Source organism: Barbatula barbatula (genome assembly GCF_947034865.1).
Source record: "Barbatula barbatula genome assembly, chromosome: 8".
Lineage (NCBI taxonomy): Eukaryota > Metazoa > Chordata > Actinopteri > Cypriniformes > Nemacheilidae > Barbatula > Barbatula barbatula.
In genome coordinates this window covers 23,005,694-23,123,179 of record NC_136771.1, presented here as the reverse complement: position 1 = coordinate 23,123,179, position 117,486 = coordinate 23,005,694, and the positions used below count along the sequence as shown (strand labels likewise).

The window sequence follows — 117,486 nt, the reverse complement described above, 5'->3', positions numbered from 1 at the left end:
AAGATATAGTTCACCCAAAATTACAATTCTGGTACACTGTAAAACCGTGAAAAACTGTGAAATTTACTCATTGTAAATAAGTTAATTTGACTTAATAAAAAAAAGTCAAGTTCACTTAATAATGGTATTAAGTTAACTCAAACTGAATACGTTTTTAGAACTTTTATGTTGTTATTTTAACTCTTGATTTAAGCTACAATAATTTATTTTATCAAGTAGAGTTTACGCACAGAAATCAATTGTTCAATTTTATTTTTAAAAAAAATCACTTTATGATTTTATATCATAATCACTTTATTTAAACATGGTAAATCATCACGATTGGTTGAGGAGGATTTCCAGTTCCCAGCAAGCTTTGCGTAAGATTGCATTTAGGCACGAAATGTGTTATTACATGTGCTTTTCGGTACAAAATAAAGACTTGATTGTGTTTAATGTTCATTTATCTTAGAGACTTAGAAGAGTTTGTTATATATTATGTAAATGTGCTTAGGCTCTGGTAGGTTAAAGCAAGGATATAATGTGTATTGTGTCATTGAATGAGCATTGACTCATTTGCTAGTACTAAGAATTCTCTCTTGTTGTGCTTTAACTTACATAAATTAAGTCTATATTCAATTTATGTATGACAACTAAAAATACCAATAAGACTAATAAATATCAAATAACAAAATCTGTCTGGGAATTTTTCTTCGGTGTAACACAAAATAAGATATTTTGAGAAATGTCTCATGTCAACATATGTCAATGCTGTTGTGTGACAATATTTCTTCAAAATATCTTCGTCTGTGTTCTGCAGAAGAAATGAAGTCATACGGTTTTGGAATTACACAAGGGTGAATAAACTATGAAAGAATTTTTCTGCGTATAATGTTAGCCAAGGTCAAGCAAATGTCAGAATTTTGCCTCCCTCTCCGTGTCTTTAAATAAAGCGGGTTGTTGCATACTGCAGAGCTTTTAAGCGTTTGACATCACTGCCCTCTGCATGTTAAACAATCAAACAGCACTTTAATGTACCTGTCTGGTCTGATATAAATACTAATAAAAGGCTATTTTATTTCAATAGATTTAGGAAAATGTCTCATGATGTGACCCTTAAAAACAATTATTTAAAAACAATAATGATGCGGTTCATCTTTATTTATTCATGTCATTCCAAACACTTTGTAACCACTTTAACATCCTCCATTAACAAAATATAACAATCGCCTTCAGTGGAAATTTCAGTGTCATTGTACAGTAGCATATCATGCAGTTAGACACATTTAGATCAAGCACAATACCCCCCCACACACACACACACACACACACACATATGCACAAGTATGCTTGTTAAAGTAAACAATCTGTTGCAATAATCTCAGTTATCTCATCCGGAATGTTTTCTGTCTCCATCAACAAACAACCACGCAAACTGAGACGCACTCATTTTCTCACTATCCCTATTGCTCCTGTCAAAGCGACATAACATCGTTTAATTGAAACTTAAAAGAGTGGCAATTTTTCAACAGATTTTGACACAAAAGACGTGCACAGCACTTAAAATAACTAGTGATCATTGTGTGATGCTACAGATTGTTGGTTAGCCATGGCCCATGGCATAAAGTTATAATCTATTATATTAATTGAAAATCACAAAAATAATAGCTAATTAAACACTATAAGCACTTTTGTAATAATAATTAAAAAAATAATATTACTATAATAGGATAAACATATTTATGATATAATTTATATTTCTATCACAAATATGTTTAAAACAATACATTTTCTTTTCAAAACAAACAAATTAACCATAAGTGAAACCTACACCAGGCAATGGAGTATTTTTACAATTTCTACAATTTTGCTTTTGAGTAACGCTTCACCCGAGCCAATAGGTGTCAGTACAATTTCCGAAGATACCTTTTTTGTATTAGCCATTAAAATTTGTCATTAAATAAATAGGACTACATGTGTATTACTGAATAAACAGCATATGTTGATGTTTGCAATTATTTAATCTGTAAATGTAAAACCTTTGGGTCGTAATAATCAATATATATCCCCAAACACCCACATTTGTTCCGAGTAAAGGCGAAACTACATGAATTCGTTTAATTCTGTATAATAGTGCACACTACAGAGGTGAACAGCATCTCCTCTCCACCCCGTTGCTAAAATGCGGTACATCGCGATACATTTAGCTAACATAAACGGCAGTCTATACTCTGTCCTTCTGCTTGGCTGCAGATTAAAATGCAGGCGGGATCTTGTAGCCAGGGGGGCCGGTCTCTGCGGTTTCGATGAGCGGTGGACTCTGGTAGGCGTCGACGGGGACAGTGGTCTGGCCGATGACGTCATTGGAGGGATACGGCTGCTTGGGGGCCTGACTGGTCACATGTTCGCCGGTAAACAGGCTCATGTCCGTACCCAGGAGGAACCTCTGAACGGCACAGGCCGTGAGGGCCGCCTAGTTAGGACAACCAGGATTACGTGTTAGTGAGGTTAACATGTTAGGAAAGATCAAGTCAAAGTAGCAAGAGTTAGTTGGAATGCTTGAGTTAATAAAATTAATGTCTTAGAAGTCAAAATATAGACAAACAAGAGGAACGTCTGTAACAAAAACTAGATCATAACTGGTTTATTTTAATGTCTAATGTACCACAGCATGCACAAACTGTTTTCCCATTCACTATCCTAATCTCAGTGCACTCTACTGTCAAAACACACCAGCGTAGTTTAGTGTTCACTTGGAAGTAGTATAGTAAATCTATACTACTGAAAGGCTGTTAAGCTGTTTGGACAAAAGTGCCTGTTTATCCTCCACAAAGGAGATGTTCTTAAACCTGTGCACTGCTAGTAGACATAGGTAAGCCTAAAACACAAATACCAACATCAGTTGTCAAATGTGAACGGGATTATGAGTGTGAATGTGTGTGTACGGTGTGACGTCATACCCAGGTAATGATGGAGAAGAAAGAGAAGGCAATAGCTGCTCGGGCTGCGTCTGACGCCTGCTCCAGGGGCAACTCCGTAGGGGACGTATGGCTCCACTGATTGGCCAGGAAGCAGAAACCTACGAACCACAGGAACGTCCAGAATCCTGTGAGAACACAGAGGACAACAATAACCAATTTGCGTTTTGCACAATTACATGTGTTTAAAGCATGTGGGTGTGTATGACCTGTTTATTGTGTGTTCACTTTTTACTTGTATAACTTTAATGTTTTGCTTATAGTCAACATGTTTCATATACAGCGGCTTTGTAACAATGAAAATTGTAAAAAGCTCTATATTAATAAAATTGACTAAATTTAGGAAACCATGTAATTGATTCAATTGACTTTTCAATCATTTTTATTGGTCAGATATTTGCAATACCCAGTGACGAACATAAAGGGTAACTTATGATTCGTGGCAAAAAAATCACGTAATAAGGAGATGCAAGGTTTCAGAAGGACAGCTGCGTTGGAAAAAAAGCTGACAAACACTTATACGTCCACCAAGTCTTTTAAAGTTTTAAAGTAACACATTTTACGTTTACTGTGGCACATTCACACTCCTGGTACATTTCTCACACTCTTGTGAAGATATCTTCAAAGAAACTACAAAAATGTAATACCTCTCTTCCACAATGAGTCATATAACAATTTGTTAACAGTAAAATAAAACTGAATTGAATAATTAATAATAATATTCATTTGACTATTTATTCAATTATTTGTGAAATAACTAATGCATTGCTGTAACTGAGAAGTGCCCAAATAGAAAGTAGGCTGTGGGTGCCAAACTTTCAGAGATGAATGCATGACTCCCATAAAACCCTGCCATGAACTACTTGACCTTAACTCAAATGACCCTAGAAATGAATTAACTTAAGTGTGTAATCTATCAACAAGTAATACAAATCACCTGCCATCTGTGTCAAAATGAATTAGGAATCACCTGAAAAGACAATCTCCAACAGCACAGCTCTCTTTCTGTCTTTAACACTGCTGATCTGGGGGAAATAGACGTCCAAGGCCAGGAAGAAGACGCTGGCTAAGAAAGCGATGATTCCTACTATGATGCCATAGTTACAGGCGTCTTGATTTCTGTTAAAGACACAGTACAGTCGTTCGCTGCCCATATTCGCATAGCCTTCATTTATTATAGATGCAAAGACCACCATGGAGAAGATCTGGAGAGAAGAAAGAAAGAAAAGAGGTGAGTTACAAACAGTTCTACTTTAACCAAAAGCCCAGAAAACTGCCACGTCAATACTATGAAAGTATTTTAAAGTGGCAATGTTTTGCCATCCTTAATGTCAGATAAATGCAATGCTTTGTGTCTCTTAGAAACTTTTCTTGTCTTGTATGCCCCTGTACTGTAAATGCCTCATAATTATTGATGCAATGCCATGCATTTCCTAACAGCATATGCTTGAAAGCAATTTCATTTACACCTGAGAGAGAAAATGTGGTTAATTCACACTAATGCAACAGTACACACACCACACCCACCCAAAGGCCACCGCAGTCTGTCTGTCTGTGTTTGACTAACAGTAAGGGGAAATCAGTAGCGATGCTTGCTGATGGTATCATGTGCTATTTCTGGCAAAGCAACCCTGTATACTGACGCATACATGACATCACACAGTCGTCATAGAAACAGTTAGAGCTGCTGCCATTATTGGTCGGCTGGATGAAGCATCCTAATAAAGGAGGAACCATCGATTGTTAAAGTGATAGTTCCCAATAATTTTAATTCTGTCATCATTCATTTCAAACCTTTATGACTTTCTTTCTTAAGATATTTTATAAAAAAGATTACAACTAAACACAGAGCTTTTCAATCTATAAAATACAACACACACAAACTATACACAAAATGTCAAAACTAAAATCGGTTAAAGTACGAATGAATCATGAAAATGTATTTTGATCCTTGTCACAAAGTGTGTATCATAATTTGTATATATTTAACATTATTTTCGAATAGTTATTAAAAACAACAGATATCACTTTACTGTTTAATTCATAATTCTTCTATAAATGACATAATAATAACCCTTAGGTTATGTTTACATACTGTAGCATACAGCAAACTGTGCAGATTGTTTTGTCTCTTGAACACTTGCGGTACTGTATACGCCGTACAGATCACACAGTTATTTGTGGAAGTGTTACACCTGTGCCATGCGCCCACTTGACATGGTGTTCACACATGTGTTAACTTCCCGTTTCTGGAGACATTTTTGTTTCATTTCCTGCAAAGTTGGAGAATAACTTATTTGAATAACATTTCTCTATAAGATTGACTTTAGACTTGTTTTATCTGAAGAAACTATACAATCAGAAGCATTGTCCTTATGTGCCTTTGCTCCGAGCCAAACTGTGATCTCCTCAATTTATTCCAGTACAAAACCTTGAGAATCTTCACCTTCTCAAACCATGACCATGGGGCCAGCATCATTATTAACACAGATCCACTGCCCATGTAGTATTTACTGCACACTTTCATCCAAAGCCATTTACTGTACAGATAAGGGTGTTTGCATTCATGCAAAGCATATATTATAAGCATTGTACACATTAAAGTGTGTTTACTTGTGAGAACAGTAATGAATCCAGATGTTAAGAGCATATGAACATCTTGGTCATATATCGCATCTATTCGTTGATTTTAGTTTATATAAACGTCTCATTTTGATACGGTCAATCATCATGCCCTTGCTCTTAAACAAAAATATGTGAAGTTGCTGCTTTAACACACTTTTTGTGACTTTTTTACCGTGTTAAACTGTTGTTTTGCCACCATGGTCATGTCAAAGAAAAGGAAAGAAACGAAAAAATGAAAGAATGTTAAAAACAAAGGAAATTTTACAATGGTAAAACGTCCCATATATGAATATAATGAATATAAACTATTTACATACGGACGTAAATAAACCCAGTAGTAGCCTACTGCAATATGGTACCAAAGCCATTTAAAAGCTGCGTGCACACGCATTGCGTGCGTCATCACCACAGCAACATCTGACGTACCAGAAGACCGCAACCCATTATAACGCAAACAATATCATCACATACCGCGATCATTCATAAACCATCAAAGGAAATACCGTAAAGCCTCATCTAAAAAATCCATCACAGTTCTCGCTCGTCCGTTATAAAGGAGTCCGTTACTTGGCAACGCGTAATTCTGTCGATCATGAATCTCGCAAGGATGCAGATCTTACCCACGCTAGCACTCGTAGGACGGTCTGGGGCTGTTTGACGAATGCGACGGGGTCGAAGGCCGAACCGGCTCGCCCGGCTCCGAACGAGCCCGCTCCATCCATCCTGTCAGAAGTGTAGCGCGCCGCCGCTGACCGCTGTGCGATATTCTGCGGAAGAGGAAGAGATGCGCGCGGTCACGAGCCTATCTCGCACACCCACGAGCAAGCGCGTGCCAGTGGCGGACACAGACCCCACGAGAGCTCGTGCGCGTGTGTATGACAGGGCCGAGGATGTCTCGCATGATGGCGTGTTCTCAGAGAATAATATAAACACGCGGTTTCTTTAGTGTTATCTCTTGGTCTTTTTAAGCATTAAGGTTTCTTGAATTGAAATACACGTTGGGCTGAATGTTGTGGATCTATTAGATGAGGCCACTTAATACTTTATGGATCAAGAAGTAATGGAAATTATACAATTAACTGCAATTACCTTATCATGTAAATTAATGTTGATGTGTTTGTGTTTATAAGGTTGATGGTGCTCTGACCAGTCGGATTGGATATTTTAATGACAAACATGTGTCTCAAGACAAGAGATGAAATTTGACATTTTTGCCAAAGTTACAGAAAAACCCACAAACGCAAAACTGGATTATATTCTTGTCACAGTAAAAAAACGGAGGATTGAGTTTGTAGATGTAGATGTTGGACGGAAGGGGGCTCCACACTCATTTATTAACATTGTTGGGTGTAACTAGCTACTTAGTAATTAGCAACTGTAATTTAATTACTTTTAAGTAAGGGATTACTTTTCTGTAATTCAATTACAGTTACTTCTGATGTGATTCAAGTAAAATGTTTGAACGCATCCTTCTCACTTTTGTATGCTTCGGTCAGTTAATAAGAATCATTTATGTTGTTGTTTATTATTTATTTGAATGAATTAAATAAGCCGTTTCATGTCTATGCTTGAATCACTTATCTCGTGGAGGTTAATGAAGGTCAAAGAAAGTAATATGTAATTAAACGCTTTGGAGAGATTCATTTGTACAGTCATCTACTTACACTATTGAATTTGTAATGGTATGTTACTTGCAAAGTCACTTGCCCAACACTGTTTATAAATGGTTGTATTTGCGACAGGCTGTGGATCTGCTTCTTTCTGTGTTCACTATGTGTTCAGATGACGGTGTAGAGTGATCATTCAGTATCGTGATAAATATCAAAGCAACGTATTGAGTAATGTTATTTGATATTTATACAATGGTAAAGACATTTTTGACTGAAGTGACGATAAAATCATAAATAGACCCAGACACATTTGTGGCAACAGGCGAAACTGCTTAAAATACTATAAGCATTAGCATAAAATAACATAAAAATTCTGATCCTCATTAAAGGTATAGTTCAACAAAAAATGTACATTCTTTCATCCCATTGACATCCCTTGTGTGGGTTCACAACCACAGAGACATTTCTCAAACTATCTTCTTGTGTTTTACATATAACACAATGATGTACAGGTTTTGAATGACATCAGGGTGAATAAATGACGACAGAATGTTGTATTATTGAGTGAAATATCAATTTAAACGTGCTGCAAATGCCTGTAATGTAAATTCTACAATATTATCTATGCTGTCACCATAACCTTGTTGTCCTTGCTTGATGAAACTTTAAACAAAATGGGTAAAATAATTTTATCAATAAAACTTTTGTGAGGGCATTTTAGCCTCTTTCTCCAGCAACCTTGTCCTGTCATATCCTTTAAATACATATGGTGGCAGTGTAACATACTAAAAGCTGTTGAATTATTGTCTTGATTCTCCGATACAAATAGACACACCCCAGTATGTTTACCTCAAATAAAATCTAATAAAATAAACACAAACGAAACAACTGTTGGCACACAGGAAGATTAAAGCCCTAGTACTGAAGTGATGTGGAACAGAGCTTAGAGAATTTAATGTTGGAAAAGTTGGTGTAGTCAGAGTTTCTGTTGAAATCTTTTTCATTTGATGGCATACTTTGTTATGTTGGCCAATCCAAGCACGTATCTCTCTCAGTGGGCCACCTAGGTCACTTAATGGATCTGCCTGCTGGTTTTCATTGTACACCCTCTTCATAAGAGACACACCTGTGCGTACCAAGACAATGATCATAATTCACCTTTGCTCTTAGTCCAATCGGGGAAAAAGCCACTACATTTTTAATCACTGAAATTAGAGTGTGTCAGTGTGGACGCCTGGTTTTAAGTAGTTCTTGGCTCTGACCTGGTCACTTCTATGGTTACAGGCTGCCTTGCGTCAATATTTGTAATTACTCCTGTGCCGGTGCTCCAGTGACACTTCGATTGTCAGTGATCATGTTTGAAACACTACTGCTCATTTAATAAGCTATAAATCCATTACATTGCAGCACTTAACTGAATATATTTGATATAACCTTCAGTTCTTTGAAATACCACATAATATGGTATATGAGGATGGTCATTTTTCAGTACCATAGTATGCCATAGTGCAACCATAGTTCGTTTTGTGTAACAAAATCGTATCCGCTTGATAAAGGGATAGTTCACCATAAAATTCATTTGCTCGCCCTCAAGTTGTTCCAAATCCTTAAAATGTTTTACTCAAAGAACGATATTTTGAAGAATGTTAGCATAAATCTGAAAAAAACTTTTTCCAAATACCATTCCACAGGGCAGTCGTGCGCTCTATCAGATGCCATAGGCCAAAAATGCTGGTAAAACCATCAAAAAAACACGACCCTAACCTAACGAAATCCCAGATGTCTAGACAGATGTACGATTTTACAGTTTATTAAAAAACTTATTTGAAAGATTACGTGAGACAGTAGTGAAAGTTGATATAAATAAAAAGCACTCAATAACGTCTGTTTGAATAGTATCCTTACTTGCCATGAGTGGAGGCTTAAACCCGGAAACAGTATTTTTTACGCCACGACTTAACAAATGGATTGTGTACATGTTCAATTTATTTAAAATACAAATGCACTGCACTTAGTTTGGATGTATCTATTTTTCTGTAACTGAAAAATAAATCACTTTTCAGTCATATTACACATTTAAAAGTATGACAATGAGATCGTGTTTCACAGAAATATATTTTTTACTAATTGATCTTATTATATATATAAGAGTTGCGTACAGTATAAAGGAAACTATTCACAAACTCCTTATTTGTATGCGTTAGCACTTTTTTTAGTCATGTGTTTAAACACACTTTTATGTGTGCTTGTATTCGCCACCATAGGTTTGGATGTGTGAGTCATGGTGTGTGCGAGCTTGTGTAGTAACGGGCCTCTACGCTTACATTATTAATGCTGGAATGAGACCCAAGCTTAAGTTACACCAAGGCAAGTAGAGCTGACAAATTAAGGTTCCTTATACAGCACTGCAACAGAACTAAAGCCCTGACACACATCTTCTCACTCACACAGACATTCAGCTCTTGTCTGAGTCGCTCACAAAGGCATATCGTGGTCGGCGACCGTGCTGAAATTTTCTATCATTTTAGTCTATGACTTGTTAAGGAATCACAGGGAGTTTGCATTTGTCTCTTGATGAAAAACAAAAGAATAGAAGAGGAGTGTGTGGGTGAGTGTGTGGTTATAGAAACATACAAAAGCACCTTAACAGAGGATCTCAATTTGAGATCGTCTACCAGGGGCATCCTGCTTATAGACCTCATCTGGTGTTGTGGTGAATGGAAATCTCATGGAACAGAGATTTTTTTTACCTGTGCTGTAGAATTTATCTATCCCAGTACTGTAAAAGAACAAGGGACATCACCCGAAGGTAAGATGCGATGTTTTTTTTCCTTTATTTCCTTATTTTCCTTTTTTAAACAGTTGTTGTAGAACATGGAAATACGAAACTGTGCATGAAAATGAAATAAAAACGCAATGTTCCTTCGTAATGTTTAAAGATCATATACTTTGCAGTTTGTGACTTTTTTGTCTTTGAGATCCTGTTTATTTATGATTGTTTTGTGTTTTGGCAGAGTAGACTAGCATGGTTTTAGAAGGATAAAATGCCAGCCAAAAAAGGTGACTCAAAATCGGCCGCCAAGAAGGGAGGAAAACCAGAGCCAGAAAAAAACAAACCAAAGGAGGAAGAAAAGAAAGGGAAAGATGACAAAAAGGGTGGAAAAGATGACAAAAAAGCTGATAAGAAAGGAGGAAAGGATGATAAGAAGAAAGGAAAAGAAGAACCGCCCAAGAGTAAAGGAAAAGATGATAAGAAGGGAAAGGATAAAGGAAAGGGAAAGAAAGAGGTTATTGAATCCGAGGAGGATTCAGAGGCTGAGTTGTTTGATGAAGACTTAAGCGAGGAGGAGGACGAAGAGTCAGATGGAGGCAAAAGAAAGCGCGGTGGTGGAAAAGATCCTAAGGGTAAACCCGCGAAAGGAAAGTCCAAATCTAGACAGGCTGATTCTGATGAGGATAGCGAAGAGGAAGACGAGGATGAAGAAGATGAGGATGAGGACAGCGAAGAGGAGGACAGGAAAGCCAAGAAAAAATCTAAGGATAAATCCAAGTCTAAAACTGAGGACGATCCAAAGAAGAAAAAGGCCAAAAAGAAGGAAGCTCCTCCCCCTGAACCACCACCTGATGAGAAAAAGAAAAGAGGTCTGAAAAACACTTCAAAGCTTTTCATGCGGTTCTCTGGATTTAAGAGGAAGAAGAACTCAAAGAAGCGACTTAAGAGCACATCCAGACTTTTCCTTGGTCTTGGCAAAAGAAAGAGTCGTTTAGTTAGAAAGAAGAGGAGGAAATCTCTTCTGAGAAATGCCCCAAGGTTCATGATGCGTTTCAAAAACAGCAAGAAGAAAAAAAAAGAAAAAGAAAAAAAGAATGCAGATGGAGAAGAAGGACCAAAGCCAACATATATGCTTATTAAATTAGGTGGCAATTCAAAACCAGCAGATAAGAAAACAGGATTTTTCAAAGGGCTTTTTGGGAAGAAGAATGCAGAAGGATCTGGTTTTAAACCCAGGGGGCAAATGTTGGGAAAGATTGCAGGGGCTACCAACTGGCTTACCAAGAGGTTCCTCTCCCTTAAAGGCCGTCAAAGTGCACATAGAAGAGATGATGGCTGGGGTCGATCAAACAACAAAAAATATCCATATCCTGCCGGCAGTCGCCAAGCTAGCATCCGAGCGTCTCAAGGGTATCACAATCATGGGTATGAACATGACACTGGAGGTTTTGATTATGATAACCAGAGCAGAGTGAACATGGGTGCATTCCACAGGCAGTCAATCCAAAGACCCTCAAACAGATATGGTGAACAATATGCCTCCATGCATGGACAGTCTCCCTTTCCGCAGCAATACACTCAATATGAAGAACCAAGTAATTATTATGACATAGCATCTCATGATCAAGGCTATTACGACATGGAGGATGGATACTATGACCCGCACATGATCATGCAGGATGAAGGTGAATATTATGATGATGGTATGGACTACAATGACCCATATGCTGCTCAGGAGCAGATGGGCAGTTACCCAGAGGACATGGGCTACTACAGTCAACAGCATCCTTTTGATTCTTATTTTGATAATGGCATGGAGTACTATGATGAGAGTCAGTATCCAATGGGAAACAGCTATGATTTATATGGAAATGAAATGGATATGCATTCCCAGGCTCAGTTTGGATATTATGAAGACCTTCAGGGCGTCTATGTTGACCCGTATGGACAGCAAGAAATGGAGATAACAGGTGATCAATATATGGATTTATATGGGGATTACGAGGATCCGTATTTTCAGGACTATCAGGTAAATTACAGTGAAACAGATGTTGATCCATATTTGCAGTCTTCTTACAATTTGTATCAACAATATGGTTATCCAATGCAAGACATAATGGAAGGTGAAGAAGGAATGTATGGCGAGAAGTATGCCGATTTCTCTGCGGAGAATATGCCATTTCATGGAGATATGGAGTTCAGAGTCCCAAGACCCCAGGTTAAGCTTTTTGGTAAAGAAAGGATTGATGTTGAGCTTCCTCCATTGCCTCCACAATATGATTTTGATGAAATGTCTGACATACAGTACGAAAACCATGTGTACCTTCCTGGAACCTACATGGCTGATCCTTTTGCACAGGCAGTTCCACCCCAAGAAATGTTTCATCCCGCAATGCCTCAGGTGCCCACACCAACAGCAATGCTAATTAAGCAAGCAAATAATCCCCAGGGATTTGTAGGCCAAAATATGGCTCATATGGCTCAACCTGGTGGATTTCCATCATCCCCAACACCAAGCAGAAGGTCTGTAGCAGGGATGGGTTCCCCTATGCATAGGCCTATGACTCCCATGCTACCCATTGCTCCCATGTCACCCATGGCTTACATGACACCCATGGGACATTTTGGAGAACCAGTAATGGAAGTTAGACGTTCCCCCGTGCCTGTACGTAGGCCAAGCCCTCATTCCTCTCCTCAGCTCTCAATGCATCCTGCTGGTGCACTTCCTTTGAGAAGAACCCCATCCCCACAGCCGTCTGTGCGTGGCATTGGTGGGATGGAATCCCAGTTATCCCCCAGACTAACCAGAGGGATGTCCCCTTCAACAAATCATGTTCAGCACCATCCATCTCCTCTTGGCCGCAGAATGAGTCCATCTGTTTCTCCAGTACCTTCTAGACGTTTGCAGCCTCGGGCGTCATTCAGAGAGCCTGTGTCTTCTTCTGCAACAGTCCCCAGACGATTTCAACCTCAAGCATCCTTTAGAGAAGCTCAACCATCTCCCCAGCCTTTGCCTGGCCGTATGCCTTCACGAGCTCCATCTCTCCAAACCAGTCCACCAGCTTCACCACGGGCATCTTTTAGAAGAAGAAGCCCACCACAGTCCCCTCGTGCCTCGATTAGAAGACCTAGTCCACCCTCTTCCCCATCGCAAGGTCGTCGTCCAATTGGTGTTAAGAGGATTCAAGCTTCTCCATCGCCTCCTAGGCGCATAAGTCCTCCATCGTCCCCTCAGATGGGTATGCAACCCATGACAAATTTTCAGAAGAGGGATCTGCATAGACAACCGTCCCCTTTAATGCCTCAGAGAGCATCACCTACTCCCTCCCGGAGAAGTTTTACTATGGACCCAGGGTCCCAACAGCCACCAGTGGAACGTCGATCCCCCTCTCCCTCTCTCTCTCGCAGGTCCACACGTCTCGTTAAGGATCCCCCACCTTTTGGTTCCCCTGGAGGTCGACTGCGAGGAAGGGGGCGTCCAAACATCCCCATGGGAGCTGTGAAGCCTTATCGTGGCAGAGGGGGTCATTCAGGAACTCCAACACAAAATGTGCGTCCATTTAAAACGTCCATACGTAGTAACAGGTCTATGATGGCACAGGACTTCCCAGCATCCCCACAACTTTCAGGTCAACATATTGGAATGGGCATAAGGGATCAAAGACAGTTTAATCCTCCAGGAACCCCTGGTGCAATGAGAAACCCACAGAGACCCATTGGCAGAGGCCGCCCACTCATGGCCAGACAGTCACTGAGGCATGCACCTGGCATGATGCCCCCTTCACCTCAACCTTCTCAAAAATACATGCCCCCTCCATCACCTCAGCCTTCCGTTAGACATTTTTCCAGACCAGCATCTCCTCATCCATCTATCAGACATGGCTCTCCATTACCAGTGCGCCCCCTTTCCCCTAGGACCCGACCCACCTCTATTCTTCCCAGTCCATTGCAAAACCCTCAGATATATGATGCTTCATATTCAAGACCTTTCCCTATAGGCACAGAGCAAATTCCTGTAGAATTTGATCAGGTTAGGGGTGTCCCTCAGTCACCAATGCTTTCCAATGCTCTCCAAATCCAAAGTGTTCGTAATGCATCATATACTTCACCCTTTCAACAGCCCATGTCACCTTATGGTCCTGAGCCCATTGATGTTTCACAGATTCCTTTTCAAGCAACATTACAAATGTACCCTCATCCCCCGCAAAGCCCCAATGCAATAAATGTCTCCCAGCTGCAACCAGAACAATTACCATATAATCCTGAAATGGCATCCCCACTTTTGTCAAATGCCTTACAAAATCCTCAGCTTCGTGATGCTTCGTACTCATCCCCATTGCAAAGGCCAGGCTCACCTTATGCTCCAGAAGTGGCACAATTTGGTGAAATCCCTGAACAGCCGTCCCTCTCTGCCCCCTATGTTCATGAAATGGATGCATTTGAACAATTTCCGGGTCAGACAGCTTCCCCTTTGCTGTCCAGTGCTATTCACAATCCACAATTGCGTGGTGCAACGTACAGATCACCCCTTCAGAGACCACATTCACCTTACACTCAGGTGCTGGCTGGCTCCGATTATATTGAAGAGCCAGTTTCTGGTCCGATTCTCTCCAGTGCTCTTCAGAATCAAAATGTCCGCAATGCTTCTTACCGAACACATTTACGCCGTAGGAGATCCAGTGTTCACCCTGGCTATGCTCCAACAGGCTCTCCAGTTCTTTCAACAGCTTTGCAGAACCAAAATATTCGTAACGCCTCATATCAAGCCCCTGCAATGGTCTCCCCTTATGCACCTGTCCCAAGCTATGGACAAGACCCTAGGAAGTCTCCAGTTCTGTCGTATGCATTACACAACCCCCAAATTCAAGGTGCCACATACCAGTTGCCTGATGGGACAGTGGTTTATGGTAATCAGGTAAATGCAAACTCTTCCCCAATGCTTGCTGATGCTATTGGAAATTCACAGCTTCGGAATGCTTCATATAGACTTCCTTCTGGGTCCAGGATGGGCATGGACCCACGACAGCAACAGTCTTTCTCTCCAAACCTCTCAAATGCTTTGCAGAACCAAAACATAAGACGTGCCTCTTATAGACTTCCAGATGGAACAATAATATACCCAGACTCTCATCTCCAGCAGCCTTCATCTCCAAATTTGTCTAATGCCTTACAGAATCCAAATCTTAGGAATGCAACTTATAGGCTTCCAGATGGAAGCATTGTCACTGCACCAAATCAACAACGCCAAACCTCACCAAACCTGTCACGTGCACTTCAGAATGAGAACATTAGAAAGGCATCCTACAGACTTCCAGATGGAACAATAATAATGACAGATCAGCCAATAGAACCAACATCACCAAATCTGGCCAACGCACTCCAAAACCCTAACCTTCGAAATGCAACTTACAGATTGCCAGATGGCACATTGATGACAGCAGACTATGGGCAGTCCAAATCGACCTCTCCAAATTTAGCAGAGGCACTCCAGAACCAGCAAATGAGAAGTGCCAGTTACCGTTTACCTGATGGATCAGTTATACATGGACCAGGTTACCAAGATGTAAAATCTCCTAATTTGTCAAGGGCTCTGCAGAACCAGAATATACGAAAGGCTACCTACAGATTACCTGATGGTTCCATAATAAGCGCTGATGCAAGTTATAAACCTTCAAACCCAACTCTTCTCTCTGCTCTAAATAATGACAATTTGAAGAATGTCTCGTATAGACTTCCTGATGGATCAGTCATTTCACAAGCTCTGTACAAACCAAGCAGTCCGAACATTTCAAATGCTTTGCAGAATGACAATCTTCGCAGGGCTAATTATCAGCTACCAGATGGATCTGTTTTGTCAGCGGATCCTCGAAGATATGTCACTTCTCCCAACCTCTCACACGCACTTCTAAATCAAAATCTTCGCACCGCCAAATACAGATTACCTGATGGGTCAGTCCTCACTCAGGGATTCGATGTCCCCACTTCACCATATTTAATGGATGCTCTGAAGAATCCTAACTTAAAGAAAGCCTCTTACCAACTACCTACATCGTTCTCCACACATATGACATCATCTGGACAGGTGATTATTGGGCCAGATGGCCGTTATACTGTGGTGTCACCGCAGCGGAAAGGACCGGGTGGTCCCGAAGAGCACTGGGCTCATAATGCCAGAGATGGGCAAACAGCAGAGGATGTATGGGCTTCAGAAAAGGTCTTGCCTCATGATACGGTGCAGAACCTCATCAAATGGTCAATTTACCGTGATGAGAAAATGATGGAATTTCTAACCCCTCCACCCACTGGTCATAGACCAGGGGAGACCGAGCTGCAGTGGGTACCAGATCGGGAAGGGGAGCCGATAGGCCGGTGGTATGACAAGGTAAACCACCTCAACAATATTCTTTTTCATTCTGTCAGCTAGATTTAGAATTGAGCATTAGATTGAATTTGCCAAGCCTAACATTGACTAACACTGTTGAGTTGTCATCGATGCACTTGTCAGATGCAACGTAGTATGTAGGCTTTGATTCTTAACAAAATGCCCAGCCAACCTCACCTATCTTCAGTCTGCAACTTCATTGGGTGTTGGATGAGATTGACAAGGTAGATTATAACTAAGCTCAGGTTGCCATACAGGCCAGTGATAGCAGTAGCAGTAGATAAGAGAAAGACAATTTGACCCAATGTACTGGAGAACAAATACTTCCATGTAATTTAATAAATCGACAGTGAATTGTCTTTTTCTTTGCACAATTGTTCTGTATTTGCATGAAGGTTCTTCATGAGCCCAAGTGTCATTTTTCAAACAGATGTATTCGATAAGGAGCTTGCCAACTGTGAGATACAGGGAAAAAATGTCAGGTGATGGAGCTGAGGACATGACACAAATGGAGTAAGTCAGTACATCCACTGTAATGTGTACTTTACGTAAAAGTTGATTATTAGGCTCTAAATTATAATTTATTTTGTCAGAGAGCTGACTGAGGCAGCAGTGTTGATAAATCTGAAGATTCGCTTTGACCAAGGTTTTATCTATGTGAGTCATGGTTTCATACGCTAGTAAACATTGACATACATTTCTAAGACATTTGCATATACAATTTGTTTATATAAACTGTAAAGCAGTGTCATGTAAATATTGTGTACAAACATCTGGTAAACATTTCATTCATGAGTCCAACATTGAAGAAACATATATTCAATGTTGTGGCAACAACCAGCAGGGAACGTAACTAGCTTGTGTGTATAATGTAATTTCCTCATCTATACAGACTTACATTGGCAGTATTCTAGTATCGGTCAATCCATACCAGCTGTTTAATATCTACGGCACAGACGTGGTTCTGCAGTACGAAGGTCATGGCTTAGGAGACAACCCCCCGTGAGTCTGACAACATATTAAAACACTTACAATTGGTGTAAATTGGGTTGTTGATTATTGATTTGTTGTCCTTTTAACATGCTTCTTTATATATGAATATTAAAAAATGTGTTTGACTATCTGTGTTGGTTTTCAGTCATTTGTTTGCCATTGCAAACATTGCCTACACGACAATGATGGACCTCAAACAAAACCAGTGCATCATTATCAGGTCATAAAAATGAGTCTGTAAAGATGATAGAATGTGTGATGTTTGTAAGTGTGGGACTGTATATTGTTGTGTTAGTGAAATGTTTGTGTTGTAGTGGGGAAAGCGGTTCTGGTAAGACAGAGGCAACCAAACTGGTGTTAAGGTACCTCACAGCTATTCACCATACGAGGAACATTACACAGCAGGTATGTGCAAAAAATACATAATTTTTTCTATCAATAGAAGTGTATCATAATTTGATAGCTGATGATTTCATCAAATACACAATATTGGGTTCATATTTTCTTTATATTTTGAAATTGGCATAGACCTACATTACATATTTCAAATTGTTCATCTTGCCATATATCATGCCACATCTTTATTCTGTACATTTTCTGTCATCACAAACACAACATATACATGTTTATACTGAACACATTTATAATAAACAAAGCTCACAGCGCAATAATAAATAACTCATTCTGAAGTCTCGAGAGAATTTGCGAGATTTCCTGCATGTGTTCACAGTCAAGACTCTGTTGGTATGTGGTGTTCTGTCTTCATCACATCACGCCGCGCAACACACATTATAGGAGCAAAATGATTAAATCTAGATTTTCTTTCTCCTCATTTTCCCTCTGAATAGTAGTAATAGACTGGGCCAAAAGGCGCATTTACCCAAATTAACATACTTGTTGGTCTCAAAACTGCATTTCTGTCATTTTACAGGATCACCCTTTAATTTTTCTTTAATTTTAGGCCAATGTTGACGGACAGGACTATGTTTTTTTGTATACTATCGGAAATGTGTTTGTAAATGAATGTATAATCTCTCTCTATTTTTCTCTTCTATGGTTTCATCCATACAGATTGAGGTAAGCATAAATACTTTACTTTTACTGATGATAACAATGATTAGTGAAAACATGCAGAAGTAGAATGAATTTCTCAATGTTCAGATTCTGGAGGCAACTCCTCTGTTAGAATCCTTTGGGAACGCAAAGACGGTCCGAAACGACAACTCTAGCCGCTTTGGAAAATTTGTGGAGATCTTTATGGAGGAGTGAGTATTCATTTTCATTTACCGTGCAGAAATCAGACATCTCTTCTGTTCAAATACATCACAGGTTGTATTGTAAATACGCCTCTGAAATGTCTCCCAAGTTCGAGAGGCAGCACAGGGAACTAGATCTGTACCTCCTGACCCTGTGTGAAAGTAGAGCAGAAAAGGTTGTTGTTTGACCTCAAGGTCAGGGAAAGCAAGAGACGGAAAGAGAACCGAGAAGACGGATAGGGCTGAAGGAAAGTCCATGCACATGACTGATCTGTGTGTGTTGTTTGTTTTGTGTCAGAGGGGTCATCAGTGGTGCCATAACCTCACAGTATCTACTGGAGAAGTCCAGGATCGTTTTTCAGGTCTGTGTTTTCTTGTCCTCTTAACTTATGAAAGCGTAATGAAGCCATGTTCTGACAAATGACATTTGGGACCTACGTGGACTTTGTGTTTGTGTGTAGGCCAAAGATGAGAGAAACTACCACATTTTTTATGAGATGCTGGCTGGACTTCCTACGCACACGAAGCGAGCTTTCTACTTACAGGAAGCTGAGACTTATTTTTACCTGAATCAGGTAAGAACATACAGCACAAGACACGAAAACACACTATGAATGAACAAACGTCTATATCTGGGGCATTACGTCATAATGTCATTCATAATGTCCTGTCATTTGTAGGGTGGTAACTGTGTGATCATTGGGAAAGACGATGGAGATGACTTTAGGAGGTTACAGAGTGCTATGGAAATTCTCAACTTTAGTGCTGAGGACCAGAGTAGCATTTTTAGAGTGCTGTCATCCATTCTGCACCTGGGCAATGTATTTTTCCATAGGGTTGAGGTATGACAAGCACGCATACACACACACACCTACTGTCTGGGCTCCATCAACAGGGGTTTAGAAATATAATAAGATGGTTCTCGAGTTTTGAATGCAATGTTTTGTATTCTCTCTCTCTCTCTCTCTCTCAGTCAGAAGTTCAGGAGACGGCTGGTGTCGTCAGCACTCAGGAGATTCGTGTAGTGGCCGATCTGCTGCAGATTTCTCCAGAGGGTCTACAGAAAGCCATCACCTTCAAAGTGACGGTAGATAAACACATGTACCATTAAACAAAAGCATTTATTGGGGAAGAAATGATGGGCAGCTGGACACGTGCACTTGGCTCCAGTATAATGTGGCATTACACCTCAGGGTCAGATAAGTAGACTTTGTAAGGATATGTTATAAGTTCCTGTAACCTAATTTGAGTTAGTTCAGCTCTATGGAAACCACCGTAATTCTATCAGCGTTTGCTCAGGTCTTGAGTAATCTTAACACCTAATTGCTTAGTCACCGCCGGGATACTTTGACATTACGTCACACACAGAACATCGAAGGTTAGTGAGGACAGAGACGACAGCTTTCTAAACCTCTTCAGTTTCAAACTAAATCTGATCAATCAAAACGTATGACGACATACATTTTATGTACAGTATGTCTTTACGAAATTTACAAAATATTTTATTTTGCTTTTCTAAAAAGTTTGTTTGAAAAGGAAGTTATCCCGAATCAAAATCTCATTGAAAAGTGTTAAATGAACTAAGAATATATTTTTTCTCCCTCAGTGCATAGAAAATAAACCATTTCGATATTTCAAGATATTTATGTGCTCAAAAGAAAATGTGATAGGCATGTAATGGAAATGACATTTTCCCTGTAATTGTCAGGCCGGTAACGTCACAATTAATAAAAACTGCTTCATCTTGTAAAATCTAGTTTCTTTTTTCAGGTTAAAACTATTTTAACATTTTACATCATGTTAAGTTTTCCTGAAAGGGATGAGAAAGAGAAGAAAGAAAGAAAGAAAGAAAGAAAGAAAGAAAGAAAGAAAGAAAGAAAGAAAGAAAGAAAGAAAGAAAGAAAGAAAGAAAGAAAGAAAGAAAGAAAGAAAGAAAGAAAGAAAGAAAGAAAGGGGTTGTTTATCGAGTTTATGTGTGTTTGTGGTTTGTGTCATGTCCAGCATCTTGCTTATTTAATAAGTAAAGCAGTGTTATCCGGCGAGCACAGGTTTGTGTTTACACCGGTGCTTACGTGGATCAGCTGTCACATAACAGTGTATCAGGTGCACATGCTGACTGTGAGCGAGCGAGTGATGCTGTGTGTGTGTGCGTGTGTGCGTGTGTGCGTGTGTGCGTGTGTGCGCGTGTGCGCGTGTGCGCGTGTGCGCGTGTGCGCGTGTGCGCGTGTGCGTGTGTGTGTGTGACGTTGATGTTTTATCCAGCCCTACCTCTGGGTTAAGACGGTCATTTTATCCAAATTAAAAAAATTTAAAGATGTAAAAGTTCATGGCGTTCCGTCTGGCAAAATTGAAAGCCACATCAGTCGCTTCTGGTTCTCGTCGTGAGATTGTCTTTAGATTTAGATGTGACTCATACCTGTATGTTTGAATAAGTGGAATTTGCTTAAACCTGCAGTATCGGATTAGCATTTTTGTTTCTTTTCGTCACAGGAGGCAATGAGAGAGAAGATATATACACCGCTCACAGTAGAAAGTGCTGTGGATGCCAGGTACACATTACTCACAATAACACTTGTCCTTCAGCAAATCTTTCATTGCATTTAAGTGTGTTTTTCTCTTCTCTAAACTTAGAGATGCAGTTGCCAAGATCCTTTATTCCTTGCTTTTTCATTGGCTGACGGAACGTATCAACGGACGGGTTTACCCGAGAAATGAAGCACTGTCCATATCTTTACTGGATATATACGGGTTTGAGGTATATAAGCTATACAATACATTTGTCATCTTAATGGGGAAGTAAATAAGTCATTTCTGTACCACTAGTGTCGGTCCATACAAGTTTCATAAACTGCCATGTTTTTGGTTTCGTGTTTTCCAGAATTTGACGTTTAACAGCTTTGAGCAGCTCTGTATCAACTACGCCAATGAAACGCTCCAATTCTTTTTTACCAAAATCATTTTCAATCTGGAACAGGTGGGAATGATAACACTTCCAAAATGTTGATTCTGTGATGATCTGAATTTTTAGGAAATTGTGACCTTTTACGATAACATTTTTTAAAGGCCGATATTTTTTCTGGTTCTCGCCATTACCGATGCCTTGACGTTTTCACAACACAGTGAGACTAATAGAAATAGAATAGCTTCATAACTACAAACAACTTAAACACATTCTGAAAGAAGAAATAATTTTATGTGCTTTTTTACAAACGTTCAACACACATTTCAGAATAAATTTCAGGCAGTTATGTCACGTGATGTGTCGGCCTTTGGTATCGGTGCATTTTTACGAGTAAGAGTACATCTGCTTAGTATCGGACCCGATACTGAAACTGGTATCGGTACATCCCGAGCTGTAATAACAACAAACTCCTACAAACTCTGATTTTGAAAAGGAGGAGTACACTAGAGAGCAAATCAGCTGGAAGGAATTGACGTTTACCGACAACCAGGCTTGCATAGACCTTATTGCTGCAAAGCCCCATGGGATACTTCGCATCCTTGATGACCAGAGCGGCTTTCCACAGGTTATACACTTTTGTTTCATTGTTGCATGTTAACAAATATCCTCTTTAGTATAAACCACGTACAGCTATGTAAATACTGTAATGTTTTTAATATATTTTGTATTTTATTGCCAGGCAACTGACCACACCTTCCTTCAGAAGTGCCACTATCACCATGGAGAAAGTCCCCTGTATTCCAGGCCAAAAATGCCACTTCCGGAATTCACTGTGAATCACTATGCTGGTCGCGTTACTTACCAGGTAATAGGAATTAAAGCAATGTTTTATTCCTGTTTAATGTCAAATGAAGTTTATGTCTGATCCACATGTACCATTTGATCAACGGTAATGTGACAGTGAGATGTTCTGATTGTAGGTACAGAAATTCCTGGATAAGAATCACGATCAGGTCCGACAGGAAGTACTTGATCTGTTTATGCAGAGCCAGAACCGAGTGAGTCTGTTTCTGTGTTTGTGTGCATGTGTGTATGGTCAACGGTGTGTTTACGTTAAGTTATGTAAATTTATGAAATTTTGCGGCATCTAGCTGTGAGGTTGTGAATTGCAACCAATTTCTTACTCCCCCCCTTCCCTTCGTGGCAATACGGTGGCTGACACAGAACTAAGTTGTCGTCACATTTTTGCATGCTTGTCGAAGGTAACGTATTTACGAAACTCGCTGTGTAGAGCAGTTTGTCCGTTTAGGGCTACTGTAGAAACAAGATGGTGAATTCCATGTAAGGGGACCCGCGGTGTATGTAGATAGAAATAGCTCATTCTAAGGTAATAAAAACATAATGGTTCATTGTGTAAGACTTCTGAAGACATAGTTATGTATTGCATTTCTGTCAATAGATCCTCCAAAAAATACACACTGCACCTTTAATAAATATTCTATGTTAATGCATGCTTTTTATTATTTTGACAGCAATGAGAATAAACTAAATGAAATGTAAAAGAAAATATAATTTTAATTAGATCTCAACAAGTTTTTAAACTGTGCTCAGATTTGCTAAAACACAGCAATGAAAAATCAGAGATTTCTAAAATGTTCCAAGGCCAAATTATCCAAATATTTTACTATTTATTATATAAATCTATAATCTTACACATCATTTGACCCATTTGTGTTGTCTTGTGTGTAAAAATTGGACAGAAACTTTTAAAAACATTCTAGTAGTTATTTCACAAAATGCCTGTGAGTGCTGTCACATTCAAAATATTTGCATCATATGTTTTCTGTAAATTGAATTATGAATCTGAAAATATTAATTTTTTCTAGATGGTGTCCAATCTCTTCATAAAGCACGCTGAGATGCTGTACCAACAGAAAGGTGCGATGAACCGAAGTAGCACGATAACTCGGAGATATCAGCCGTCAACTGTGGCTGCCAAGTTCCAACAATCGCTACAGGAGCTCTTAGACAAGATGGAAAGGTCTCAAACACACCGACAGACACACACATTTTAACTTTTTCATTAGGACATTATGTTAGCTACTTCTCCAGTGGAGGTCAATTCAGTTCAGTTTTCTCTTCATATCATTCTTCCAGGTGCAATCCATTTTTCGTGCGATGCATAAAGCCAAATAATAACAAGGTACTATCAGACGTTATTTTTGAGCTGTGTATATTCCAGTTGAATTGCTGTATAAACGTTAATATGCATTGGTGTATGTTCAGGAACCTGGTATATTCGATCCCGAATTGGTTGCTACTCAGCTCAGATATTCAGGAATCCTGGACACGATCCGCATCAGGAAGGAGGGCTATCCAATCAGAGTGCCTTTCCATAAATTCTTAAACAGGTATCCTGCTCAACAGCTGGTGCTTGTTACCTACTGCGCATTTGGATAAGTGTGTAGCGCAGTCTGGTGTAAAATATAGACATGCGCTGGAGGCTAGAATGCACCGAAGCATTTCTGAGAACATCTGTGGTTCCCACTTCCTAGGTACAAAGGCCTGCTGGGAATGAAGAAGCCACCACCTCCAGATGGGGATAGCTGTGTCATTATGCTAATGAAGCTCAGCCCAATCAACAAAGGGGATTATCAAGTGGGCGTGTCAAAAGTAAGAATCGTAACATTCTAAAACATGAGCTGCGTTTCATTTTTTTTAAACTCTGCTGTTATGCAATATAAAAATACATTTTAATTTGGTCAACTATGTAAAGATGTGTTCTTAATTCAAGGTCGCGTCAGTCTTAATAACAACGCAACGCAACGCAACACAACACAACACAACACAACACAACACAACACAACACAACACAACATAACATAACATAACATAACATAACATAACATTTGTATAATAATAGCAAATGCTATTAAAAGAATATCAATGCTACAACAAGTACGTGAAGCAAACCGTAGTATTTAATATAATTAACAATAATTAAATCAACTTTCACAATGTACAAAAGACATATGTAAACTCGTCCGTTGTTTTTCTGACTCATGACGCAGCACGTAATGGAAGTTGGGTGATTTTCCCTTTCCACTTCCGGCAAAGTGATGTAGGTTATCGGTGTTCCCTGATTCCCTGCGGCCTTCGCAGTGTCCTACCAACTGAACATGTTCGCACCCTTCGGATTTGAATCTCACTTGAGATGGCGTAACTCCCTATAAAGTTTACTTCGCAGCCCACTTACGGCCAAATGGAACACAATTACAGACTCATTGTTTTAATTACAGTGAAACATTTTATTATCTTGTTTAATTTTAGTTTGATGTTTTCACTTTCCAAGCTCTTTCTAAGGGAGGATGTGTATCAGTTATTGGAGAGTAAACGTGATCGCATGATGCACGTGGCCGCGCTCACCCTTCAGCGCTACGTAAGGATGTATTTGACCCGCAAAAAGTTCCTCAAGTTCCGTCAGGACATGACATACCTGCAGGGCCGCTGCAAGGGTTACCTGCTCAGGTACAGTATGATCATTGAACACCATAAAATTTGAACCCATTTGTTGTTTTTAAACCAGTAAGTCAATTATACATAATTGTATGTCTTCAGAGGTGTATAAAGACTTTACATAATAAAGCGTTTATGTTTTTTTTACCTTAGCATGGGCTATTTATATCTACATACATCGCGGTTCCCCTTACATGGAATTCGCAACGTTGTTTCTACAGTAGCCCTAAACAGACAAACTGCTCTACAGAGTGTAGATAATAAATACGTTATCTCCTTCGAAAAGAAGCAAAAACGTAACATCTGTTCTGTGTCAGTCACCGTAGCACATAGAAAGGAAGGGAGGAGGGGTGAAGTGAGCCGTTGGTTGCAATTCACAACCTCACAACTAGATGCCGCTGAAATTTACACAGGACCTTTTTTTTAAGTTGTTATATTATGGTTTAAAGTCATGATATAATGATATATAGGAAATATGTTTATTAATATTTTAGCTGATTTAGGCTGAATGTTAGCCATTTATATGATTTAAACAAAAGTAGCTTCATCTGTATTTTAGACGGCGGTTTCTGCGAATGCGTCTCCATCTGATCAAGTTCCGCTCACCGGTCCGGCTCATCACCAATCGCAAAAGATACATCAGGGTACGTTTATTTCTTTAAATTGCTACTGGAATGTTAAGCAAAGAATATACCGGGCAATTCCAGTGTTATGGATGTGACATTTTCAGTCAAAACTTGAAATATAAATTCTCAGAGAATGCATTTATTACCGATATATTGAAAATCTGTTTTTATTGAAGCATATTTGACTTAACCCTTGTTGAGTCTAGAAATCAGAAAACTTTCACTCCAAGTTCAAGTTTTCCATTTTAAAAGAGAATTATAAATGTTACAGACAAGACAACATACTTTGTAGGATTTTCATGAATTAAATGTACAAACCAGAAGCAATAATACCCAAGTAATGGGGATGGGATGGCTCTTTATGGAACATACACTAGTAACTATATTAAAATTTCTATATGCCTGTTATTGAGGAATATGAACTGTAAAGGATGTGACAATTCACATATCAGACTATGTAAACTTTGAGAGACTTCACATGGGTATTTAAATCACCAAATATTTCTGAAATATCAGTATGGTGAAAAACTTGTTTTCATTCTATGTTTGACGTCTGCATGGAATTGCCCAGATATTAAAGATGGCCAATATGGCAGATTACATTTAGAGATAGTCCAGCTTTTGTACGAAAACACATTTTCTGGTTATTGGTTGTTGATTTTGTCACAGGACCATCTCCTCATGGCAAGAAGAGCAGAAGACGATAGGAGAAGAATTGAACAGGTAAAGTATTTCCCCTGCTGTCATTATTAGATAAGAACCTGCTATATTCATTACAGCCACAGACAGAAACGTTCTTGACTTCTCAGCGACATCTTAAAACATCTTTGAGTAAATCCGTTGATCACACTAATGGTGATTGAAGGTATCTCCAAGTTTCACAAAGTTTATATTATCTTCACAAACTGATGAAACTCTAATTCAGACACGTTCAGATTACCCAGCTTAATGTTTTCCATCCTTCCTGATACGAGATTTATAATGCGTTTCCTCTCTCTCTGTAGGAGCGAATAAGTAGGGAGGTGGTAAATGTCTCTCAGCTGGTTATTCCTGCAGAGTTGGGAGGATTGTTACAAGCCACAGCAGGTTAGTCACAATGCACCGGTGTGTTGTCTTCTTAAATATTAGGGGTGTTTGCTAAACAAGCGTCAGTACTGTTCATGTTCGCGGTTGGAGGTGTGTTTTAAATAGCTGCACCATTTGTCTCATTCTAACATTGTTTTAAAACTCAGTTACAAATCTTAGGCACTGAAATAATTCAACACATGCTTTTGTTTTGCTTGCAGCCGGTAGGGAGCGTCATTCGGATTGCTTGGCTCTCGTTCAGGCTCCTAGAATACAAGCAGACCCTCAGCTTACTCTTCCGCTGGACATCAACAACCATCTGATGACCAAATATATACGGACACATTTCAGGGTAGGCGTTGTCCCTATTTGCATAAAACAAACGCTCGTATCGCTCAGAATAAAAGGACGATGCAGTGAATTTTGGGTAATATGTGCGCAGGAGCTCTAGTTTGGGATGCTGACATCACTTCATGAATATTTGTAAATATAAGAAAAATGTTCTTAATGCAAAACTTTATTTTATTGTGGGCAAGTCAGAAAAAAGTGAAGAACGTATTCTCCGTAGGCAGAAATTGTATGTATTTCCTGCATGTATAAGGCAATCCCAGAAGGCATTGCTCAGTGAAAATAATTTCCAATTTAAAAAGTGTTGTTTACTTTGACACATTTCAGGGTAGGTAGTCTATTTGCATAAAAAATACTTATATATAGACCATGCAGTGAATTATGGGTGATGTGTGTGCAGGAGCTGCAGTTCGGGATGCTGACGGCACCGTTGGAGAACTCGCTGACGCGTCTAGAAGATGATCTGAAACATGATGCTCTTGATGTGTTTATACTGGTAAAGTCACATTAAAAGTCTCTCAAATCAACTTATATATATTAAACTTTATTCAAATTATAGGCAAATTAAAAAACAAAACAATATACACATAAAGCTATAACTTTAACAGTCTCTGACTAAATTGACCAAGGTGGTCGAACTGGAAGAGTTGGTAGTACAGCGGCTGTCACAAGCTGTATTTAAGATGCCTGTGTTGTAACAGATCTTGCGTTTCATGGGGGATCCAAACCTGAATGGTGCTCAAGAAAACCTGTTTGGAAATTACATCATTCAGAGAGGCCTTGCCACCCCACCAATCAGGGACGAGATCCTCGCACAGATAGCCAATCAGGTGTGGCGGAATGAAAACCCCAGAAACGCAGAGAGAGGCTGGTTGTTGATGGCCTCCTGCTTGACTTCCTTCGCCCCGTCCGAGAATATGGAGAAATATTTACTAAAGTAAGAACACAAACAAGACAGACAATACAATCACATTTTTTTCCAAGCAGTTCATTGATTGTATCTGTGTCAGATTTGTGTCGGACTACGCTCTGAATGGATTTAAGGCACTGTGCCAACACAAGCTCCTTCAGGCCATGCAGAAGTCTAAACTGGTGCCGGACGCATCACGTACGTACCCTCCGTCTCTGCTGGAGTGGACCACCAACCGCAAGAAAGCACGCATGGTGCTACAGGTCTACTGTTTTGACGGTAATGCTAATTGAACAAATGCGATATTCATAAATAAAAATCGCATGCACAATATTAAGTAAACATTCAGGTTATTTAATCAGCAATGCATTCTGGGATTGCCTCATACATGAAGGAAATACGCAATTTATTTTCAACCTAAACTTTTCGGCACACCTGCCTATGATGAATAATTTCAGAATATGTTCTGGACACATTTTACATTTATTTATTTTTTTGCATTTTATCTTATATTTGCATTATTCATTTAGCAGCCGCTCTTAACCACAATGACTTACAAATGAGAAAGAATCGAACATCTATGTCAATGAAGTTTAAAATTAAAATAACATGATAATGAACAATAAAATCTTAATGCATGGTTTATATACTAATATTCATATAATTATATTATTATGTCCATAATAACGTTGATATCCGAGGGGCTAGTAATAAATGTTTACTCGCATATGGTGCTAATGAAGTGTTAATTTTGGACCCTGCATTTAAACTGGATTGGGGCATGATGTACCACAAAAATACCTTGGTACATTAATATCAGTACCATGGTAAACATCCGAGTACAGTACTTCTACCCCAGTAGCATTAAAGGACCTGTCTTCATACTTCGTCCAACCCAACCCCACAATCTCAAATCATGTCCTGCCTTCCTTCAGTCTTTGTGAATGAATGTGTGTTAATGTATGCGGTAAGTTCGGAATGGAAATCACGACCGGTGTCATCTATCCCTACTCTCCTTTCATTTATTTAATCTTTTCCTCTGTCATTCTCTGTATCGTTCGTTCGGCCTCTCCGCTTTCATCTTATCTCACTCGCTCTCTCCGTCTCTCTGTTTTTTTCGCTCTCATCCAGTTACACCGTCGCTGTCTTCGCCTATTTGGGCTGGAGCAGATTAGTCGATATGTGATAGTGTGCAGATGTGTGTGTGTGTGCTGGTTCAGTTGATGCTCATTATCTCCGACCGCTGTTTCCACCTGTCGACTCTGTCATATAAGGAATGATGTACAGCCAGCCAGATGTTATCGCAGAATAAACCATGACACATATCATATGATTCTCAACTGAACCTAATTTTCCCCTCGTCATCAAAGCCGCCACCCACTTTTTAGGATATATGGACTCTCAGATTGAGATTTTGTGTTTATCTCCACATAGGTGTGTCCTTTTTGTGTCCTGTACACTCTTGGACAAATGGAGAGAACATCGCAGGAGATGTTCTACATCACAGGTGATGGGTCTTACGACATTGAGTTATTAGAGATTTTAGCATCTAAGATCATTAACCGATGGTTGTGTCATTTGGCAGGGGCGTGTCTTCAGAGAGCCAGCGGGGTTGGTCCGTTCTGATGAAGGAGCCGGGGCAGTGGGTGGAGCTGGAGGGTCATGATTATGTTCTGGATCTGGTGTGTGACCTTGAGCTGCTGGCAGACTTCCCCAAACAAAAAACCTACTTCATCATCTCGACCGAAGACCCCAACAAAGCTCGACCTAACGCGAGCATGTACGTAAAAATACATTTAAAGATACAGATCACCCAATATAGTTTGTAAATGAATCTAAAAAAGACTGCTGTCATCATTTACTGACTATTGTGTTATGACAAACCAGCGTGACTCGTATGAACACAAAAGTCAGCCTCAGTCCCCACTTGCAGACTCAGTTTTTAAAGAAAGTACAGTATGTTTTGTCAAAACACATGTACGTGTCCTTCTATATGCAGAAGTCTGTTTGGCAGTGGGTTTGATGATGAGGAAGGGCTGCTTACATATGCAAATCGGACCAGCGCTATTGCGACCAACAGTCTACCGATTTCTGAAAGCCACTACGCTCAAGGTAGACACTTCACATACTTACTCTGACAAGTACAGATCTTCTGCTTGTGTGGAACACAAAAATCTCTCTTTGTGTCCATACAATGGATGTCAATGCTGTCAGGTTACCAATATTCTTCAAGATATATTCATTCGAGTTCTGCAGAAGAACGTAAGTCCTACAGGTATAGAAAGACAGGGGAGTTTGTTTATTTTTGGGCGCACTATCCTGTTAAATAATAGGTCAGAAGTCATTGACCAGTCCCAATCTGATCAGCAGCAGATCAAACCGCAGTTTCACCGAAAGGCCTACTGACCTATCCCATAGTAACCCAGTGTGACCTTAAGAAACGCGAAACGTTTAGCAGTGTGTGCTTGTGCTGCAGTGAATGCGATGTCCACTTTAATCTGTACTAGCAGATCTGGACCCTGCATGTGAAATAGAATCAGATACACACAGAATGGCTGAAATACATGTTGCTGGATCAGGCCGTGCCATTTGTTTATTACTTAACCGTTTCTTTTGCATACAGGTTCTCTTATAATGTCAGTTCACTTTTTACTATTGCGTATATTTAGTATCTCTTAGTTTGTCCTTTATTGTACATTTTATATATTTTGTTGTCTCGTAATGTATAACTTGTTCCCCTTCTATGCCGTCTTCTCATGAGGAAAACACACAATGAGAATTGCATTGTACCAGGTGCATTTGATAATGGGAAAAGGACGTGTACGGCCAATTTTAAAATACAAATAACTAATAATATCGATTGTTGAAGTTATTCAAACATTAAGAATGTGGTGTACACGTAAATGCAGATTAAAATGCTAAATTAAGTGATTTAAGTGCTTTTCGTCTATGAATTGCCCAGGGCCCTAAAACAGTCATGTGGTGCGATCGTAATTCATATTTAAATGAATTAATCTCCTTGACATGCTTAACAAATTTTTTTACAAATCTTTAGTTTTTAAAGTATTTACAAACAAGTATTTGCGTTTCTTTAAGTTTTGGCGAGTAATCATTTCATATTTTTTTCTATCATTTTGTCTTAAATAAACAATGTGTTTTTACTGCTGCAAATGTTTAAAAGATACCATTCACTTAAGCACACTGTATCAGAGATTCATATTCCATCCACAAAATGTATTTTTAATACCTGGCATCTCTCTCCCTTCCTCTTTTTAGACTCAGAAGCATCCTTTGACACGTCTCACAAGGGGATGGACCGGTATTTGGACAGCCTCTTTGACCCAGTTCTGTCTGATGGAGCCGGGGTACGATGACACCTGATTAACTCTGACAAACAGACACACGCACATGCTTGTGAATTGACCCTTCTGGTGTGCGTGTGTATGGGAGAGATATAGAGTATGGGTCAGCTCAAGAGATTGCATTACGGAGTCACTGTAATTCTCAGATTCATCCCTGTGTGTGTGCTTGGCTGTCTCACCTGTTTTACACACAGCCCTGGGGAGGAAGCAGGCAAATGAGGGTGTGATCTTTTATGAGATTTACCCCACATGCAGGCAGACAGAGAGATGGGAACTGCACAGGGTGTGTGGTTGAAGGGTTGAGGGCAGAGGCATTAAGATCAGCAATAAACAACCAGGAAAACATTTACTGATATCTTTGTATAAAAGCAAATGCATAAACATAAATGGCCTTTTAATAATCTGTGGAGAGGGGATGTTGCTAATAGAGTTATTACGGTTTTGTCTCATAATTCACTGGGGCTTGCAGTCTTACTATCGCTGGTATTCTCTCTCTCTCTCGCTCTTTTGTTCTCTCTATTTGTGTGTAGGATTTGGATGCTTCAGTTTTGTCCGGCCGGATGAAGGGTGGAGGTGGTGTAGGTGGCGATGGCGCTCAAGAAACTGCAAGACCCCCTTTCTCAGCTGCCCTTCAACCTGGAGGTAAATCTTAATCAGAGCATTCCATAGACATCTATTGTACAGGTCAATTGTTCTCAAACTGGGGGCTTAAGATGGATACAGGGGGGACACTGATTTTGTGGCATTTTATAAAACATAGACATGTATTATATGCAATCAAATATAAAAGATAAAAAATGTATATAAGTTTAATTAAAATGCTAAGTTCAAGATTGCAAGTCTTTATTTGCGGGGCAAAGCAATGCACTTTACAGAAGAGGCCTTGCATCGAAAAGGTTTGAGAACCACTGGTATAGGTTATATGCATATACAGATAAAATGTGCACTTTTACAATAAAAAAAGATTATTTTATACTTTTTATAAATGAGGATGCCACTGGATATCCCAAAAAGGTGTGTGTTTATGGTACTTGTTTGCATGTGTGTTGTGTAGCGGTGAGAGTTCTGCCACCCATGCCAGTCACTCCAGTCATGCCTGGGGCCGTGGCTCTGCCCCCTGTGCAAGGTATTTCTATTGAACAAACTTTTCAGGTTCAAAGGGGTGCTAAAGAAAATGAAAAGCATCATTCAGCGTTGTGTCTTATCTCTTTTGTTCAGACCAACAGCACGCTGTCCTGGCCCAACAACATCAAACTATCATCAACCAGCAAGCTGTTATAATGGTACACAAGCGCTTTATTTTATCAGTAATCTAAAAATGTTCATTAAATGTAAATGTGATATAAGAAATGCTTTTATTACCCTAACTGTGTCTGAAATATGCGTATTCTGTGTCCTTAAAATGCTGTTTTGTGTACATCTAGGTATGTCGCCAGCTCTTATTACTACCATTACTGAACTGAAAGTGTCAAACTTTGTAACAAAGTTATAAAATAAGTGACAAACTAATACAAAACTGTGATGCGATCAACCTGACGCTACTGTTAAGCTGTCCACAATAGGAAATTATGTAATACCAAGGAATGTTGTGAACAATACAATAAACAATAAACAATAAAAGTATAGAAAAAGAAAATAAACAATACAAATTTAAATAAAAGAAAGTCAAATTATTTTTATGGCTCTGGATTATGGTGTGCATTGATTTGATCATCTTATTTATTAACTAATTTAATTTGAACAATGTATTAATTTAATGTTCTCATTTAATTTAATTGTTTTATAAATGAAATAATAGTTTGTCACCAGTTTAAAAATACTGTAGATTCAGAGTATTTTAAGCGTCGCTCTCTCTCGACATCTCTCCATCAGGCTCAACAGATGACCATGCAGGCCATGGCTATGGTGACGAGCCCGGTGTCCAGTCCTCTAATGACCCCTCTCACAAGCCCCCCTACCAGCCCTCCACCCACGCCCTACAGCACCCTGCCGCCCAGCCCCTACCCCGCCATCCCACCCAGTCCTTACGCAAACTTCCCCCCGAGTCCTTACGCGCCCCATCCTCTGTCTGCATACACGAGTCCCCCGATGAGCCCGCGCCCGGTCGTCGCCTCCACCTCTGTCAACACCACCCCTGGTGGCTCAGAGGGACAGCGTGACGCCCTGAAGAAGAGCAGCGCACGAACCGCCTCACCTCAGAAGAATACGGCTACACAGGTGCCAGTATGTTGCTATTAGATATTCTTCTTGATCTGTTTTAAGATCATAACAGCTTTTAATAAATTATTTTTTAGGGTCCATCATCAAACGGGTCTTTGGGGAAGAAACAAGCTCCTGCTGCACCGATTAAACTCGACAACAGGCCTGCCAAAAAACATGGTATTTTCACATATTTGTATATCTGAAAGGTATAGCAAGTCAACAGTATGCAGTTGTGTTTCTTCTCATATATATTTGAAACCCTTTCTCTCTTTCACCCAGCTCCAGTTGCGGTCACTGGGCCCATGCGTAATGCACCTGCTCCTGCCACAGAGGTGGTCAAATACTCCGTCTCCAACTCTGAGCACATCGTTCCCAGCCACAACATCAAGGATATCATCAAGCAATATCAAACACCGGTCCCAGAACCTGTGCTACAGAAACCCAGGTGTGTGTGTGTGTGTTTATGCTTTCAAGATGGTAAGATCGGATTCTGTGAACTCGATTAATGACATGCATCTGATCCCAGGAGAGAAGGTAAAGCATTTGCGAAGAAGTTGAACCCGCATGATGAAGCCATGGACATCCTAAAAACAAAGAAAGACCATCCAGCTCCTCCACAGGTGAGCTCTGTTTACCTGTCCTTGTTTTGTGAAATGATTATGATGAAAGTAGTAAAGTGTGTCTGTGTAAAAAATAACTATTTGCAATAGGACTTGATGTTTTATAAACTCAAGTCCTTTGTTAAGATGTATTTGTATTTCAACATGTTGCTTTTCTCTTATAGATTTGTGTTTTGAGGTCACTAAAAAGTAGTTGAATGATATTCAAAGCTTTTACTGGCACCAGAGATTCATCTGAATAACTGCACAGAGAAACATTAATGTCTAAAGAACTTAAGCATGAATTTTGTCTTTTTTCCTGTAGTTTTAATGTATCGATTTTGCCTTATAATGCATGTCTTGTTAATAATTGTAACTACAGTTAATTATAACACATTTTTAATTTGGTTATAATTCTTTACAACAACATTAAATGTATTATAACACACACTATGAGCAATTATAATGCATCGTACCCTTTAGTATCCATTTATAATGCATTATACATAAAGGCTTTAAGTACAGTGTTACCCTATATTCTTAAATCACAATTTACATGAGAAACGCCTATGTTATGAAGTCTTGTGTTCAGAAAAAGTCTGAATTAAGTGAATTATTGCATAAAACTGGAGGTTCAGCTGGTGGTTAGAGAGTTGGGCTTGTGATCAGAAGGTTGCTGGTTCTAATCTCAGTGCCAGCAGGTCATGACTGAAGGGCCCTTGAGCAAGGCACCTTACCCCTGATTGCTCTGCAGTAATGTGCCACTGTAAAAAACTACTTGTAAGTCGCTTTGGATAAAAGCGTCTGCCAAATGAATAAATGTAAATGTAAAATGTAAAACTAGAAGAAATCTGCCAATGAATTTAGGTCAATATAATTCCATCAGGTCGACTGAATCTACTTTTAACCATTCGTTCATGTACTCATTTCAAGTTAAATTTTATTTCATTTGGGAAAACTCAACAAAAAACACTTAACAAACAATACGTTTCTATTTTTTGCTTATATTTGAGGTTATGCTTTGTGTGTTAACTGTTTTTGTAGAGAAAAGCTTCCATTCCAGCTGCTCCGGTGCCCAGAGATGGAGGTCTCAGACCGAGCAAAAGTACCAAGAAGAAAGCCCCAGAGCCTCCACCGCCCTTACCACCGCCCGGTAATCAACACAACCACAAATACACTCACACACACTGCTGTCAGGGAAGTGACAAAAAGTTTAAAGTGGTCTCTCTCGCTCACACACACATCAGTGTCCAGAGATCTTCCAGTGGAATCCGAAAGCATTCAGACACAACTGCACAGGAGCAGCAGAGAAGAGTATTACACCTACACCAATGTGCCCTGGAGGATCTACCTCAGGAAAGAGGTACGTTTGTATTTCATATAACATTTACTGCATGATCTGATCTGGCGTGTATGATCAGCACTAATGCTGCTTTATAAACTGCTGTAGGTGTTTTATCCAAAGGACTCTTGGAATCATCCTCTAGTGCTGGACCTCATATTTAAACAGGTGGGAGAAAACCTTATTTCATATTTTTTAGTATTGATCTCGTATGACAGCTTTTGTCATTATGGGATATTATTAGAGATGAACCGATATTACATTTCTCCACCGATACCATTCAGAGGGATATCTGCCTATGCGGATTCTGAAGATTCAATTCATAATTCTCGACTTAATGTTGTTAATTCATATAATCACTATTATTATTAAACACAACTGGTGATGTTTGGTATCATTTATTCATTGCATTTTTCTGTCCTCCTTTGATTTTTGCGATATTTATAAACTATTGGCTGGTAGTGTCAAAATTGCTTTTATCGACCGTTACTGATAATTGGCTGATATAAAAAAGTAATATTAATATCAATCAAACTTCAGTTGGTTTGATTTAAGCCATAATAACAAAAAAACACAATAAAAAGATGATAACATAACTAAACGTGATCTCATTTTGGGACCAAACTCTTAATTTATTCATTTGGCAGATGCTTCTATCCGAAGCGACTTTTATGCAAAGAGACTTTCAAGTAGGAGAGCATTTAACATTTTGTCAACGCACTAAAAAGTACCGTAGACGGCCGGTCAAAATGTTTAGGGACACTTCAGTGAAATGTTTCTCGTTATTTAAAAAAAAGTTTGATCTGAAAGTGTATGCTTAAATGTCTGAAATTAGTTTAGCAGACAGAAATGTAATTTTCAAACATGCAAGCGTGGTTTTTTCGTGACGAAACCCACATTTTATTTCATAAAATTAGTTTTTGAAATGGATGACTTTGAATAATGAAGAAAGAGCAGCCAATAAGAGCACCGAACAGATGGGAACTCCTTTAATATTGTTTAAAAGGCATGTCAGGGTGAGACCGAAAGAAGCTGCTTGATAAAATGATGAGAGAACATTTCTGCAAATTCTAGTCAAAAGGTAACTAAACCGAAGATGATAAAATAAAAATAATTCCTATAGTTCCCTTTGTTTTATTTCATAATGTTGATGACTCACTTATGTGTTCATATTTAAAAATAATAATTGAGTAAGTGTCCAAAACCTTTTGACCGGTTGTGTAACGGTACAGTATATATCGGTGCATCTCTGAATCCTCGTTTCACCATTTTTTGTGATTTCTTTTCTTAAATCATTACAATTGGCCTTCATGTTTTTCTGTGAATGTTGCTGATATTTAACCAATATAATAACCAGTATTATAAAAGAGCTTGTCAACTTTAGCAAGTTTAATTATTGAAAAACTGCATTTTTTTTGTTTCTTAAAGCACAAAATCTTTATAAACTTAATGTGATTTTAATATCATTTAAATTTTTTATTTTTTCCCTTTTAACATGATTTCAAATACGTTAACCCCCAAAAATACATATTATATACAAATTTTCATGTTTTCCTTTTAAGTTTTAAATAGTTATTTAAGACTTGATATTTTGCATTGAACAAATCCATTTGTTCTGTAAATGTAAATACAGTACATCGTTTTTCTATGCCCTCATTTCTCATCTTTAAATCTGTGTTTTCTCAGATTGTTAATGACACATTTACAGAAGCCTGTGTTCGCATTACCAAAGACGAGAGACACAAGATGAAGTCTTTGTTAGGTGAGGGAATTTGTTTTGTTCTACGTGAATAGTTATATAACTTTTTTGTACTTGTTAACATTAGTAGAGGCATTGGCTTGAACATGAACTACCAACGAACAGTATAGTTTGTCAGCATTTTTTCCTTATGCTAGTGAATACACATCTGGATCCAATGTTAACAGCTTTAAATTCTGAAATGAACACAAACAAATGAAGAAATGCTATAGAATTATTGTTCACTTTACGTTTATAACCTGCATTACTGGTTCATGAATCTGTTTTTGATGATTTTTCTGTTATGTGTTGGGAACGTGTCTGAATAATGGAACAATTGTTTTTATAGCGCAATACAACATCGAGCCGAACATAGTTGTTCAAGATGAGACTGTGAAGAAGACTGTGATATCAGCTGCCAGGGAATCATGGGAGATTTACTTTTCTCGCCTTTTCCCCGCCTCAGTGAGTTCCTCATCTTGGCAGATCCTTAGATTGTACGAATGTCCAGTCCCGGCGGTGGTAAACCTGACGTGTGTGTTGCAGGGCAGTGTGGGTACAGGAGTGCAGGTGTTGGCTGTGTCTCATTCTGGTATCAAGCTTTTGAAGACCGTGAAGAGCAGCACTGTAGCTCCAGATTACTTCAGAGTCCTCCGGCCGTACAGGTACATTATCCATTCAATTTCCCTAGATTGTATTTGGACCAAAAAAAATCTTCTTTGCGGTAAATGTACCAAAACGCAATATATTTCTCGCACTTTTCGAATTTATAATTTCTTTCCCTCAGCTACACAGACATCTTGTTTGTGACCATCCCATCCCAGAACATGCTGGAGTTTAATCTGATGAATGAAAAGCTGATTCTCTTCTCTGCCAAAGCGCCTCAGATCAAACATATGATCGATCTTTTCATCTCTCATCTTAAGAAGGTACCAGGAGAACTCGTCTCTTATTGATGTATCTTGTCGAATGATGATTTGACGGTCAAACGGTAGATTTTCTCTTGTCTTGTCCACAGGATTCAGAGTACGTAGTAGCAGAGAGGAACTTCATCACAGATGACCGAGCTCGGCTCAGCTTTCATAAAGGAGATATCATTCGTCTGCAGGCTATGGATGGATTGGAGGAAGGTGAGAGACACACACACACACACACACACACACATTGATGGAAGAAGAAATGTTCCTTTAAGCACCTGTAGTATTATTGCCATCTAGTGGCATTTTTATTCCTAAAATTCACCCCAGAAATGATAATGCAGATGCAAATCTGCGCGCTGAATTTAAATATGTCAGGATGTCATTAATAAATCTCATTGGTTCTTAAAGTGTCTCATGACTTCTGTTCTGTATTTCATAAACAAAATCGTAAACAATGTTTCATGGTGTTTGTTTAATTGTGTTTCAGGTCAGAGTTATGGATGTGTGGTGAAAAAGAAGGTCATCTACCTCGAGGAGCTAAAGAGGGACACATCAGATTTTGGTTAGACATTCACATATCAACATCAATTGAACTTTGTAGTTCTTTATGAAATGTGGTGAACCCTACATAAAATCACAGCGGTTATAGATGCTTTCAAAGCAACAACATAAACAAACGTTACTGCGCATGCACACTTTTGTGGTTCAAGTTTTATATTTTTTATTTAAAAGAAATTTAGCTGCAGAGCTAAATTTCATCTGTAGTCCCTGTAGTAACTTCCAGTACACATTCACAAAGAATAGAGTCCATGCAGATTATTTCTGGAATAAACAAACAAAAAAACGAATAAATTACATTAGCTATCAAATTAAAAGTATGTCTAGCCAGTATTATTTTGGGTTGCCAGTTAAAGAACGCGGCTAAACCTAATTGCGACAAAGTTACACGATCCATTCAACATATTGTTTATTTAATTAAATGATTATACTATAAAATATTCATATCATTAATATGAATGTACATGAAATAAAATATAAATAGTTATATTATTAGCCTCTAGGCAGACCGATCGAAAAACACAGACCAGAAGGTTAGTTCGGTCCAGCCACGTGCGTCTATAAGCAGCACTATTCATCTGTTCATCTTTTGTTTTCCAGGCTGGAGGTTTGGGGCGGTGCAGGGTCGCAGTGGAGCGTTCCCTATGGACTGTGTGCTTCCCGTCGCTGCTCCTGATTTTTTGAGCCTTCCCGCAGAGAGGAGAGACGAGCCGAGAGACAGACAGGGCCGGGTGGCGGCGTCAGGAGCCGTCGCTCTCGCTGTGGCATCCACCGCTGCCGCACATGAGCTAGACCCATCGCTAGAGGTTTACACTATATATTTATTACGTTACATCAACGTACAACATTAATATCTGATTCTCTTAGATCTGGTCTTTGAAACATACGTCAGAGAATGCTTGGTGTCAAATAATGATCCTCATTTCTTTTTTTATATGACAGTTGGATTCTGATGGATTTGGGGATTTTGGTAGCTCTGATGTTGAAGGAAACATTCTTCTAGACAGCCAGTACAACATGGTGGAGTTTGCCAGGAAATATTTTAGAACGTCGAACGGAAGCAAGAGGTACATTTAGTATTGCTTTATGTTAAAAAGCTGTGTATTTATGAATTACAAGAGCAAAGAATTGTACGTTTTTTTTCGTTCGAATAGTAACTCATACAGAGATAAGTCCACCAGAAGCAAAGCAACCAAAGACCCTGCAGAGATGGTGAAATTCAGCAAGGTAATGTTTTTAATATATTTACATCTACACAGTTACACCGAAACACACACACTTAAAAAACACATGTGTATTGATCTCTCTCTCTCTCCGTCTCTCTTCAGAACCCCATAGTGGAGTCTCTCATAGACTTTACAGATCCCAACATGAACCGTGTCGCATCTGATATTTTCCTAGGTGAGATGTATCACAGAGACAGAGTTTTGTATTGGTTGCATGTCTCAAGTTGACGCTGATGTTTGTCTTTGGTTTGGTTTGGTTTGGTTTTAGCCATAATGAAGTTCATGGGAGATCATCCACTCAGAGGCCAGTCGGAGCAGTTTGTGGTTTGCACCATCCTTAAGGTAAAACACAATCTTTTCAGTTACCCAGCGGACAAATCCTTTTTGGGTTAGGGTTTTCCTTGACTTTTACTTTAGGGAGTGATTCGCTTTAGTTTTACTTTCGGCTTGTGGAATCGATCATAGGTCAAAAAGACATTTTTTTTTAGTTGACAGCGGAATTTGGGCTGATGAAAGATGAGGCGTATTGTCAAGTCCTCAAACAAATCACAGCTAATACCAGTTCCAAACCGTAAGTCCACACGTACTCCATTTACCTAACTGTGAGTTTGTGTTTGCGTGTGTATTTTATTATTTTTGTGTGTTGTTGTGTTGCAGGGACAGCTGTCAGAAAGGCTGGCGTTTGCTTTACATTCTGACAGCATTTTATCGCTGTTCTGAAGTACTGAAACCGTTCCTACTCAAATTCCTACAAGGCGTCTGCAAAAGTCCAGAAGTCCTTTTTCATGGTAGATATACTCTTGAAATTGAAACTGAAAAGAAATTCATTTCGAAAAAGAAATTGTAACTATAATTACTAACTGTACTTTAAAAATATACCGCAATGTCCTCTTGGTCCAAAAAGATACAAGATAAATACAATATTATTCTTATATGAAACTTGAAAATATTAAGTAAAATGATATATGAAGCATGATTAATAAAGACCTTTTTCATGGGTTTTCTTCGTGTGATCTCCAGGGATTGCAAAAGCTTGCGAGCAGAACCTGAGAAAGACCTTTCAGTTTGGAGGCAGGAGCGTTTACCCCAGTAACATGGAGCTCAAAGCCATAATGGTCAATAAATGCATGCAAAAACACAAGAACACAACCTTATCAAATATAGACGCACATCACAAACGTTAACACATATTGAACGGTAACAATGTGTCTTTTTTAGGCTGGCCGGAGCTCAAAGCGACAGCTCTTCCTGTTTCCTGGAGGAACTGAAAGACATATAAAGATCAAAACCTGCACTGTATGTCTGTCTCGAACTCTCACCTACACTTCTCTGTGTTAACTGTGCGTCTAGCTTGCTATATGATGAATGCATTTCTGTGTTGTACGGGCAGGTAGCGCTAGATGTGATAGAAGAGCTGTGTTACGAGATGGCGTTACAAAGGATCGAAGCCATGGACGAATACACCATTTTCATAGTCACCAATAGAGGCACAGATTTGAATTCTTCCTTTATTATACGCCATAAGATTAACATTCTCACAGTATGATGATAAATATTGAATCTCACAGCAGAATTTGTGCTGCAGGTCAGAACGTGCGGCCGCTGAATAAGAGGGAGTACATCCTGGATATTGCGACGGAGGCGGAGCAAATAGACAGCAACTACAGCTTCTGGTTCAGACGGGTGATCTGGGCCCAGCCGCTCAAGTTCGACAATGAGCTTTGCGTCACCATGCACTTTAACCAGGCATGACATTTCTGTCTTATTACAATATTAGTCACACTATTTTAGGAAATGGTTTGGCGTCCAGTGGAAGTCAATGGGAGCCAATTTCCTCAAAATATTTTCAGTAAAAAAAAGTCTGAGATTTGGAATGACATGAGGGTGAATACAAATATTTCAGGGTGAACTCTCCCTTTAAGAAAGCAAGGCAACATAAAGCGTCTGAGCTGCGCAAAATTTACTTTTAGGTTTTACTTTGAAAATGGCAATGCGTGAGGGACCCAAGCTTTATAGTAATTCTTCTGTGTTTGTAAAATTGGTTTGCATCGCAGAAAAATGGATTAATGATGAAAACTGTTGCATGAACAGCAGATGTACGTGTTCTGTCAAGTTGTAATGTGTGTCTAGTCATACCAAAATTGTTCCGATCGTCAGGTATTTGGTCACTTTCCTTTAAGTGTGGACTGAAAAACCTGGACAAAAATGTATAGTTAAATTATAGTTTGCCGGTATATATTTCATGCGTGGCAATATTATAAACTTCAAGCAGGAATGTTCAGTTATTATACTGTAATATATCTGTACCTTTAATTGCTTTGATGTTGTTTGTATGGACGCAGGTGCTGCCAGACCACCTGAAGGGTCTGTTGAATGTCGTGCCTCAGGGAAAGATCAGCGACCAGCAGTTTCATCAGTATGCCAAACTCGCTGCTCTTCAGCACAGAGCCAAAGACAGTCTCTACGCACCTACTATGTATGTTCATATTTAATACAATTCACATTTTTACTTTAGTTCACTAAAGCAACTTATGAGTATCCTTTAACGTCACTATTATTTCTGCTCTGGTGAGCCTAAAACATTCGATTTTTGTATGCTTAATAAAAATCACAACTCAAGCAATTAAAAGTGAATAGATTTTAACATGAATCAAATGTTTTTCATTCAGTTCTTCCAGGATTATCCGAGCTGTGCTCTACTTTTACATCATATTTGTACATTATTGATTATATCAATACTCTTTGGACATACATTTACATTTTAGCCCATTGACTCTCTCTCTATCACACGCTTTCTTTAGTCATGAGATTTCAGAGTACATCTCTGTTGAGATCTTCGGCAGACAAGGGCCCCAGCAATGGATGCAATTGGTTGCCCAACATGTTCAGGCGGTCCAAAGCCTGAACCTTCACCAGGCCAGATCTCAGTTTCTGGGTAAATTATTTTCATCAGGCTTCCATTCAACACGATCATACATGCATGTTAAACGGTGTTGCTGAATGTATGTGTTGTTTTCAGGATTGGTGTGTGCGTTTCCCATGTTTGGGTCGTCCTTCTTTTACATCCAGAGCAGCAGCAACAGCGTCATCTCTGCGCCATGCATCCTTGCTGTCAATCAAAATGGACTGCACTTCTTACACAAAGACACTCACGTGTGTAAAACCTTCACACACATAACACACAAACGCCTTGGGAATGTTGTACATGTTTTACATTTTGTTCTACCGACGATCTATTGGCAGGAAGTTCAGGTGAAGTTCCCGTTAAAGGCGATTCAGTCGGCTCAAACACAGAGGCCCAGCACTGGATCCAGCTATCCTTATGTGGACATCCTGATCGGGGACTTGGCCGTCCACAGAGTCACACAGTTACAACTAGAACAGGTAATACACAACTAACACATAACATAAACTTATAAAGAAGATAAAAGAATGATTGACAATATAATGTTGCTTGTAGGGTCTAGAGCTTTGTCGGGTGATCGCCATGCACATTGAAAACATGCTCTCGGTCCGTGAGAAGAGGCTAACGCTCCCACCCAGTGAAATCACCATGCTGTAACAAACACATATGCAAATACTGTTTACAATTTACAATCAGGACATTTCTCATTTGAAATAAACCTTTTAATGCAATGTTTGCACTAATTATATTGTATTTATTATGTATAGATGATGTTCGAATTCATATTAATAATTACTTTTGTATTAAATGCATAACAGATTGTGAATTACTTAGATTTTGGGCATCATCGTGCAAAAGAACCTCAACAATGGGTGTTAAATTGTTCAAATGTTATAACCTTCACTGATGCAATGTTGCTCACAATAACACAAAATGTATGTAATCTTACACATTCCTATGCACACTTAAAGAAGATAAGGGTTGTTTCATTAAATTTGTATTTTTCTACCGTTTTCTTAATAAATATATTGATTGAAACCTATGGTATGATAATCATTCATCTACTGTAGACTGTACTGGATGTTGGAGAAACTGGACTATGTAATGGGCATTCCTTGTTGGATTTCAAGATCTATCTATCTGAAAACGACAATATTTTGATTGTACGCTGCTGAGTAACATGATTCATGACAATAACTCATTCCTGCACATCCGACCTCATCCATCCATCCTCGCATCCTCGCCTCTGGAGCATCCAGAGCATCCTTTCCCTTCTTTAATCCGGCACTTGTTTTATGTTTTTTTATTTAATGTTTAACTTGTTATTCAAATATAGTTTCTCGTGTGCTTTATTTTGAAAAAACGGGATAAAAATAAAAAAAAGCATTTGTATCATTAATGATACGTTGGACAACGCAGACACAGAACATATTTAAGGACAAGGACTTTGTTATTAAAACAGCAGAAAACAATAAAGCGTGGAAAATAAAAGCTTAAATAATTGTGTTTAAAAAAAAAAAAATTTTAAATAGCAAATAATCAACTCCGGAATCGAACAGCCCTAGCTGTCACTCACCCGGACCCTCGTGCCTACGCGCAGGGAAAAGCGCGCATGCGCGGTCTGCCTAACAGTTTTGGTAACACGAGTTTACGGTCACTACGCGGCTCTGTTCGTGCACCGGCCGTATAATTACTTCTTTTTGGATACGTCGAGTAAACCGATCGGCGGACCGGTTACAATGAAGTAAATGTTTGTGTATCAAACCGTATTCTCATGTAAGTTACGCCTCTGTCCATCTCGAGTCAATGGTAGCGTAGCTCGGCTACGTGCTAATGTTATGGGACTGAACTGCTGGATATTGTGATTGACAGGCAGCATGAGGTGTTGCGTAGCGAAATGAGGCACGTTGGATGTGAATGGAGCGATTTTTTACCTTTTTTTATTATTTGTCTTTTTTATTAAAGGAAACGAGTAAGCAAGATACACAGTCCGGGCCGACGGATCGCGAGCTGCGCAGCGTGTCTTTGGTCACGTCACGTACGACTTCAGTGACCGACGCTAATATATCATGGGGACCTGAAGTTCATCCCGCTTAATAACATCGTTTTACCGCAAAGTCTGCGCTTCGGTTGTGAAAATGTCGGGTTTTACGGATCTCCGGGATAAGCTTAAGTCAATGACACCTCACAGGGACAATTATAAAAAAGTTTCTGAGCCCAGCAACGGCGAAAAGCGCAAGCACCGCGAGTCGGACGACGAAGGGAGCGAGTACGAGGAGCGTCGCGACGCGGAGGCCCGCAAAGTGAAAAGCGGCATAAAGCAGGCGAGTATTTTCACGCCGGAGGAATGCGCGCGCATCGAGGGCAAGATCGACGAAGTGGTTGCAAAGGGAGACGAGGGGCTCTACCGGGAGCACACGGTGGACCGGGCGCCCCTCCGGAACAAGTACTTCTTCGGGGAGGGCTACACGTACGGGTCCCAGTTAGAGAAGCGCGGCCCCGGGCAGGAGCGCTTGTACTCTAAAGGCGAGGTGGACGAGATCCCGGACTGGGTGCACGAGCTGGTCATCGATCGGCTTGTCGCGCACGGCGTCGTACCGGAGGGCTTCGTGAACAGCGCTGTGATTAACGATTACCAGCCCGGGGGTTGCATCGTGTCCCACGTGGATCCTATTCACATCTTCGAGCGGCCGATCGTGTCCGTGTCGTTCTTCAGCGACAGCGCGCTCTGTTTCGGATGCAAGTTCAACTTCAAGCCCATTCGCGTGACCGAGCCCGTGCTCCACCTGCCCGTGCGGCGCGGGAGCGTCACTATCCTCAGGTGAGCTTTCACTAATACTCTCTGTGTGTGAAACGTAGAATATAAACATAGATATGTCCATTTGTCATGCCGCTGTAAAACATTGACCTTTGAACCCATGATCTTGCATTGCCGTGCCCTAAGCACTGAGCCACATGCAGGAAAGATGCAATCATGCGCTAATTTACAGACTAGCTGTGTTCATGTTGATATATCCAAACAGTCGACAATAACAGGTGGAAACGCAGTTTTGTATTCTTTTACTGTGGAATTGGCCGCCGTATGGTGGTGTACTGAATACCATGATATTATCATGACCGTGTCCCATTAGGGCAATGAATATACAAAATTACCTTCATTTATACTATGGTACTGTCTGAATCCCATGTTTGTCTAATGAGGTCGACCAATATGTGTTTTCCTCTGGCCGATGCCGAATTTTTTAAATCATGCCGATATGTTTGGTCGGTTCTCTTTTTTGCACCTCCATCTCATAAAATTGTATTAAGTGATAATAAGGGATACAGAATATTGCTTAAATTAAACATTTATTGAAGACCGTGCACTTCATTGAGAAAGATTGATAAAGTGTTTATTGCAGGGTACAAGATAGCAGTCTAATTCATAGTAATAATACACTGCTCAAAACACCTTCTCAAACTATTCTGAAGCATGCTTTTGGATTATGTTTGTTGGCAGACACTGCTATTTGTCAAATGGTCACTTTATTTTGCGTGCGGTGCGAACATTTTTCTAGGCACGTTGGCCGCATCGAGATGAAAATTGTTCAACTTTTCAGAATGATTTCCGCTTTGTTTAAGACGCATAATGTGAATCGGCCTTAACCGGCCTAATTTGTGGCACAATCGGCCGAATCAGATTCATTTAAAAATCCCAATCAATTTAAAAGATTACCATGATATTATCGTAATGGCAGTGGAACAAACAGTGTGATGTTATGGTCCACTGATAATATGCTATCTAGATTATACAACGGTGTGTTTGCCCTATTCATGTACCATAATGTTAACTGTGAAAGTTTAAGCTTTAGAGAATATCATAGTTTTACGGTACAAAGCATTGCTGTGGTAAAAACAATGTTTTTCCAAGGTACTGTGTCTGTAGAACTATGAAATACCATTATGCTTGTGTAAATACATGTGGTAATGAATGTGCACTCATTTTCAGTGGCTATGCAGCTGATGACATCACGCACTGCATACGCCCACAGGACATCAAAGAGAGAAGAGCTGTGATCATTCTGAGAAAGTGAGTTACTCCTCTTCTAAATTCAGATTTGCCTTATAAAGGCGTTAAAGTATTACAGTTTGTTTTATCGACTTTTATTGTAGAACAAGACCAGATGCCCCACGCCTGGACTCGCTGGATTCACTGAGCCCATCCTTACATTCTTTTGAGAAACGACACATACTCAAACCCAAACGCTCCCACCGCAAGGCTGATCCAGATGCTGCACACAGGTACTTTGAAAATCTTTTTCATGCTGTTTTTAACAGAATAATAAAGAATTAAAAAAATTGTAGTCCTTGTATGAATGTTGCTCAGACATGGTATACCTGCGGTTTGAATAAGCGTTCATTTGTGCTCCTCTCTCAGGCCTCGTGTACTGGAGATGGACAAAGAACTGCAGAGGCGCTCGGTGTCCTCACGACAGAGACGTCACAGCGACAACGGTTCAGAAAACTCCTGGAGAAGAGTCGAGGAGAGAGAGCCGAGCTCACGCCACACACACTCTCACGACACACACGACCACGCCCCCGGACGGCGAGTCAAGATGAGACGACACTGAAATCACAATCAGAACTGAGGCGTGTTTAAATGTGCTCATTGGGAGGACCGTAAAAGAGAGCGCACAGAGACATTAGGTGGAGACTGCAGGATGTTATGCTTTATATATTAAGAGGCTTGAGCTATCTTTTCAGACATATCAAAACATGTTACTTAAAGATTCACTTTATTTTGTTGTGTGCTAAAAAGAAACGTATGGAATAAAAAGAACATCTAAACTGACTAGTGGATTTCAATGGGAGATTACCAATAGCTCATTCAAGTTTGTATGCATCATCATCTCAGACTCACTGGTCATAATAGGTCATTCAAAGAACATGTTTAAACGAAAATGTGGTTGATTTTTGAAAGAATAGTCACACAAGGGATCGGTGCATAACTAGCTTGTAGCTGTGTGGTACTTTCCATTGGTCGTTTTCAGACATTAATGTTGACAAATCTTAAATGACACGCAGTTAAAAGCAAGAGGTAAAGTTTAATCACATTGTGTAGTTTTGAATTGCGTACAGAAGCTTTTGCATGCGTAGGTGTGTATATGGATGTTTCTTTTGAGAAGGTCTGAAGAACAAAAGATAAGTTTGACATGCATGATAAGCACAGTATTTCCAATCAAACTTGAGATGGTTTCATCCTTCTCAGATGCAGTTTTTTTCAATTTTTCTTCCTTGAGGTTTTTTGGGAAAATTTAGTTGCGCCATTGACAAAACACCCTTATTATTTTATATTAGCCTGTAATTGCTCATCGCTATAACATGAGTGGCATTGCCATGGAAGCTATTGTTCTCATGATATCCATGGTGATCCGTAATGACCTGACACATAATTTCACAAACATGAGAGTTGTTGTTCAAAACATGTATGAGGCCATTATGACCACGAGATGTGTTGTTTAGTTCTGTTGTATACTGTGTTTACAGGCCAGATGAAAAGTTTGGAGAAATGTAAAAATGTGTCTGTTGCAGTTGGTAAGAGAGGTATCTTGGTTAAAGAGATGTACAGGGATGAAAGCAATTTAAAAAGAAGGAATAAAACACTCAAAGGTTGATGTGCTATGTGTTCTCGCTTAGATTTAAGAAAGTTCATGTTCATTTGTTTTTCTACTTCTACCAAAACGTTCGTTCACATCTGTTAGCTCTCCTCAAAGTTCACAGGCAATGTTTATTCTCTACCCTTGTAGTTATGAAAGTAATTATTTTCAGTTGCTTTGTAAATTAATTTGAAAAAGTCATTAAATTATCCACCTGTAGTTCATTTGAAATATATCAGAAAAAAATGCGCATTCTTGCTCCACATCTGATAGTCATGAATTACATTTTGCAAATAACATGCATGAAAAATTCCCACCAGTTGGCGTCCTTTCTTAAACGGAATTTTATTCTGCCTTTTGCTAGAGCTCATGCGTGTGTAAAAATGCATAGCTGAGACAAGAGTTGCGACACCCTGTGATTTTGCCACCGCATGGTCACTCGATTCACGGAGCTCTCAATGGTTCCAAACTATCAGTCTGTTTGAATAGGTTTAAGCAGGAGAGACAGTGGAAGACGCTGTATTCGCAACAAATTTCACGAAAAACCAACACAATATATGCACTGACTACTATGTTGATTAAATGTATAATAATATTTCGACTGATGAGTGTTAGAGAGACGGTGTTAATCAGTTTTGTGTGTTTAATTTAAATTAATAATGCGCAATACATTAACAGTATGCATACATCTGTTTCTTATGCTTCTCTGATCATCATACCAATTTTAAATTATATTAAGCCATTCACATACAAATGCACAAGTAATTTATCAACAAAAATCAATGATTGCACCACAAAGAACGCTGAAAAAAAAATTCAGTAAGAGATATCTCTATATAATATATACAGGTTAAGGGTAGATAAAATTTTATTATTTTCATAAGCAGTCTTTAAAGAAAAATAATACAGACACACAGAATTTTTATTAAATTTTTAATTATAGCTATTTTAACTTAGGAAAATCGTATTTTGTTTGGAAAACATCCTTGAAATAAAACAATAGTTTATCAGAGATGTATTTTATCAACTTACCTGCAAAGGTGTTTGGGAAACAGTGAAATGAATGGACTCCAATGCAGTGGTCAGTTACTTCCGCATTGCTTTCTTCCAGCGGACGTCTATGCGAGTGTCGCAACTCTGTTTTTCAACGGCACTGTCTGAAACTATTAAAATATCAAACACAGCGGATTCTAAGGAACGACTTTATTTGCATAAAATACAAATGACCATATCAAAGCACCTGCAGCTTATTTTCTAAGTGCTAGAGCTCGTGGAAATGAATCTCGTGACCGTGTGGCTGTATGACTTCTCACTAGATGGCACGAGAGAGCTGCGCACTCATCACATGTTTATATGTCTTCATTACAAAGGCCTGACATCATCTTAAATTACATGAAACCTTTCACAGTAACTCAATTATTGTCGAAAATACATAAATAAATACATACATACCTAAAATTTACTAATCAATATTGAAATAAAGTTGCCGCTGCGAAAACAAAATAAAACCAGCTTTTAAATAAATTGGTACGTTTAATTATTTATTTTTAAATATAATTTAATTGGATTGTTTAAATAACTGTTTCTGTATTAAAATGAGAATACAAGCTATGCCATTTCTCTTTGTTCGCAATAGGTCGGAAATAAATGACGTCGTAAGACACTGACATCTCATTGGTTCACACATACGTCAATCAGCCGTCGCAGTGACGAATGACGTGTTTGTAATAGTTGAGGGGGCAGAAGTGCGTAGACAAACGTACTGAAGTTCACACGCCGCCATAATGGTTCTGTGTAAATAAAACACACTTTTAACGGTAAGTTGTCGCTTTAAATCTTATTAAACTCATTTTATCTGTTGACTGTTTATTATGTCATCGTTTGATGTAGTTTTCTTTAATAGATAGCAAGCGAAGCTAGCAAACGCTAACACAGCACAACACCGTTGTTTGTTTGTTAAATTCATATTGTTGGTCATCTAGTGAAAACTACAAAACATCTAATCGCAAAATAGACGTCACCGTGTCGTTGAATGTGGTATGTATATATAGCATCGAGCGAGGGAAACGACAGGCATTGTTATTACATGTGATACGTGTCAAACAGCTCGTGCGCACAGTTGATCTGAACTCATAACGCGTGTGTTTATCTAAACATGGTCATTCGTTTGACCTCAGATTGGTTTAAAGATCTTCTATACGCAGGCTTTGTGTCATCTAACGTTAGTGTGCTATCTGTGGCCTTTCACTGCAGTTGTTGTTTTATTTGATTGGTTGGTTAAGAAAGACACTTAACGTCCAAAACAAATCTTGTAACGTTGCAAAGCTGTTAACGAGATATGAATCTCAAACCTGGGGTCACAGAATTATGGTATGAATATGTGGACAGTTTGCGAGCCACATGGGTCTAAATGTAGACAGCAGCTGATGTCTGTGAGGTGCATTAAGATCCACTGCTATTTCTGATCTGAGCTGTCACGTGAGTGCGCGTCAGGGCCGATTCTGAACATCACTTTTACATTAAAGCTTTTATCCAAAGCGACTTACGTTTGCATTGTACATTTGTTTCTGACTGTGGGATGGAACCCATACCCTTGGCTTTACTAGTGCTTTGCAGTGCTCTAACCACTGATGTAAGGATATGTCATGACAAACTTGGAAACAGGACTTTCTACTGGTCCTCACTATTTAAAAGAGCTCAAATCCATCTCGTTTTAATGAAATGTCATGCAATTGTAAGGTTTGATGTTACTTGGTGATACGAACATTATTAGTCTTCTATTAGTCAAATTTGTATCCAATGCACACTGGGTTCACAGTAGAGATATGAAAGAAAAAAGGAAATTCTCATAGATTTATTTCTCTTTTTGTCGTACTCAAACTTGTTGTAGAATTGGCAATACTTAAGGGTTTAATTGAATCTCCTATGAAAGTTAATTCAATTAAACGGAATATTAACATTAACCTCAAATGATGAAAGGAGTTAAGAAAGCTTGACCTAAAAGACACGTTTTTTAAAGCGGCAAAAACACGGAGTAAAAAAAATAATATTTAAAAAATGAATAAAGGAAGGAAAACACATATGTTGCTGCAGGTCATGGCAGCTCAACCAGTAGCACTCAATAGAATACACATTGTACATTTATTTGTATTGTGATGCCAAATTATATTTATATCCCCCCAGATGTTTGATTAACTTTTCGATTGACTTCATTTTCAGAGACGATCTTGTGATGTATTATTCTGGTAAAAGACGAGGTGAAGATGGAATCGCTGCTGTTATTGACTTCCTGTTGTCAAATGCCCGGTTGGTGCTGGGGGTGAGCGGAGCCGCATTGCTGGGCATTGCTACATTGGCTGTGAAACGGGTGACTATTCATATTAACAGTTTGACCATGTGATTTTGGTTTTAAATCCCTTGCTAGCTTCAAGCCAACGAATCTAGTGTATTGTAATGAAAAAACGTTCCTATTTCAAAGAATCTCCAATAATTTGTTCATGATGTTATAGCTTATAGAACGAGCAGGCAGGCCTCCAGATGAAAAGCCTGACAAGAAGATGACGGACAGCTGGGAGGAGTTAAACTTGGTAAGCGCCTCACCCAAACTACTCCGCAAAGGAATTGAAGGAGTTGTCATGAAACAGATTGCAGCTGCGACCAAGAAAGGTACACGCTTGAAAATAAAAACACGCTTTTGTCACAAAGAAAAAAAAATGTTTTTAATAGACTACATGTTTGCTTTTTCTTATTCTTTTTATTTGACCCGTATATTGATTTACACCAGTAGATCTTGTTTTGTACCCCAAAGCTTGTTAAGTTTGGTTTACTACTTTGCATGTGTGTTTAGCGGAGCTGTCCCAACCTATCCCCCTGCCCACCCCCGAGCCTCAGCGACGGAGACGCATGGATCTCTGCGCGATGACGTTTGCTGAGCGCCTGCAGCAGTACTACAGAACACGAGTGTGTCTGTCAGCTGAGGAAGTGTGTGTAGCCCAGCAGCGAGCGTTAGACATCGCCACAGAGATTCAAGCCTTCCTGCACTCCAAACATCTAGACACGCCGTTGGGAGACATGATGTTAGCAGGATCGCTGCTGGACGACCTGCAGGTGGTTAAAGCTGACCACGCCTGCCTGATCGTGCCATTACAGGTATCAAGACCTACACAATGTTTATTTGATTGTGTATTACCTTTTGTTTCTATTGATCTATGTGTGGTGTTATAGTTGGAGTCCAGTCTGTGGACCCCTATTGCCGGAGAGGACACATTTGTGGGACACCCGCAGTACTGCATGGTGCGACGTGAGAACCTCGAATTCTTCCCGCGAGGGCAGAGCTATTGGGATCGACACTTGTTGGGTGTATACTTATCGTCACGGCTTGTTTCTGAACAACTAGGAAAGGCAGTGATGGAGTCTATGAACTGGCCATCACTAAGTGGAACACTTGAGTGTGATGTGAGACCAGTTCTTGGGTCTCCTGAGCTCAAACTAGAGATTCAAGGATTAAGTCAATGTGGGTATGACGATGGAGAACGCTTCTATATCACTATTTTGCCAACAGTGCGCCTCGGTGAGATGACGCTTATGGCGCAACGAGAAATCACTGGATCTTTTGACTATGTCTGGTACCAGAGCCTCTACACCAGCGAAACGGCTAGACTGGCAACGCTTGACAAAGAGGACTCAGAGGTCAGAAGGAAGTGCCTGAAAACGTTAAAGGCGGTTTGTCGCAACTGCCCTGCGCTACGCAAGCTTAACGGAAGCCATCTTGGCAACGTCATCCTGCACATGAGTGAAAAGGACACTGATTGGTCGGAATCTGCCTTTGTGGATAGGTTCCTGCAGGCGATCACTGAGCTGATTGGTTATTTAGAGACTGGAATCTTGCCTAGTTATTTCAAACCTAACGTGAATCTGTTTCAGGGTTTTACTGCGGATGACATTGATGAAATGGGCTTTATGCTTTACTGTGCTGTAACCGAACCTGAGATACTACTCATATGATAATAAAACTCACGGATGCACGCAGTAGAACATGTATGAATACGCTAACCTCTGTGGCAACTGTAATATATGCACTTTTACAGGAATAGTTCTCCAAAAATGACATTTTTGTTATTATTTATTTCCCGTATGTCATCACATTTGACTTTCCGTTTACAATGAAACTAGGGCAGTGGTCTTTTAAAGGAATACTTCCCTTAAAAGTGAGTCAAAGCAAATGAAGCAGTTGGTTTGCCTTTTTTGCTATATTATGTGAATTAAAGAAACACGTCTTTGACATTCGTTTTTTGGGTGAACTACCGCTTTAAATAGAAATGTCTAAGAATATCTTTGTGCCATTCAGTATTTTGTGAATTGCTGATGGGATTTCTGCAACTTTTTAAACAGATTCTTTATTATTTTGAAGTGATCACACAATAAGAGGTTTTGCTTACAATGAGTTCATTAACTATGCAGGGCTTATCTAGACACATGTTAGAATGGCTTGGATGTAAATTGAAAGGGGGTCGAGTATTGTCTTAAGTTAACATGAGATTCGGTATAATTATATTGTTCAGTGATGGGTTTATTCATAGATAAAGTGAAACTATGTTTACTTTGGACAATCGAGAGGCAATAAAACAGTAAAATTATGCTTTGCTGTGAGATGACAGCCTTTCTCGTTTGAGTTTTTGTTTATAAGATGAACCACCAAATATGTATTTGTTAAGGGAAAAGCGTGTGTAACTTTCATGTAGGTGTTGGTTTAAACTTTACTAAAGGATTCGAGGTGCAACGTTTGATGGATGAACATTCTCTTGCTGGAAATCTGTAAACGTTGTCATTGTTGGTCATTTCTTTTAAATTTGGGTATTTTAATAAGGTATTTTAGCACTGTCGTTTTCTAGCAGTTAAAGGTTTGCAACCCCTTTCATAATGTGCATATAATAGAAAATGTAAATGGATCACCAAGACCAGCTCATATAACCTCTTGAACAGAGTTAAAGCAAACTTGTAACTGTTTCACTATTGCGAAACTAAGCCGCTCACTATTTATAACTGGGACGTGTGTCTAAATAAAGATTGTCCACAATTTAGTTTTGTGTTGCTTGCATATGTTGTATCAATCTGATGAAAGCAGTATCGTTCCTAATATTTCAAGAATCTTGTTTTTATAGCTGTATTCTTTGTTATTAGGGCTTAAATCAAAACAAACCAATTGCAGTTTGTTGATTTTAATAGGAATGCACAATACATTCTCATATTGGAACCAGACTCATTTATTTGTGATCAAATTTGATGTCCAGATATTTTAACTAGAATTATTCTTTAGTGTATTTATTCATTTTGAGGTGAATACCTTTCCGCGCAAGATTACATATTATTTTCATTCAAGATTATTCATTTCAAGAGGTCTTTATTATTATTATGGGTTGTCATTAAAGTCATATTTAGAGTAAAATATGAATGAACCTTTATTACAACACAAACCGTGGTTGTTTTTTATGACCGTAATGTAATAAGTAAAGGTTAAAGCGGAAACATTGAGCTTATAATCACACCCCCCGCCAGCTGAGTCACATGGCCAACTATGGCAAAGGCTGCTTGGTTTGCTTCTCTCTGACGAGCGCTGGTTGTTTACGACTCGACTAACGCGTAAATATTGCGCACTCCCGCGACTTTGCTCTGTATGAATGCGCTTCTCAATGGATAAGTTACTTTTATTGACTTTTTTTCTACAATGTCATATTTCGGGCATGTCCTCTTAACGTCAGTGTAACCTGGATCATGTTAGTCGCGGTTTAAACGTGCTGATATCTGAAGAGTCATTGGACATACAGTACGACTTCACCGGGAAGCATTGGATCGCAAACTTGGCATGAGCGCTTACTGCGGATGAGACGGCTTCGGGTGTTAAAGTATCTAAAGTTTTCTTTCGTTTAGTTGATTTATTTATGTTTTGTTTTGTGGATTTGGTCATTTTCTCAAGTATTGAATAAGGCAATATACATTGGAAAATGATTATCGGTAGTATAACAAATGTATTTCAATTTGAAACATAAAAAAGTATTTTATCAGCTTAGTGAGAGAACTGTCATGTAACAGGTTGATTTACTATGTTGTGCATCATGATGTCAGAAGGACTCAATAGCTATTGTTCATTTTCTTTAAATCGTTTTCTTTAAGTTGGTCAAATTTAAACTCTCAAATTCTCGAAAATTAAACTCTCAAATTCGAAAACTAAAATATTTAATCGACATGCATGTTCACATTATGTCTGATCCTTGATCACCTTCCACATGCCCATACATAGGCATTACCGGTTACATGCCAGTCTTTCTGTTACCTGGATCGACCTAAAACATTTACTACAAACAACTTTGGACGTGTTAAAATAATCAGTTATTGCACAAAACTATTTCAATGCACATTCTGATCAATCTGATATATTGTGCGGTGTTAATAGTAACTTTCAATATCATCAGTATATGAAGTAAAAAGGTATACATTTTTTTACACCATAAGTGCAATTAAATGCATATATATTTTACTTTCACAAACATATTTAGCTTGATGCTTTAACGTATGCGTCATCTCTGTAGTTTCAACACCCCTGGCTGGTTTCACATAGAAACATCTACCACCATGATTGGTTCTCCAGATTTGGTGGCCTTCACTAAAGAGTCTTATTTCGAAGAGCTACCCACAGATCCATTTGCCTTTCCAGAGGAACTGTCTGTACCCTCTTATACTGGTGATGGCACACCGTGGTCCAAGATGTCTATCGCGAAATTTAAAAGGGATTTTATCCTTTTAGCTGAGTTTTCCGAGCAAGTTGGGCCTCAGCCTTTGCTTACAGTTCCTCATGAAACCAAAGCTTGTGGGACATTTGATCTGAACCACTTCTCCCTCCGAATTATGTCAGTGGACTATCAGACCTCCCTCGCCGGCTCAGGGATCAACAGCCCTAAACTGAACTTCGTTGAGGACTCCAAAGTAGTTTTAGGAGATTCCAAAGAGGGAGTGTTTTCATACATACACCACTTCACACTGTACGACCTGGAGGCTCGAGGGTTTGTGCGGCCTTTCTGCCTTGCCTACGTGTCGTCCGATGAGAATAAAATCATACAGCAATTTCAGCAGCTTTCTTCTGAGTTCTCCAAAGTTTCGGAATGTCTGAAAACGGGGAACAGAAAAAACTTTGCAAATGAACTTGAAGCCAAACTAAGGGATTTAGAGTATACAAGAGTCGTTTTACTTCGAGAGACTGAGGGAGAGAATGTATTTAACTCATCTGTTAAGAACACCAAAGAAAAGGAATGGACGCTAAATTATATACCAACATTAGAGAGAGATACAGAGGATGAGAAACTTAAAGAGAAATCACAGTTTCACAAAGAAGAAGTGAACGTTCAAGAGGAAGCTGGACATACAAGACAGGAAGTAGAGACACGAAATTGTCCATTGCAGCCTGAAAGTGAAAATACCTCAAATAACAGGTCTGCTGTGCTTATCAACAGAACAGAAGAACAGAACGACAAGGTGAAGAAAGAGGTCATCTCAAAGCCGGTGGATAAAATAACAGAGGAACTGATGAATGTGGAGAAATCCATTCAAGAAAATAACAGCCTTCTGAAACAAATCACCTCCTACCCAACAAGAAAGCTCAGAGACTCAGAGTTCTCTCCTTATGAACCGGACGACCTTCCTCATTCTCTGGAGCCTGACCTGGATGATTCTAGACCGCATGGTCAATTCTCCGGGCCAGTCCCAGATTGCAGTGCCATATCTTACATGAACACACCCTTGCATTCTCCAAAGCTGATCAACACCACTTCATGTAGGAGATTTGACAGGCGCCTGAAAACTCTTCAGGAGCTGTGCGACGAGTACTTCCACCAACAGGCCTTAAAGCAATTGCACTCCATTGAAAAGACATTCAGAGGAGACGCCAGTCATATCTACACAAACCAGCTGTGCCAAAATCTGCTCCGCAATCTCAAATCCACAAATTTCTTGTTTGAGCATACTTACGACTCAGAAGATGCTGCAGGATTACAAGCAGGAACAGCTGCCAGTCATTCATCAATCCGTCAAGCGTCTTTTCTTCCAGCACCCACGATTCTGAGTGAACCTGCGAGTCTTGAATCATATGCCTCTTGTGTTGAAATGTTGTCTATAAAACTGGAGTTGGACCCTGTAACCTTATCAAGGACCTTAAGTGGTCCTTCCGATGATAACCCACCCCTTTCATCGAAGGACTTAGAAATACATGGTGAAACTGAAGACAAGGGGGAAGTTTCGGCACCAGATTGCGGTGATACCCAAGATGCAGCTGTGATGAAGAGCAGCATTAGCAGTGGAGACAGTATTGAGGTCTTGGGAACAGAAAAGTCCTTCAGGTCAGAGAGTTCAAGTATACCTAGCAATACAGCAATGCCAAAACCTCCACCCACCTGTACCACAGCAGCTACCGAGGATCTAAAGCAAGCGAGGGTACCCACCAGACGGACTTGCAGTGAGGACAGCATTGAAGTGCTTAGCACGACAGACTCATTCTTTCCTGAAGACCTGCGGGCTTCGTACCCATGCGCTATCGATGAGGAAAGTCCGGAGCAAGACACTGATGAGAAAAACTCGATGTTTCAAAACCAAAAGGTCAAACAAGTTGAGTGTGTTGTGGAGGAGCCACATGGTTGTCCAACAATAACTCTATCCCCACCAGACCCTGCTGTAACGTTCCCCTCCGAGGATGACTGTCATGCGTCGTGTACCAATCTCTCCTTGTTGGAGGAACCCTGCCCGACAGTGCGGGATGATTTATCTGACTGCTTTAGTTTTCGCAGCACCACGACCTCCACAGCTTCTGACACTTTCTCCGCTTGTATTCATGGGGATAAAAGACAAGGTGGGGGCAGACAGAGGTGTGGCCGGGTAGGACGGGCAGCATTGAAATTCCTGCGACAGTTTCCGTTTGCAGTACACGCTGCGTTTAGCCTTCTGAGCGGGCGAACGCTGGTGGTCCTAGGGAGTGAGGAGGGAACAGTAAGGCGACTGGTCGCGGCACTGTCCGTCTACACACCACATTTAAGTAGTTACAGAGAAAGTGTCCAACCTTGGATTTCAACACCGCTGCAGCTTACAGACCTGCTTAACTGGAAACTTGTGGGATTTAACAGGTAAAAGTTTATCCGGGTGTGACACAATGCTGCTTTTTTAATCTTGTCCTAATGCACCCCTTGTTGTATAAAATGTAGTTATATGCGAGTAGGTAATACTCTGTAGGATGCAAATAAAAAGCTTGGTAAAGTACCACTGGCATACAGCATTAAGGTTTATTGCTACATTTTTCTTAAAATATTATTGTTGGCTAGGTTGTTGAATCTACAGAATTGACAAGCTTAACATTTGTTTCGTTTCCTAGGATGTGCTCTCCCACTCCAGGTTTTCCTAACTGTCTGGGCCATTGTAGCCGATACATCAGCGTTCTGGACGCAGATCAAAAGACACTGCGATGTCCGACCTATAGCGGTACTCTTATCAACCTTCTGGTGGATCCAAGGAGCCACATTACACGAGGGAGCACCTACTTCTTGTTTGCTCAGAGTGTGTTAGGCAAGCTTGTTGCCCACGCTTTCTTCTTAACGTTCTCGAGTACTCTAAAAATGGGCACAAACTCTCGTGAGAGTCCACAGACAGTGCCTTGTCATGAACACCTTCACAGAGATGACAAGAAAATCCTGCACTATTTATCTGAGCTCATCAAACTGCATTTCACAGACGTTCCACCAAATGTCCTTCGATTTAGCTACAGCGCCAACTCAGTATTCAAACTCTAAAAAAACGAATTTCCTCTGAAACTACTCAATGAAAAGTGTGATTTGATTGCTTGCAAGCATTTTAGTTTTTGCACATTTTTGACATTACACTTTTTCTGCATGCTTTACAACATTATTACAGTAATACTCTTATGTCACGAGCCCATTTGGTATCTAAAGCAAATCAATATGAAACATTAATGAATGTTTTGTATTAATGAACACTGACGGATTTGTGCTGTTACATGTCTTGTATTTTATTCTTTGTTGATGTGCAGACATTTGCAGATCGTCCTGCAGAAAGTAATTTGTATTTAACAAGTGTTGGACAAAATCGTTTTTAAAACCGCTACCACTAAAAGAAACTTGGAAAAAACTTGACAAATAGATTTTTTCTTGAAAGTGTGAAATGTATAATAAAGTATTTTATTTTAACAGCTTTGTGTTGTGAGAGTTTTGTTACAATTTTCAATTAACAAGAACACTTCAGTACACCAGGAAAACGTCTTGCGCCTTCTCAGGCAAAAACTGAAAAAATATCATATCCAAATCTTCTCCGAATAAAATGATCATCAAATTGTTTTGGGCCAAACATAATACCCTTAAAGAAACACTCCCAATAAACATTCTCTTATCAGGATGTTGGGTAGGCGGCTCTGTGTTGAATTTGTTGCAAAATTTTGCATTTTTCTTTACCAAGACTAGCGATCTGAAAGAGAAAGATAAATCAATATTGGAAGTCCACAATATTCATTAATTATTAAATTAAATTAATTATGATGACGTGATATGATCACAAATCTTCTGTCGTACAAATGAAGTGGTGTGATGTACTCGCAAAACAGACTTTACAGGTTAGATTTCATCAAGACATGAATTAAGTTCTTACATTACATTCAAGATTCTTCCTCAAGCTGTTCTGCCAAGGGAAGTGCACTCTAGAATCATAAACAAATTGATTTAAATTCAATATCACGGTATGTTTAAACAGTCTCCGATCCCTAGATTCAAGAGGCCATCATGTGTCATTTCCCAGAAGGCTTTGAGGTTTATTTGTAATCTACATCAGTCTGTAATGTAAACGAACAAGACAATGATGAAGAGCATGTGTGAATTAACTGTGGCTTCTTACTCGTTCCAAGTAGCAAGTAGAGAGTTGGTGGGATACGTGGTGGCGGTTAGGACAATGCTCTTTTCCAGGAAGAACAGACAGAGGAAGTAGGAAATCAGGGAATGGTCTGATTCGCTCCGTTTGCTATTATAGAAAAATAATCACAGAATCAAGTTCAATTGTAGTTTAATTGTTAGAACATTGAGTCATATGCAGTACAACTCCAATTGTCACAAAATTGAATTACCATTCACTATAAAAATGTGTGTTGGGCCGTACCTTTGGTATGACTCACGAGACAGTTCCTCCAAAACACAACACAGGAGATAGTGCAGCACGTCTGGTCTCACCAAAAGGCCAAAGAACAACGTGCGAAGAGCCCAGCGGTTGAACTGAATGCGAAAATACAAGCGATGATGCAAATGAACTGTATTCCTAAATATGATTTATGAATTCAACAACACAAATCGTAGTCTGAACTAAGACACAGTACTAAGTAGAGTCGAAACTTAAGGTATGTCAACAAAAAAAAAAATCACCCTGAAAGAAAAGATGACGGCCAGGATGGGGCTGAATTGCGAGTGTAATATTCGCAGTACTAATGCCTGAGTGGCCAGCAATAGCCTCGCCTGGTCAGGATAGCCCTAAAAAGATGAACAACAGACATTAGATACTGCACCAATGAGGGAAAACTACACAGCATATTTCAGGAATTACCGATATCTTAGCTTCTGGTCGACAGATTTATCTCGAACCGCCTAATATTTGACATTTTCTGCAAATGCAGATAAAAACTATATTTTTATGTGGAAGTAATGTTGCCCATAGTGCAAAGATAGAAACAAAAAGGATCAGCAGCACCTCACCAAAAGGAATCGTTCACCCAGGATAATGGATGTGATGAAAGTCCAAGTTCTCAACCCCCAATCGAAGATTTAGCGACAGAAAAACATCACTTAAACTCACATTGTCATAGGTTTTGGGAATCTGTATTCGAGAAGTTTCCGTCAGCTCTTGCAGAATTGAATCGGCTACGGCTCTGGTTACCTGAAGAAAAACACACAACCAGGTTCATCACATCAGTGCGTTCACAAAGCCTCTCCACACCCAATAATAAGCACTTTACTCAAACACCCACCGTCTGGAAGTTGACATCAGGCTCATCATAGAACGCAGCGACAACAAGCCCGTCCGGTGCGATGTGACTGGAACTGACTACACTGAGTAAATACACCCAGCTCTCAGTCTACAACAAAACCACACAGACAAAACCGCCATGACAAACATGAAGAATCTCCTAAATAGAAGACATGAAACATTTATTTGACCTACATCTGCGAAAACAGCGTTGTTACAGTCCAGGACCCTCAGCGCGAACTTCAAGACCTCCATCAACTTCAGCAAATTCGAACCTTGAGTGAAGGCAGAGAACATCAACTTATGTGTGCAGGTTTGCATAACAAACTGAAGTGAAATTGTCTACAGAGCCACAATTTCTCTTGAGAAAACGTGATCTCATCTCATACTCTACATAAAGAAACAAAGCAATGTTAAGTATGATACTACCTATATTGTGTTCTGTCCTCTGCAACATGAAGTTAAGGATATAGATTTTGTTTGGGGTAGATATTATTATGCAAATAGGAACGCTTACAACTCTGTACCTTCAACAGGTGTCCACTCAGCGGCCAATAAATGGTCGGGCATGATTGTATTGACATTTCCTGAATCACATTGTGGATTTTCTATCTTGGGGGCGTGGCCTGATGTGAGAATTCGAAGGTAGGCTCTGAACTGTGGGGGTGTGAGTCTGGCGGCGGGGCAATGAGCACGGGGCACTTGTGATAACAGAGCATTAACAGCGGCACTGTATTCTCCAACCTGCACACATACAAACACAACAAAAGTTCATTTGATACCCCACAGCATTTCCATTTGTTGAACATTTTTTATATTTCTTATACTGCGATTATGAATGTGTGGTTTTATGATAACATTAAAACTTAATGTTAAACCTGCTTACATAAATGTAAAAATAACGAAGGTAGGTTTTATTCCATCATACCTTGCATAGATAGAGGGGAACGAAGTCTTTAAGTCTCTGTAGCCTAAAAACAAAAGAAATATCAACTGAACATGTCACTGCTAATAAGAATATCACAGTATTCAGAGTTATTTTACATCATGCCGTGACACTCACTGGGAAATATTGTGGCTTTTAACAACCTTGAGGTACCGAGCCAGCTCACGATACCTAAAACAAACACACACACAAATATCAAACTAAATATATGATTTAAACAGAATGCTGTGAAACCGAACAGTCACCTCATACAAGTCAATGAGTACTGTCTGTCGCTGTATTATTTCACAACATTCTACTAAATATCTTCCTTTGTGTTCTGCAGAAGAAAGAAAGTAATTCAGGATTTAAATAACAAGAGGATGAGTAAATAGGCGAACTATCACTTTAACTGTAAATTCTGTGGTTTTTGGTATTTGGCGCTGGTTTGTATGGTGTCTATAAATTGTCAAAACGCCTCTCTAAAGTGAAAAACGCAGAAAATCCAACCCAGTCCAATTTTTTTATGACAGACGAAAATATGGGAGGCAGTGTGTAAATGTGATTGACAGAACGTGAGGTCGTATTGATTTTTTAACAGGGGAAATTTCTGACTCGGTGTGCAATGGCCTTTAGCATGGAGAAATACGGTGCATGTGCTTTTTGGTCTTTTCGTCACGATTTGGCAGCTGCATTCACAATGAGTGAATCGCACCAAACATGTATCATTAAAGTCTGTGTTATTCTTTACAAATCACAGATAAAGATTTGGAATATTTAATAGCGTTAAAATTCAGATTACTTGTTTAGTTGTTGCAGTCTACAGACTCGAGCTTCGATCAAGCCCAGAGGTTCCGACAAGATTTCAAGCCTTCGACCCTTGACGTGTCTCTCTCCGGAGACGTTCTGACCCTTTATCACAGCAGTGAGCAAGGGATCGTCCCATGGCAGCACGTGCAGACTGCAGACAGTAAAAAGACGGTTAATTCAATTTGAAGCCACAGAATGGATAACAAACAGGTTACCTGTGTTTCCTGCATTGCTATTACAATAAATAGAAAAGTAGCCTTGAATGCCGCACATACACAGTTGTGTAGTACACATGCATGTGTCATTACCTTTTTGGCAATGGGGAGACGGTGGGTAGAGGAAGCCTCTGGTAAAAAGTCTCCAGCTGTTTTGTGAAGGAACTGGAAAAATCACAGCTGACTAAAAGCATCCACACATTTGTTATAATTCTGGAAGACAAAAGCACAAAGATATGGTTTATCCGTAACTCAAAAACAAAAGCAACTTAAAGAACACACGCAAAACAGTTACCATACCTCCATTGCAGCAATGTCACAGCATCAGACACGGCAAAAGCGGCGTGTGTATTTCTGCCAAGTAGACATGACGTGTCAAGATGGTTTACATGTGAAAACAGACGTGTTATCTATAAAAGTGTGCGTGTGTGTGTGTGTTACCCAGGAGCGGTGTGCATGACGAAGACCTTGACTGCCCCTAACATCATTACGATACAAGCCTTTGGATTCTCCTTCATTGCTTCGTGCAAATACATCTGGATGTGCTGACTCACAGGAGAGTAACTGCAAAGAACAAAAATGTAAACACAGCATGAATGGGACGAACAGGTTTAATATTTTTTAGATCTTATTATGTCTTTTAGTAAGGCCTTTAAATAATATAAGAATGTGAATCAATTTATTATTAATATGCATTTTTAATTATAGAGCGAGAAATCGGGGTCGCGTACTCGAACGACAAAACCTTCAAGTGATGTTTCTGACACCCTTTGCATCCCGCCTGAATCACAGTGTTATTGTTTATGCGGTGACAGTTACACCGACAGGTCACGGATGTCTTTGTAGGCCCACACCCCATCAGGAACACTGCGTACTTCATCGCCAAACTGCCGGCAAACTCCTTCAGAGATGTCTCTGCCACACACACACACGCTTTAAGGTTTATGGCTGGCACGGGCGATTACATAACAGCAAGAGAGAGAATAAAACTGGGAGTTTAATTCAGCAAAACAGAACACACCGGCGCGCCGTAAGTCCGAGTCCATATCCAGCGGGTCGAAGGCGAAGTTGAGCTCGTGCAGATATCCCATGAGGCTTTTATCGCGGAGCGCCTTCCAATACACGCTGTGCTTATGTGCATTGCAGTGGCAAATGCCAGGGGTGGTCCAGAACTCGCACTAATGTACACAAACACAAACTAGTTTGGAATTAAATCGGATGTCGCATATAAAACGTTTAAATTAAACAACGAACGAAAGTGACGGTATGATAAAAACACACCGTTTGAAATCAAGTTAACGTAAAGATCTGAAATGTGATGCAACTGTGAATACTCACCGCGGAGACCTGTTTGTCACAGACATAGCAGAAACACTGATCGCAGTACTGCGCGTTTTGTTGTAGAGGCCCGGAGAGGTCCTGCTCGGCGCGGCTACAAGAATGACGACTTATAAACACTTACAAGAAATTAAAGATGCAGCACGAGTTCTCCAGAAGAAGACGTGAATACTGACCAGAAAGGTAGTGTGCAGTCATATCTTGCATGTGGGAGCACAGTTCCAGTCTGGGTGTACGTTATTGCCAAATCCTCATCTACCTGCTCAATGTGTTTTAAGATTTCTGAGATCAGAACAAAAATCAGAGAAACAGATTCATGACAAACTAACACTGCCGTTCACGATAACATTCAATTCTATCACACGCGATACCGCGGTACTTTGCTGCGTATCGCGGTATTTGCGCGGGACTGTTTTGTGAACTTCCCTGTGCAAATCAACATGACATTCACGCTGTGTGTTACGGTCAAACCAAGGTATTACCGTGGTAGTGTCAGTATTTGTTTCGTACCGGTTTCGTTGTTTTCATTTTCAACAAACAACACTGAGGAGTCGTTGAGCATCATCGATTCGTCATCGTCGTCATCGCTTAAAATAATGATCGGTATGTTTTCCTCCATCCTACAAAACACGACAGAAGATGAGAGGACACGCTCACGAACATTAAACGTGTCGTTGTCTGTGAAATTAAAACTTACGTGATTTTCAGCATCGCGCCTCCGTCGGATTGCACGACTGCGCGCGCACGTTCGAATTGGCGCTTCGTCTGATCACGTGGTTTTGACAAACGCGGAAGTGTTGCTAGCTGCTACAGATCATTAAAATACAGAAAAAAGGCAGAGAACGGACATAAAAATTGTCTGGGGGAATATAATTAATACAATATAATTTATCAGAAATGGTTCATTTGCATTGCATTTTTCGAAGCTTTTCATATCACATTTGTGTTTACATTTAAAGTCACCATGAAATCAAACTGAACAATTCTATGTGATTTACACAGTGTTGCTGTGATTATTATAAATGTCTAGTCATTCTTATATAGGATACAGAATTGTTAGTTCCTGGTCGTGATGTCCGGAACACTATACTTGTATATCGCCACCTCCTAATCTAAACTCTTAATGTCATATTTAACAGGGTCAAACCAGGACACGGGACACTAGATTCTCACAAATCTTTAATAGAAAACGTTAAGCTCCTCTTTCCCTTATCAACGACTCTTCACCACGTGACGTCAGGAACAAAAAAGAGGTAGGACTATACTCACCGTCCAATGGCCAGGCATTTTTGGCCCTCCCCTCCAGGCCAAACTTACAACAGACCAATCAAAAAGGGAAGGGCAATCGCAACATCCGTGTCATGGTATGGCAAGCCGAATTAGCTTTTAATCATTCTTAGGATATTAATTTTTGATATCAACAATTACATTTTTACTGGTGAAAACTACAATTCTTGATATCAAGAATGGAATTTCTACTAGTAACAATTGTTATTTTGATATCAGTAATATATTTTTATATTAACAATTAACTTTTTACTAGTAAAGATTTTCATTCCTGATATCAGAAATTAAGCTTTCTCTAGTTGAAATGCTCATTCTTGAAATCTGTAAATGAATTCTAACATGTTTGGTATTTCTGATATCAGGAAATAGATATCAATAAACCGGAGAGTAATTGTAGATATCTAAAATGGCTTACTAGTAACAATCACATTATTGATATCAAGGGATCGTCCCATGGCAGCACATTGTTATTGATATCAGAAATTGCCATTTTTACATGTAGCTATTGCATTTCTGATATCTGGAGTAAGACTTTTAACATGAAATAAATTATTTTTTGATATCTGAAATTGAATGGCAGTCTACTGTGATATTTAAATAGTAAAAATGCAATTACATATATCAAGTATTACGTTATTTACTATTTGAAATAAAAATGTTGATATCAGAATACACATTTCTGCAAGTGATTACGTGATTGTTGATATCAAGAATTTACATTTTTACTAGTGCAAATGTAATTACTGATATCAAAATTGCAATTGTTACTAGTAGAAATTTCATTCTAGATATCAAGAATTTATAGTTTTCATTAGTAAAAAATTTAATTGTTGATATCAAAAATTCATATCGTGAGAATGACAATTGCCATTCGGTGACTTTAAGGTTTATTTCTATTTAAATGTAGCTCTGTGTTTCTTAACCAAGGTGTCTGGGACCACTAGGGGCTCTCAACAAACTTCCTATGGGGATCAACACGTGTTGAACATTGTGTCGGCAATGCAATGGTTGTGGGTTCAACCCCTGGATACCAGTTATCCACTTTGGATAAAAGCATCTTCCAAATGCACGAATGTGATTTAATTTTGTATGATTTCACAAAAAAAGATTTTCCACTGTTGCTTAAGCCTGTAAAGACAATGCACTTACAAAATTAATCAGGGAAAAATAAGCTAATATACGTTTATTATTTCACACAATGAGGTAAAATGTTCAAAGAACAGCTTCCGTAACACAAGAGTTTGCTTATTAAAGTTCTAAAAGGACGGCTTGAACACTCAAACTGTATTTTATGTAAATTAAAGGGTAAATATAGATCTTTCAATTCAGGACTTAGTTATAAAGATTACATTTACACAAATATACAACAGAATTGGTATTGCGGAACCACATAAATATCTGATCTGATTAAAATTAGCTGCCTTGCATTTTCTTAAGCTGTACAAAGCAAAACTTCCATGTTTGCAAGTTATTTTGTTGTTTATTTTTTACATTTTCACACATCAAAAAGCAGCAATTTTTATATAAAAGGAATTTACAACTATTACATTGCCACTTTCAGATCTAGATTCATTCTTGGAAATATCGATTTTTCAAGTACAACCCAAAATGCTGAAATTGGATTTATTCAGGAACTTGTTTTGTGACTTCCTCCTGCTGCGCGTTTTGTTTTGGCGATCTGTATTTCTCCCAGGCGTGCGTTGTTTCCTGACCAGGCATGAACTCCAGCCATTCCTTGTAAAACCCACGGAAACCATCAATCTTTTCCATGTATATGTTCCTTGACTTTAACTAGAAAGAGAAAGATATGAAACACACTCAGTGTATGAACAATATAAACTCAATGTCTCAAGCTACCTGCTCTTACAGCTCAAGTCTATTTTATTGCCACAAAACCATGGCTGCTTACTATAACTACATCAAATAACAGTTTATAAATCAAGCAATAAAACATTATAGGATGTGCCATATTCGAACCCTCCATTTAAATGAACCAAGCATCCCCAAATGTTTGTAATTAAAAATGCATAGCATACAGTGAGCATGGTCTTTCTCTAACCTTGTCATATGATTTAGGATACTCGGCTGCAAATTCCAGCTGTCTGATGACGACCTCATTGGGTTGCACCTGCAGTTTGTGCATACAAAGAAGAAGCTGGTGCAGATAAGCATAGTCCAAACGTTTAACTGCCTGACCAATCAGAGCACTGAATACATGAGCGTTTGGCACAAGGCCACACCTCTGCAAACAAAAACACCAACAAAGATGTTTCATAACATAAACCCACACATTCAGATATTAGCACTTTCAAATAAAGACAGTTTGTGATATTTAGTTGACACTGTTGGTCACTACCAAACATGTTATTAGCAAAAAAAGGAATAATATAAGAATCAGACCTCCACATCAGACAGCAGCTGAAGTCCGTCTTTTTGTCTATGGCAGGCTAGTGCAATACTACAAAATGTCTGTGTATTAACAGCAAGCCCTCTATTCATCATGAGGGTTTGAACAGCCTAAGAGAAAAAAATAGCATTCTCATATTATTGCAGTGGACCAAATGATTTGTTGCTGTTATCGAGGTTACTTCAACGTTATCAACAATTGATTTGATGTTTTTCTAACCTTAGCTCCATCCAAGTCTCCAGTTTTGGCCACTCTTCTGATCAAGGTGTTAAAAAATGGCACATCCAGCCTGATGCCACTCTTTTTAGCCACGACAATTAGACTCTGCACTGACTGGCTACCCGCTTCCATGACGTCAGCCAGCAGGGTGATGGTTTTGATGCTGGGCTCCAATCCATCACTGGCCATCTTTTCCAGAAAACCATCAAGGTTTCCAATCAAAGCAAGCCTGTCAGAAGCGCTTTTCACAGGCCCCAAGGCAACTACGTCTGAGTGGCAACTGCTAGGGTCCAACAGGTTTGGCTGGCGGGGACTTTGTGGTGATAAGAGCGATTGACAGCTCAGAGAGCCACTAAACAGATTCCGTTCAGCCTGCGGTGATGAAGGCAACATCTGAACCTCACCTCGAGATATACCGCGGCCATTTTCGCTTTGAGAATCTTTCTCTTTGGCTTGTCCTTGGGGCGCTGGATGTGTGTTTATGATGACAGCATCACGAGTAAGTGAGTCGACGAATAGCTCATTCTCAAATGCATCAATGTTTAAAACCATAGGACACAAGGTCTCTTCTTTGGCTTTCATCCTTCGGCTTGTCCTTCCACTTGTGAGTTTCGGGTTCACCTCTTCTGTGCGCTTTAGGAGTAGCGCAGAAGCCAGCTCTGGATTACCTATCCCACAATCCCGTGCAGCCCGGAGGAGAATGTTGTAATTCTGGGTATCCGGTTTTATTCCAATCTTCAGCATCTGATGCCACACCTACAGAAGAGACTCGGTTATATCATTCGCAATGCATTATGGGAGTCAACTGTCCATCTCTAATTATTAGATTATTAACAAGTACCTGTAAAGCCAGTCTGAAGCCCTGCTGCTTGTCCATCACACAGCTTATCAGCAGATACTGAAACGTCTCTTGTGTTATGGGTTGGCCACTTTGAAGCATCTCCTACACAAGCACCCACGTACACGAACGCACCAAAGCAAATGACAGTGATAGCAATGAATAAATCATTCAAATACATCAGTGGATTGTTACAGCACTAGGTGTATAAAAATAAACAGTACCCTCAGAATGTGAAAGCAGGACTTCAGATCTCCAGTAAAGGCAATTGTTTTGAGCAAGGCATGCTGGGTAATGGCACCCATAGGGATGTTCTTCCTGAGAAGCTCTTGCTTGAGTTTCAACGCCTGCTCCAGTCCCGACTGTTTCCATGGCGATTCTGCACAAGCATTGAACAGCGCAGTATATGTAGCGTCTGACGGTTCTAGTCCTCGTTTCTTCATCTGTGTTAACATCAATAACACATAACAGGGTTAAATATTATCTGTAACATGAGTTTTAATGGTAGTCAAAACAAACATACAATATGCACAATTTTACCATGGTGTTAGATTTTAGGGCCTCTGTATATCAAAATATCATGGTGTTTCATGAGTACCTATAAGGTGGAAATCGGAGACATCCAGAACTTCAAAATTTTAAGTGTGCTTTTTATCTTACATTATTGTAAAGTTGGAAGGCTTTCTTTAGGTAGCCCACACGTCCACATCCACCGATAAGCACCGTGTAGTTGAACTCCTCTGGCTGTAGCCGTTCTCCTTTGAGCATATCGCCTTCAAACAGAACCAATGCATCGGCCAGCTAGACAGAAAGAGAGAAAGATTTGGTCCCTAGCTCGGACATACCCTAATAAAAAGCTTCTGACAAGCGTGTTTTTCCCTACAAAACAAGAGAAACGTCACAGAAAGTGTAATGGATTTAATGGTTAGCAGGGATGTTTGGTTTGACATATAATACAACCATGTTTTGGATCATCTTTAAATATAAAGTACCTAGTAGCATTCAAATACATCATATGAATATACAATCACATTTCACCAAGATATTCTCCCAAACATCATGACATTGCCAGCACTGTTCTTTTTTGATATAATGTGAAGTTTTTCTAAACTTACTTTATCCTCTTTAATGAGATTTTTGCATTGTAGGAAATACCAGTATGGTGTGTTTCTTCGGCCCGTTTTGGACTTGAATTTTTGCCCGACGACATCCTCATCCTCATCCGCATCTCTGTATTTCAAATCCCGCTGTTCTGGGCTCGTTTTGCGGAAGGTTCGTCTGGAGGAGTATTTTCGTGAAATCTCACCAAAAGCGTCGCTGACATCTTCATCCAGCGCACGATCGGAACTATGTGTGGTGATATTCGTGCTCTCGTGAGGCTTTAAAGGCACTGATGCACAGAAACATCTCAAAGGTCCTTCATACATTCGTGTAGTGGGACAGACGGGAGCTGACTTAAGCACATTTGCGGAGGCTACGGCGTACGTTGCTAAATATACACTGCCGTCTCGTGTCAAAAGACCCCTCAGAAGTGAAGGGCGCAACATTCTGGACATAGCCAAATATATATATATATATATATATATATATATATATATATTGATTTATTTATTAAATATATCAAACTGCCACGGAAATCGTTTAACAGTTGCTTCCCATGATGCTCGCACCGGGAGTCGCCATGATGTCAAAATCGGATGTTTAACTAGACATTGCTAGTTGATAATATCATACTCAAGCAACTGTTTTAAGGCAACATGTATATTATACGATTCAATTTTATTTGAATGTAAGTATAGTAGATGTCTAAGTAGCTTACAATGTCTAAATAAACTATTTAGGAGTCAAATAAGTAATTGTCATGAACAATATCGATTAGTAGGACTGGTCGTGCGTTATTCTTCTCAGCCTATGCTGCAGCCGTTACATGTGCTATGGTGAGTGCTGCCATCCTGTGGCCAATCGTGAGAACATACGCTGAAAAAAACAATTGGTAGGGTTTACTTAAATTTTTTGTATGAATCTAGTTTACCTATTTTAATGCACACTGTTTTTTAAGTCAATTAGCTCATTTTAAAAGTTTTTGCACAGTTTTTTTAAAGCCTAAGTTAATTTTGTCACGAAATTTACACCCAAAATTAAGTAAATCCAACTTGTTATTTTTTCAGTATATGCCTGCTCTATACTTTTTGTACGATTTCTTTACATTGTAATGTTCCAATGCTTTAGCAATGTAAAGACACTTTTATCAAGCCAGTAAAGCAACTTGAAACTTGTGAAATGGTGCTGTACTTTTTCTTTGACCATGGACACCTCTGCTGTGAATTTACGTAGTTTCTGGATAAAAATACAATAACATTGATGATGTATCGGTAGTCCGATTAAAAAAGTGAAGCACATTGGATTAACCAAAGGTGTAATGCTTGAGAACTATGGGCTGCAGTTTTCTTCCACATCTTGATATGATCAATGATTTTTTTTAATTCTGGCGTGCTAAATTGATGCACTCTTTTACATTTAAGTTTTATCTACAAAAAAGTTTCTTTTCTCCACCTCCTTGTTAACACATGGGTTGTTGTATTTTCTTGGAATCATCTATGCCACGTATTATATTTGTTACGTTTTAGTGGATTTAAGTATAAGGTAGAATTATCTCTGTGAATTTAGTGTTCCTTGTATTTGAATAGAATGATTCAACTAAACTCATGGTGTCACACACACAGGCATGTGCAGATTAAAACACTGCTAGGGGTGTTGAATGATTATTCTTGACATTTGGTTAACATTCTGGGTCTGGCCCTGCTGCTTATGTTAGTACATTTAACAATGAAATTCATGTGATAGTGAACAACTGAGCTGTGGCTTATAGATGTGTGTGTGTGTGTGTGTGTGTGTTTGCTCCTGCAGCGTGTCAGTTGTTATTTCTGTCTTTATTCATGATACACTGCATTGCAGGAATGCTAACTGTGCAGCTCACTGAGCGCACCACCCACACGCTGCGGAGATGGTGAGGATGAAGGCTTTGGTTTCCTCAGCATCCAGATCTCACATCGTTTCCATGGAGACTACTTTTGTAAGCGTTATGTGTGTGCGTATCTACACACACTCCTTTTTTTGTGTTTTGACAAAACAGAATCAGTAAGTAATAGCAGAATAATGTTGACAAACACACATTTTTTCCCAAGATAGTTAATGTAACTCCTTAATTTATATTCTTCTTCTTTGGAACGTTTACATTCTGAAGGATTAAGAATAATACCTATTTAAAAGGTTCAGCTTTTCAATTTTTCTTGAATCTCTTTTGGTCTTCTGCCCAGGAGCAAGTCATGTCTGAATGAGAACAACAATATGACAATACATGGATAAAAACACCAAAAAAACATAGCTTTACATCACCATGCAAATGCAGCATATCAAATTGGCCGATCCGGTTAATTGAAATCTAAATTGACGAGTTTTATCAACATATTTATTGAATTCCACCGAAAAAATGTTTTATGTTCATATGTGATTTTAGACATTATCTTCCTCTCTGCTTCTTGAAGTTAAAGGGTCCATGTTATACTGCTGTGCATTTTGTAAAAAATTATTTTAAATAGTGCTATGCAGGTTTGTTGTCTAGTCCAACACAGTTCATAATGCTCCCATCCGTTGATGAAAGCCTGGTTACTTTGAGGGCTTGTGGAGGTAAAAATAATCCTTAATTTTAAAAGCATTAAGATTCTCATGAAGCATCTTCAGAGCAGCAGTTAAAAGCAGCCAGGAATTTGAACTGTTTCATAAATAGTTTTATGCATAATAATTTGATCAACTCTGAAACCTCAAATCTTTAAGAAATGTAACTAGGATTTCAGTATAGTTTAAATAAAGTGTTAATTTATAGTTGAATTGTCTCACCACTATTTGCAATGTAGTAACTAAACAAAATTACTCTTTCCTATATACTTTTCTATGTTTTAGAATCGAATAGAAATGAGTCTCATGAACATACAGTTTGAGAACATGCCCCATCATCAACGAAACAAGCGCATCATCACGTTCAGCATCTGTGACAACATGCCCCGGCGTTCCGCGAGGAGACTCCGTGCATTGCGCATGAGGGCGGGCGCACCGGATTCGGAGAGGACTGTCACAACGAGCATCTTTAAAAAAATACAAAGCATACACTTGCACAGAGCCCGGATCCGCTCGGTGTGAAGAAGGAGTGAATGAAATTGGCACGTCAGGGTGTCAGGTAAGAGACCAGTTATCCATTTGTAACGCCAGCGCATCGATGCCAATCTCATCGAAACCCCGCGGAGAGCACGGCAACCTTGAGACATGATGCTGAATGATCACATCATACGCAAGATCAGAAATGTCTATTGATTTGTGCCAGTGTGTATATATATATATGCATATACAGAAATGTGTATTGATAGTGCGTGTTGACCCAGACAGTCGAATGCGTAATTGTATCGGCGTTATTTGATACAGCATCAATATTTGTATGAATCAATGTTATTGCTTTGTGGCTGGTTTTAAAGTCATAAGAACAGCTTAGATATCTGCGCTAATTTTGCGTCAATTGTAATCGTGAACACATGAATAGATTGAAGGCGCGTCACGTCGTAACTTCAGCAGGTGCGAGAAGAAATGGCCAGATTCTTGAAAGAAAGCTACGTGTTGAATGTTGTCTTACTACATACTTCTTCGTTTCCCCTAATAACCTTTCGGTCAAAGAAGGAACCGATTCTTTCTTACCTTTTTATAGTCAGTTGAACATTTATTCACCCCAAAATAAAATTCTGTATTTACTCGCCCTCTTTCAAACCTTTATGACGAAACCAAGGTTCGTCTTGAAAGATATTTTATTGCTTGCAAGCAGGATCATTCCATCTTTATACCCCTGCTCCTCCTTTCTCATTTTACATCATCTCATGCTATGTTTCGTTCTTATCCACGGCTCCAAGGCCATGCGCATCTTCCCTTCTCAATAAAACAAAATATCAATTCTTTAACCTCGCATAGGCCTCCTTGTTTTATCCATTACAATCTCACACCTGTGTTAGTTGAAGTTATGCATAAGTATTCTTACATTAGTTTGTAAAGCACAAGCATAAAGATACAAATTTCCTCCACGCGGAACACAAAAGAAGTGGGTGAACTTAACTATCACTTTAATGTGTCACCAGGTATGTTCTCAGAAGAACGGGGCAGAAATCATGAGGGTCAACAGAGGCCTGTTATCACAAATTTCAGCTTTAGTCAGCTGTCAGAGGACGACCGAAGAGAGAGGAAAAAATCTCACGATGGTGAGATGGTTTAATCTCTTTAAACATGTGCATTTGTTCCTCGCATTTCAGGAGTAGTCACACCCCAAAAGGTTCAAATGCATTGGGTAATAAAATCTATTTAAATGTTGTGTGTTGAATCCAGGCTCAGATGGATCTGTTCCTGATGATCGCTACCACAGCATTTACTTCGCCATGCTATTGGCTGGTGTCGGCTTTTTACTGCCATACAACAGCTTTATTACGGACGTGGATTACCTCCACCGCAAATTTAAAGGTAAAGCATCATGTGACCAAACGCCCGACACCAAGGAAAGGACAAAGATGAATTTGTGTTTATGGCGACCAGCTTGGCAATCAAAATCCTTTCTCATCCATTTACAGGGACTTCTATCGTGTTCGATATGAGTTTGACGTATATACTAGTGGCTCTAAGTTCTGTCCTTGTGAACAACATGCTAGTGGAGAAACTGAGTTTAAACACGCGGATCTGTGGAGGTGAAAACTCGCAAAACATGAAAGAAACGACATGTTCTTTGGGTGCTGTTTGACATCTTGGTTCTTTTGCACACATGTAGGATATCTCTTTGCTTTGGGACCTTTGGTAATTGTGAGCGTTTTTGATGTTTGGCTGGAGCTGTTTGACACTCATCAATCCTACATTCTCACTCTGGTCGCAGTGGCCGTTGTTGCATTTGGATGCACAGGTACCAAAGACACACACTGGACATATGTTGTCCGGCAGGTGTCTCGCAGATTGTTGTCCTTAATTGTGTCTGTATTGTGTCCTTTTAACCCTGTAGTGCAGCAGTCCAGTTTCTACGGATACACGGGGATGCTGCCCAAGAGGTACACACAAGGCGTGATGACTGGAGAGAGTGAGCTAAACCTTCATCATCAACACATACATATTGATGCATTTTTACACCGATACAACCAGCATCACCAGTAAACAGAATGTATTTGTTATTTAAATAAAATAGTCACCAAAAATGAATGGTCATGACAATATTTTAAGTATTAGTAAATAGAAATCTAAAATATATCATTTAAATATTCAAATTAATGTATTTTAATTGTGAGGTCAAATATGACGTATACCTGCTCTCAAGATTTTTTCTAACACTAATGTGTAACCATTTCTTTTTATTGTATGTCATATATTTTCTTTTTAATGGTTGTTTTAGGCACCGCAGGAGTTATTGTCTCTCTGAGTCGGATTTTTACCAAGCTTCTGGTGGAAGACGAGAAGAGCAACACCATCATCTTCTTCCTCTTCTCCGTCTCAATAGAGGCGCTCTGTTTTCTGTTGCATGTGGTGGTGCGGCAAACCAGGTTCATCCAATATCACACGGAAAGAGCTCGCCATGGCCACACCTGGTTCACGGGACAGATTCATGATAATCCAGCTCGGAAACACAGCGGCTATCAGATACATTATGACAGCAGTGCAGAGGAAGAGGTACAAATTCATTCACACTAGAAGAAATTGTATTTTTCTTTTAGTTTGGCTTTTAAGCTAATTGTTTTTAAAGGAATAGTTCACCCATGCAAATTCTGTCATAATTTATTCAAACCTTTCTCTTCTTCTGCAGAACACAAAATAAGATATTTTGAAGAATGCTGGTAACTGATCAGTGGTGTTGTTTACTTCTACTGTACAGACATAAAACCAATGCAAGTCAATGTACCGCAGTTGTTCGGTTACCAACATTCTACCAACAATCATCTTTTAATTTAAATTTATGGTTGAATAATCACTAAAGCAGATGAACTTATTTTGGGTTAAAAAGGTGGAAGCTTTTATAATGAATTGTTTCACATATTTTTCAAGATGGAAGGGAAATTCTGATAACAAGGATATTTATTGTTGATGATATGCTCTAAAATTGACTCGAATTAGGAGGGAGTGGCGACAAGCGCAGTCGACGATGCTGATGGAGTTCATCTGGGAAGCTGTTCCCATGGAGATGGCATATACGTCAGATTTGATGGACCTAAAGCAGACACCAGAAGGACGTGGATTAGTGTCAAGGGTGAGCTGAAATATAACCTACCAAAAACTTATGAAAATATTTTGCAATTTAAATCTATTGTTGTTATTCTGAGAAGACTTTAGTGGCAAAACGTTACATTGTTTTTGTACGCGAACAATTTGAGATGTTATGATGTCTTTCTCACAGAGCTGCTTGGTCGGAGGTGTGCTGTTGCCAGACGGATTTGGCCTTATATGCTTTCAATAACGATGACATACTTCATCACGCTGTGCCTCTTTCCTGGTCTGGAGTCAGAGTTACGCAACGATATACTGGGAGAGTGGCTGCCCATTCTCACCATGGCTCTGTTTAACATGGCCGACTTTGTGGGCAAGGTGACTAGAAGATGATCTTGTGTGGGGTCACACAAACCGCTTTTACAAATCTAAATAAGCAGATGATGTGAAATAGCGGTGTTAAAGAGTTAAACAGTGCGAGGTCATTACAATGAGGGTGCGACAAGGCTTTGGTACTTTCAGCTGCAACATTATAAATTCAACAGCCAGGATTATGTTCTTAATATCTTCCTACTGCTTACCGTTAAAAGCTTGCTCAAAAAACCTATGCACTTGTACTTCCAATCCATGTACAAATGAAAATCATATTATATTGCAATAATACCAATATGTGGGTGAATGTAGGTGGTTTGCATCCGGGGGGCTCGAGAACATGTTTTCCACAAAAGGGGGGCCCGGGTCAAAAGTTTGGGAACCACTAGAGTTTGCTACTCACCTCATTATTTTGAACATAACTTTTTCCTTTGAAAAATATGAATAGCGTAAAATATTTTTCTTCCGCTTACTTTCTTTGCAGATCTTGGCCGCTTGTCCCTATGAGTGGGGTGGGGTTCAACTGCTGGTGTGCTCCTGTTTGCGTGTTCTCCTTTTGCCTCTGTTCATGATGTGTGTGTCGCCCGTTCAGCGTCCCCTGCTGACGCACCCGGCCTGGCCGTGCAGTCTCTCTTTACTGCTGGGTGTCAGCAACGGATATCTCGGCTCTGTGCCAATGATACAGGCAGCTGGCCAGGTGCCACTTCAACAGCGAGAGATAGCAGGTGGGTACGGTAAACATATCTAAGAGCAATGTGACCAACATTTTTAGCTTGGCAGAAAGGCATATTTCAACCCAATTGTATTCATCATTTCCTCACCCTCATGTCATCCCAAGTCTGTATGACTTTCTTACTTCTGCAGAGCACAAAAGATATTTTGGAGAATGTTTGTAACAAACACTGTGTCTGTTTCCGTACAGGGAACACAATGACTGTATCCTACATGGCTGGACTGATGCTCGGGTCTGTCGTATCCTATTCAACGTATAGTCTGACCTTAAAAGCACACTTTATTCAGACGCTGAAGCTCAACGACACACTCACACTACAGAGCTACACACCTGGTCATTGAATGTCATCTTACTCGTTTTTTACTTATGTTAGGAGAGATACTATCCCTGCTGAAAAGTCCAGTCGACCATCGTGTTTTTTTATATCGGCTGACCGGGAAGGTTCGGCCGGTGAGGTATGGCGAGATCAAATTTGTCTGATGGACCAATATGCCAAACTGTTTCAATATCCAAAACACTGACCAGCAATGCTGATCTTTTTAACAGGGATGTTGGATCAAATAAATCCTATATATGACCATACATATATAACTATTCAGATATTTATATGTAACTTATCTGTATGAGGTGTACATCTTATTTTAGCCAAATTATTTTATTGTAATACTGTTTTTGTAAAATGATGTTTAGGGTTTTTCATGCTAGCCAACCAGAGAGGAGCAGGTATTTGGTTGAGCTGTGGTTCTTATGTGGATCCTGTTCGTCTCTCCATCATTTCCAGTCTTATCCACACTGCCTGTTGCAAAGTCCAATAAAATCCATCTACACAAAGAGGGCATATGTTGTGATCTGGGAGAAATGATTCAAAAATTTTACAAACTCTGAGCAATTCAGAAACATAATTATTCCATTACATTAGGTAAAAATATATAAACCAGGTACAAATATAAAAACTTTATTTCTCACTAAAAGAGTTGAGATCTTCAATGAACCAAATACAACAAACATTTTTTGAGATGTCGGGAGACCGAGTATTATATGTTTTGACTATGTTTTGACCCCGTTGGGCAGCATTTGATGAGGGTATATGTGTCACGGGTAAATATCTGTAGGCTTGTTCAGTTGAACTTGAACTTCACTTCCTAAAATCTTGTTTATCGTTTCATGCACACTGCAGTGCAATTGTAATTTCCCATGTAGCAGCCATTATCAAAATAATTTAACAACACATATGGAGTTAACAAGTTAAGTGTTCATGCATGGGAAAGAGGAGAATTTCGCCATTTCTTGAATATTATAAGGGGCTTAATTAAAGTAGATTTTTTTAGAGACGAATCAATTGTTCATGATCATTTATGATCAAGGTGCGGTGTAAACAAGCCTCTTGTTTTTGAGGCTCAACTTCCCCCTTTAAACATCAAATCCGGGAAACCGCCCCAACGATTTCAAAAAATGTGAACTTCTGAGAAGACTTAAGTTCCTAGAATGTTATTTCCAAAGACTGCAGTGCAATTTTGACTTCCTTTGCAACATATGCAACAGACACAATCACTTTACAATAGATATGGTTATGTGCTCATGGAAAAGATTGGTTGGTTTTAAAAGATAGTCAAGCAAAAGTGTTTTATTTAAATACAAATGCATAAATCTGTTTTAAAGATTACATAAGCCATGTGGTCTCACCTCATTTGGTGTCAGAATTTATTTTAGTTTAGGTGATTTACAGTTTACTACAAAGACACGATAGGAGACAAATAAAAAATGTGGATTCTGCTTCCCTGTGTTTCTCTAAGTGTGGGACGGGCCCCATTGGTCACATTTTGTCATGTTTTATTAATTACTTTATTATTACCATACATTCAAAATAAAACAACGACTCATTTAAATGTAAGCCTTACTTAAAACAACATCAGATTGCAAATAAATAGCAAGAATGATTTTACGTCAGGTTTGTGACATGGAATGAAAAGAAAATGGAGATTCGGCACCAGCAGTGAAAACCAAGACAGACAGTGGACCTAAAGTTTATTACCATTTTGTTTTTGGCTATTGGGGACAGGTGGGGCTCGGACCCCTACCCTACCCTCCAAAGTGGGGAATGACAGAAAAAGTTTGAGAAACACTGCCTTAAAGGATCAGTGTATTACAAGTTTTATTTCACAATCCTTTTATTATTTTGGTTAAAAGCAAGATCCTCCTTTTATTTATAATAAGTACTGAAAATGTGCTCTTGATTCAGCAAAACAATCAATCTTTGTTATATAAATAAAGTAGATGTTAATAGAATGATAAAACATGTAACATCTACATTCATTTGCATCGTTTTACACGTAACGTTTACTCAATAGATGCTTTAAAAATGAAAATGTAAAAAAACATCATATAAGAAGGATTAGGCCAATTTCCCCATTTTTACTTGACCCACAAAGTACAACTGAGACAACACTGTTTTTATTTTGCTCATATTTATTAGGTAAAGTCTTGGAAAAATGTTGAGATTTGGCGGCGGCAAAAGGATTTACATTTACATTACATTTAGTCATTTAGCAGACGCTTTATCCAAAGCGACTTACAAAGTTCAGAGAGCAATAAGCGATACGTCATAAAAGAGCAATAATACGATAGGTGCTAATACACAGTTATATTCAACAAAAGCTAGACCACCACCTGTTAAGAGAAGAGAGGGTTCATGTATTTTTGTTTGTCTGAGATGGGTTTTAAGTCATGTTTTGAAGGTTGTGAGAGATGTGGTTGACCGGACCGCGTTGATACAATCCACCACAGCATTAGTAGTAAAGACAGCCCTCGTTTTCTTGACATTACGTTAAAGTGAATAAATTGTCCAAGTCAAATCTTTCATTTGCAGCAAACAATGACTGTTTTTAAAAATGATATCGTGCAGAAAATACTGAGTTTCTGCTGAACCCTGAAATTAATAGCACATGAGACTTTCATAATTCAACCCTTAACAATCGACCATTAACTGATTTGCTTTATAATAAGATCTTTTTCTATTGGTTCTACCAGACACTACTCTCGACAACATTTTAAAGATTTCTTAACGATCAAAGAAACATGTTGAGAATTTCTGCAATTGTTACCAAACAAATAGAAATAGGGATCTCCATATTGTTCACCCAATATTGTCTCCAAGTCTCTCACAGTCGTTTGGCTAGGTGTAAGGTTTTTATTTGAATTAATTCCCCAAACTGCCACTGAAATTAGCTGGTTATTGCTTTTGCAACAGAATGCACTCCAGAAATGACTTGGCACGTTAACTCTATTGTTTAATTTAACACTACCTGGTACAACCCCTGTAACAAAGTAAGCAGTTTTATCATTACAATAAGCTTTCACCGTTTCAGCCATAAAGCATTCTGTCACCCTCCACTGACCGCGGTTAAAGGAGGGATATTGAGGGGCAGCATTAGTAAGAGTGAATGTGGCATAAGCACATCTCTGTAAATTTGCCTGTGACACCGGAGCCAGATGTCCTCTGTGGAAGCCCGAGTTCAAATAGTCTGCGTTGGAAGCTTGCTTGATTAAATCACGCTGGCCCTCTGATTCCATGTTTGGTCCTGCATTATTATTATCATCATAATAATCATAATTATCATCATCTTCAAGCTGCAACATTAAACCAAAAGAAAAGATAAGCCTGAGAACTATTCAGTTAGTAACTTCTTGAGTTATATTTCACATACCTGTGGTTCAATGTCCCACGTGCTCCGTCTTTTACATTTTAAACTCCCTGTGAACTTATAGGCCGAGTACACAGGGATCTTGTTGTTAGTATCATAAAGTGTGGCATAATAAGGCTTGTTAACCAGAGTTTGGCAGATCTGTCTGTACTGAGGTCCAGGAAGTACTGTTGGCGGTATTCGGTCTAAAAAGAATTTATCACATTCATTTTTAAAATTTTCCACAACTCTGGCCGATCCACCAGAGAGAAGCAACAGCATCACAGGTAGAAGGAACATGATTAACATGTGATGAAGAGTTTGAACTTTTCTGAAAACACAAGAACATTTTTATGTATATAAAGATGCTACAGTGCACAAAATGTACAAATGTGAAACCACTTAGACAAAGTTAAAAACCCACAAATTAAATATTGTGGAGGTTACAAAACAAGATCGATTACAAGTTAACTAATAATATATTATCACAATTTTAAAGCAAGCAATAGGTAAAAAATATAAATCATCTAGTCACGTTGTATTTCGACTTAACTGTTTTTTCCATCTTACCTGGTATACAGGATCTCACCAGAGTGCTTGTATTAATTTCCTCCCTTTACATGTATATGTATGCCTTTACAGGCCTATATATAGATCTTCACCATGTCATTTCACTGACACAACAATAATTCAGAGGGAACTAAAACCAGCAAAGTGTCTTAGTTTATACTTCTCTTTTCCTAGAAGTGTTTTGCTTGCTTTTGTTTAAAAACAAATGATGCTTTGAGAAATGTAGGCCATTTTGCTTAACAAAATAAGAGACTATTCTACACAAACCATTGAAATATATAATGACTGAAGATGTAATGCAGTAAGATATGTCATGGATTTCAGTGCTATCCCACAATGGCAATGTCCTGCATGTGCACAAAATGAAAAGGAAGAAACATGATGAATGTGGGCTGTAGTACTTTTATTTTCCTTATATTTTCCTTTTCTAACCTATTTATTAACTGTATATAGGAAATTAATAAAACGTTGTATGCCAAATGTCTCATATTTTGATATTTCTGAAAAAAAAATGCAGAACTAAAACCAGTTTGGGTTTTATCCTTTTCTTTTCAGAAATGTTTTCGGGTTCCATGTACACACAAACTTCAATGCATTCTTAAACTTGCTAAAATAAAATGTATGCACAAATCACACAATGTTATGCAGTTTGCCTTTACAATAATGAGGAAAAGAAGGCACACCACAGTATTATTTCCTACAGAATCTACAGAAGGGGACTTTTAGAAGTTTTAAGGACAATACGAAGGCTTTCCTAAAGTGCATTTCACCAAAACGGATAAAAAGACAAATGTAATTTATGGCAGCGACCTAGTGGTGAGATTTATGTTGAAGTTGGCATATTAACAGGGCCTGATGAGGATCGTGCCACACTTTTTAAGATAAATCAAATAAGCTTTATGAGTCAATAAACTTAAATTATATTGAACCAACTTGTTTTTTACTTAAAAATTGAAGGCAGCTGATATTGGTGATTTTTTTACAGTGCAGTTCAAGCCAGCGAGCACAAGGCAGAATGTACTAATATAATGACTAAAGCTATTAAAATTGAGGGAGAGACGCAATGCATCACAATATGAAGTAGGTTTTATTTTGGCACATTCACAAATATGACATTTCACATCGGTGCCGAGTTTTGTTTATACTGGCTCACTGGAAAACAATGAGCTTGTGATTGACCACTTGGCACTAAGATCTCTCAAGCCAACACTTACGGTTGACAATTTCCTGGCATCCACTGAATGACTTTTTTTAAACAAAATGATAGTTCCTATGATTCAAAATGCTGATTAAAGAATAGCACTGTCCGTGCATTAGAAAATCACCAGGAATTAACTCATTTGATCCTTCAGTCACAGTTTCACAGGCTCTTCAGCGACTCTGCTTTTGAAAAGTGTGATCTCGTCCAGATGGCACAATGGCATACCCCTGATCACATTCTCCAGGTCCTCGTGTAGTAAAGGATAAATCACCACACTAAGAGCAGGACAAGATGATAAAAAACTGCAAGAAATACAAATTGAAATCAAATTACAAAACTTGAAATACAAATTTCAGTATTTAAAGAGAGAGAAATCAAATGTATGCATTTGGCAAAAGCTGTAATCCAAAGCAACTCAAAGCTACATGTTTTATTAGTAAATTCTCCTAAATCCACGGCATGAACCTGGCAGTGTTGTGGTGACTTACCTGTCCAGCAGGGTTTTCTGCAGCATTTTACAGGTAACAAGTGTCCCGCTCATGAACATGTGGCACATGATGACATCAGCACAGCTCTGCATGAAGGCCGTCACAGCAGAGGGCTGGAAGGTTCCCTGTCGAGAAACTAGACACAGACGCCGCATCTGCTGACATTTACTGAGCGCTCCAAAAAATGCAGCGCTCCCATTAAAGTAGGGCTGCTCCAGCCTGTAAATATAGACATCAATGCGGAGTTAAAGTCTTATCTATAAATCGACAGTTGATTAACTTTTAATTGATAAGTGAAATAATGGCAATGATTTATGATGAGACTCATTCATCGGTCTGTAAGTCAGTATTAATATTGGTGTTACTGACTGTATGGTCAAGTGCACGTCAGCTCATAAAACATCAAATTCAGGAATATGATGTGAAGTAGCAGTTGTGTGTTCACCTTAAGTCCTTCAGTTGTGTGCAGTATGTAAGAGACTCCAGAAGGGCCTGCGTGTAGTTCATCATCTTTAAGGATCCAAGATTTGCCAGCGATAATGACTGAAGGTCCCTGCACCCCTGAACCAGCTCGATCAACCCTGTTCCCTTCAGCACTCCAGGTAAGTGAGCAAGCGTGAGTTTGCGTAAACATTTCAGACCTCCCAAAGCAGCCAATTCACCATCTCCGACACTGTGAGACCAAGGGCACGCAGCGGGGTCCTTGCGCATGGCCGGCTCGTTCCTTGGCAAGGCAGAAGAAAAGCCAGCACCGATAAGCTCCAGTTCTACTAGGTGCCGGCAACCCTGAAGCAGCGGTTGAATGCACAGAGTCCTATCCTGCTGCTGATCTCCACCCGGACCCCCTGTGTCCTCGGTTCTGGGTCGATATGTGGGCACACCGATGCGGTTGCTCTTCTTAAGCCCAAGTAGAAGTGACCCTGAGGTGAGATTTGTGTTGGAGTCTGGTGTGTTCACGGGTGCAGGTGGGGATTGCGCCAGGGCACAGACAGGAAGCGCAAGCGAGTGCAAAGCGGCGAGACGTCCTAACGCACCACACAAGTGCCCGTCCTGACCAGCTGGTACAGTATGATGATAGTGCGTGGCAGACAGATTGAGATGAACAAGATGCGGGCAGCATTCGGTAAGTGCTTTGACGCTCTCCGCATCCATTTCCTCCTCGACCTTCCCACAGCTTTCCGGGACGGGACCTCTGCCGCAACCGCGCAGGTTGAGACTACGTAGAGGTGAAAGGTCACGACCCGCACTAAGCATCACATGTAGGGGGTTGAAACCAGGAGAAGAACATCGCGAGACGTTTAAGTAAGCGGGGCAGCCGTGCGCTACGACCCGTCCTAAAATTGCACCGTCCAACCACGTACGAGGAAGCTGAAGCGTGCTTACTGTATTTCCCACCATGCTCTCCATGAGCGCCGTCATGGCGACGGGCCTAGGTGGGGCGGGGCCGGGCACAGACAGAACCAGTCCTGTAAGACCCTCTGGAACTCTCATACTGAAGACTGCCAAGTACAGTGCCAAAAGGGTGCGATTGACCTCACCTGGGGCCAAGCGTGCAGAAAACCAGTGCAGGTTTTGGTAGTGGGGCACGCTGCTCTGCCCCACCATCAGTTGAGCGCAACCGCCCGCTTCTCTCCAGCCCTCGCTGGCTTCCAGGTAGAGTCGCAGAATGCGCAGAGCACTGCAGCACGGCACCACGCCATATGAGGGAGTCAGCAACGTCTGCTTGAGCTCCTGCAGGCGCGACAAAGCAGCTTTCCCCTCCGCGCTCACCTGATGGAGGTCGAACCCCGGGCCCACATCCAGAGCCAGCGAACGCAGAGATTGAAGTGCGGATAGCACGTGGGAAAGTCGGACTGACGTCAATCGACAGCCCGAAAGGTCCAGACTAACCAGGCCCTTACAGCGAGTAACCTGGTCCACTGTAGAGCCAGCCAACCAGTAACAGCCACACAGGTCCAACGTCTGGATGTCACTGGAAAGGTTCTTTAAAACCTGTTTCACAGCATCGTCGCTTGCCTGAGAATGAGAAAACAATTCAAATGAAATGATGAAGAAAATGTATGAACATTAGTGTTATTCAAAATATTTTGCCTATACACGATACACAAACATATACATTCTTCTGCAGAACTAAAAAACAACAATGACACCCAATGACTTTCGATGTACAGTTTCACAGAAAGAGAAACATACAGGCTTGAGGGTGTTTAAGTGATACATGTATCATAAAGAAATACCCTAAAGCTTTGTTCATGATCTTACCGTGTAATTTGTGTGCAGTTGTATGTGGGCTCTTAAGCTTTTATCCAGACAGAGTCTTCTCAACTTCCGGCACACTCTGTTCACACTATGAATCAGATCATGGCTTGGTAGGAATCTCAGGATATTCAGTAAAATCTCATCTGAGAAGTCTGAGATGCTGACAGAGGTCTGAGAAATGTTGTCTGAGCAACACTGAGCCTAAAGAACAACAAGAACAACATGATATTGATATTCACAAATCATGAGGTTCCTTGTTTATACTAATGCTTGTTTTATTTCCAAAATCAAGACAATTATAACTTCAGATAGTATTAAACTATAATATAAGTATACAACATTTTATTCCCAGATCTGTTTGTATCCAACTAGCCAGCTAACTAACAATATTAGCATGCATTATCAGTCCTCTGCTTTAACTTACCGCCTCGATCTGATTATCCATGCTGACTTGTTGAAATGTTTTGGATAATAACTTGTGTCAACCGTGTGACATAAAGTATAGCCATGTCAACGAATTTATAATCATTTATCCATTTGATAACTGTGTGGTCGGGCACAGAACGGATGCAGGGATAGAGGGAACGGATGCAGTTTTGTTTGATACCAGCCGGAACATTTCTGGAGACGTACTCGTCTCTGATAAGAGTCCCCGGGTGCGGTCAGTATTCTAGTTTCTTGCTAGTCTCCACTTGAACTTTATCTGTTTTCTTTATTTGTTGCGATTATTTTGGTATTCCTCTTGCAGTTGATGCATTTCTAGAAGAAATATCACCACATTGCAAATGTCTGCGGTCTTTTATTATGTAACACAGTAATCATTCATTGTACGTGAAAGGTCTCGTCATAACATTACAAATCATCGTTCAGTGATCTCAAAGATTTATTTAAATATTTCAATTGAGAATTAAAAAACGTTTGACATTTGTTTGTTAATATATATATATATATATATATATATATATATATAGCTTTGGTGTATGATCATATCTTACATATTGTTATATTTATATGCAATTACTACTCACTTAAACTGGGTTAAAAAAGCTTACTTTAAGCTATTAAGATCGCTTATTACAGAAGGCGCGTGTATCATTTGTTTAAAAAGTTTTATTTATTGGGAAGGCAGGATTTATATGCTAACGTCCAAGTTTTCCTCCACTGAATATCAAAAGAGACAAATAGATTCAAAATGGCAAAATAAAAACAAGAGTCCCCTCTGACCCTTCTAATAGGTTATAGGGAAGATTTTATTGACAAATTAAGCCCACTAAGTGACATGTCAAATTAAACAGATCTACCACAATTGTTATGCTTTTATTAGACCAAAATGTATCAGTTTCTAACTTTATTACCAGCTCCTTTTTGTGAGGTAGTTAATTAACTTTGTTTTGCTTTTAAAAGGTATTTGAAATAACAAGGCATAAATTGAGGCCATATGGGTATCATTGGCGAGAAATGGGTAAGCATCTTTTCAAAGGGTCCATCATCAGGGATGCAAACTCATCGGGGAGAAAAAAGTGACAATGATATATATAGTTATAACTATTCCAATTTGTATTTCATATTATTCAGTGCATATAAGCCGAATAGTCCATGGTCTGTTAAGTGTCTTCGACAACCACATGAATAGTTCATTTGCAAAACTTGACTCAGTCTTAATGTTCATAAATTATATTGTGTTATCTTGTTTTTACTCTGTTTTCTTAAGTGAACGCAGCCATCTTCCAGGAAATTGTAGAGCCCTTCTGCTGACAAGCTTTATAAAGAGTCTAATTTCATTTTCCAGCAGGACTTTGCAATAGCTGGTTCAATGACCATGGTGTTACAGTGCTTGAATTGCAAGCAAACTCACCTGAGACAAGTTTGAAATATTTCGCTTTAGGGGTGAAAATCCACAACTTTCTGAAATGAGTGACAAAATATTGACCATTTTTATATTCTATTTTGAGATGTACCTTACAGGAGGGTGGAAAATCACAAATGATAAACTTTGTATTGGTAAAAGTAATGTTAGATATAAATTTTACCTGGCTATGAATGAAGCAGAGACACAGAAACAGGGTTTACTAATTGTAAAATGTGATCCAGCCAACCCTGCTATTTCATCTTTAAGTCCTCTGGGTCCCCATCACATGGGTGACAATTTTAAGCAGAATCCATAATAAAAAGACAGAAGTCAGACTGTGGTTTTACATGTGCACGTTTTATTTGGGTTCACTTGTCAGTGTACAGAGACACCCTGGCTTACATAGGCAGGGGACACCCCTAATTCACATGGCCTAGGGAAGTCCTGTAAGATCTTCACTAAGGTAAAGCTTTCCCCCATCATTGCAACAATAACAAACTGGGCCAAGTTTAAGGCTGAAGTACAAAAAAGAAAAACAATGTATAGAGTAGATAATTTACATAAACACTATAACAAGTCATGAAGGCCCATTGTGACGAGGGCAAAGTGGTAGACACTTCTGGAATGACTAAAAGAAGAAATGTACATTGAAGTCCTCTCGGGGGAAAGCACCTCTTGTAAGACAACTACCTCCCTTTCCAGTTTCCGCATCCTGAGTCAATGCGCCATACAGAGCAGAAGCCATGCTGATGTCATCTTATCCGAGAGGTTTAGGTTGGTCGTTCATTTAAATCTTGCTGCATGGCCAGGTGTGGTGGCAAGAGTCTGTTTAGAAGCACTTCCTGTGGACAATGGATGGGCCGGACTCATCATACTCCTGCTTGCTGATCCACATCTGCTGGAAGGTGGAGAGGGAAGCCAGGATGGAGCCACCAATCCAGACAGAGTATTTGCGCTCAGGGGGAGCAATGATCTGAAAGGAGAGAATAGAAGTTAGCACACATTAGCCAAAAAAGTGCAACTACATTGGGTAGCACTTGAACGTCTATGGGCATTCACCTTAATCTTCATGGTAGAAGGAGCAAGGGAAGTGATCTCCTTCTGCATACGATCAGCAATGCCAGGGTACATGGTAGTACCACCAGACAGCACTGTGTTGGCATACAGGTCCTTACGGATGTCCACGTCGCACTTCATGATGGAGTTGAAGGTAGTTTCATGGATACCACAAGATTCCATACCTACAAGGAATGGACAAATTAGTTGAATACATTTTAATGACCAGGAAATTTGCCAAGATCGAAGATCTCAAAACTACAGAAAACTCACCCAGGAAGGAAGGCTGGAAGAGAGCCTCGGGGCAACGGAAACGTTCATTGCCGATGGTGATGACCTGTCCGTCAGGAAGTTCGTAGCTCTTCTCCAGGGATGAAGATGAGGCAGCAGTACCCATCTCCTGCTCGAAGTCCAGGGCGACGTAGCACAGCTTCTCCTTGATGTCACGGACAATTTCTCTCTCAGCCGTTGTGGTGAAGCTGTAGCCACGCTCGGTCAGGATCTTCATCAGGTAGTCTGTCAGGTCACGACCAGCCAGATCCAGACGCAGAATGGCGTGGGGAAGAGCATAACCCTCATAGATGGGCACGGTGTGGGTAACACCATCACCAGAGTCCATCACGATACCGGTAGTACGACCAGAAGCGTACAGAGAGAGCACAGCCTGAATGGCCACATACATGGCAGGGGTGTTGAAGGTCTCAAACATGATCTGCAAGAACAAGAGTTTTATCAGTTAGTAAAACCACCTTTTAAAAAAGCAACAAAGAGCAAAGTTGAGCAGGCAAAACACCCTCACACCATGCTGAAAACTCAGAACTAGTTAAAAAGAGAGTTGCCATGCAGAAAATAAAGTGAAGGATGAACCTTTTAAACCTCCTAATAGGAGATCATGGCAGAGAAACAGAGCCTGAGAGGAAATGGACAGGAAGGAAATGAACCAAAGGAAAAGCAACAGAACAGTCCGACCATTAAATGCGACGGAAACACGAAACAAAGTCACACCTGTGTCATCTTCTCCCTGTTGGCTTTGGGATTGAGGGGGGCCTCTGTCAGCAGGACAGGGTGCTCCTCAGGGGCAACACGCAGCTCATTGTAGAAAGTGTGATGCCAGATCTTCTCCATGTCGTCCCAGTTGGTCACGATACCATGCTCAATTGGGTATTTGAGGGTCAGGATACCCCTCTTGCTCTGAGCCTCATCTCCCACATAGGAGTCTTTCTGTCCCATACCAACCATCACTCCCTGGAAAGAATTGACAAAATTAAGACACCTTTTCATTTACTAATAAAACGACAAATATGGAGAAGTAAACAAATGCTACTCAATCTGCAAATTCAAATCAAGTCCCGACACTAACCGGTGTGCTTTACCTTTACGTAGTTACATAATACACCACTGACCATGCAAACATGGAATTGCTGTAGCTTTCAAGGTAAAATACCATTTAAACCATCATTTTGCCACGATTTAAATACAAAGCTTCTTAACAATAACAACAAGAACCATACCTGATGCCTGGGCCTGCCAACAATGGAGGGGAACACGGCACGAGGGGCATCATCTCCAGCAAAACCGGCTTTGCACATACCGGAGCCGTTGTCAACGACCAGGGCAGCGATTTCCTCATCCATGGCTGTAAAGCAAATAAAAGAAAGTTAAATTGATGGCGATCTCTCCTGTTGGAAGCAAAACTACTTCTGCGGATGCTCCAGATGACCAGCAGGTGGCGCAAAGGCGCAGGGTTGAAAGCGAGCGATTTGAGACAAAGGAAGTGGTCAGGGAGACTCGCTATTGCCTTATATGGCAATAAGTTTCAGCAGCTCAATGCCGCCGATTGAGCGCGTGGATTCTAAGCAACAGACACGACCACTCCCAGTTTCAAAGGCCGAGATAAGCGCTTTACAAAACCGCGTCCAAATGAGGCCCGATAATCGCAGAAATAAGCCCTTGATTTGCATTAGCGCAATAGGAAACCCTGAATACACGAAGTTAAAGAGCCGCGATCCATTCAACGACTATTCAAGTGACCAGCCGCCTAGGTTTCAACTGCCGCAGTAAAAAAAGACTCAACAGAAAGAGCTCAATACACAACGAAGGGTCGATTTAGCGTCTTAAACACTAAAATAAGATCTAAATGCCGGTATAGTAGCCACACCCACCATTCACACTGACAGCAGAGTCGAGAACGTTAACTGCACAACTGAATTAAACGAGTCAAAATTAATAACGTCAAACTAGCTGTTGGACAAAACCCCCTTTAGTTTCAGTCTGTAGGCTAGACAATGCAATTCAATAAGAGCATTTAGAAAAAAGGACACTGAAAACAATACAACGCATAATAAATGAAACTAAATCAACACCACCCATAATTAAGCTTAAGTTTCCTCAATCGTTACATTTTCAAAAACGTAGTAATTTAAAATCAACTTAATCCGTTGCTGCTAATATAAATAAACCACAGCGCGGTGATCCTATTAAAACAATGTAATTAATAAAGCCTTTCTCACCTGTGAATTAGTAGGTTATTGTGAACAAGGGAAAGAAAGCTCTTCTCAGCGTGCACTGAAAACTCACAATGCCGCGCTTGAGGCGGGTCACAGCTTTATACCCGGTGCGGCAGCCGGCTCCATCCATATAAGGTAAACTTTCGGCATCGCGCGATCTGATTGGCCACGTGTCGTCCACTTGGCGAGTTTGAAGCTTATTGCTTGAAATTCAAGTTTCGACTCGAGTCTCGAGATGAAATAATGTACCGCAATGCTAATGCTACATATAGAGTTTATCTATAACGACTATTTATAATACTATATAATCCTCGTGTTTAAATAGCTGAATGCAGGGATATTTAAATATTTGGGAATGGGGCGTAGTTACGTAATCGTTCTTTAAGCTTTTGAGTGCGGAATGCTCGAATGCTAAATTTGTTAATAAAATGTAACTAATGGACATCTAACAAAACTGCCTGTTATGACTGGATGACATGGCATTCTTAATCGGGTTACTGCAATGGCAGGACGTGATAAACACGTATATGAAAACATGTTGCCTTTTAAACAACATTGTGGAAACTGGTACAGATATGGACCGAAACCTTCTTATCGTCGATCTTAAGTGATACCTTACGTAGCGACATTCTCAAGAACGACGTAGTGATACGAAGGTTTCGGGAAACCCAGCCATGGACTCTTTAATACATTTACTGATATCGTTCATTTGACCTGCTTGTTGTGAAATTTCAAGTACACAATACTGGCAGAACAGTGACGCAACCAATATTAGAACTCGACCACCAGTCAATAGTTATTTGACATGCTACATTACAAAGTAAGAGCCACCGGATAAAAGCACACTTAGTTATGCGTTCACGACTCGTTTTTACTGCCGTTTTAGGTTAGATGAGTTATGGGGGCGTGGCCCCTTTGAAGTACAGAAAATGTCTCGGGATATTCCGATGTGACAGCTTACTGTACGTTATTATTAAAACGTTTCTAATTGTTGATATTGCACGATTCGTGTATAATTGCGTGTCACTTTCGTACACAATCCTTTGGGCCCGTAATCATCTTGCAATACATGTACACATTCTGTACGCGGAAGCTTGTCTCAGTGCAGGGAAGAATGAAACACCAATTCTTGTCAGGTTGACGTCAATCCTATGCGTCGTCGTACATAACAGTGCCGGTGCCAATTTTATTTCGGGCATACATTTGATGATCGGTTGATTTCAAACAATGGGTGTTACAAAAAAAGCACGACGATCGCTTTCGCTGTGTAAGGTTTGTAGCACTTCCGGTGAACCCGGCTTTTGCGTAATACGTCATAACCGATTACGTTCCACACATCCGCTTCACTGCCGCATACAGTTGTTGCCAAAATTGATGCCTGGGGCATATTTGTACAGCGTGTGCTTTAAATAGCCCCTTAGGTTAGACTTATCCTTTAAAATGTGTGGAGCATTGGTACAAAGTGAAGAAAGCCAAGAATGTTTATTGGACTCAATTATTTGGCGAAATAAAACTACAGTATATCAGGGAATATGGATTTTATTTCAATATTTAAAAGTGCAAAAAACCCAGAAAGCTTGAGGGATATTATACATTACAATTTCTATCTGTTATTACTATTTGTCGATCCTCTTGTGTAGAAATATTTTGTATCCATTCTCATAAGGCTTGAAAAAGTAAGCAATGCGTTGTCTTTAAATTCTTCTCAAAGCCGAGCGTCAGTCACACTCCAAGCACAGCTATGGGACACGAATGCAATGTTTTCAACACATCTTTATTAACCTATTTAAGCAAAATGTTAGGTAAAGACGTTAATTTTCACATTTGGCCATGACTGTGTGCACTGTACTTTAGATAAATACATTATACTTTGCATTTACTTTAAAGTAGCCTATAACATTGTTACATATTGCATGGTAGTCTTGAATGATTTTATGATTACAAAATATTGTGGCTAAAATAAACTCTTACATAATGAGGAATATTCTAAAACACTATTTTAAGAATTACTGTGTTAAACTGGAACTATGGTTACCATGGGTATAATCCTGTCTGTGTGGTGCCTGAGTGCTAAAAACGGTGCTAATCCCGGTGATCTATGTGTGTTGGCTTTAGCGTGTGTCCTAGACATGTAGAAACGTGTTTAGACCACTCTGCATTTCTTGTCTTTCTTATCAATGCAGCACTAAAACCAAAATGTTAAATAGCTATTCAGGAACGTATCCAATGTGCAAATTAGATTCTTAAAGTATTAATTGTCAACTGTACAGTAATCCTAAAGTTGTGATAATATAATTTGTGTTTATAGTCCTCCTAACTGCAATGACGTCCAATACATTGGGGTGGGATCTACCCGAACACACATTGACACAGACGAACATGTGCCTATAGACAGCAATAACATTACATTTTGACTGTTTATGTACAGAGCCCACGTGACTCTTCCATGCATTTCAACAGTTTAACTCCATATTCCTGAAGTTCAACATTATGTTAGTCATACCCGTTAATGAGTCACAGTTACACCTCATTGCCACATAATATATCAAATCAATGATCTCCACTACCCATTCCTATGAACATCATAAGTAAAGAATCTATATTCTTTCCAGGGTGTGTGTGTGAGTCTCATGTGTGGGTGAAGAGTTGGGGTGTGTTAATATGTCGTGCATTTACAATGTTTATGATGGTGTTTTATCAGTTTTGGTTTCCATCGTGTTTCTGTCATCAGCAGATTACCGAAGACCTTATAAGGTTGTTTCAAACAAAAAGAGGAAGAGGAAAAGCAACGCAGGACAAGTCTTACAACTGCAGCACAATGTGAGAAATCTGAGAGGAAGTCACACTATAGTGTGTTGCCTATGTATAGTGTGTTTTAGAAGAATGAAGCTTTATTCAGGTCATTTTGAAGCAAGCGTTATTCAACGTGTAAACCGAGTGGTACATTTATATAAAGTTGTATGAGTGTTTAAATGTACTAATAAGATTGAGCAGCATTTTTATTTTAACAGATAAGACACATAAACGTTTGTTTTCTCTATATAGCCTTATATATGGAAGAAAACATACAGTAGCTCAAACTGTCATGCCACCCAATTTTATTATTTAATTAGATAACCTATGTGTTGTATCTTGTTTACAGAAACAGGCCGTTCAGGGGCTGTGCCCCTTTAAGAGATTTCCATCCAATCTCCTTATAAGGTAATCTTTGGGTGAGTCACATGGTACTTTGGAACGCCAAGGCTGTGTCACGTGACCCTTATAGCGGAAATGAGTGAGTGAGTGAGTGTTTGAGTGACATCCCTCTTTCTTAACATTGCATATTGTGGCTTTGTTTTTCTTTTGCCTTTTTAAACCCAACATTTGCCCCTAACTGCAGGCCACAACATACCAGTGAATAGAAACACTGTACAACTACTATACATATAGGCACGCCTTCCATATACTATAGAATATCCTTCTATAGTTGCTGGTGTTGTTATATATCTCCACCTATCAGACAGAGGACCCTATATGGAAACAGTGACAGGTAACATAGACACTCATACGCAAAACTCTGATAGGATGGACTGATGGATGCACCTCACCCTAGGCAACAGCAACAGGTAGACTCCTAATATGGAAATGTATCCAAATTCGCCAGGGTTTGACTGGGGTTATTCAGCTTGACTTGTTTTGTAAGGGAATGTAATGTAAGTTATGATGGATGTACATCATAACTTTTGGTGTTTTTTTAAAGCAGGGTGGAATCAAACTTTATGTTCCCTATTAGGCTACGATGTAACTAAAAACTATCATGAAGTAACAAAGCAACACAATGCACTCATTGCGAACCAGGTGAGCGGTTTTACACACTAAATAAGGAAAAGCAGGTAGTCCCCGGCTGGCTGTCATTTCAGGAATGTATATGAGTTAGAACGCGCACAAAAATCTGCCTTTTTTAACCTCATCCTACACACATAGTCTTAAAAAACATCATCTATTGTGACCTAAACAATGCATGAAATAAATAAAAAAATTCTTTGATCATGTTGTGTGTATAACTCAGTCTTTTGTAAAACCTTTGAAAATTAGTGTTTGAAAGATAATTCTTTCAAAAACGAAAAATGCGTTCATCATCTATTCCCCCTCATGTCACATTCTTTTATCCCGCAGAACACAAAGGAGGATATTTTGAAGAACAAACAACATTGGCCTCCATTGACTTATATTGTATGGATATAAAAGCACATATCTTCAAAATATCTTCTTTTGTGTTCCACAGAAGAAAATCATATCAACTTTCGAATAACATGAGGGGAAATAAATGATGACGTGTGTGTGTATATATATATATATATTTATACATTTAAAGAAAGGTATTACTTGTAGGTTGTTTTAACTTCTACAATATCATCAGCAGAGAGAGCTGTTGAGTCTGTGAGTTATTTTATTTAAGATTTATGCAAAGAAAATGTGACCTTCATGACACACAGATGGATTCCCGGGATCTAAAAATGCTTCATCCTTTGGGGATATCCGATTTATCATTTGCATAAAACCCCCGACGGACTGCAGGATGAAATAGTCCAGCCATATTTTTGACTTTGATTCTTTGCAACATGCTGTTTGGTTTTGGTGCTACGTTTTTGAAAATGAACATTTCTGCACCTTGCTTAAAGGTATAGTTCACCTAAAGATTCTCTCATTAATTTATTCACCCTCATGTCTTTCCAAACCTGTCTTTGTTGCAGAACACAAAGGAGGATATTTTGAAGAACACTGGTAACCAAACAACATCGTCCTCTATTGACACCATTATTTCTATAAATTACTGCAAATTGTTAAAATATCTGACTTGCAGCATTTCAGTAAATGATCTCATTGGTTTGCTTTTCGGATGAAGCTCATTAGTTTGACAACTTTGTACATCACTTACGTCTCATTAGACGTTGGTTAAAGGCGTATAGTTCATTCAAAGCTTATTTTGAATGGATAGAATCTGGATGCAAATCTAAAATGAATTGCTTTGGGCTAAGTGTTTGGATCATTAAGACACTATGGAGCTTGTTTCGTTCATATTATCCATATCTGAAGGCAACCTAACAGTTTTTAGACGACTAAGGCTGTCTTTTCGGGAAACGCATCACTTTAGTGTTAATATGGTCATGTGCAATGCTTTGCCTTAATCCAAATTGATCTTCGACACAATTCAACAAGATTGTAATTTGTTTCCCCTGTGCAAAGGAAGGACCCTGCAAATTACATTCTTTAACTCTAAAATGCAGAATGAAAATTGATCAAATCATTGCAAACAGTTAATTTTTCTTAAGTGGCATTTTTGCATGTTGAGTTGAGGCACGAAATTTAAAAGGAAAATTGTCATGAATCCAATAAATGCACCGATTCGATGCCTCTTGAAGTTTTCGAGTGTTAAAATGTGCAGACAACACCAATGAAGAAATTCATTTCTGGACTCATTCAGTATCCTGCCCTTTAGAAGAGGAAAGCTGTTGTTTGCCCTGAAAATAACCTTTGCAAGTTCCTGTTTCCTCCATCCTCTCCTAATTCGGCTGAACAGTGAACATGTTTGGGTGTACATATGATACTTATTTTTCATTGTTATAAATACCTTGAGTTCCTGTATCGTGTTTTCTCAGGCAGGTGCTGATTCGTCACATACTTTACATGCAAAGCAAAAGCTGTTAAACAAGATATTCGATAATAATCTCTGTCCGATGTTTCTGCTCCTTAAGCAGTATATTTGTAATAGTTGTAGTGTAAAATATAGGCATTTGTATGACAATAATTCTTAAAATATGTTCCTCTTAAAATAGATGACTCTGTTTTTTTACATTACAAAGATCAAGTTTTTCAATGTGTTATGTTATTATTGTGTTAGGTGGCTGTATTTTCTTGGTTGATATTACGAAATCAAAACAACCCAACCTGCAATTTGATTGGAAATAATAAAAACAAGATTTTTAACATTTTGTTTTGTTTTTGGAATTTTTGGATGATCCATGGATGTGTCATGTAGCCTCAAGTATTTATTGCTCTTGATACAAAGATCAACCCGCCATGTTTTCATTTTATTCAAATAAATAATTGAATAAGACTCAATTACCACTTCTGTTTTTACAACTTTGTTGACAATAAAGTAAGAAATTATATTTATAAATTGTATTTATATAAACATTTTATACACAACAATCTAAATAAAAGGGTAGATGACAGAAGGGGTTTTCTTCCCATAGCAACAGAGTAGATGCTGACGTGAGTAACGGTGCTTGTCTGCAGTTCATTTTACTGAGTAAAATCATTTGTGGAATAAAATAAATAAATGAAATAAAGATACGATAAACTTGACATTTATAGGCATGCTTGTCGCAGTCTGAAATGAGACGCGCACTGTCTCTCTCTCACTCTGCAGAATCTCTCTGTCTCTCAGCATCCTCTCTTACGCGCCATCCTGTATCATTGTCACACCCACTCCGAACCGCTAGTTACAGATTTTCACCGAACCGTAACGCCCAAACAGCATGGCCATGTCTTCTGAAGGTTTAGGCGAGATGTTGGTCATTCGTTTCGGCCTCATAAATGCCGACAACAAATATCTCACAGCGGAGACATTCGGCTTTAAAATCAATGCGTCTGCGACCTCCATGAAGAAAAAGCAGGTGTGGACCCTCGCACAGTCCGGGGATCACGGAGACTCCAGCGCCGTGTTCATCAAAAGCCACCTGGGTCGATACCTCGCCACCGACAAGGATGGCAACGTGACCGCGGACAGCGAGAAACCCGGCCCGGATTGTCGCTTTCTCGTCATCGCTCACGACGACGGCCGGTGGTCAATGCAATCCGAGCCCCACTCGCGGTACCTGGGTGGAACCGAGGACCGGATCTCGTGCTTTGCGCAGAGCATCTCCCACACGGAGAAGTGGAACGTGCACCTGGCGGTCCACCCGCAGGTAAACATATACAGCATCGCGCGGAAGCGGTACGCGCACCTGTCCGAGCGCAACGAGCTCTCCGTGGACCGGGACGTGCCGTGGGGCGTGGATTCTCTCCTCACGCTCGTGTACCTGGATCACCGGTATCATCTGCAGACCGCTGACAACCGCTTTCTCACGTGCAGCGGCGCGCTGGTGGTCAAGCCGGACACCAGCACCGGGTTCACGCTGGAGTTTCGGGCGGGTAAGGTCGCTTTCCACGATGCCACGGGAAAATACATCGCGCCTACGGGACCCACGGGGACCATGAAGTCCGGCAGGGGCGCGCGTGTCGGCAAAGACGAGCTTTTTGTCCTCGAGCAAAGTCACGGGCAGGTGGTGCTCACGGCCAGCAACGAGAGAAACATTTCCACGCGCCAGGGTATGAATGGATTTAATTATTATTAGGAAAATATTTATTATTCATTGCCAAATATTAGCAGAGTATTTATTTGAATATATAAATATAGACACATTTCCTAAATTATATAAACATGCTCTTTGAATAGAAGAGTCTTGCTAAGAGATTTCGACATGATCAAATTTTTTCAAATCTATCTATAGAGATAATTTTTACAAAGGTTATATTTTATTTATGACTGCAAAAGTTCATTTTCTCAATTTGTGCTTCCCAGTTTTTCCAAAAAGTCTAAATTGATAAACTTCACAGTTATAGACTTGAATGTTTTAGGGGTTGATTTATCAGCCAATCAGGATGAGGAGTCAGACCAGGAGGTGTTTCAGATGGAGATGGATAGCCAGACAAAGGGATGTGCCTTTCGCTCCTGCAGTGGAAAGTATTGGAGCCTAAGCCCTAGTGGAGCTATCCAGTGTACTGCCGCTTCCAAGTAAGGTTAACAAAAACGAAGAGGTCACCTCAAAATTGCTATGATATTTTGATCATATATGTAAGACTACACATTACCCAATCATGTTCAAACTAGGTAAATTCATTTCTATAGTTGTTTAAATACACTGCACATGTAGTGCATACAATTAAATAGATTACTGAATTATCCCAATTTTCATTTTGGGTGAAACATTTTAAAGTCCAGATGAAACAGAACTAAGACAAGGGCATAGAAATGGAACAGCCGGAGCGTATCTGAAGGACTTATACTAACAAAAGTCATTTGTAGGTTAGTTCAAACGGTTTATTTTGCAAAAGGCATTTCTGGTTCCTTGCAAAAACATGTTTTATCTTGATGCCATTATGTGAATCTTTTTTGACCGATTCAATTCAACAGAGTGAACACACTTTATTAAACTGTTCCTTTAACCAGGTCACCCAGCTGTTTCTTTGACCTTGAGTGGAAGGGGTCAAAGGTTGCACTGAAGGCAAGTAATGGGAAATACCTTGCAGCCAAGAAAAACGGACAGCTGGCAGCCACCGTGGACACCGCAGGTACGTGTTTTTACCAGCTTCATGTTCTTCCAAACCCATATACATTTATTTTACTTTATGAAGCACTTAGCAAAATATCCTGGCTGTAAGTTTTCTATACAATTAATTAAACTAAAGCATTCCTCTTGCTAAATTTACATATGGACTACATTATTCCTTTATGATTGGTAATATCTGTAATTTTATCATCTTTTATAGGTGAGCAGGAGGAGTTTGTGTTGAAGCTCATCAACAGACCATTGATCGTCCTGCGCGGGGAACACGGCTTTATAGGCTGTCGCAAACAAGGAACCGGGACCCTAGATTCCAACCGCTCATCCTATGACGTCTTCCAATTAGAGTACAACAACAATGCTTACAGCCTCAGAGGTCGGTGAGACAAATAATCTATTTTTTTAATGACTTTAATGACAAGCATATTTAAAATGTATAATTTCTCTTCTCAGACTCGGTGGGGAAGTATTGGACGGTGGAGGCAGACGGTTCTGTGGTTAGCAGTAGTAACACGCCCGTCTTCTTTCACTTTGTGTTCTGTGATTATAATAAAGTGGCCATTAAGACGAAGGATGGCAAGTATCTTAAAGGAGATCACGCTGGGGTGCTGAAAGCCAACGCTCAGGACATTGCGAACGCAACACTGTGGGAATACTGAGTTGGCATCCGTTCTAAATCGGCACACAAAACAAATGACGTGTGTTCTTTAAACTATCTTTAAATGTAAGCATAAAGCATTCTCTACAGCGCGAGCACAAGATAATAACATGCATTACATGCAAAGCACACAACATACTATATAGTCTCAATCTAATGGTTAAAAAACACAAAGGTGGATGATGGAGTCGTTGTTTCGCATAATGAAGTACAAATGCACAAAAAACTTAAAAGAAGCACAAATTTACACATTGCTGTTTTAAAACTGGATTATTGTGGGAAAAACGTGACCATCTGAGTCTCAGTTGTCTCAATATGACAACATATAATGATATGTTAAAGAAGTGAAATACTGTCATCATGCAACATCACAAAGGCAAAGCAAGAACACAGATGCTTCTGTGATATTCTTTTTCGCATTTTATTAGATGTCACTAGAAAATTTAAATGTAGTATTACATAATGTTCAATCATTTGCTTATGCAAAATGGGCATACTGACGTATCTGTCATAGATAGGGACATAGAGTTTGTTCCAAAAACAGTTTTAGAGTGCTAATGTAATGAGGCCAGGTTTTAAATAGCAGCTCTGCGGCTCAGATGATGGAGAAACGTATCATTGTTCATATGAGAAAGGATCTGCTTTCCAAAGGAATAAAACTCTCATATACATGCACACAAAGCAAATCATGAACATGATTGTCGTAATGTGTTTGTGGCCATTTTTGGTTGTAAAGGGAAAGTACAGAAGACAACCCTTATATGAACAGCAGTGTTGTGATGTAACTCTAGCTTAATATTGATATGTTTATTTGCACTTTTCAGCCAAAGCTTTTCTATGTGAATGTTTTGAAGAAGAACGACAAAGTATTGTTTGTGCCTTTCTCAATGGGATACGATCTGCTAAGGTGTGAAAATGCATTTTTTTATTTGTTTCCGATTATGTGATATTTGCAACTGGACATCATAAGAAAACGAATGAATAAAAAGTAACAAAAAGTAACAAAAAGCAGAAGTGCGTTGTCTTTTAGTTCTTATAGTTTTGTTACAGATCAGTTCTGACGCCTAGTGGTTAAACACGCACACTTGACATACACTCATGTACAGTGCATCATAATCCACTTATGTTAAAGAACGCCAGATTTGTTTTATTTTCATAATACATATATATATATATATATATATGTGTGTGTGTGTGTGTGTGTGTGTGTGTGTGTGTGTGTGTGTGTGTGTGTGTGTGTGTGTGTGTAAAAGAGAAAACTATGTCAAATTTACCATAAGAAACAACCCTGCGCTTTGTAAAACTATGTTTTTTATGTAGTATTTATGTAACTAATAGTATTTTATGCAGTGGTAATATAATGCAAAGTATAGTTTTATGAACTTACACATAAAAAAACATTGAAGGATTTACAATGCCGATGACCGCTGAAAGCGTCATCACAGGCTTGTGAAAAAGGTCCACACTCATACTGTCATGTAATTCTCATAATTTATCTTTATTTATTTTGATCTGTTTAAGTTCTGTTGTTGACTGTTATTATCTGTATATTGTTTTAAGCAATAATAAAAAATAAGAAGGTCCATACATTTGCAGTTAAAAACACAAGCCACGTCCACTCTTTCTCATCTAAAAGTTCACAGGGACTTTTCATTTTCAAAAAGTATAATGACCATAGCAGTGAAAGTTTAGGGTTAAATGAACACATAACAATTTACATTGACAACTGTGTAATACATATAACCTACCATTAAAATAAAGTTAATGCACGAAACAACACCCAGTACAGATAATGTGAATGTTCGCTTGTTTGTTTGTGTGTCTGTTACTTCCAGCGGTTGATTCTGCGTAGCTGGATGTATGCCAGTGTCATACACAGCAGTATTATGCCCAGCAGAGCCACCTGATTCTGCCAGAAGCCCCACACGCTGTAATCGATTCCCTGAGATTGTAGATACATCTCTCCTGTCAGTCTGATGGTTAGATTATTGATTGTTACAATTCATTTCTAGTACAAATCGTCCATGCAGTTAATAGCAAAAGTTGTTCGTTTTGGACTGAGTATGGCATCTTTTCCCCTAGGACAGTAACTTAAAGTAAAAAAATAAGTATTGTGACAACTACATAAATCCTGTAGGTGCCTATCCTGATCTTTCTACAATAAGGTCGTAACATCTCTGCATGCGAGAGGTCATCATCCCTGAGTTCCGACCTTTGCCTTCACTGTGAACTTTCAATGAACTGTCACTCAACTTTTATAATCTTACCTCCATCAGAGTTTCTGTTAATATGTGTTGAGGGCATTTGTTATAGTAACTTTGTGACTCTGGTGTTGGTTACAAAACTCATTTGTGATTTTTAAATAGCATTTTAGATCATGCAATAGTTTACGATTGTATAATCAACTTACGTAGCATTGCCGCTGTAGAAGACTTGTCCTTTCATTTCATTTATAGTCACAGCCTACAAAAGAGCAACACAGAATCATAATCGGCACTGCTGATATGAACTCCATCTATATCTTGATTGAGAAAGCACATAATAAAACGGGAAATGTCCTATTTATTGTCTTTTGTAACTGGATTTCTCATTGCGCCTCAATTTTATTTTGCTCGTTCTTACATCTAGTCCGTATTTGAAGATACTGGCCCACTTGAGCCAGGACAACCAGCTGAGCATGGAGTTGAGGTTCACGAGGAAACCGCCGAAAACCTGCAATGTAGAATGAGAGAGTCACGGGGATGGAGAAAATGCAGAAGATATTTTTTTTACATCTTTGGATGTCTTGAATCTTACCATCATCAAGATAAAAGGAAGGGCGATAAGAACATTGGCGATGGAGAACGAGCTCACGCTGGCACTGACCAGAAAAGCCAGACTGACTCCTGCCAGACTAACCATAGACAATGTCAATGAGAAGCAGAGGAAAGCAGTGAACGCCGGCTTTAACCCTGTTTACACACACATATACATACATCTACTTTACTTTACTGTAGATGAGGTTTCTTATGACAATATACGAACACACATTCCATGAAAATCAATTATGTACACACTGCTTATAGTAATATGAATAGAAATGTCAAACTAATGAAACTTCAGTAAGGTTTCATCAATGTACATGGTATTGAAAATATTTTAATGATACTGTGTATTAAAATATCTTGTATTTTTTATAATGATATCTTTCTTATGGTAACTACTGCCTTAACTAATGTAAAGCAAAATGCTTAATTTATTATTTGAAAAATAAAATGAAATAAAATGTGTCTTGATCGTTCAAATAATGCAAACAAACTTTCTTGATTAAGAAAAATGTCAGAAAGAATTGTTACAGATTAAACGGATAGATTTTGTTGATACTCACACATACTATATAAATATGTTTGAAAAATGTTTAATCTAAGATGTGTGCTCACCCATCATATAGTATGCAATGGAAGCTAAGACAAGAACGGGTATGATGCGATTTGGTAACAAATCCACAAACACCTTGGACAGGAAATACACAGATGTACGGTAATATCCTCCAGAGTTCTCGTGTCTATAGCAAACAAAACATGACATTCAATCATACATACAGAACATTGATCCTTTATTTGGAAGAAATACACAATAAACTGAAATAATTGCTTATATCTCAGATGTCATAAATGATATTCATCTTAATTGATAATACCCAGGCTCACATAAAGATCGCTCTTTCATTGATGAAGAGCTCCACTGCTGATAGGTTGCCAAACACCATATTGATTATGAGGAAAAAGAAGGCTCCAATCCTACACACACACACACACACACACACAGTAATAAAACACTCATGAACATTCACAACAATACAAATGCAACCGAGAAACATGCTCACTTATTATTTAAACACTCACACAATCTTGACTACCTTTAAAGTGATGGATGGATGTGACCGTACCTGTTCTGTAGGGCTTCAGGTAGAGTTTTGGGCATCTGGTAGTAGATGAGGCCGATCAGCAGAGCAAAGACAATGTTAATACCCACCTGAGCATACGAGGTCTGGGGATTCCTAATCATATTCAGCGCGGTCCTCCATCCCACCACCTTCATCTTAACACAAACGCACACATCTCATTACATGCAAATGTTCACATAATCCCCCAAAATATGCAGACATCCACACACGCATAAAAGAGACATGATACCATTCAATAAACATGGTTTATGGCTCACTGTTGTATAATATCTGTAATTCACCCATAACTGCCCTGATAACAGCTATGGGACAAAGTTGAAGAGCGTGTCAAGTGAACATAATGGTTAAACCATTTACTAGCACACACATACATAACAACACGTGCTGCAAAAACTTCTGCTTATGACACACACCTGGTAGAAGAAGGATGTGACGTAGGATGATGCTTTTCTGTTGGTTTCCAATGAGGGACCCAAAGGGCCAGTGGTGGATTTCAATTCCTCAGCAATAGATTTACAGAACTGAGACTCTTTGTAAAATTCAGCTAAAGACTTCTCTGAGAAAGAAGGAGATCGAGATCACAACTGTCACATCATTTGTAGTATACAAACCTCAGATTAAAGATGCAGAATGTATACATTGCGTTTACCTGTTGGCATGGAACAAGATGTTTCCCCGTTTATTATGTCCAAAAAGAAATCTGCAGGATTGTTGAAAGCTTCACATGTATAACCTATCAAATGAAACCACTTTTTTTAACACTGTGCTGTTGTGATTTCATTTTTACGTAACCAACACAAATCCCATGAAATGTGCATTTTACCCAGACTCTGGAAGTAGCCCATGGCTTTGCCAGCAGGGCCAGTGTAAACCATCTCGCCTTTATGAAGGAGCGTCAGATGATCAAAAAGCCTAAAAATGGAGTAACGTGGCTGGTGGATGGAGAAAATAATAGTTCTACCACCCCGTGACAATCTGCAAGACCATAAAATGAGATCACAATAAATGTCACGCTTTTCAGTGTATGTAAAAGTTTTGCATGCTTTACATGTAAAAGTGCTGTGTGCATTTTTTTGGCGGATCTATGGACACAAATGCAATATAACATACATAACTATGTCTTCAGAGGTGCGTAAAGACCTTGCATAATGAAGCGTTATGTTTTTATGACCTACACACGGTTCCCTTACATGGAATTCGCCATTTGGTTTCTATAGTAGCCCTAAACGGACAAACTAAACGGAAAAAAATATTTCCAAACAGGAAATAAATACGTTACCTGTGTTGAGCAAGTTACTCTAAAAAAAGGAATGAATTACTAGTTACTTATTAAGTATTCAATATTGTAATTAGATAAATGTACAAATTATTCTCTCCAAAAAGTATTCAACCTTGATTAGTTAAGCGAATCAAGTATAGACATGAAACGGCTATTTTAATTCATACAAATAAATGATCTAAAACTACATAAAGTAGTATTATTGTCTATTAAGTGCTGTGTCAGCCCCGTATGCTTCGAAAGGGAGGGGTGAGGGGTGGACCGTTGGTTGCAATTAGCAACCTCACCACTAGATGCCACTAAAATACACGGGACCTTGTACCTGTGCAAGAGAGAAATGATGCTGTTGGCCGTATTGGAGTCGAGGCCTGTGGTTGGCTCATCCAGGAACAGAAGAGTAGGAGATGTAATAAGCTCCATGCCTATGCTACAACGCTTTCTTTCTCCTCCCGATACCCCCCTTATAAACTCTGTACCAATCTGGAGGAAGGAGGAGAGAAAGTGAGGAGATTTATCAAACATGTAATTTCATTTGTAACAAACATTTCTTCAAGTCTTCTAAATAACTAAATGTATATGTAGATAATGTGTATTTAAGTCATTTTCTAATAATTGCATTTGTAAGGTTTTTTTTACATAAATTAATTCTGTATGCAAAACAAATGAATTGACCAAAAAGAAACACACATTTGTGACCAACCTTGGTGTTTGCGCAGTCCTCCAGTCCAAGCTCTCGGATGATGCTCTCCACTTTTTCTTTCTTATCAGCAGTAGAATACTGTTGCCTCGGCAACCGCAAATTTCCAGAGAATAAGAGATTCTCTCGTACAGTAAGCGTGCCCATCAGGACATCATCCTACAAAGGAATGACAGACAACATTTTTAAGACGGATATATCAAATGTTAAAAATTAAACCAAGCGATTGAATGTGACACCCAGCAAATGCTTCGTTTTGCGCAAAAGATTAAGGAATGAATCAGACAAAGACAGAATCCCGTGTTTCCAGTTGAAAACTTGTATATTAGATTAAGATGCACATAACGTAAATGTAAAATTTGATACTTCAGAAAAGCAGCATGTTTGTTTTTACCTTAGTGGAACAATTACTAAAAAACTCAGCACAAACCCACCTGTACAACATAGGCAGACATGAGCCTGAGTTCAGAGGTCACGACCTTGTTGTCCACCAGAACTTCACCTGAACGCAATCCACGTGGATCTTTTCTTCCAGCGATAACGTCCAACAGCCTTCACACGCAAGTCGAAATAGAAATCAACTTTGCTGAGTATGTTATGCATCGTAATAATTTTTGATGCGTGTCTTACGATGTTTTGCCACTTCCTGTCGCTCCCATGATTGCATTCAGTCCCGTTCTCATGATGCCACTGATATAAGCAGTAAGAAAACAATACTTCAGCATTATTCGTATAGTCAGTATCAAAAATTCTAAAATAATATTTAAATAAATTGTTAAAAAATAAATACATTTATGCATTAAATATGACTGAAACCATAAAAGTATGTTTGTGTGTGTGTGTGTGTGTGTTTAATAAATAATAAATATACTATTATTTATAATATTGGTGAATTTTTACAATGATTACAAGTTTTAATTTAGTGGTTGCTGGCTGCATACGGAGACCTTACCAATCCTGCAGAAGTAGCCTACAAATGTATGTACTTTTTATCTCTAAACATCTTTTTGTCATGTTTTCAATAACATTAGGTCCATGAAAAAAAATACAAAAAATAAAGCTAAAACCGTTTTACCATTCTTGTGCAAAAACTCTAAAATCAAATCCGAATCACCCAAAATGAGTTTTATTGGCAAGTAAGAAATGATTTGTCTCATGTTACTTTACCTGACATTTTTCAGGATATCTTTCTTCGGACCTTTCTTGCGGCAAAGTCCACGGTTTTCTTTAACACAGTAGTGAATGTTCTGGAATGTCAAAGTTGGACCGGGCACCTTCACATGCACCACGGTATCGTTACTCTCCCCAGGTGGGAACATTTTCATCTGAGATGCATCCATGGAGCTGGAAAGACTGAGGCAGAGGAACGTAAAGAAGAACTAAAAGAGTCCAGCTACCAAGTGTATTGATCTAAGTCTAAAGACGCCGCACCCTTTAAGTGCCTTTAACTATCCAAAGAGTTACATATCACTGTGTGAACTTTCAAAGTCCTTTGAGTATTTAACACGTGCGGGTGCTACGTAACACGTTGCTATATGTAACACTTGTGAACAACATATAAAATGGTTATTGGTCACACATAAAACATTTTGTGCACCGTATATTTTATGTAAAATTCTTGCAATCCCTCTCCGCTTATTAGATTTCTCTTTGTGAGACAAAATATGGTTTAGCAGACGCTTTTATCCAAAGGAACTTGTAGAGAGAAGAGAGAGGGTTAGTTTTATTTCTCATTTGTCTGTCAAGTATTCACAGAAGAGATGGATTTTAAGTCGTTTTTTGAAGGTTGTGAGCTCAATATATAAGAGCATTTCCATAAGAGCGTAAGAGTTTAGTATATTATATTTGAGGTTATTGTTAGGGTCTTTCTTGGTCATTCCAAAATAGCTTGCAGGAATATATCAACATTTCCTGGTAATATTTGGAAATCCCATTAGCAATCATATCGGTGTAACACTAAGAATAACTTAAATTGCGTCAACGTGGGACTCGCCCTCTCCGCTAGTCATCTGGCGGACCGCGGGTCAAAAGTCATCCTTAACTGGCCGCAAATCATCCTTAACTGGCCCGCCTTCGTATGTCAAACAAGTGGATACTTGAAGAACGGTGATCTTTGAAAGTCCAAAACTGCTACATTAAATGTGAATGTTATTCCTGCCGCTTATAATGATAAATTCATTATATGCATGATTTAATATATGACATATAAGTAAAATAAACAAATACAGTGTCAATTGTAAAGTGTATATAAACCTCTCTTTACAATTTGTAATGGATTCAACGTAAGTACATCAAAGGTTCATTCATGTAAATACAATTATTTGTATTTTTACGAACCTTTCCTGCAGCCCACTCGCAGCCACAACCACATGGTGACCATCAAAAACATCATCCTTTTGAACATTTTGAAATAAATGTGTTTTTTGATCAGCAATTTTATGAAATGAAGGTTATAAATGAATCACAATGTCAGTCGTTTAATGCATCTTTCATCAAAGTCATCAGTTATAGAAGTAATTCAATTGAAGAATAATGATAAGGAAAACGATTTTCAAACATTGTGAAAACGCATCTCACACAAAAGGTTCTTCAACTGTTTAATACTGTCAGTCAATGAAAATGTGTTTTCACTAAAGTTAGTTTAGCTCCTGTTTTGTCAGTGGCCTAAATGTGATTTTGACCACAGATTATAGATGCATTTTAGGTCTTTATAGCATTTAGTCAAATCACAATATGCAATAGCTCTAGTTTGCACGTTTAGTTCACATTTTGTGTGTGTAAGACTGTAGTTTAAATACATATATTTTCAAAATACCTTGTTATCTAATGGTTTTCATTATGCATTTCATTATGTGACTGTAGTGTGTGTCAGACCTTATTCTATTAGGATTTAATGGCCTAGTTCCCATTTGTTAGATGACATTTAACTCGTATACTGCACCGTACCTTTAATAGCTGAATAACTCATCCACCGCACTGTCACTTCAACAACTGCAAGTCACTTGCACTATCGTTTAGTCTAAATTATTATCTGTTCATAGCCACCTGTACATTAATGTTCATAGTATATAGCCATCTGGATATATTGTTCATGTTACATACCTACTGTCATATTTTCATAAGAACACACCTGCTGTATAATATTTTCCTAATATTGTATTCTGTATTGATTAACTGTATATCCTGCACTTGCACTTCTGGTTAGACCTTAACTACATTTCGTTACACTGTACTTGTATATGTGTAATGACAATAAAGTTGAATCTAATCTAATCTATTTGTTTCAATTTTTTCAAAAGGGCTTTATTGCAGGGCCTTTATACATGTGTGCGCACAGTTTGCATCGTGTGAGGTTATGTTTCCCTCTGTAGGCCGTCGAGAGTAATTGCAACATACGAAAAAAAACTAAATAATTTCTCTTTGTGTAACAGTCGCCTTCTTTAACGAACAAAAGATAACCGGAAAACACTTTGCAATCCAGTGCACGAACAGCGGCTCATTATCGCAGTTTGCGCAATCCTCGCGTGTACTTGAGGCTTAAGTATGCGGTGTGGCGCTTCACGTAAACATGGGCGTGGTCTGCGTTCACTGTCGCCCCGTGACAGATGACATACACTTGACACATCTAATAAACAATCGAGCCGGGTCCGCCAAGCCGCGCCCCCGCGCTTCAACGGCCAACGGGAGTCGAGCGTAACTCAGAGAGGCGGGGTTTGAGGGCAGGCAGCGTTAAGTTGTTTTCATCGCCCGTGTGGCGTCGCAGGTCGTGGAGAAGAAGTGCACCGTTCGCTATGCAGACGTAAACTAACAGCTGTCGATGAGGCCGCCGCCGACAAACGACCACGGTCGGGTTTAATCGTCACGGAGAAGTTTCCAAACGCACTTTACAGCATTACAGCAACGGTTTAACCGTTTTTGCGGCCATGGAGGAGAAGAAGGAGGAGGGGGAAGCGGAGATCCAGGAACACGGACCCGAGCACTGGTTCTCCAAATGGGAGCGGCAGTGCCTAGCCGAGGCCGAGCAGCAGGAACCGAGCGAGGAGGAAACCGAGCAGAGCCAACAAACACTCTGGCACCTCTTCCAGAACTCCGCCACAGCCGTCGCGCAATTGTATAAAGGTGTGAAATTCATAACGAAGCGTCGCCATAAGGAGGCTAACATGCTAATTGGGTTACTCTGCCAAACAAAGGACACTAACCGATACGGTCAATCGGCGAGCTCGGTCTAGTTTAATCGAGGTCGGAATATAAATAGGTGTTGTTTTGTAACGAACGCACACGCTTGGACTTTATTTCAGAGTATATTTATTTTACGTTTGGTTGTTTTGAAGGTCGGTGGCGTTTTCGAGACTAGCATCGATGCTAGGTCGCTACTGAGTGACATAGTGGCGGATCAGTTCGTTTTAAAGTCCAAACATATCACGTTTTACAGATTCACGTTCGCAAATAACGCATTTTACAGTCGATTCAGAAAGTTTGGCGGATATGATCTGATATTTTTTAAACCTTTCCCGGCTGGTTGTCTATCCGCGAAACAAAATGGCGAAGTACAGGGAGGAGTTCGTCTGGTGAAAATAACTCGATTTACCACCCGACGCGTCTTTATTTTGAATTCGTGCGCAGTGCTTGCGTTAAAACAACTATCGTAGATGCAGTACGTGCAATGAACGCATTAAATATGCCGTTTTATAAAAACAATAATAATATGCGAAACAAAATGGCGAAGGCAGGATTAGCAGGCTAAGTTCAAAGATTGTGAGTTATCGTGTCGGCGCTGTAGAGTCTCAACGCTTCTGCGATGTCGATTCATGTTTTCAACTAAAAGCTAGTTTACATTTATTTTTATAGATGTGTTTAAACGGAACAGTCTGATAAACTAAAGCTACCCAACAAAATGGCGTAGAGTCTTCTGGCTACATATAACATTAGTTCACATCTATAGACGTCGTGTTATTAATGGCCGTGACTCAAAACGTAGTGTGCTTTCTTTGTAGACGACATTTCTAGGTATCCTAGACGCTGTGGTGTCTAAAAGTGCTTATGGGATGGCAGTCCGGGGGGTTATTGAGACAAACCGTGTGTAGGGTTGCCAAGGTAACGAATATGTAAAGCTGAAGAGAGTTGAGTTTTCTTTCAGAACATCAGGCAAATGTATGTTTGGATGGGAGAGAAAGTGTAAACATTCCCTGAGCTTTCTGTTCACTTCCACAGATAGAGTATGTCAACAACAACAGGGGCTTTCCTTGTGGGTTCCCTTTCAAAATGCTGCAACTGCTGTTACCAATCTATATAAAGGTAAGTTAAAAAACCATTATTGCCTTTAATGTGTGTTTATTCTGCTGTCGCTTGAGTTTTATCTATTGTATTGCAGTATACTCTATAGGTGAACGTAATAATTCACGGGGTTGTGTTGTTTTAACACATGGTGCTGTTGGTATTCCCAAATCACAAACTTATAGGAAAGCGATTTTCTAAAGATTTCAGCTTGTTTAAGATTTTTTTCATAGATATCCAGGAATGAAAGCCTCAGCAACAGACTGTGCAACAACACTGTCCTTTAGGTTTGCAGTACATTTACATCAATGCAATTGGCAGGTGCTCATACCAAAAGTGACTTGGAGTACATGCAAGTCTTGTTATGAGACGAACTTGTCCAAGTGGATTTTTGTGTTGGACGGAAGGACAGTTCTGCATATAGGAATAACACTGCATATAGGAATTTATAGTCTGTCTGATATTTGACCTGTGTTTTGACTTCCATAAAAGTATAGTCAATGTTTTCTTGTACAGCTCCTTTGTAACAATGAAAATGTCAACGGCGCTATATAAATAAAGCTGACTTGACTTTACAGTAACATGCAAACACACACTAAATCGCTGCGTCTGTCAATTATGACTAAATTACTTTCATTTCTTTTCAAAAGCACTTATGCAAAGATATTAGTCAAGAGCAATTTACATGAATCGACCGGAAAACAATGTAGTTTAGTACTTCCTTGCTTAATGGAGAAATGTCAAGAATTTTTTAAGCAGCTGTCAGTATTCGTTCACATGTTTAGAAACTACATGTCTGACTTGTATCAAAACGATCAGTTTCTTTCCCCCGGACACAATCTGTCTGAACTGTAATGGTGAAAGTAGTTGACAAATCCTTATGACTGATTCAGAATAGTAAATGTTCACCCAAAAATACAAATTCTGTCATGATATACTCGCCCTCATGTCATTGCATACCTGTATAAATTGCTTTGTTCTGATGAACACAGAGAAAGATACTTGAAAGAATGTTAGCAATTTTCAATTCTGTGACATCATTGACTGCCATAGTAGGAAAAATGAAATGGTAGTCAAAGGTGCCAAAGAACGGTTTGTGTTCCTAAATTCTTCCAAACTTCTCACTTTGTGTTCAACAAAATAAACAATATTTTATTCCTACTATTGTAGTGGATGATGTCACAGAACTGAAAATTGCTCATATTCTTACAAGTATCCTTTGTGTTTAACAGAAAAAAGGTTTGAAACAACCTGAGGGTGAGTTTATTATGACAGAAGTTTTATTTTTGAGTGAACTGTCCCTTTAAGTCTAAGCAGCACCGTTGACTTATGTAATGTAGGCGCTGCTGGTGTTGATAACACGGTTCAGAAATGATAAGTTTGGTTGGGATAATGAATGGAGGATGTGAGATGCATCACGGGTGATTTGTCACTTTATTAGGAGCTGTCAGGAACAGGAAGGTGTTTACTGGACATGACTGCTTGCAAATCAACCGATTTGGTATTTCTTTTTGCTGTCGTCTGAAGTTTGTACAACCGGGTATGACAGGATGTGAGTGCGTCCAGTAGCCCTTGATAAGGGCCTGTGTTGGAGACATGCAGATGCAGTATGTTTCATTCTGTTCTCAGTTGATGTGTATCTACCAGATTCATCTCTCAATCGCAGCTAACAGCATGCACCAACATGCTCTTCAGTACATGCATGCGTTATTTATATGATGTTCTCATTGAGATGTTTTAGCACTAGGCTGGTAAATATCTGCCTGTGAGTACATTCGTGCCCCACTGCCTTTGTTTATACAGTTGGGGACGTGGGAGACCGGAAGTGCAAGCGAATGTGAAAACACGTCCATTCTACTGCATGTGGAAGTTCAAGTTTGGTGAACCCTAACTTTGGTGTCCGAAGTCTTGGAGTCTACCGTGATTGTGGATGTATTCAAAGATCTTAGACATTTCTCATAAATAACAAATTAGATACTTTTTCTTGTATCATTTCATGCATTTAAGCTTTAAACAAATGTTTTCCATCTCAAGCGAAGCAGACTTTTATTTTGGTGCAGGTACAGGCTGAAATATGTTCACGACTGTTTTGCTCAGTTTTTGCATTTTTTGTTGTTGCCTGTTACAGATTTTAAGTTGAAAATAACTTTGAAGAAAATAACAGTGCAGCTGTTTATGAGGAGCTGATGCTGAAAGAATTCAATGTACGGAAATGAATTGTGTTAAAAACATGCAGTTTTGTTAGATGTTATAGATGTGTCCTTTGCATATTGACATTATTAAACACATCTCATTGCCATAAATACTTGTGTGAGTGGCAGCCTTTCAGGTTAGGAGACATTGAGTTAAGGAAGTAAAGTATAACTGATTTCTTACAGTGTTTTTTTCTTTTTCAGAGAGCGTTGACGCCCATCAGCGCAGTTACGAGCTGGGTATCCAGATCGGCCATCAGCGACGGAACAAAGACGTCCTGGCATGGGTGAAGAAAAGGAGGCGGACGATTCGACGTGAGGATCTCATCAGCTTCCTCTGTGGTAAAGCCCCACCGCCACGGAGCTCCAGAGCTCCTCCAAGACTGACGATGGTGTCGCCAAGCCGACCCGCATCCTCAGAGACAAGTTCTTCTGTAGAAACCGATCTGCAGCCCTTCAGGGAGGCCATTGCACTTCATGGTAAGGACACTTAGTGCCTTGGTGTCAAGCAGTGTACTTGAAATGTTCACACAATAAGAATATCAAAGTACAAGTTGCAATATTTAACACATGAAACTGGATTCCTCTGAGACTTGTTAATGTGTTTATTAGTTGGCTTTGCACCAGTTTGCAATAGTAGATACACAATTTAAATGGACCAAAGACCTAATCATTTTCATTTGAACCCTGCTTGAAACATTCAATAGCATGTTCCCTTCGTCTACATGGCAATGTAAAGGGTTGTGTCAATAAATACTTTAATCATTAAAGCTGTGTCTTTGTTTCTGTGTTTTTAAGGTCTAAGCGGAGCAATGGCGAGTATCAGTATGCGCTCTGGAGCCCCTGGTTCACCTACACACCTGAGCGCTAGCTCCGCCCCCAGCCGTCGCAGAAACGGCCTTCACGATGTGGACCTCAACACTTTCATCGCCGAGGAGATGGCGCTGCACCTTGACAACGGAAATCGGAAACGAAGCTCCGCCCAGTGCAATGATGTCATTACAGACTCGCCCACCCACAAACGCAATAGGATGATCTGAGCTCTTAAGAAAACGACTGCGGAATGAGAAAATGCCACTCCTCACTCATCCTCGCATCTTTATTCAGACCAGGAAATGAAAGCAACCAGTAACAGTGCTCACCACAGCCCAGCACATTCTCTGATTGGTCCCAAGAGCCCAGTGAGGTCATCAGTTGGAGGCGGTGCTCAGTGCAGAGGCCTAAGTGCCCTTCCATAGGATTCTGTTGACAAACACACAACACCGTTCACTATATTGTTGTGTGAGTGGACTGTTTGTGCGTGTAAGATTTGTGTTGAAGGCTGAACTGACATGATTGAACGCAGGAACAAGAAAAAAAAACATCTTTGTGTGCATGTTCGCAATATATTGAGCTACATATGTTCAATTGTGTGTGTGTGTGTTTTACTGTATGGGAGTACGTGTGTGTGTGTGAGGGTGCGAATGGTCAGTTTTGTGTTGGTGTGTGGTACCTGCCTCTTCCTCCAGCATCTGTCACTGCCCCAGCTCTCAGTTACCACACTGCGGCTTCAAAAGTTTTATTTTTTAATATTATTGACGATGTTATTCATTATTTTCTTTTGCCTTCTCTTAGTTCTGCTCCAGTAGCAGGCACAAGTGCTGCGATAGCCATACGTCTGCTGTCATGCACATCTTATTTGTCTTCAATACTTCAGTTTCTCAGCATTCTTCCAGAGCGTCCCGTTCTTTTTCATTCATCCTGTTTTGACACACTTTCCCCAGCATCTTTGTCTCCAGTGTAACATTATGTAATGTAAATACCTGTAGGTGCTGACATAGACTTGTGGTACATATTGTAAAAAAAAAAAGCTGTGCAGAGACCATTGAATTGTTAATGTACAATAATGATTCTTGCATTAAAGAAATCAAGCTTTTAACTACTTATGTCTCTGCCATCTTTGTCGTCTTATGTCAGACATTGCACACTGTTCACTTTTTACGACAGATTATTATAACATCCTGGGAAGTGGGATTAAAACACCAATATGTTGAATGTACACAATGTTGTGTTTAATGTACAATCGGTTACTGTTAAATTGACAGCCTGTCAACAACAGCTGTTAATAACAATGCGTTCAAAATGGCTGCCATCATCCATGTGTTCAACTGTTGCTCGGCACTTTAATGAATTTATCGGCATAGGAGTCAAAACAGCATAATACTTGGATAACATGAGGTAGACATGACAAATAAGATATGTAAGGCCAGCTCGTGTATTAGTGTTGAGTCTGTAGTGATAGTTACTTATACTCTTTTCTAAAAGCACTTGATTTAAATTGAATCATGTTTTTATCAAAGCGTCTGCGAATGCATAAATCTTATGTGGGAGAGGGTCCCCAGCATGAGACGTTTTTTGGGGGGCAAACATTTTTAAAATTGTATTGTATCTTAACATTCTTTTTTTTACCTAAGGTACCTTGAGGGAGGCGTGAAGGATATTAAGCACTTTTAAACAAAATGTTAAAAGAGACACGAATCTCACAAAAAGACAAAACACCAAATGTTTTATAATACACTTTATTATTGTTTATACTAGAATAATTAATTCACAGTATCTTATTTCACAATTATTACATTTGTAATTAATATTTAAGGAAATATCTAAAGGGCCCCCAGGTTTATTTTTACCAATCCCTCCTCTCTCAATTCGAGCACTGGATTTAAGTAAACTGCAGCAAGCCAAACTGTGATTAAAAACATGGTGAAACACTGTAAAAGATGGCTTCACCTAAGATAACAGATATTCCTGATAAGTTGCATCATCATACCCATGTTATCTTTAAACTAAGATGTACAGTAATAACATGTTTTTTGGAAGAACATGAAATCATAGTAGATGCAAAACATTTTGACATTCAATCATAACTTTTATTATCTGCTAAGTGAACTTTCAAAGTAATTTTACACATTCTCATTTACCGCATGCTACTTCACAGACAATTTTTAAGATACACATTTGATTTTGTACGTCTGACGGTACATCCTAATAATTTCCAAGAACATCCCAGGCAATTCTGTGCAGTCATGGTCACTAAGAAAAGTTCATTTGTGAAGATAAATGCAAACAGAGTTTAGATTTTAAGTCTAAACCTTTGCTGCCAATAGAAATATCGACATTGACTACCTTATGGACCTCAAGCTTTGTCTTGACCTCAGTCATAGAGCCATCTAGGTAAGTTACATATATCAACCTTTGTGTGTTTGGCATGAATAGGTTTAAGTTAAAATATTTCCAATAATGTCCTTGTTGCACCTCAAATTTTTCATGTTTTATTTAGCTTTACCGTTTCTCCTCCACAAAGCTCTTTACATTCAGTCCTTACTGTTCCGCAACCTGTTGTTTCATTGATAAAATAACAGTTCGCGTTTGTCGTGGGCGCGCATCGGGATGTAACCATCCACTGTCGCTATGGTAACAGACCGCCGCTCCGTACAATGTCATTGGCTCTGCATTCCTTTACACCGCTGTCTTCTGTATCATCTCAGTTTCTGTAAAGATGATCGTGAGC

General features: G+C 39.3%; 14 protein-coding genes across 16 annotated transcripts; 7 read left to right on the top strand and 7 right to left on the bottom strand.

The window, feature by feature from the left end:
- Positions 1-1,912: 1,912 nt before the first annotated feature.
- Positions 1,913-6,347, bottom strand: syngr3b (synaptogyrin 3b). Its single transcript, XM_079461502.1, has 4 exons — positions 6,203-6,347; positions 3,928-4,162; positions 2,940-3,085; positions 1,913-2,452 (listed from the first exon to the last, which is right to left on the bottom strand). The coding sequence occupies exons 1-4, from the start codon at positions 6,302-6,304 to the stop codon at positions 2,234-2,236; spliced, it is 702 nt and encodes a 233-aa protein (XP_079317628.1). The 5' UTR covers positions 6,305-6,347; the 3' UTR covers positions 1,913-2,233.
- A 3,889-nt stretch (positions 6,348-10,236) lies between these two features.
- Positions 10,237-43,472, top strand: myo15ab (myosin XVAb; the record flags this gene model as incomplete). The annotated part of the gene is made up of 65 exons (XM_079462743.1): positions 10,237-16,347; positions 16,778-16,860; positions 16,941-17,004; positions 17,240-17,349; positions 17,486-17,560; positions 17,655-17,745; positions 18,496-18,605; positions 18,895-18,958; positions 19,058-19,171; positions 19,277-19,438; positions 19,570-19,683; positions 21,087-21,145; positions 21,228-21,351; positions 21,475-21,570; positions 21,992-22,123; positions 22,238-22,363; positions 22,479-22,556; positions 23,385-23,539; positions 23,656-23,701; positions 23,785-23,909; positions 24,054-24,171; positions 24,851-25,026; positions 25,574-25,658; positions 26,310-26,363; positions 26,645-26,726; positions 26,927-27,057; positions 27,454-27,549; positions 27,755-27,990; positions 28,064-28,242; positions 29,398-29,470; positions 29,549-29,743; positions 29,963-30,075; positions 31,240-31,328; positions 31,856-31,967; positions 32,380-32,451; positions 32,544-32,608; positions 33,198-33,548; positions 33,620-33,704; positions 33,807-33,972; positions 34,054-34,147; positions 35,171-35,279; positions 35,374-35,489; positions 35,577-35,636; positions 37,155-37,230; positions 37,556-37,671; positions 37,753-37,871; positions 37,994-38,135; positions 38,225-38,336; positions 38,614-38,688; positions 39,285-39,490; positions 39,627-39,751; positions 39,839-39,911; positions 40,013-40,085; positions 40,179-40,252; positions 40,399-40,481; positions 40,568-40,698; positions 40,931-41,025; positions 41,129-41,206; positions 41,301-41,397; positions 41,496-41,656; positions 42,253-42,386; positions 42,676-42,845; positions 42,930-43,063; positions 43,154-43,294; positions 43,371-43,472. 65 exons carry the CDS (start codon positions 10,237-10,239, stop codon positions 43,470-43,472), a joined length of 13,413 nt encoding a protein of 4,470 aa, XP_079318869.1.
- Positions 43,473-44,373: 901 nt separating this feature from the next.
- On the top strand, positions 44,374-47,646 carry alkbh5 (alkB homolog 5, RNA demethylase). Its single transcript, XM_079461499.1, has 5 exons — positions 44,374-44,591; positions 44,781-45,636; positions 46,804-46,884; positions 46,968-47,096; positions 47,233-47,646. The coding sequence occupies exons 2-5, from the start codon at positions 44,954-44,956 to the stop codon at positions 47,423-47,425; spliced, it is 1,086 nt and encodes a 361-aa protein (XP_079317625.1). The 5' UTR covers positions 44,374-44,591; positions 44,781-44,953; the 3' UTR covers positions 47,426-47,646.
- A 2,432-nt stretch (positions 47,647-50,078) lies between these two features.
- On the top strand, positions 50,079-54,891 carry mief2 (mitochondrial elongation factor 2). 2 transcript variants are annotated; one of them, XM_079463052.1, is made up of 5 exons: positions 50,079-50,268; positions 51,671-51,818; positions 51,961-52,117; positions 52,299-52,600; positions 52,676-54,891. In XM_079463052.1, exons 2-5 carry the CDS (start codon positions 51,684-51,686, stop codon positions 53,453-53,455), a joined length of 1,374 nt encoding a protein of 457 aa, XP_079319178.1. In that variant the 5' UTR covers positions 50,079-50,268; positions 51,671-51,683; the 3' UTR covers positions 53,456-54,891. The 2 variants fall into 2 exon arrangements, with proteins under 2 accessions (XP_079319178.1, XP_079319179.1); XM_079463053.1 differs by lacking the exon at positions 50,079-50,268 and adding an exon at positions 50,279-50,488 and having other exon boundaries at positions 52,676-54,700.
- A 122-nt stretch (positions 54,892-55,013) lies between these two features.
- On the top strand, positions 55,014-59,686 carry smcr8b (Smith-Magenis syndrome chromosome region, candidate 8b). The gene is made up of 3 exons (XM_079463050.1): positions 55,014-55,353; positions 56,038-58,614; positions 58,860-59,686. Exons 1-3 carry the CDS (start codon positions 55,331-55,333, stop codon positions 59,272-59,274), a joined length of 3,015 nt encoding a protein of 1,004 aa, XP_079319176.1. The 5' UTR covers positions 55,014-55,330; the 3' UTR covers positions 59,275-59,686.
- Positions 59,491-65,579, bottom strand: LOC306897917 (uncharacterized protein). Its single transcript, XM_079463051.1, has 21 exons — positions 65,487-65,579; positions 65,300-65,409; positions 64,966-65,071; positions 64,790-64,883; positions 64,473-64,629; positions 64,183-64,366; positions 63,893-64,015; positions 63,752-63,805; positions 63,545-63,664; positions 63,229-63,387; positions 62,565-62,618; positions 62,430-62,472; positions 62,029-62,245; positions 61,697-61,776; positions 61,503-61,610; positions 61,331-61,411; positions 60,904-61,008; positions 60,644-60,756; positions 60,386-60,508; positions 60,143-60,191; positions 59,491-59,962 (listed from the first exon to the last, which is right to left on the bottom strand). Exons 1-21 carry the CDS (start codon positions 65,498-65,500, stop codon positions 59,888-59,890), a joined length of 2,169 nt encoding a protein of 722 aa, XP_079319177.1. The 5' UTR covers positions 65,501-65,579; the 3' UTR covers positions 59,491-59,887.
- A 1,536-nt stretch (positions 65,580-67,115) lies between these two features.
- ptcd1 (pentatricopeptide repeat domain 1) lies at positions 67,116-71,218 on the bottom strand. The gene is made up of 8 exons (XM_079461423.1): positions 70,656-71,218; positions 70,201-70,341; positions 69,765-69,983; positions 69,544-69,645; positions 68,703-69,458; positions 68,477-68,593; positions 68,136-68,318; positions 67,116-67,867 (listed from the first exon to the last, which is right to left on the bottom strand). The coding sequence occupies exons 1-8, from the start codon at positions 71,094-71,096 to the stop codon at positions 67,700-67,702; spliced, it is 2,127 nt and encodes a 708-aa protein (XP_079317549.1). The 5' UTR covers positions 71,097-71,218; the 3' UTR covers positions 67,116-67,699.
- A 2,397-nt stretch (positions 71,219-73,615) lies between these two features.
- On the top strand, positions 73,616-78,747 carry slc29a4b (asolute carrier family 29 member 4b). The gene is made up of 11 exons (XM_079461916.1): positions 73,616-73,774; positions 74,715-74,834; positions 74,959-75,090; positions 75,198-75,311; positions 75,392-75,520; positions 75,617-75,691; positions 76,001-76,275; positions 76,717-76,849; positions 76,997-77,184; positions 77,663-77,903; positions 78,101-78,747. Exons 2-11 carry the CDS (start codon positions 74,717-74,719, stop codon positions 78,250-78,252), a joined length of 1,557 nt encoding a protein of 518 aa, XP_079318042.1. The 5' UTR covers positions 73,616-73,774; positions 74,715-74,716; the 3' UTR covers positions 78,253-78,747.
- Positions 78,748-80,808: 2,061 nt separating this feature from the next.
- LOC306898195 (endonuclease domain-containing 1 protein-like) lies at positions 80,809-82,211 on the bottom strand. Its single transcript, XM_079463483.1, has 3 exons — positions 82,162-82,211; positions 81,616-81,922; positions 80,809-81,538 (listed from the first exon to the last, which is right to left on the bottom strand). Exons 2-3 carry the CDS (start codon positions 81,898-81,900, stop codon positions 80,942-80,944), a joined length of 882 nt encoding a protein of 293 aa, XP_079319609.1. The 5' UTR covers positions 81,901-81,922; positions 82,162-82,211; the 3' UTR covers positions 80,809-80,941.
- A 1,015-nt stretch (positions 82,212-83,226) lies between these two features.
- fbxl18 (F-box and leucine-rich repeat protein 18) lies at positions 83,227-86,726 on the bottom strand. Of its 2 annotated transcripts, none has more exons than XM_079461985.1 (5): positions 86,534-86,726; positions 86,113-86,310; positions 84,296-85,866; positions 83,851-84,069; positions 83,227-83,664 (listed from the first exon to the last, which is right to left on the bottom strand). In XM_079461985.1, exons 1-5 carry the CDS (start codon positions 86,552-86,554, stop codon positions 83,514-83,516), a joined length of 2,160 nt encoding a protein of 719 aa, XP_079318111.1. In that variant the 5' UTR covers positions 86,555-86,726; the 3' UTR covers positions 83,227-83,513. The 2 variants fall into 2 exon arrangements, 1 of the variants encoding a protein (XP_079318111.1); XR_013786998.1 differs by having other exon boundaries at positions 83,231-83,664; positions 83,851-83,986; positions 86,534-86,701.
- A 1,568-nt stretch (positions 86,727-88,294) lies between these two features.
- On the bottom strand, positions 88,295-91,627 carry actb1 (actin, beta 1). Its single transcript, XM_079463288.1, has 6 exons — positions 91,525-91,627; positions 90,526-90,650; positions 90,020-90,259; positions 89,288-89,726; positions 89,018-89,199; positions 88,295-88,931 (listed from the first exon to the last, which is right to left on the bottom strand). The coding sequence occupies exons 2-6, from the start codon at positions 90,646-90,648 to the stop codon at positions 88,788-88,790; spliced, it is 1,128 nt and encodes a 375-aa protein (XP_079319414.1). The 5' UTR covers positions 90,649-90,650; positions 91,525-91,627; the 3' UTR covers positions 88,295-88,787.
- Positions 91,628-98,041: 6,414 nt separating this feature from the next.
- Positions 98,042-101,528, top strand: fscn1b (fascin actin-bundling protein 1b). Its single transcript, XM_079461940.1, has 5 exons — positions 98,042-98,874; positions 99,184-99,340; positions 99,776-99,897; positions 100,096-100,266; positions 100,344-101,528. Exons 1-5 carry the CDS (start codon positions 98,043-98,045, stop codon positions 100,547-100,549), a joined length of 1,488 nt encoding a protein of 495 aa, XP_079318066.1. The 5' UTR covers position 98,042; the 3' UTR covers positions 100,550-101,528.
- Positions 101,529-102,027: 499 nt separating this feature from the next.
- Positions 102,028-107,946, bottom strand: abcg2b (ATP-binding cassette, sub-family G (WHITE), member 2b). The gene is made up of 15 exons (XM_079462360.1): positions 107,638-107,946; positions 107,101-107,160; positions 106,905-107,022; positions 106,474-106,629; positions 106,096-106,253; positions 105,318-105,469; positions 105,144-105,227; positions 104,908-105,050; positions 104,477-104,628; positions 104,238-104,327; positions 103,968-104,092; positions 103,345-103,499; positions 103,171-103,260; positions 102,959-103,011; positions 102,028-102,521 (listed from the first exon to the last, which is right to left on the bottom strand). Exons 1-15 carry the CDS (start codon positions 107,808-107,810, stop codon positions 102,374-102,376), a joined length of 1,857 nt encoding a protein of 618 aa, XP_079318486.1. The 5' UTR covers positions 107,811-107,946; the 3' UTR covers positions 102,028-102,373.
- Positions 107,947-110,127: 2,181 nt separating this feature from the next.
- Positions 110,128-117,233, top strand: hapstr1b (HUWE1 associated protein modifying stress responses b). The gene is made up of 4 exons (XM_079463111.1): positions 110,128-110,589; positions 111,682-111,765; positions 114,141-114,416; positions 114,735-117,233. The coding sequence occupies exons 1-4, from the start codon at positions 110,394-110,396 to the stop codon at positions 114,974-114,976; spliced, it is 798 nt and encodes a 265-aa protein (XP_079319237.1). The 5' UTR covers positions 110,128-110,393; the 3' UTR covers positions 114,977-117,233.
- The last annotated feature ends 253 nt before the right edge of the window (positions 117,234-117,486 follow it).

Bases quoted from the DNA above. Each gene is read 5' to 3' on its own strand.
- syngr3b (XM_079461502.1), bottom strand. From the start codon at position 6,304: ATGGATGGAGCGGGCTCGTTCGGAGCCGGGCGAGCCGGTTCGGCCTTC. The intron at 4,163-6,202 runs GTAAGATCTGCA...TCTTCTCTCCAG, and splicing joins TCCTACGAGTGCTAGCGTGG to ATCTTCTCCATGGTGGTCTT. The intron at 3,086-3,927 runs GTGATTCCTAAT...GTGTTCTCACAG, and splicing joins GTTGGAGATTGTCTTTTCAG to GATTCTGGACGTTCCTGTGG.
- hapstr1b (XM_079463111.1), top strand. From the start codon at position 110,394: ATGGAGGAGAAGAAGGAGGAGGGGGAAGCGGAGATCCAGGAACACGGA. The intron at 111,766-114,140 runs GTAAGTTAAAAA...TTTCTTTTTCAG, and splicing joins TGTTACCAATCTATATAAAG to AGAGCGTTGACGCCCATCAG. The intron at 114,417-114,734 runs GTAAGGACACTT...TGTGTTTTTAAG, and splicing joins GGAGGCCATTGCACTTCATG to GTCTAAGCGGAGCAATGGCG.
- fscn1b (XM_079461940.1), top strand. From the start codon at position 98,043: ATGGCCATGTCTTCTGAAGGTTTAGGCGAGATGTTGGTCATTCGTTTC. The intron at 99,341-99,775 runs GTAAGGTTAACA...TCCTTTAACCAG, and splicing joins CAGTGTACTGCCGCTTCCAA to GTCACCCAGCTGTTTCTTTG. The intron at 99,898-100,095 runs GTACGTGTTTTT...CATCTTTTATAG, and splicing joins AGCCACCGTGGACACCGCAG to GTGAGCAGGAGGAGTTTGTG.
- LOC306898195 (XM_079463483.1), bottom strand. From the start codon at position 81,900: ATGTTAATCATGTTCCTTCTACCTGTGATGCTGTTGCTTCTCTCTGGT. The intron at 81,539-81,615 runs GTATGTGAAATA...TTAATGTTGCAG, and splicing joins CGTGGGACATTGAACCACAG to CTTGAAGATGATGATAATTA.
- fbxl18 (XM_079461985.1), bottom strand. From the start codon at position 86,554: ATGGATAATCAGATCGAGGCG. The intron at 86,311-86,533 runs GTAAGTTAAAGC...GTTGTTCTTTAG, and splicing joins TGGATAATCAGATCGAGGCG to GCTCAGTGTTGCTCAGACAA. The intron at 85,867-86,112 runs GTAAGATCATGA...TCTCATTCTCAG, and splicing joins AACTGCACACAAATTACACG to GCAAGCGACGATGCTGTGAA.
- actb1 (XM_079463288.1), bottom strand. From the start codon at position 90,648: ATGGATGAGGAAATCGCTGCCCTGGTCGTTGACAACGGCTCCGGTATG. The intron at 90,260-90,525 runs GTATGGTTCTTG...AATTCTTTCCAG, and splicing joins TTGGCAGGCCCAGGCATCAG to GGAGTGATGGTTGGTATGGG. The intron at 89,200-89,287 runs GTGAGTTTTCTG...CATTCCTTGTAG, and splicing joins CTTCCAGCCTTCCTTCCTGG to GTATGGAATCTTGTGGTATC.
- smcr8b (XM_079463050.1), top strand. From the start codon at position 55,331: ATGAGACGGCTTCGGGTGTTAAA. The intron at 55,354-56,037 runs GTATCTAAAGTT...TCATCTCTGTAG, and splicing joins AGACGGCTTCGGGTGTTAAA to TTTCAACACCCCTGGCTGGT. The intron at 58,615-58,859 runs GTAAAAGTTTAT...TTCGTTTCCTAG, and splicing joins AAACTTGTGGGATTTAACAG to GATGTGCTCTCCCACTCCAG.
- abcg2b (XM_079462360.1), bottom strand. From the start codon at position 107,810: ATGGATGCATCTCAGATGAAAATGTTCCCACCTGGGGAGAGTAACGAT. The intron at 107,023-107,100 runs GTAAGACACGCA...TTGCGTGTGAAG, and splicing joins ACAGGAAGTGGCAAAACATC to GCTGTTGGACGTTATCGCTG. The intron at 103,012-103,170 runs GTAAGAACGAGC...GCTCTTTTGTAG, and splicing joins TCTTCAAATACGGACTAGAT to GCTGTGACTATAAATGAAAT.
- alkbh5 (XM_079461499.1), top strand. From the start codon at position 44,954: ATGTCGGGTTTTACGGATCTCCGGGATAAGCTTAAGTCAATGACACCT. The intron at 45,637-46,803 runs GTGAGCTTTCAC...ACTCATTTTCAG, and splicing joins GGGAGCGTCACTATCCTCAG to TGGCTATGCAGCTGATGACA. The intron at 46,885-46,967 runs GTGAGTTACTCC...CTTTTATTGTAG, and splicing joins GCTGTGATCATTCTGAGAAA to AACAAGACCAGATGCCCCAC.
- mief2 (XM_079463052.1), top strand. From the start codon at position 51,684: ATGTATTATTCTGGTAAAAGACGAGGTGAAGATGGAATCGCTGCTGTT. The intron at 51,819-51,960 runs GTGACTATTCAT...ATGATGTTATAG, and splicing joins CTACATTGGCTGTGAAACGG to CTTATAGAACGAGCAGGCAG. The intron at 52,118-52,298 runs GTACACGCTTGA...ATGTGTGTTTAG, and splicing joins TGCAGCTGCGACCAAGAAAG to CGGAGCTGTCCCAACCTATC.
- slc29a4b (XM_079461916.1), top strand. From the start codon at position 74,717: ATGTTCTCAGAAGAACGGGGCAGAAATCATGAGGGTCAACAGAGGCCT. The intron at 74,835-74,958 runs GTGAGATGGTTT...TGTTGAATCCAG, and splicing joins GAGGAAAAAATCTCACGATG to GCTCAGATGGATCTGTTCCT. The intron at 75,091-75,197 runs GTAAAGCATCAT...ATCCATTTACAG, and splicing joins CCTCCACCGCAAATTTAAAG to GGACTTCTATCGTGTTCGAT.
- LOC306897917 (XM_079463051.1), bottom strand. The intron at 64,016-64,182 runs GTACGCGACCCC...TGTTCTTTGCAG, and splicing joins TTGAAGGTTTTGTCGTTCGA to TTACTCTCCTGTGAGTCAGC. The intron at 60,509-60,643 runs GTACGGCCCAAC...TTTCTATAATAG, and splicing joins TCTCGTGAGTCATACCAAAG to CAAACGGAGCGAATCAGACC.
- ptcd1 (XM_079461423.1), bottom strand. From the start codon at position 71,096: ATGTCCAGAATGTTGCGCCCTTCACTTCTGAGGGGTCTTTTGACACGA. The intron at 69,984-70,200 runs GTAAGATAAAAA...ATGTTAACACAG, and splicing joins CCTTCCAACTTTACAATAAT to ATGAAGAAACGAGGACTAGA. The intron at 69,646-69,764 runs GTACTGTTTATT...GTGCTTGTGTAG, and splicing joins CCTGCTTTCACATTCTGAGG to GAGATGCTTCAAAGTGGCCA.